Source organism: Scyliorhinus torazame, chromosome 21 (assembly GCF_047496885.1).
Source record: "Scyliorhinus torazame isolate Kashiwa2021f chromosome 21, sScyTor2.1, whole genome shotgun sequence".
Lineage (NCBI taxonomy): Eukaryota > Metazoa > Chordata > Chondrichthyes > Carcharhiniformes > Scyliorhinidae > Scyliorhinus > Scyliorhinus torazame.
In genome coordinates this window covers 26,840,674-26,984,852 of record NC_092727.1, presented here as the reverse complement: position 1 = coordinate 26,984,852, position 144,179 = coordinate 26,840,674, and positions in this window count along the sequence as shown.

Here is a 144,179-nt window from a genome sequence, read left to right as displayed (position 1 = left end):
GTTTGTCAAGAGGCGATAAAAGTTCACATCTTCTGCTTGAAACCTTTTCATCAAAGAGTTAAGTCTTAAAACGCTTTGATTTAGAAGTTTTTGATCTTCATTATTTTACTATTAAATAGGAGAGAGAATCTATTAATTATGCCCTTGTTCAGAATGGTGTATGTTTTAAATAACTGGGTTTTCTGCACAGTGAGGTGGTCATTTAGTCACTTGCCTAATTTAGCTCTACCCTCCCCGGAAACTGTACCGGTAATTCTGACGGGAGGAATTAATGTCAGTCAGGCAACTAATGAGAGGGGATGGAGGCAGTGTGAAGAGGAAAAGAGAGAATCTTAAATGACAGGAAGAACCACTCACAAGTCAAATGGTAGCCTATCCCTTTCAGCTCAACTCTGCACTTGAGAAAATCCCCCTCAGCAAGTTTATAATTGGAACTTCTGCAGCAGCGAAACTCACTGATGGACAATTGCAAAATAGGTTGAAATAAGCAAAATACTGCGGATTCTGGAATCTGAAACAGGAACAAAGGATGCTGGAAAATGGCACAGTACCTCACAGTTTGCACATTCTCTCCGTGTCTGTGTGGGTTTCCTCTGGGTGCTCTGGTTTCCTCCCACAGCCCAATGATGTGCAGGTTAAGTGGATTGGCCATGCTAAATTGCCCCTTGGTGTCCAAAGGTTAGGTGGGATTATAGGGGTAGGGCAGGGGTCTAGGCCAAGATAGGGTGGTCGGTGCCCGAATGGCCTCCATCTGCACTGTAGGAATTCAATGATTCTATGAAAAACTCGACAGGTCTTCCAGCATCTCTCAGGGGAGAAACAGAATTAACGTTTCGATAGCACAGACTCTTCATCAGAACTGAAAGGAGAGAGAATGCAGAAACTGCAAACAAAAAGTAACAACTTGAAGAACAAAAGACAGAGGCTTAGTGGGAGAGGGGAGGGCGTGACTTGCATTGAGGCAATGCATGTATGGAATATTGAACAAAAAGCAAAGAAAAGGGGTGTTTCAGATGTAGGGGAAAGGTCAAAACCTAAAGGTGCCAAACTCAGCGTTGAGTCCTGAGGGCCATAACATGCCCGACTAGAAGATGTGATGTTCTACTGGGCTTCACTGGAGTATTGCAGCACAATAGGTTGAGGTATGTTCCATTCCAATCCTACTCAATTTGGTTGCGCGACTGTTCGATGCGAAGATAAGTAATATCTGGTACTGACAGGCCTGTGTAAATATAAGCTGGTGAGATAAAGAAAAAAAGAGTTGCTTTTTACTAACAGGCTTCTCTTCTTTCAGAATTCTTCCCCGAATATGCAAGTTATTTTCTGCTTTATTTCCCCATTCGTTATGTGTTTATCTCACTTTTCCTCCTGAGTTTTAGGTTCGCCTCTGTTTGCATCATTGTGCTGTTTTCCTAAATGCTCGATCTGGCGTTTCCTATTCACTTTTCCCACATACCATCACCTTCAACACAATGTGCGACCTCTTTATCCATCTTCATACTTGCCACTCTTAAGATATAAAAGAGAGAAAACTAAAATGTGAATGGTCCGCTAGAAAACCTGAGATTACATAGCACAAATGCTTCATTAAAAGATCAAAATTAATATAAGCCTGACATATTTGAGTGTTTTCCCCATAGCTACTGGGAAATGACGGATGCCACAGATGGTCCACCCCCAAGCTGAACTTTCTACAAATCTATTTGATTCTTGGGGAAAAAAATTAGATGATGGGGATTTGCACTTCATCCAGTAAGTAGGCCATACATTTTTGGCAAATGTTTGAATGCCTTCCTGAGCAAATAGAAATGCAAGTCCATTGTACAAATGCCAATCCTGCAATTTAACATGGGATACTGGAAATATATCAAAATGTTTCATTGTAGGTCATGGATCTATTTCAAAGCACTCAATATTATGCAAATTTAGAGTACACTTAATTAAGTTTTGGATTTTGGGAAACCAATTTGTATTTGTTTCTCAGGGGAGTCAATTATTGTAGGCTCCTTGGACTTTGAGTCCTTCACATCAGTAAGTGTTACTTGTATTGTTAGCGAATATAATTAAAGGATTTAGCAGGTGAGGCGATACACGAAAGAGGTTTACAAGAGGCAAAGAGTTACAGAAGGAAGGCTGGCGTACCTGAGAGGTAGGAATGCGGTGGAAGGAGACGTGGGAGAGAGGGCAGGGAAAAAGGAGAGGGAATTATGAGAGAAGGAGTGACTGGGAGATGAATGAGAGTGTAAGAGGGAGAAAAACAGTAAGTGACAGAGATGCACAAACATTAAAATAATCTAGTGACTGCCAGCTGTGTTAAATTACTCAGAAACACTAACCCACAATGGATGATCTGCAGAGAGTTTGAGTAACTTTTCAAATGTATAATTAAACGGATGTGCATTTTAATTACTTTATGTTTTAAAAATTGAAGGTAAAAGCCTAGTAAATAATACTGCTGCACATTAAATGGATGAGAGGTGGCTCCAGGGAACATTTCTCTGCAAGTATGACTCCTGTACACATTTAAAGAAGCTATTCTCTTTGTATTTTGAGCTGTGCCACTTGGAAAAGCCACCTATAAAAGTAACCAGTGTGTCATTTGAAAGCTGGCAAGTTAATAAAACAAGAAAATTAATGAGACTCTCTAAGATTTTATGTTGTAGTTTTATGCTGGCTCTTCTAATGGATCATACTGTTGCATTCTCTATCAGTTTACCCAATGCTTTACATTGCTAAATGGTCTGTGCAAAAAGTAATTAAGTTGTGTGTCAGGCGCTGCTTTATAAAGTCATTTCTTGTGGCCTGAATTTTAATCTCTTGCTCACCCCGCACTGCCTTGTGATAGTGAGCTTTAGTGAGATGACAGTTGAGTCAGTGTATGCAGCTCATAACATTAAATCACTTCATACAGGCATGTTGTGCTAAGTGTTGCGTTCTTGAACCTATTCAGTCTTATTTGCCGGTGTCTGCTAATGGCTTAGGTATAGTGCTAATTTTCAGGGCCATGTCAGCTACACAGCTCAGCAGGGTATGAATACCAATATTGGAGATGAATTATAGTTCATTTGATGGGTTGACATCAAAAATCACTTATTCAAATCAACTGAGACTGATGAATAACAAATTGGACTGAGATATAAATATCCTAAGATAATCACAGATCAGAATCAATTGTTTTAACTTAACAACTGTTCTCACATTTTAGCTGAGAGAGAAAACTCCCTGGTTGGCATGCAATATACACAGATGAAAATAAATGGGATAGGTGGAAACATCAAATTATGAATAAGATAGAATCAACCACGGACCCGGGGCTGCACCTTCTCCAAATGTTGGGTGGAATCTTCCTAGGATATGTTAAAGTGTCAGACTCAGACTGAAAACTGGCATGTAGCTCTCCAGCAGCAGAGAAGAGTTTTCTCTCTAGCTATTGAGCCTCTTTGAAGAAAAAAAATGAGGGGGCTTGGTTTACGCTGTCACTGTGGTGGGGTGGGGCCTGATAGAGCTGGTAACCGATGCCAAAGAGATTGGGCACCATCTTCAAAGGGCACTCTGATCAGCATCAAAAATCTAAAGGCCTCAAACCCTCATCAGGAAGGTATCGGGGGCTTACCTTCCACTCTGCCTCACTGCCGCAGCCCCCCCACCATCGTCGCCATTTCCCACCTCCCCCACCCGACAATCATCGCTGATGCTGCCACCCCCATAAAATCTCGCCGGTAAACCACCCCAACACCCCCCCGCCCCCCCCCCCCCCCCCCCCCGCCCCACCCCACCCAAGTGCCTGCTCTCTTCCTTCCGCCATCGCACATACAAGAACCTGCCCCCCATAGGGCTCCTACTAGGACCCACCACTGGCACAGATTGGTACTGTGCCAAGGGGCATCTGACAATGCTGAGCTGGTAGTGCCAACCTGTGCCTGGGGTAGTGCCAGTGCATTGCCTGGTCATATATGCCCCACCCCCCAACTCCCTAGGTGGCTATACCTACCTCTACGCCCATGGAAGGATCCCCTCAACGTTTGGTAAAATCTGTTGAATATTAAGTGAGGGGGGATCCTGTGGTGGGGGAGGGGGGGGGGGCATTCATAATATTTAAATACATTAAAATCTATTCAGATAAGGTTCATGCCCTTGGTGGGTCTGAACCTTGTGGTGTCATCAGTGGGGGGTGGGGAACATCCAGGAATGCCATCTCTCCGGGTAGAATCACGTTTCCCGATTCTCTCCGGATTTTCCACCCGCATCGGCGATCCAGCTGAAAATCATCCCTGCTACCTTTCTTTGACTCTAGCTTCTTCTGCGTCCCTCACTCTCTTTGTCCCACCATTTGTTAGACATATGATCAGCTACCTCGTGCTCACCCTATAGAATTGCTTCTTTAAACTCCTCCACCCATTTTCAAAACATGCCTCTTTGACCAAGATTTTGATCACTTCTCACAACATGTACCTTTGCTTCAGATCCATTTTTTTAACCGAACCAGTGGGATTAAGCATAAAAGCAAAATTCTGTGATTGCTGAAAATCTGAAATATTAACGGAAGGTGCTGGAAATCCTCAGCAGGTGTGAACATAAAACATAGAACATACAGTGCAGAAGGAGGCCATTCAGCCCATTGAGTCTGCACCGACCCACATTAAGCTCTCACTTCCACCCTCTCCCCGTAACCCAATAACCCCTCCCAGCCTTTTTGGTCACTAAGGGCAATTTATCATGGCCAATCCACCTAACCTGCACATCTTTGGATTGTGGGAGGAAACCGGAGCATCCAGAGGGAACCCACGCAGACACGGGGAGAGCGTGCAGACTCTGCACAGACAGTGACCCAGCGGGGAATTGAACCTGGGACCCTGGCGCTGTGAAGCCACAGTGCTATCCACTTGTGCTACCGTGCTACTGTGCGGAGAGAAATCGAGTTAACATTTTAATTCAATGGCCTTTCATCAGAACCCTGATGAGCAGGAATAAGCAAATGCTGGAAATTCGAAATAAAAACAAAACATGTTGGATAAACTCAGCAGCTCTGCCAGCATCTGTGGAGGGAGAAACAGGGATCACATATTGAGTCCAGATGACTCTTCTACAGAACTCAAGAAAGATTGAGAATAATATAGTTGGAAAAAGGGCAGAGGAGGTGGGGCAAAATGGAAGGTCGGTGCTCAGGAGAGACTGACAAAGATGTCACGGACACAAGACAAAGGGGGTGTTAATGGTAGAATTAAGGACTTAAGAACAGCTCATAATGACAAAAGGTAAGATAACAAAATGTGTTAAAGGAGAGTCATCCTGTCTTGACCTTGTACACATCACCGCCTGCTTGGTTTCAGAGCTGCATTTATAGAGGTGCGGACCGGGATTTTCTATTCCCGTTCACATTGGGCGGGTTTGGCAACGAGAGCGGAAAATATCGCGAGAAGTGCAAAATTTGCATTTTAATGCAGACAGCATTATCAGAGACCCCTCCCACCCAGACATTTACTTCTCCAGACCCTTTCATCAGGCAGAAGGTACAGAAGTCTGAAGACCCGCACATCCAGACATAGGAACAGCTTCTTCCCGACAGCTGCAAGACTCCTCAACGACTCCCCCTGGGACTGATCTGTTCCCTGTAAGAACACTATCCACAACGCCCTATGCTGCTCTTGCTCATGTATTTGCTTTTTTTGGCCCCTTGTTCCGCGCTGTAACCAATCACTGTTTGTCGATGCACCATTTGTCAATGTTCTCTGTTGACTATTCTTTTTGTCTACTGTATACGTTCCCTCAGCCGCAGAAAAATACTTTTCACTCTACTTCGGCACATGTGACAATAAATCAAATCAATGTTGGCATAAGGGCATGACCCAATTGTCCCTCCCACTATCAGTGACAGGGCGCATTTCCTGATGTTCAATGTCGAATGTCATTATAATCAATGAACAATATCAGGCCCAAAGGCCGGAATCATCCTCACCCCCCGACCCCAGGTCAAACAATCCAGCCAGGGCAGTGTAATGTCAGAACAACACAAGCATGACTGGTCTTCCAATGCATGCACCTGGTGAGCAATGCTCCCAGGGGAGCTCAAGTGGGTGCAGAATTCAGGGGGGTGGAGGGGGGAAGAGGGTCATGCCTGCCTAATAGGGCGAGGGGGTGGTGCCAGGGCAGTGGTAAGGGGTTAGTGGGGGTTTCACCCAGGTAAACTGGTGTGGTGTCCGTGCACTGGGGCGGCCTTTAAAAATGGCGCCCTGGATCATCGAGTGTCTAAGTTGCTGGCTGCCAGCGATACATCGTGGGGCCCGTGACTTTAACCGCTTTTTCGAAGTGCCGTGCTATATGGACAAAGCCACCATTGCTGCCAGAGGCCTCAACACCGCTTTCCCCACCCGACATCGGCATTTGCCAATATCAGGGAAAATCCCGGCCAAGTTGTTTGCCTCCCATCTCAGTCAGGGATTACCTCTGATTATGGGACTTCCAAGAAAGCAAAGTGCCACATTTACAAAAGGAAAAACATACCTTTAAAGAAATAAATAAATCCTACTCTCAAATGAATAAAAATTAAACATCTGAATCCTTCATGAGGTTCCCCCCTCCCCTTTATCCCATGCCCCATTCCTTGTACGAGAGGGTGAGAAGGTAACCTTCTAAAAGACCAATGCCAACATGTAACTTGCCACCTCCAGCTAAATTAAAGTTAGAAACGCCATTATGCACCTTTCTTCTGCTTCATACCTCATCCACCGTGATTCAACTTGGGAGCTGACTGTTTGGAACAGTAGGTTGGTAAACCGATCACAGAGTGATAAAACTAGTCAACATAATTCTGCACAAAGAGACAGGGGAGGAAGATCTTAATGATAATTTATATTATTAAGCTACCCAAGTGAAGGGCATTGTTTAACTAAGTACTTTGAGCACTTATAAACAGAGGTGGCTGAGACACTGGGTTAGTAGGTAGGAAGCAAACATATGTAATGTTGCATTTTGTGAATAAACCTATTATCAAGAGAAAGTACAAGTGTCCAGTTTACCAACTGGCTTGGGATTGACTTAACAGGGGGTCTTCATCAGCTTAACCTTAAGCTTCTCCTAACCTCTGATCCTGGAACCTCAGCTGCATTTAATTCTCTTCTGAGTCCAAAGCGAGAAAATCCAGAAACGGAATAATAAATCCAACCATAGACAGTAGGAATCAGAAATCAGAATGTCAGAACTTCTCCATCGTGAAAATATTGGCTTACAAAAACACTGAAACTCTTATTTAGCATGGGAAAAGATTAAACTGTACCACATGCATCTCTTTTAAGAGAGGGAGGCGCTTAGGGTTAGTGTTAGGATGAGGTTAGCCAGCTTTTCTTTCACTGCTTTCACATTTCCCATTTTTGATGCTTGCTTGTTCAAGATTCAACAACAAACATGATCTCGTTCTTGATTATCTGCGTAGATTTACCCAGCCAATGGGAGCTGCAATGATCATAGTGATGAGTGGAATGTCCCTTCTGCTTTCCTTTTTGTCTAGTTGTACCTTCCTGTGCATTTGAGTGCTGTTGAAAATGTCTTCCAGTCTGATCATTTGCTGTTTTCATGTAATATAATAATAATATTCTTTATTGTCTCAAGTAGGCTCACATTAACACTGCTATCTAACATTTCCGTGCTGTCTAGGGTTGCAGGGCAGAAATGTTAAAAATACAAAATGCATTTACTATAGCGAGTAATTAAGGAAAAGTAAATTTAGGTAATTGCTGTAGAAAATTCAACTGTTCCCAATTGGCCTCTCCAGGTTTGCATTGCATAGATTTTCTAATTAATAATAATCTCGATAATCTTTACCAGTGTCACAAGTAGGCTTACATGAACACAAAAATGAAGTTACTGTGAAAATCTCCTTGTTGCCACTTTCCGGCGCTTGTTCGGGGAATTCAGAATGTCCAAGTCAACTAACAGCACATCCTTCGGGACTTGTGGGAGGAAACCGGAGCACCCGGAGGAAACCCACGCAGACACGGGGAGAGCGTGCAGACTCCGCACAGACAGTGACCCAAGCCGGGAATCGAACCCGGGTTCCTGCCGTTGTGAAGCAACAGTGCTAACCACTGTGCTACCTTGCCCCACTAATTTGCAACTCCCTTCGATATAGTCGGGGGATTTTAAACCCCCCTCCAAAGGGGTGGCACGGTGCCGCAGGGGCTAATAAACATAATCTTTTATTGTCACAAGTATGAAGTTACTGAAAAGCCCCGAGTTGCCTTATTCCGGCGCCTGTTCGGGTAAGCCGGTACGGGAATTGAATCCGCGCTGCTGGGCTTGTTCTGCATTACAAACCAGCTGTCTAGCCCACTGAGCTAAATGACCAACATGTCACGATTGCACTCCAGCTCATGTTGAATCCGGGCCCACTTCCTGACAGTCCAGGAACCCTTCTCAGTCAGTTGGTGTTGTACAATCAATAGAGTTGTGCAGGGAAAGTTAAGAAGGTTTTGCCTTGTTAAGGTGGAGCACAGCCTTGTGTCCACAATTTCTCATTTTTATGTGCTGCAAAATCCTGCTCTTCAAAAAATGAAAAGATTATCACCAAAATCAAACACCATTTAATTTGAATGGAAAAGAACGAGTCCTAATGCCAGATGCTGCACGGTAGGCCAAGATGTTCCCTATTTCCAAACCTCCGTGGGAGGTAGGATTCAGTGGCCCTGCACTCTCAGCAAGGAGCCACACTCAGATCACCATAACTTGATTCTTTAGAAAATATTGCTCACCTTCCACCACCACCCACCCCCCCGCCGACCCCCGATCATTTTGAAAATGATCCTAAATCTGTAACCTTTGTTCAGCAAAGATCCAGCTATTTGAAACAGTTTTAACTTACTTACTTTCTCAAAATCCTCCAGAATTCTGAATGCCTCCAGTAAATCTTCTCCTAACCTTCTCTGCCCAAAGGAATACCATTCCAAGTATCCAAAATTCTTTATCCCTGGTATCATTCCACTAAATACCCTCGGCACATTCCGCAAAGCCTTTGCGGAAAGGTGGCACCGCCAATTGGATGCAATTCACAAACTGCCTTACAGAGTCTGACTGTCGTGGGCAAAAGTACTGGTGACCCTTTCAAGCCCGTTAAGGTGTCCAAATTTCTATGGGATGGCCACTGGGTGCTCAGAGCCTGAAACACCTCAGCGCAAGCGTGTTTCGCAATCTCTCTGTGTGTACTCCCACTCTATTTAAACCTACAGTGCATGTTTTGTTGGTCTTTTACACCTCAATAGAAATTATAATCACATAAAATTGTTATGGTTAATTATAAAGATAATTGTTACGCTCCCTTTCCATAAAAATTACTGTTCTTGAGTTGTTTTCACACCAAACTGCAATTATGCAAATAATACATGCTCTGTCATGTGCACTGTTAGGCTGACAAGAGATCAACCATAATTATTAAAGTTGGCCCAAACGTTTACATCTGATGGACCCATTTAAGTAGAATTTACTGCCATCTTCTGCTAAGAAGCCCGAGGCGATTTATGTTAATAAAGTTCACTTGCCTTGCAAGATTTCCTGACACTTTGTTATTTAATATCAATATTATGCTGACATCAGTGGCAACATAAAAATACACTGGCCCGACTCTTCTGCAGCCCCCGCCACCCATCCTCACCCCAGCCCTGCAGGATCTGAGGAAGGAGGCAGCAGGCATGAGCTTATGGTGGGTTGGCATTGGCACCAATGCCCGATTGCACCCCACTTTCACTAGAAATACATTCTGGACGGGAAGGCCCTTCCCACCCCACCTCCACTTGAGTGCCTTAAGTGACCAATCAACACCCACTTACAGGCCTCTTCCCGCCTCCGCTACAATCTTCCCAGCTCCGGGTGGGCCTTCTGACAAGCAACTTCCGTAACTGGTAAAACAGTACAGGGTGCACGTCAGTTGGGAAGGATAGGTGTCCCTCGATCTGTACTGATCTATGCATGATCGAGGGCGTGGGCATGGAGTGGGGGAGGGGGGTAATCGCTAAAAGCACCCCCCCCCCCCCCGCCTCCACAGCTGAACAACACTTGCCTTTTTCCGAGGTCGCTTCTTGATCCTGGACTCCAGGGAGGGGGAGGGGGGGGGGGGGGGGGGAGCGTGGGGGGATGGGGTGGGCATTGTTTCAGCAGCAGTCACACGCAGCTTCCGTGGCTCTGTCGAGCACAAGAGCTAGCAACCTCTGATTGTCCAGCAGGAAGTAATCTTCCGAGGTGCTCAGTCTGGAGGAAGGTCAACTGCTGTCCACTCAACTTCCGGATGGGCAGAGGACGTAGCTGGGCTTTCCTCCTCAGAATCAGCCCAGGTGTCTCACTGCTTTTTTAGGCAGCAAGTGAAACACCCGCCAAGAATGGAAGATTCCATGATCTAAAACGGAATTAGAACATCTCTGTTTTTATGTTTGCTAAAATGTAGAGGGACTGCTTTAGGTTTAGTTGCTGAAACAAGATCAACACCTTTTGAATGTTTGTGTTGACACTATCTGCCCCTGCATAAGGCCTTCCGCGGGCAGCACGGTGGCGCAGTGGGTTAGCCCTGTTGCTTCACGGCGCTGAGGTCCCAGGTTCGATCCCGGCTCTGGGTCACTGTCTGTGTGGAGTTTGCACATTCTCCCCGTGTTAGGGTGGGTTTCGCCCCCACAACACAAAGATGTGCAGGGTCGGTGGATTGGCCACGCTAAATTGCCCCTTAATTGGGAAAAAGATAATTGGGTACTCTAAATTTATAAGACAAAATATAAGGTCTTCCTCCAGAATAAGAGCAGCCATAATAATAATAATAGCTTATTGTCACAAATAGGCTTCAATGAAGTTACTATGAAAAGCCCTAGTCGGGAAGGCCGATATGGGAATTGAACCCGCGCTGCTGCCTTGTTCTGCATTACTCAAGTATATTGAGAATAAACTCTGAATCACAGAATCTTTAAAGTGCATGAGGAGGCGTTTCGGCCCATCAAGTCTGTACTGGCTCGCTGAAAGAACATTCTACCTAATCCCACTCCCCTACCTTACCCCCTAACCTTGTGCATTCTTTCTTTTCGATCGCAGTCCAACTCCCTTCTGAATACCTCGATCGAACTTGCCTCCCACTCTCTCAGGAAGTTCATTCTAGACTCCAACCATTCTCTGGGTGAAAAAAATGTCCTTTCTTCACATCACTTCTACTCTTTTAGCCCATTATTTTGAATCCATGCCCTTTAATTATTCATGTACCCTTGAGAGGGAACAGTTTCTCACTATTTACTTGATCCAAAGTCCTCAGGATCTTGTATTCCTCTATCAAGTCTCCGCTTAGCCTTCTTGTCTCCAAGGACAACAGGCCCAATCTCTCCATTCTACCCTCAAAGCTAGAGTTGTTTATCCCTGGAATCATTCTTTTGAATATCCTTTATACTGTCCCCAATGCCTTCATATCCTTCCTCAAATTTTGTGCCAAAACTGGTCGCAGAACTCCTGATGAGGCCTAACTAGTGTCTGACAAAGATTTTGGTTGGCATTTTCCACTTTTTGGCAGGGTAGTGCAGCAGGCGGAAGAAACGGTGGAAACAGCTTTTTCCGCCGTATTGTTTGGCTGATAGTGGAGAAAAAGTGAAGAAGGGGTGGGTCCCACAATGTAACGCTGCAAGGGGACAGTGCCCAGGCATGACCTGGGCATGGCCTTCACCCACCTGAACGATGTACTCACCTCAACACCTCTGGCGGGTTTTGCTCACCAGGTATACACACACACCTTGGGAGACCTGTTGTGATTCACATATCATTTATTGTAAAGGGGATCCCTATATTGAAGGTCGAGATTCCCGTTACGTCACCATTGTGGGCTGGAAGGAAACATGATTTGGCCAGCCATCGAGATTTCCGTTCCCATCACAAATCCCATCCGGCAGAAATGGGAGTGGAAAATCCCCCCCAAAATCGCTCATGTTGATGTGTTTAAATAATGAACATGCTGTGACATTGTGACATATAATGAATGAGCATATGCAGACGAGGCTTTGCTTTGAAAATTCAATTCTGTTGGACAAAATGGGCTCTTATGAGGTTCTGTGGAGCCAAACAATGATTTACATGCAGTCTTTGTGTTGATTGAATCAGGACAAATGACATTACAGTGTCATTCACTGAATTATTGAGAAAAACAAACCTCCAGCTTCGCTGCACCATCTTTCCTATCTTGCAAATTCCTGCCACACTGCAGTAAATCTTAGCTTTCTGCACTCAATCTTTCTGTGATGCAAAAAAAAAAAAGGGTCGGACGTCCAAATCCAGTGAGCCCTGGATATCAAGGGATATACAGCATTGGATAAAAAAAGGAAAGGGAAGCTTATGGCAGATATCGAGGGCTCAAAACAGAAGAAGCACCAAAGGGAATGAGGAGAGCAAAAAGAGACATGAAAGGATACTGGCAGGTAAAATAAAGGAAAATCCGAAGTTGCTTTACAAGTACATTAAGGATAAAAGAATAACTAGGGCCCATTAAGGACCACAGTGTTATCACCTCACACATATCAGTGGTAATTTGAGCCGGAGGACGTAGGTAGGATTCTAAATGAATACTTTGTATCAGTATTCACTAGCGAGAGGGACGGTGTGGGTATAGAAATCAGAGATAAGGGCCGGGATTCTCCCTTCTGGGGACTAGGTTCCCATGCTGGCGGGAAAACCGCTGCCAACCACTCCGGCGTCAACGGCCCCCAAAAGTGCGGAATTCTCTGCATTTCCGGGGGCTAGGTAGACGGCAGAGGGGTTGTTGCCACTCCAGCCGGCGCTGAAGGGCTGGCGCGAGTTTGTGCATTCATGGAACAGACGGTGTGATTTCGCGTATGCGCAGACCGACCGGCGTATTTTCGCGCATGCGCTGGAGGTTCTCTTTTCTGCGCCCGCATGGTGGAGCCCTACGGGGTCCGGCGCAGAAGAAAGAAGTGCCCCCATGGAACAAGCCCGCCCGCAGATGGGTGGGCCCCGATCGCGGGCCAGGCCACCGTGGGAGCCCCCCCCGGGGTCGGATACCCCGCGCCCCTCCCGAAGACCGCCCACGCACACTCACCTGCCAGGTACCGCCGGTGCGTGGGTTGAGTGCTTCACGCTGGCGGGACTGGCCAAAAATGTAGCGCTGTCAATGGCCCCCGACCGGCGTGGCGGGAATCCCGCCGCCACCTGAAAAACGGCGCCGGAGAATACGGCAGCCAGCGTCGGGGCGGGATTCGCGCCTCCCCCCGGGGATTCTCCGATCCGGTGGGGGGTTGGAGAATCCTGCCCAAGGACTGTGATAAAATTTAAGAAATTAACCTCGACAGAGAAGAGATTCTGAGTGGTCTGGCAGGCTTAAAAGTTAATAAATCTCCAGGGCCGGATGAAATGCATCCAGTCTGTGGATTGAGACAAGGGTGAAAATTGCAGAGATGCTGGCAATAATTTTCAATTCCTCGCTGGCCACATGATAGGCATCAGAGGACTGGAGAATAGTAAATGTGGTACCATTATTCAAGAAGGAAGGAAGGGATAAACCAGATCAGTCAGTCTAACCTCAGTGGAGAAGAAACTATTGGAAGCAATTCTGAGAGACATTTAATCTGCATTTGGAAAGACCGGGATTAATTAAGAACCGTCAGCATGGTTTTGTTGAGGGGAAGTCATATCTGAACAATTTGATTGAATTTTTCGAAGAAGTGACCTGGTGTGTAGATGAGAGAAATGCATTTAACATAGTCTACTTGGACTTCAATTTTGCTTTTGATATGGTCCCACATGGGAGGCTAATAGCGAAGGTACGAGCCCATGGTGTAGCCATCTGGGATGGCCACTTACAAAGGATCCCGGGAAATATGGCCACTTACAAAGGATCCCGAGAAATATGGCCACCTGTAAAGGACCATGGGAAATATGGTCAACCCAGGACTCAGACGCTCAAAGCTTATGTATATTGGCAACTCAGATAACTAGATGCTATTGAAACCCCAGCTACTTTGCATTCTAATGGCCCATTTCCCCAGAACAAAAGACCTGTACTCAGGTAACAGATACAGAAACAGACTCATCGGCGACACTCCCATTGCTCAGGGAGCCCAAAAAGCCGAGGTCAATGACCGCTCAGGACATGCCCCACCATCAAGGCACCCGCCCCTTTATTGGCCACATTCGAAGGCAGTAATCGAAGCCTGCCGAATTATTGGGTCCAAAGCTAAGGACTGCCCAAAAGAGCGTGAAACCCCATAAGAATAAAGAGAGAAACTGCCATGTGTTCAGTCTCTCTTGGCCCCAGCGCTCGGTCTCTCTTGGCCCCGAACTATGCCTAAAACCAAGTGTAGCATCACGACCAGAAGACAAGTTCAAGACCAACGATCGCTACCAGACGGATGAGCCCAGCAGAAATGAAGTCACTTCTCCAGACCCGCCACGCAAGATCTGAACAAAGGCCTTGTTCCTCTGCATAAGGCCGGGTGCCTGAAGTTAAGTACAGGTTGTTGTAGTGTTAGGTATAATTTAGCTTGTAGTGTCTTATGTTGCATGTCAAAGTACTTCTTGTGTCTAAATAAACTATCATTGAACTTGAATTAACTAACTGGTTGTTTGGTCTTTGATCGATATCTGGTAAAACCTTGTGGTGGTATCATTTGATACCTGGCGACTCTGAAAAGCAATATCATCATTAATAACTGTCATATAGGTATCCAGTTAAAAAGAGCAACAATGGATCCAAGGAAATTTGGAAAATTGGATCCAGAATTGGCTGAGTGGCAAGAAGCAGAGGGTGATGGTTGAGGGGTGTTTTTCTGACTGGAAGCCTGTGTCCAGTGGGATCACGCAGGGTTCAGTGTTGGGGCCCTTGCTGTTTGCGGTTCACATAAATGATTTACACACGAAGGTAGGAAGGTTGATCATCAAGTTTGCTGATGATGCGGAAATTGGTGGGATGGTAATTAGTGAGGATAGACTGAGATTACAGGAGGACATGGACCGGCTGGTCAGTGGCAAATTACATTAATTCCTGGAATGTGTGAGGTGATACACCATGCGGGACAAACAAGGCAAGGGAATGCATGATGAATGGCGGGACTCTGGGAAGCACCGAAGATCATAGAGACTTTGGTGCGCATGTACATGCTAGCAGTGGAAAGGGTTGTGACGAATTGTCGAAATTTCAGATATATGGGGCTGGATTCTCCGGTTGCCGACGTCGAAATGGCCACACATCGATGGCCTCAGGAAATTGTCTGAAGCCCGCCCGCCGATGCTCCGGCCCCGACCGGCCGAGTACCAGACTGCGTGGGTCTGTCATGGGCTCACCCATCGGGAACGTGGCATGGCGGCTGCGGACTCAGTCCAGCACTGCCACAGTCGGGGGAGGGCCAATCCGCGGGCGGCGGGGACATTATTTGGTGCTGGGGGCACTGTGGGGGGATGGTCAGGGGCGCGCGAGCCGGCCGAAGGGGAGGACTATTTCGCGGGCCGGGTTATAGCCTCAAAAGTGGAGAATCCAGCCCATTGTATTTTAAGTATTTGGTGAAGTAAGGGTTAAAAGCCTGGATTAGAGTGTGTTTGATTGCTGCAGCCTTGTTTTTGAAAGAATCTGGGTTTGAAAGACAACAAAGCTTTTACGAGCCAGAGGTGCAATTAGGCATCGTAAAAGGCTTAGGCGAATGCAATTTTGTTTTGATTAAGGGTATTCCCTGGGGAGTTATTTTGTTTACAGTTTGATGAGATGATATCATTGCTGGGTGGAGCTAAGGCATCAGGCATTTTGAGAAAGGATTTTCAGTTGAGATCTGATTTGGCTGAAGGTGTTTGCACAGTGACACAGTTCTGCTCTCACTGTAGGTTAGTAAAGCGGATTAACTGTATTTAAAGCAGTACAGACTTGTCTGAGGACAAGAGGAAGCTGAAACAAGTCAGTTGAAAATAGCTTTTAGAAGACGTGCAGCTAAAGTTTCTGACGCTCTGACGGGCGTATATTTTCTGTAAAGTAGTATCAAGAGATTTATTCCTCAAAGAATAGGTCTATAAAGCAAATATTGCTCTGTGCCACTGGCATTTAAAATGTATCGAGAGCTGAGATGATTTATTTTCTTGTTGTTTAAGTGGGAATAAAGAAAGCAATTATGGGTATTGTATTTACCATATTGAGTAGTATTTTCGAAGGGATAATTGTAAGCTATTTTTGGGTGTGATACAAAATATTTTAAGACCGTATTAGTGATCAAGTTTGTTTTAATACACCATATCACTATTTCTTTGTGCAATTAATCCTGGAGTGAAATATCCTTTCCTCACAGTCTTACAAAATTAAAATAAAATATCTGTCCAGTATTGGGCCACTGTTGGGGTATGGTCTGAGATCATGTTAGGGTGCAGAGGGGATTTACCAGGATGTCGCCTGGGCTGGAGAGTGTTGTTATGAAGAGAGATTGGATAGACTAGAACTGTTTTCCTTGGAGCAGAGGAGACTGAGAGGGAACATGATTGAGATGTATAACTTTATGAGGGGCATGGATAGAGTAGGCTGGATGAAACCTTTCCCCTTGGTGGAGGGATCAATGACCAGGGGGCATAGATTTAAGGTAAGGAGCAGGATGTTGGGGCAGCACGGTAGCACAAATGAATAGCACTGTGGTTTCATAGCGCCAGGGTCCCAGGTTCAATTCCCCACTGGATCACTGTGCGGAGTCTGCACGTTCTCCCCGTGTCTGTGTGGGTTTCCTCCGGGTGCTCCGGTTTCCTCCCACAGTCCAAAGACGTGCAGGTTAGGTGAATTGGCCACGCTAAATTGCCCTTGTGTCCACAAAGATTAGGAGGGATTATTGGGTTACGGGGATAGGGTGGAAGTGAGGGCTTAAGTGGGTCAGTGCAGACTCGTTGGGCCGAATGGCCTCCTTCTGCACTGTATGTTCTATGTACTCTAAGAACAACACCATCTTTGCTGTGTTGCAGCAAAACAACCAAAGTGGTCAGCATGGGGGCAGTCATTTTAGGAGACCATCGGAACGTGCTACTTTGTGTCCGAGGTGCAACAGAATGCACAGCCCACGTAGGTGCCCCGCATATGGCAAAACGTGTGCCAGATGCTCAAAGCGCAACCATTTTGCCCAGCAATGCCAGTCTATGGAACGAGCACAGGTGCCGAGGGGCATCAACTATGTAACTGAAACGAGAAACGACACTTCCGCATTGCAAAATGCCGGCCGGAGTAGGCAAGGTGAGCATACCAGTGCAACGGATGGTGACGAAGATTCATTCTTCATCAATATCGTTGAAGAAGACACAGAATGACCCTACGAGATAGAAGAAACGGGAACAGGCCAGGGGGACAATTGGACAATTCTGCCAACAATAAATCAAACCAGCTCATTCATCAAAATGGACACTGGTGCCAAAGCAAATTTAATAAATGAGGCAGACCTCAACAAGATGTGCATTCAGCCAGACAATGAGTGCAGTCTCACAGACTATCACGGCGCATGAATTAAGATGCTTGGAAAATGCACTCTGCAATTAGACATTAACAAACACTCATATTTGGTAGAAGCGGCTAAGAGATCACTGCTATGCGCGACAGCATTTGAGGCCCTACAACTAGTCCAGCGACTATACGACCAAGACAGCAATTTCTTTGAACTCGACGAATTGCACAGCGATTATTCAATCGGCAACATAGAAATTCAAGACGCAGACACCGACTGCATACAGATGGCGCACACGACAGCCACAGATGAAAAGACATAACAGACGCCAGAGAACAAATCCAAAGCTCAGGCCGCAGCTCTGCCCAGAAAGAAGCACGATCAAACTGCTACTGAAAGCATGGTGGGCCTAGAAGACAGGGTTGCCTCCGAGAGCATGCAACAACACAGCGACCAAAACCGTGAGTCAAATGAAATAATAAACACAATGCAACGCATATCTCAGCAGCTGCAAGAACAACTAAACCAAAACGAAAGAATTATAGAAGACAATCGACTAATAATAAAGCAGCAAAACGCTTAAGTGAGTGCCCTGCAGCATAGCATCAAGGACAGACAGACAAAGAGGAGCCACATACAGGCATAACGCCCTATGAAGTTGTGGTTGAGCCCTGTGGTTCGGATCTCAATGATGATAGGAATTCTGCTGGTTGCGGGATGCACAGCTCTTTTGTAATCTCTTTGAAATTCAACTGCCCTTGCAGCACATGGATATTGACTAGCACAATGGTGCACCCTGGCAAGGAACTCCATGAAGCCAAATAAAATGGAGCCACTTCCTTCAAAACCTAATCGGGAAGTTTTGCTGGCAGCAAAAGCCGGTAAATCATTTAAACACCACAAGCTCAAGACAAAGAACACCCGACACATCGAAGGCGGTAACACTGCAGAATCAGCCAAGAGACTGATACAGACTTTTTAAAATGGTCGACATTTAAATTTTTGCATGCATTCAATTTGATCCATTTAAAATTCAAATCTGTAAATAGTGTTTATGTGCATGTCAATGATTTAACAATCATTTTGATAAAAGAGGAGGCTGTGATGATATGTGAACTATCATTGTGTGTATAATGTGGTGACCAAGCTGTGTGCAGACGTTGGTGCCTGTATGTGTGGATTGGTATTCTAGCATCCGACCACAGGTGGCATAACGTCAGGATAACGTTACTGGAACACAGCCACATGTGAGGCAGAAAGTATTTGACCACAGGTGGCGTGGCGACAGGAGAACATTACTGGAAGACACCCATATGGAAGACAGAACCTGGACAGCCGGTTCAGAGTCCAGTCGCATATCAAGCAGCTCCTGAGTCCACAGTAATTAATACTAGTTAATTATAGTTGTTTGTATTTAGTCATCATATCCAACTGTAATTGTAGCAGCCATCATAGAAATCCTTCAGTGTTTTAGTTGGTTAATAAACAATTTTGTTCATTTACAAAGCCATATGTTCTCTGAACTCTTCAACTACAAAGACCTCGCCATCCATGCATACAGAGAACATTACAGTAACTATGCATTTCTATGTTCAAACAATTCCATCTGCGTTACTGTAAAACTAAGGAGGGAGATGACTGTCCTCTTGTCCGTCCTACTACCAATTACCCGCCTCCCGTCCATCCCCTGATATATATGTCTGTATCGGTGTCTGGTTCCACCTGCTGGCGGGAGGTCACAACGATCACTACATGTATTAGTCAGTGGCTATGTACAGTGGTGCTATTATGTACAAATATATATATTGGTACAACTATATACAATCATACATAGATATGCCTATATGCATATCACCACATTCTTGGGTGGTTGTTTTTGACAGGCGCAAACACGATGGGCCAAGGACCTTTTCTGTGTTGTAGACCTCAATGACTGTAAAATCCTAAGCCCAGATTTTGTGTGTGAGTGGGGGAGGTTGCAAACTGTGCTGATCCTAGCAACAATCTTGACACCTGGACCTCATCTGGATAGACTGTGTCACACTGCTGTTAAGGATTTGACTCGCTCTATGAAAGGGTTAAAAATCTGTCGCCCTAAACTGGAAGGAAGTGGCATCTAATCATCAGGTGGAAGCAGAACGAAAGTTAACTATGCTGGGTTTCTGAGCAATTCACCCAAATACCAGCAAATACCGGGAGTCGACCAATCTCACTGAAACTCTGCCTCTATCTAACCTGGGAATGTTCACCAAAAGGCGTTCCAACTTGGACAGCCACAACGATGCTCCACCTTGTAGGGTTTCAATCTCAATTCCCACTTAAGGGAATCTGCACTTAAGCAACAGCTCGTAAGCCCAGCTTTATTCCTTCAGCTGCGTCAAGCAGTCCACTGCTGTACCAAAGAAGCACCTCTGCCCCAGTGGCCCGCAGCATGGTGCCACCAACCACCTACTGCCCTCTTTGATTGCACGGGCTTTTCCTGAACCCTCTTCATCGAAAGTCTGCTCACCGCAGTCCTTTTACCATTTGGACCTTCTTTCTCTGCTTCTCGCTTTTTGACGTAACATAACTGGCCCCTGTCTCTGTCTCCTGTCCCCCCTGCTTCGATTCCTTGCCATAGACAGGCCTCAAATAATAAATGATCCAAATTAGCGACCCTGTTATTTTCTAAGCACTGAATGTTCCAAAAAAGGATTGCCTTCCGTGTCCCTGACATTACAAGCATACAAGTACAAATTCTCTGTCTTATCATAACTCTGGGGCTATAAGAAGAACTTGGAATTATAGATAGGTCTTTCAAAACCTCACAACGACTTGGCTCCATAACAGATGAAATACATTTTTTTTGAGCGATATGAGCAAAGAAATAGCCTGACAGATTGTTGCAATAAAGGTGGGTGATGTTGTTCATAAGGTAGCATTTCATATGAATGACTTCTTGTTCCTAAGCAACCATGTTCTTTCCTGTCTTCCATGTTGTGGCCTTGCTTGAGTTATTTTCAACACATTGGTGCTGTATATTAATAATGCTCCAAGTCTCCCAGCCTCTGGCTTTCTCATTTATTCTTCAAACCCATTTGAAAGCTTAATTAATATTCTGCAGGCTTCGCGATATAATCTTAACAGTTCTGCAGAAGTATATATGTAAGAATAGAAGATTAACAAGAAGAGGTCAGTAATTAAAATGTAATAAAAAGGACAGCAATTAACAATTACTATTATTAATTAATTGCAATCACCGTGTATCGGAAGTACCAGTTTAATATTTATGTGGCATTTCAGAGGTCAAGATTCATTAACACAGTAGTCTGAAGTGTAAATGGTGGATCTGTTTTGTTTTAACTCTTTCAGCACTGAATACTGAAAGGCCATTTCACTTTTAGAATAGGCTGCACATTCATTCTCATCAATGATAACGAAAGCTCAAAACAGACAGTATTATTTTATTCATAGTGCTTAAGAAAAGACACTTATTTTCTCTTCAGATCATAGTTGTTTTATTTTCTTAATTGAGCTGTTTTTAAATTACAACCTGCTTACTGGGTTACATGAAGAGGAACCACTGCCGGTCAGCACTACCAAAGATTGATGATTCTGAGTAAATTGCGATTGTAGAAGCAATCCAAGTTTGATTTTGAGCCGTGCTATTCAAGCACGTGCAAATGTAAAGATATGAGGCGCCATGTATATTTTAGTAGAGTGATTGTTTCCACAATTTGCCCATTGGTTAGTTACTGTACCCAATAGCCAGGTTATTCAATACTGTTGTGAGCTACACTACAGTATTTGAACATGGATGGGTTATAGCATTTAAGTTCATGTCACGTCAGTTGATTGCAGAGATCTATGCAGTTCACCAAAACACCAACAACCTTCCAAAGAAATGAAAGAAGGATGCACCCAAAAGTTTATTATATTGAATAAGACAGATGTGTGGTGAAAGTATAATGTGTGCATAGATTTGCAACCATTCAGTGTGTTACCATGTGTAATTTGTTGTAGCCTTTGTGTTCTATAATTTATCATACACCAGCACTCCCCACGAGTGTATTCTATGATGTATTACAGTATGTGAACTTTCTCACAATAAGTCTTGCATAACACCATGTGATGCTCAATGGCTTATTGGATTGCAAGGAAGGTGAAGGTAGCTTCCTGTGTATCTTTAAGGTCAGGACCTGAAATCCGTGGGTAGAGTGCTGCAATGTCAGAGTTGCTGTCATTTGGGTGTGATGCACAATCAATTACGACGAGACGAGAGTAGAGAGTAATCGAGGCTTTATTACACAGCTGTGTGGCCTCTTACAGCTGCTGCCGAAATGGCTGCCGTTCGGAGAGCACACACATTTATATTCCGCCTACTGGGCGGAGCTAGCAGGCAGGGATCTACCCCCGTAGCTGTGGTTCAGGGGCCTTACCGTAATACCCTCGTATGCAGTGCAGTATATGCAATATAATACAACAGTGGTGACTACCACAGGGTGGAACATTAAATCAAGGCCCTGTCTTCCCCCTCAGGAGGACGCAAACGTTCCCAAGTCACGATCCGAAGAAGAGTAGGATCTTTCTCCCAGTGTCCTTGCCCATATTTATTCCTCAGCCAACACCACTAAAACAAATCCGATTATTTCGCTGTTAACGCTGCTGCTGGTGGTGGGATCTTGCTGTGCACAACATAAACACTGGGCTGGACCCTCTGGTCCTCCCGCAATGTCTTTCTTGGTGGCACACTGTTCGCTGGTGGCGGGATTCTCTACTCCCACCGCTTGTCAATGGGATTTCCCATTGAAGCCACCCGAGGCCACCAGGAAATCATGGGCCAGGGTTCACTGCCGGCGGGAACAGAGAATTCCAATGGCCGGAGAATTCCATCTACTGCCCTACCCTGCATTGCAAAGGTGACAATTCAATGTCCTAATGACTGTAAATATCGCTTTGGGATGTCCTAAGGTGGTGAAAGACGCAAAATAAATTCAAGTTCTTTCTTTTAATCTACTGGCAATGCAGAGGAAGAAAAGGCTTTACTAGGACATAGCTGTAGTCATTTACAGTGAGGAGGCCATTCAATCTGTGTCATCTCTTTGATGAGCAATCCAACATTAATCTCAAGGCTGTGATCTCTCCTGCACCCTCTTATTTTTAATACGTTTCAAATGGTTAATTACTCTTTCCTTGAAAGGTGCAATGATTTCTGCTTTGACTATTTCCTTTATCAAAGCATCCCATGAATGTTGGTTAGTTTTATAAATGGAGCCAACAGAGCTTGTGGAAGTCCTCATGTCAAGACCATAGTCTCTGATACCACTATGCCAGAAAATAGAGGCATTCATTAGCTAGAGCTGGATAAACTCTGTCACTCAAATGGCACTAAAAACAAAAGAACTTCAAGGTGAACTTTCCAAAGGCAATAGGTAATGGAGCTCAAGCACAAAGTCCTGTTGGTGCTGTGTTGCAATCTCCAATAGAGAAAGAGAAGGTTTCTAATAGGTTCTCTCTTTCCTGTTCCAGACATTGGGGCCATTCCTGCTGCCAGACCAGACCTTCTACTATCTTTTGGGGAGTAGTGGTAACTAGGGCTGATCGGATGATAACTGCCAACAACCTGGCCTTGACCATTGTCATATGAGTGTCCCTTTAAGAAAGATTTTGTCTTACCACGTGACCTATAGCATGGCTTCAGTTATGTCATTTGTGGGTGCAGCTGAACTGTGGCTGTCAGGTGAGAGGGGGTTTCGGTTTTTGGGTTTCAGTTTCAGTTTTTGTTGCTTTGGACTGCAGAAGAGAAGCCGTGTTTCCCTGAGTTCATTTTAAAAGCTATTCCAGGGAACTGAAGGCACATTGGGTGCCATAAACTGCCTTGGTAACTTTAAAGGTAGAGTTGCCTTCCGGGTGGAGTTTTGAATCTGCTGGTTGGAACTGGATCAGAAGCTCAAGGAAAGGACCAGTCCCATTCAAGTGAGATTACAGTGTGCTGGGCCATGTCCTTGAAAGGGATTTATTGGTTTTGTTGGATTTTGTTATTGAGTTGGAACAGCTATGGGGAATTCTTTAAAGGTTATATACATAGATTACTGTAGCTGTTGTGTGTTTTTCATGTTTGTAATTGATAAAAAATTCTTGCTGTGTTTTATATATGTTTAACTACATTCTTATAATAAACTTTGTTTTGATAAAAGTGCCTATGACGTCTGATGAATCACACCTGAAATGAAGACTCTTGTGCTCATCCTAGCTAAATTCAACATGAAAGTTGTATATCAGGTAAATTTCATAATACACTTTGGAGTTTCTAAGCAATGGCCCATAACACCCACAACACCAATATTTGCATACGGTGTCAGCTGAGGGATTGCCATGAGCAGGAATTTAGGGGAGGGAAATTTTCCTCAGCATTTACTGTTATTCCGCACTGCTTTCCCATCTCTGGTCTGGCAGCAGGAATTGCCCCAATGTCTGGAACAGGAAAGAGAGAACCTATTAGAAACCTTAGGAGACATGGATAGAGCAGGGACAGGAATGGTTGTTGCAGGTGCCGGGGTTTAGATATTTCAGTAAACTCAGGGAAGGTGGTAAAAGAGGGGGAGGGGTGGCATTGTTAGTTAAGGACAGTATTACGGTGGCAGAAAGGATGTTTGATGAGAACTCGTCTACTGAGGTAGTATGGGCTGAGGTTAGAAACAGTAAAGGAGAGGTCACACTGTTAGGGGTTTTCTAAAGGCCTCCGAAAAGTTCCGGAGGTGTAGAGGAAAGGATTGCAAAGATGATTCTGGATAGCAGCGAAAGCAACAGGGTAGTTGTTATGGGGGACTTTAACTTTCCAAATATTGACTGGAAACGCTATAGTTCGAGTACTTTAGATGGGTCTGTTGTTGTCCAATGTGTGCAGGATGGTTTCCTGACACAGTATGTAGATAGGCCAACGAGAGGCGAGGCCATATTAGATTTGGTACTAGGTAATGAACCAGGACAGGTGTTAGATTTGGAGGTAGGTGAGCACTTTGGTGATAGTGACCACAATTCAATTACGTTTACTTTAGTGATGGAAAGTGTCATGATATTCAGATAAACATCATGGTGCAAACATACATACACACTGATGGACACATCAACGGACCAATCAATACACACACAACATCACAGCCAATCACAGGCAAGAGCATACACATTATAAAACGGGGAACACAACACTTCCCGCTGATTCCAGCAGGAGACAGCTCAAGGTACAGAGCTCACAGCAAGCCACTCAAACATTCACCATGTGCTGAGTGCTTCTCCAAGATAGTGTTCGGGCTAGGTCCACAGGTTAGAGGGTAATGAACGAACCACAGTAACCAGTTTACAGATGTTAATATTGTTAATAATAAAACTGAGTTGTACCATCCGCAACCATGCTATGTAGCAGAGCACCCAACACGACAGAAAGGGATAGGTATATACCGCAGGGCAAGAGTTATATCTGCGGGCAAGGCAATTATGATGCGATGAGGCCAAGACTTAGGATGCATCGGGTGGAGAGGAAAACTGCAGGGGATGGGCACAATGGAAATATGGAGCTTGTTCAAGGAACAGCTACTGCATGTCCTTGATAAGTACGTACCTGTCAGACAGGGAGGAAGTGGTCGAGCAAGGGAACCGTGGTTTACTAAAGCAGTCGAAACACTTGTCAAGAGGAAGAAGGAGGCTTATGTAAAGATGAGACGTGAAGGTTCAGTTAGGGTGCTCGAGACTTAAAAGTTAGCTAAGAAGGACCTAAAGAGAGAGCTAAGAAGAGCCAGGAGGGGACATGAGAAGTCTTTGGCAGGTAGGATCAAGGATAACCCTAAAGCTTTCTATAGGTATGTCAGGAATAAAAGAATGACGAGGGTAAGAGTAGGGCCAGTCAAGGACAGTAGTGGGAAGTTGAGCTTGGAGCCCGAGGAGATAGGAGAGGTGCTAAATGAATATTTCTCATCAGTATTCACACAGGAAAAAGACAATGTTGTCGAGGAGAATACTGAGATTCAGACTACTAGACTAGAAGGGCTTGAGGTTCATAAGGAGGAGGTGTTAGCAATTCTGTAAAGTGTGAAAATAGATAAGTCCCCTGGGCTGGATGGGATTTATCCTACGATTTTCTGGGAAGCAAGGGAGGAGATTGCTGAGCCTTTGGCTTTGATCTTTAAGTCATCTTTGTCTACAGGAATAGTGCCAGAAGACTGGAGGATAGCAAATGTTGTCCCCTTGTTCAAGAAGGGGAGTAGAGACAACCCCGTTAACTATAGACCAGTGAGCCTTACTTCTGTTGTGGGCAAAATCTTGGAAAGGTTTATAAGAGATAGGATGGATAATCATCTGGAAAGGAATCATTTGATTAGAGATAGTCAACACGGTTTTGTGAAGGGTAGGTCGTGCCTCACAAACCTTATTGAGTTCTTTGAGAAGGTGACCAAACAGGTGGATGAGGGTAAAGCAGTTGATGTGGTGTATATGGATTTCAGTAAAGCGTTTGATAAGGTTCCGCACGGTAGGCTACTGCAGAAAATACGGAGGCATGGGATTCAGGGTGATTTAGCAGTTTGGATCAGACATTGGCTAGCTGGAAGAAGACAACGGGTGGTGGGAAATGTTCAGACTGGAGTCCAGTTACTAGTGGTGTACCACAAGGATCTGTTTTGGGGCCACTGCTGTATGTCATTTTTATAAATGACCTGGAGGAGGGCGTAGAAGGATGTGTGAGTAAATTTGCAGATAACATTAAAGTCGGTGGAGTTGTGGACAGTGCGGAAGGATGTTGCAGGTTACAGAGAGACATAGATAAGCTGCAGTGCTGGGCTGTGAGGTGGCAAATGGAGTTTAATGCAGAAAAGTGTGAGGTGATTCATTTTGGAAGGAATAACAGGAAGACAGAGTACTGGGCTAATGGTAAGATTCTTGGCAGTGTGGATGAGCAGAGAGATCTCAGTGTCCATGTACTTGATTCCTGAAAATTGCCACCCAGGTTGATAGAGTTGTTAAGAAGGCATACGGTGTGTTAGCTTTTATTGGTAGAGGGATTGAGTTTCGGAGCCATGAGGTCATGTTGCAGCTGTACAAAACTCTGGTGTGGCCGCATTTGGAGTATTGCATGCAATTCTTGTCACCGCATTATAGGAAGGATGTGGAAGCATTGGAAAGGGCGCAGAGGAGATTTACCAGAATGTTGCCTGGTATGGAGGGAAGATCTTATGAGGAAAGGCTGAGGGACTTGAGGCTGTTTTCGTTAGAGAGAAGAAGGTTAAGAGATGACTTAATTGAGGCAGACAAGATGATCAGAGGATTGGATAGGGTGGACAGTGAGAGCCTTTTTCCTCGGATGGTAATGTCTAGCACGAGGGGACATAGCTTTAAATTGAGGGGAGATAGATATAAGACATATGTCAGAGGTAGGTTCTTTACTCAGAGAGTAGTAAGGGTGTGGAATGCCCTGCCTGCAACAGTAGTGGACTCACCAACACTAAGGGCATTCAAATGGTCATTGATAGACATATGGACGATAAGGGAATAGTGTAGATGGGCTTTAGAGTGGTTTCACAGGTCGGCACAACATCGAGGGCCGAAGGGCCTGTACTGTGCTGTAATGTTCTATGTTCTATGTTCTTTCTGGACAGGATGGTGGAGGACAATCCAACCCGCTATTTCTGCTTGCAGCTGCAGTTATACGCAACCTCAGGTGTCCTTTTAAATCCACAGGGTCAGTTAGGTTCCTCACATCAAACCTCTGCGTATATTTCGACGTGTGAATCCTGCAGTCAGTTAGAAACTATTTTCAGTTGCTCCACCTGCTGAAATGGCTGGTTTGGATTTCACTTACTTTTGTCGTTGTATCAAGTCTGACAATGAGGGTTCCATGTCTGACGGGGATGTCTGAACATTTTCAGATAAAGGCTTGTTGGCAGCAGTCAGCAGCTGTGCCTTTTGACTGCTGTGTCTTCTGTCAGGTGAAAGTTGTCAAATTGCCTTGTTGACCAAACTCTAGCAGTCGCTACAGTTACGGCCATGCAAAGAGTTCTTCCCTTTCACGGTTTATTGAAATCATGCATGCAGCCTCTTCGGGGCTATCCGCCCCTTCAACACCTCGGGCACCCCCAACCACACCCCATTCAATAAAACTTTTTTAAGTCGTAAAGTGGCGCCGATTCTTTTCAGACTTAGTTCAGTTACTGAAAACATTGAATCTGTGACAAGTCAATGTGAGGTGAAATGGCATTCAGGGACAATTATGTATAATAATAATCTTCTGATTATTATGGGGGGAGGGGGACAGGGGTGGTGAGATGCCTGGGAGTTGAGCTGAGTCAGGGTTAGAGGACTGGGGAGTCAGTTCTGTTGTTACCCAAGAATTAGGCTAGCAGTTTCCTTTCTAATATTTCCTGGGTAACTATCCAGGTAAGTAGATGGGTAGATTGGAACTATCCAAAATCTCCACCTTTTAATTCTGATCCGAAGACTTTTGCAGAGCGTCTTGAGGAGCAGAGGAATTTCTCATCAGGAATTCCCGGACAATTCCCATGGAGGTCAATGCGTCAGGACGCTCGTGTGGCCCCAAGGCTCATCCTGCGTTGTACGTTTGGTCTTTGACAAATCAGAGGCCTAAATTTAACCTCTGGAGCAAGCCTGAAGTCAGCGTTGGGAGAAGCGGATGTGAGACCTTCTCCCGCCTGAGATTGCATTATTATTTAAACATTTTTAAAAATGTATTTATGGGATGTGGGGGGTCGCTGGTTAGGCCAGCATTTATTGCTCCTCCCCAGTTGCCCTTCAGGAGGTGGTGGTGAGCTGCCCTCTTGAACCACTGCAGTCCTTGAGGTGTGGATTCACCAGTGTGCTGTTTGGGAGAGAGTTCCAGGATGTTGTCCCAGCGACAGTCAAGGAACGGCGATATGTTTCCAAGTCAGGGTGGTGAGTGAGTTGGAGGGGAATCTCTACGTGGTGGGGTTCCCAGGAATCTGCTGCTCTTGTCCTTCTAGATGGTAGTGGTCATGGGTTTGGAAGGTGCTGTCCAAGGAACTTTGGTGAGCTGCTGCAGTGCATCTTGTAGATGGTACACGATATTACGCTGGGCGGCCACTCAAGGTCCGCTCATTGTGTAAAGCATCTGCCAACTGGGCTCACACAGCGTGGGGGTGGGATCGCTTAGGCCGCTGAATGTAATGAGGGGGGCTTAAATCCCGAGGAGGCAGCTCCCTGAAGGCTGTCAGGAGCTGTGGTAGGCTGAGGGTGCTGTGTGGCAGAAGACGATTAACTTTACTGTTGTTCAGCAATGTCATCAGCACCAGGAGTCGAAGGCGGATGGGCAGGTTGGGTGGGCTAAGTGCCCTGCATTTCACTGATGAGTGCTTGTAGAAGGTCAGTGTCAGGGGCAACATTCTGATGCCCAGGGACAGCAAGTGAAGGCCACCCACATGAGAAAGAAGGAATGGACGGAGGTTGCTGCCCGAGCACAGGGAAATCTAGCGGAGATCTATGACGGTTTGCATGTCATGGCTTCCACCACTGAGGAGCTCACGCAGAACATGAGCATTGCATTGACCCTGAGGGCCAAATGAACAGCCTTTTGCATTGAGAGAGTGGCGACTCTCATCATAGGTTATCATAGAATTTACAGTGCAGAAGGGGGCCATTCGGCCCATCGAGTCTGCACCGGCTCTTGGAAAGAGCACCCTACCCAAGGTCAACACCTCCACCTTATCCCCATAACCCAGTAACCCCACCCAACACTAAGGGCAATTTTGGACACTAAGGGCAATTTACCATGCCCAATTCACCTAACCCGCACATCTTTGGACTGTGGGAGGAAACTGGAGCACCCAGAGGAACCCCACGCACACACGGGGAGGATGTGCTGAGGAGATGCAACTTCAGGGACACCCTCAGAGTTTGCAGGGGTCGTATTCGGACCTGCAGGTCAGCGGGCTGACTGTGAATCTGGTGGTGACTGCCAGTGTGAGAGATGGCCGAGGCAGCTAGTCTCTTGCTCGGTGCCCGCCCATCAATAGTGAGCAGCGAAGTGCAAATATATCTCACACTGGCAGACGAGCTGCCTGTCGCCACTGTTGGTTCCTCTCAGGGCACTCCAGGTGAGGCAGCAGCTCCTCGACCCTTCTGCCAGTAGTCGCTGCATCTGACGATGCAACAACATCTGACTGCTCAGCCGCAGGCTGGATGCCTCTTCCCAGACAGGCTCCGGTCGTCAAAGAACGGCCTCCAAGGTCATCATGGGCACCAGGTCAGCAATGTCAACAGGATTCCCTAAATGCCGCCCCAGTGAGGCCGTGGGGGAGGGGGGGCGGCTAGTGGGGGTCGTTGGTGCACACCAAGATGCAGGTGACATTATTTGCGTTTATTAATTTGACATGTCTTTTAGGTTATGAAAAATGTATGCTCTTTTTCTATCAGCGTCGCGTCACATGAATGATCTCTTACAGCTACTCGGGTAACTCACCCTCTCTATGCCATGGCATCGCTCTTGTCCCTCACTCCTCACATCAACCACCCCCCCCACTCCTCTAGAGCCCAACCATACCCCATCTGCCGGCATCTCCCTTACAACACACCCTCCACCAAACCCCAACACCTGTATTGCCTCTTTGGCCAGGTGACTTGCACACACTTACCACCAGTTACAGACCTTCCCTTAGATCTCGCCTCCATGCGTCTCACCATGTCCTTTATTTGTCCCCCAAGGACAAGTGACCCATAATCGATAGGAGCGGCTGAAAACCGTCAGGGGCATTCCGGACCTGCGAGTGCAGATTCCTGCGGACCAGAGGGTGATGGATCTAGTGGGCGAGGCAGAGACGACAGTCTCGGAAGCGAACATCGGCATGCGGCGACCAAGTGAGCTCCCAATGCAAAATGATGTCCCTCCAGCAAATTAGTCACCCCTCTCCCACAGACCACTCCTGCCGAAGATTTCACAATGCTTTTACCTTGCAGGATCACCATCAAGTGAGGCCGAGCCATCCGGAGTCACTGTCCCCCAGCCACATCCCAGCACACCCTGGAGCACCAATCCAGGGAAGTCACCGACTTCTCGTAGCTGCTGTCACCTTCATTTCCACCATCACTTCGGTGGGGCCTTTTAGTGAAGAGGCTCCTGCGACACCTTCTGCTGCGCACTTCACACATGTTGCAGCACATCAGCAGAGGCAGGGCCTCCGGAGGGAGCGGATGGTCAAAGGGCTGCCCAATCCCAGGAAACAGCTGTCGTCTGGACAGGTGTCGTGCTTCTGGAATGTGTGATCCCATCACTGGTAGAGATACAGACACAGAATTTGTGGGAGGGGGGTGTCAGCAACTTTCCAGTGCTTGCAGGCGTAGCTGGAGGAGACCAACCACCTTCAGATGTCGGTGACGGTGGCAACAATGGGCTGTACCCAGACAAACACGGAAAGGATGGCGTCTGCGGTTGAAAGTGTCGGACAAGGTGTCAGAGCCATGAGTTAAGACGTACAAGGCTTGGGGTAAACTGTGCTGTTGATGGCTGAGGTGCAGGACAGGGGAGCCCAGTCACCAGGCCCACCTGGACATTGCTGCGGCGCTCCAGAGCTTGGCCCAGTCACAAGGCTGAGGGCATCAAGAGCATTGACCAGACACTGACTGACTTTGGCCAGTCACTGGAGGACATGTCAGAGGGGCAGAGGGACATGGCACAGTCTCAGAAGGGCATTGCACAGTGCCAGAGGGACATGACTGAGGCAGTGGGGGACATGTCTCACTCACTGAGGGACATGTCCATGGCTCAGTGCTCCATGGCTGAGGGCATCTATTCTGGAGCTCAGCAAGAGGTGGCAGGGAATGGGGCCAGACATGTGAGACCGCCTTGTATGACATTTTATCCAGTGAATGACCCGTCACCACTCACCATCTCCAGATTCCCCCACCCCCACCACCCTGCCCTGCCACAAAGCATATATGGGGCCGTGAGATGGATTAGCTCGCACATATGCTGGGATCATGCAGGCCAGTGGAATGTGATCCTAAAGGCAGACTTTGTCAAACAATGAGGAGCACCAGAGCTCATCCCACAGTGAGTTGTCATCATCCTCCGTCCCATGGAGAAAGCCTGCCAGCTCAGGCCAACACCTTGTGGTGATGCTGGTAGGGCCCTCGGAGGAGTGGGGGGGGGGGGGGGAGTGGGGGGGAAGCTGGGTTGGTGGGATGGAGTTAATGCAGTAGGACAGGGAAAGTGGAGTGAAGGGAGGAGGAACAGGGACGATGGAGAGAAGGGAGGAGGGACAGGGAAGGTGGAGTGAAGGGAGGTGCGACAGGGAAGGTGGAGTGAAGGGAAGAGGGACAGGAAAGGTGGAGTGAAGGGAGGAGGGACAGGGGAGGTGGAGTGAAGGGAGGAGGGACAGGGGAGGTGGAGTAAAGGGAGGAGGGATAGGGAAGGTGGAGTGAAGAGAGGAGTGACAGGGAAGGTGGAGTGAAGGGAGGTGCGACAGGGAAGGTGGAGTGAAGGGAGGTGCGACAGGGAAGGTGGAGTGAAGGGAGACGGGACAGGGAAGGCGGATGAAGGGAGGAGGGACAGGGAAGATGGAGTGAATGGAGGAGGGAGAGGGAAGGTGGAGTGAAGGGAGGAGGGACAGGCGAGGTGGAGTGAAGGGGGGAGGGACAGGGAAGGTGGAGTGAAGGGAGGTGCGACAGGGAAGGTGGAGTGAAGGGAAGAGGGACAGGAAAGGTGGAGTGAAGGGAGGAGGGACAGGGGAGGTGGAGTGAAGGGAGGAGGGACAGGGGAGGTGGAGTGAAGGGGGGAGGGACAGGGAAGGTACAGTGAAGGGAGGACGAACAGGGAGGATGGAGTGAAGGGAGGAGGGACAGAGACAATGGAGTGAAGGGAGGAGTGACAGGGAAGGTGGAGTGAAGGGAGGAGGGACGGGGAAGGTAGAGTGAAGGGAGGAGGGGCGGGGAAGGTGGAGTGAAGGGAGGAGGGACGGGGAAGGTAGAGTGAAGGGAGGAGGGACGGGGAGGTGGAGTGAAGGAAGGAGGGACAGGGAAGATGGAGTGAAGGGAGGAGGGACTGGGGAGGTGGAGTGAAGGAAGGAGGGACAGGGAAGGTGGAGTGAAGGGAGGAGGGACGGGGAAGGTGCAGTGAAGGGAGGAGGGACAGGGAAGGTGGAGTGAAGGGAGGGGGGACGGGGAAGATGGAGTGAAGGGAGGAGGGACGGGGAAGGTGGAGTGAAGGGAGGAGGGACGGGGAAGATGGAGTGAAGGGAGGAGGGACAGGGAAGGTGCAGTGAAGGGAGGAGGGACAGGGGAGGTGGAGTAAAGGGAGGAGGGACAGGGGAGGTGGAGTGAAGGGAGGAGGGACAGGGGAGGTGGAGTAAAGGGAGGAGGGACAGGGGAGGTGGAGTGAAGGGAGGAGGGACGGGGAAGATAGAGTGAAGGGAGGAGGGACAGGGGAGGTGGAGTGAAGGAAGGAGGGACAGGGAAGATGGAGTGAAGGGAGGAGGGACAGGGGAGGTGGAGTGAAGGAAGGAGGGACAGGGAAGATGGAGTGAATGGAGGAGGGACAGGGGAGGTGGAGTGAAGGAAGGAGGGACAGGGAAGATGGAGTGAAGGGAGGAGGGACAGGGGAGGTGGAGTGAAGGAAGGAGGGACAGGGAAGATGGAGTGAAGGGAGGAGGGACGGGGAAGATGGAGTGAAGGGAGGAGGGACAGGGGAGGTGGAGTGAAGGGAGGAGGGACAGAGGAGGTGGAGTGAAGGGACGAGGGACAGGGAAGGTAGAGTGAAGGGAGGAGGGACGGGGAAGATGGAGTGAAGGGAGGAGGGACAGGGGAGGTAGAGTGAAGGGAGGAGGGACAGAGGAGGTTGAGTGAAGGGAGGAGGGACAGGGAAGATGGAGTGAAGGGAGGAGGGACGGGGAGGTGGAGTGAAGGGAGGAGGGACAGGGAAGTGCGGTAAGGGGCTGTGAGACAGGAAGGATGTGAGCGGCTATGGGGAAGAGGGTAGCATTTGGAAGTGGGGGGGAAATGGAGAGGTGGGTCAGGGTGACTGAGCTGCCGGTGGTCAAGCCTTTTAATCGGCTAATTGGAAGTCGATGAAGTTGTGTCATTTGCAGCAGCCCTGGAGCACACATCGGGCGACCTGCCAGCCGAGGCTCATCCTCCTCAGCAGATGAGGCCTGGTCCCCCCCCCCAGGGGCTATATTGGAGAGTGGTCCAAACCTCGGAAAGGCTTCTTGAGGACGCCGATGCACCGCTCAATCACGCCCCAGATTTCTGCGTGGGCATTGTTATAATGGGTCTCAGTATCAGTCTGGGGCCTCCAGACATAAATCATTCGCTATGACCTCAGCGGGTAACCCTTGTCACCCAACAGGCAACCCGTCACCCGAGGGAGCGTCTCAGAGTGCTCCGTCATGAGGGAGATTTAAATCCATACAAATTACGGTTTTGTATGGACCTGTCACCAGGGAGGGACCGGAACGTAGTGCCGGAATTGGCGTCAGGCACCAATCTCAATTTTTGCATTTGCGGACTACTCCGTCAGATCGCGAATCACACTTCCGGCATCGCAAAGGGGAGAATTCAGCCTTTTGTCTTCAATTCAGCGGACTGAATTTTTTTATTCATTCATGGGGTGCTGGCATTGGAGGCTCTGCCAGCATTTATTACCCACCCAGAATTGTCCTTGAGGGGGCAATTCAGAGTCAACCACCTTGCTGTGGGCCTGGAGCCTCATGTAGGTCAGACCGGGGAAGGACGGCAGATTTCCTTCCAGGTGGACTTTTACGACAGTCGACAATGGTTCTTTGCTCATCATCAGACTTTTAGTTTCAGATTTTTATTGAAATCAAATGTCACCATCTGCAGTGACGGGAACCTGGAACCCCAGATGAAAGATGCATGTTCAGTTGGGCCTGTAAGGAGGCCAAATTGGGTGAGGGGTGCTGAAGGGGCCTCTACCCAGTAGGTAAAGTATACAGGCAGCGCTCCAATGACCTGCAAAGGTCTGACGTCCTCTCCAAGGCCACAGTGAGATCAATTTGCGACATGATAGGTTCCAAAATTTCCTCCAACTGCATGTGCAGACGCCCCATTCCAGTGTCATTGAAAGTCACAGTGACTCTCAACTTCTATACATCCAGTTCTTTTCAGGGCTCAGTGCGGGATCCGTGTGGCATTTCTCAATTAACCGCACATTTGTGTCAGGCTAGTGACACATCTTCAGACACGCCTGCTGTTTCATCAACTACCAGACAGATGAGGATAACCAAGCAGAGAGAGCACAAGGGTTATGGTGACGGCAGTATTCCCCCGCAGCCAGGCTGCTGTAGGCTGCATGCATGTAACCATCAAGGCACCAACAGGGGATCTGGGAGCTTTCATAAACAGGAGGGGGGAACCACTCAATGAATGTGCAGATTGCCCGTGACCAGAGGACACATATTCTACAAGTTTGTGCCCATTATCCAGGGAGCTCAGATGATTCCTGCACTTTGCATCTTTCATCTTACAGGTCTCTCCCTGGGATTCTGCCTGTGCTCATCTGGCAGCCTGTCCCTCCTGCCCCTCTCTTCATCTTCAGAGGAGGGTCCCCCAGCAGAATGCACTATCCCCATTAGATTAGATGCAGAGGACCAGTGCCTTGTAAATGACCCTTCTTCAGAACTAAAGAGAGGTAAAAATGAGTTCAACTTTAGGTTGTGACCTTTCCCCTCCATCTTAACGTTTCTTTTATATCCAAAACCATTTTTTGTTCCTATGCCAAAAACTCTCCCTCCCCCTCCCCCACTGGGCCAGCTGTCACTTGTTCTTTAATTTTGTTGCATAGAATCATAGAATTTACAGTGCAGAAGGAGGCCATTCGGCCCTCCGAGTCTGCACAGGTCTTTCAAAAGAGCTCCATACTTAAGCCACACCTCCACCCTATCCCCGTAACCCAGTAACCCCGCCTAACCTTTTTTTTGGACACTAAGGGCAATTTAGCATGGCCAATCCAGCTAACCTGCACATCTTTAGACTGTGGGAGGAAACCGGCGCACCCGGAGGAAACCCACGCAGACACGGGGAGAACGTGCAGACCCCGTACAGACAGTGACCCAAGCCGGGAATCGAACCTGGGACCCTGGAGCTGTAAAGCAACAGTGCTAACCACTGTGCTACCGTGCCGCCCACATCTTTGCTGCAATCACTCCCAGCTCTCACTAATCACTGTTCCATCTTATCTGCCCCTCTTATCCAATACATAATCCAACAAATCTTTCCCTCTCTTCAGTTCTGAAGGAGGGTAATGTCAACTTCGTTTTCTCTCCCCATGGATGTTGCCAGACCTGCTGATTTTTCTCAGCATTCTCCGTTCTTGTTCCTGAAACATTAGCTCCTCTTTTTCTTTCTACACATCTGAAATGCTGATGTTTCCAACATTTTCTGCTTTTGACGAAAGATCTCAATGTACTCTATGACTTTGAATATATAACTTCTACCATTCTTGCAAGGTAACATCATTGGGTCAGTGCAAATTAAGTATAATGGGATGAAAACTATTCGAGGATCATGTTGTAACTGGAATCGATAGTCACGTTGGCCGAATCTTCACCATAAACAAAAGCTTTAATTGCTCATTTAAGCCCGAGGGTACACAGCTTGCCAGAAACTCGGTGCGAGGCTTTGAGAAACAAAGTGGGATTATATGCTCTGTATCACTAAAATGTGAGCTCGTGTCAGGTAAATTAGGAAAAATACATACTGCCATAGAATTTACAGTGCAGAAGGAGGCCATTCAGCCCATCGGGTCTGCACCGGCTCTTGGAAAGAGCACCCTACCCCCTATCCCCATAACCCAACCCAACACAAAGGGCAATTTTGGACACTAAGGGCAACGTATCATGGCCAATCCACCTAACCTGCACATCTTTGGAGTGTGGGAGGAAACCGGAGCACCCGGAGGAAACCCACGCACACACGGGGAGGACGTGCAGACTCCGCACAGACAGTGACCCAAGCCGGAATCGAACCTGGGACCCTGGAGCTGTGAAGCAATTGTGCTAACCACTATGCTACCGTGCTAACCTTTATAAACAGACATCTGTGGCAGTGTTGATGGCTCTGAAATTGTTTGTGGCTTTATGGCAGAATGAATAATGGTTCACACTTGCACTGCATCTAAGACAAAAGAGTGGTGACAATGGAACAAAGGTCTTTCACAAATATGTATTAGTTGGAGGTGCCTGGGGTGCTGGTGAACTATGATGATTTCTTGAGAAATAAAATAGAACATGGGCTGTTGACATGCTAGTGGTGATTTTCTGGGGCGGTATTAGAATGACATATATTTCACAAGTGCCACACATAAACTAAATCTTTTAAGATGCTTTTACTGGTATTGCAATGCATATTCATTAGCTGTCCGACTGACAGCTCATGTTCACTTATATCTGTTCATTTTATTCTTTCTCTACTTCTTTCTTTGGCAGTGAGGTCGGCCTGCACCAGCAGTGCAAAACGGGCTTGTAGTGAATCCGCTGACAATTTTTAACTGCGTCCGTGCATTTTTCCGCTGAAGTTCACAGACCAGTTGTTAAAACTCCTTTAGAAACTCACCTCCTTGGCCAAATTTTCCTGTCATCCAAGCGGGTGGGATCTTCTGGTCCCATTGACCTTGTCCCCGCTGTGGGTTCCCCGGTGCCAATGGGTGCATTAACGGGAAGCCCCGTTGACAATGACAGGAGCAGGAGATCTTGCCGCCGGCCAATAGCAGACCACCTCCACCGCCGCAAAACACATGGCAGGTTGTGTGAAAAATCCCCCTCCGAGTCTCTCGTTTGTACTTGGTCTGAAACAAATAATCTTGGGGTGGAGAAAGGGTGTCGGGGGAAATTCGGGATTGGCCCCGGGCTCCAAACCGAGCCCGATGCTCTGGCTCCCCCTGCTGGCGGTGTGAACGAGGTCCACGATGCGTACCTGCGGGAGAATGTAAATAAATTCAAATGGGTGTAAACAACTCATTTACATCTATTTAGTGGGCCCGGCGCCCTCTACACCGGCCTCCTGTGATTGTCCGACCTCCATGATTGGGAATCACATGGGCCCGGATCATTTGTGATCTCTAGAACCCTGTAATAGAGAGACACCTGCTAGGGACCCCTGTCATAGGGAAACACAGAGACACCGAAAATACGGGGCTCCCCACAGGAGCCCCTGTAATAGGGGAATCCCACAGGAACTCCTTAATAGGGGGACACCCTGGCACAGGGACCCTCTGCCTAAAGAAACCCTCTCCACAGACCACACCCCCATACACAGACCCTCCCCCTTCACACAGATCCACCCCCCGCATCTGGAAGCTAGGGAGAAGTCCAGACAGGAGCAGCGCGAAGCATTATAGCTGTAATACTTATCTTGTAGCTCCACATGTCCATTTCTCAAAGGAGAGTAGCTGTGTCTGCATCTGGTTTGCACAGATCCATAATCTGCAACCATTAAGAGCTTTCGAGTAGTAGACTGTGATCGTCAGCTCATAAAATCCATCTGAAGCTTGATCCATTAATATTCTTTCACGCTTCAGTGTCCTAAGTGGTGAAACCCCAATGTTTGTAAACGTTGACCACATCAAAGAGACGTAAGTGTGCGATTTCCCTGCACTTACCCTCGTATTCAACACCATGCATAAATATGCATGACGTGGAACACTGAATTGCATCTTGCTTTACAACTGCATGTGGATCGTAAAACTGGTGCAATTCAACTCCGGCGGGAGAACATAGTTTGGATTAGATTTTATTTGTTTTATTATCACCTGTACTGAGGTAGAGTGTTAAGTATTGTTCTGCATACAGTCCAGAGAGATCATTCCATACATGAAAAGAAAACATAGGACATACATAAATATATAGGTACAGGTAACGTGTGAGCATGTGGAGCGTAGTACCATTCAGTAGAGAAGATGTGTCAAGAGAACAGTCCAGTCCATAAGAGGGCCATTCAGGAGTCTGGTAACAGCTGCTTTTGAACTTGTTCGTGTGTGTTCTCAGAATTTTCTATCTCCTGCCCGATGGAAGAAGTTGGAAGAGACAATAACCTGGGTGGGAAGGGTCTTTGATTATGCTGCCCGTTTTCCCAAGGCAGCGGGAGGTGTAGACAGAGTCAATGGATGAGAGGTGCATTTGCGTGATGGACTGGGCGGTGTTCACGACTCTCTGTACTTTCTTACACTCTTGGGCTGAGCAGTTGCCAAACAGGCTGTGATGCAGCCAGGTAGAATGCTTTCCAAGGTGGATCAGTAAAACTAGTAAGAGTCAATGTGGACATGCCGAATTTCCTTACTTTTCTGAGGAAGTATAGGCGCTGTTGTGCTTTCTTGCTTGTGGCATCGACGTGGGTGGTCCAGGAAAGATTGCTGGTCATGTGCACGCCCAGGAATTTGATGTTGTCGACCATATTCACCTCGGCACCATTGATGCAGACAGGAGTGTGTACAGTACTTTGCTTCCTGAAGTCAATGACCAGCTCTTTAGTTTTGCTGATGTTGAAGGAGAGATTGTGGTTGGTGCACCATGCCACTAGGTTCTCTATAGGTGTATATAGGGAGTAGAGTAGGGGCTAAGACATGCCTCCGAAACAGAGAATCCAGCCCGCATGTTTAGTCTTTAAAGCGACTGGACCAATCTCCCTGACATGCTCCGAAATTAATTTCGACTTGAGGACGAATTACACTCTCTCATCATTTGATAGAAGTTCTTCCACCTGGGTGGTTGTAGAGTTTCGATTTGTTTGTTATTCCTAGTCTTCATCTGGATCTGGATAATAAGGACCAGGTTCCATTGGTTTTCCTCCTAATTATATCATGGCTTTTTGGTTCCTTCTGATATTTCTTTGGTCCATCTCGATCCAGTAAGATCTCGACTGTGGAGCTCTTTCCAGTACAATGCCTTCTTTCTGTTGGTCTTACATTCACACCCTCCCCTGGGTCATAGCACATTTAAGACGCATACTCTGTATTTGAAATTGAAATTACAAGCTTGTTTGTCTCTCTGCTGCTCCTCACACTTCCTATCTCACTCATAATCTCAGTTCGTATCGTTGCTGGGGAGTTTGAACTCTTAAAACAGAGAACAGTACAGCACAGTACAGGCCCTTCGGGCCATGATGTTGTGCCAACCATTTATCCTAATCTAAGATCAACCTAGCCTACATCCCTTCAATTTACCGCTGTGCCTGTCCAAGAGTCGCTTAAATGTCCCCAATGACTCTGACTTCACCACCTCTGCTGGCAGTGCATTCCACGCACCCACCACTCTCTGTGTAATGAACCTACCTCTGACATCTCCCCTATAACTTCCTTCAATCACCTTAAAATTATGTCCCCTCATGACAGCGATTTCCACCCTCGGAAAAAGTCTGGCTATCCACTCTATCCATGCCTCTCATCACCTTGTACACCTCGATCAAGTCACCTCTCTTCCTCTTTGTTCCAGTGATAAAAGCTCTAGCTCCCGCAACCTTTCTTCATTAGACATGCCCTCCAGTCCAGACAGCATCCTGATAAATCTCCTCTGCACCCTCTCCAAAGCATCCACATCCTTCCTATAATGAGGCGACCAGAACTGGACACAATATTCCAAGTGTGGTCTAACCAGGGTTTTTTAAAGCTGCAACAAAACCTCGCGGCTCTTAAACTCAATCCCCCTGTTAATGAAAGCCAACATACCATACATCTTCTTAACAACCCTATCTACCTGAGTGGCAACTTTGAGGGATCTATGCACGTGGACCCCAAGATCCCTTTGTTCATCCACACTTCCAAGAATCCTGCCTTTAACCCTGTATTCAACATTGAAATTCGACCTTCCAAAATGAATCACTTCACATTTATCAAGGTTGAACTCCATCTGCCTCTTCTCAGCTCAGCTCTGCATCCTGCCAATGTCCTGCTGTAACCTGCAACAACCCTCAACTCTATCTACAACTCCATCAACCTTTGTGTCATCAGCAAACTTACTGACCCATCCTTCCACTTCCTCTTCCAAGTCATTTATAAAAATCACAAAGAGCAGAGATCCCAGAACAGATCCCTGCGGAACACCGCTGATAACCGAAGTCCATGCGGAATAGTTTCCATCCACTACCACTTGCTGTCTTGTTGTAATATCTGTCCAATCTCACTCTTTCTGAGGGAACTGACTCACTGCAAAGAGGCATATATACTTAGCATCCACCCTTCAGATTACATTTCTGTCTTCAACTTTCCGAAGCTTGAAAATAGGGGTGGACAGTCATTCCTGAATAGATTACAGGACTGCTCATCAGCAGTTTCATCAACTTTGAAAACCAACCTCAACCATAAGTATGCTTTTCTGCTGAATAATGATGACACCTTGTTCATATATTGATGTTAAGAACCCTGCCGATGTGAAATGCGAGGGTATCCCAAAACCCAGAAGGGTAACTTGAAATGCCGGTTTTAGTGGTGTATATTTTCAATTTGTTATAATGTGAGGAAAGATATGTAAGCCAGTGAGGAGAAGTCCAGTCTTGTAATCAATCATAGAAATAATATTTATTAACTTAAAAGAAGCACCACAACAAGAAAGATGACAATTTAAGTCAACAGTACACTGAGCTACGATAATGGCTACATACACATCTTATAGAATCCCGACAGTGCAGAAGGTGGCCATTCAGCCCATTGGGTCTGCACTGTCCCTCTGAAAGAGAACCTTTCTTCGACCCACTCTCCCGCCTTTTCCCCATAACCCCACCTAACCTACTTATCTTTTAGACATAAAGGAGCAATATTATCATGGCCAATCCACCTAACCTGCATGGGCAGCACAGTAGCATAGTGGTTAGCACAATCGCTTCACAGCTCCAGGGTCCCAGGTTCGATTCCCGGCTTGGGTCTGTGCGGAGTCTGCACGTTCTCCCCGTGTGTGCGTGGGTTTCCTCCAGGTGCTCCGGTTTCCTCCCACAGTCCAAAGATGTGCAGGTTAGGTCGATTGGTCATGCTAAATTGCCCTTAGTGTCCAAAATTACCCTTAGTGTTGGGTGGAGTTACTGGGTTATGGGGATAGGGTGGCGGTTTGGGTAGGGTGCTCTTTCCAAGAGCCGGTGCAGACTCGATGTGCCGAATGGCCTCCTTCTGTACTGTAAATTCTATGATCTATGATCTTTGGACTGTGTGAGGAAACTGGAGCAATCGGAGGAAACCCTCGCAGACACGGCAAAAAGCAGGCCAACTCTGAACCCGGGTCCCTGGCGTGTGAGGCAGCAGTGCTAACCACTGCACCACCATGCCGCCCAAGCTCAAGTTAATCCTGTTCCCGTCTCTTTATGTCACTGAACTCAGAGAAATGCCCCTTATCCCAAAATAACATCCCACACAGTATCACTCTGAGTTGAAACCAGCAAATAATTATCGCCCATGAGTCATCATTAGGTTTGAAGAGCCTTTCATCCATTCAACATAGTTCCCCTCTAAGGTATTCAAAACCAGACTTTAAGACTGGAATTCTGCGCCTTTGGGAGAGTTTTGCTTCTCAGTCAGGTCTGCTTGCCAATTGTTATCCACTCTTTCTTCTCTCCTGCTGTCGCCAATTAATCCGGCTTGGATATACTATTTTTCCCTTTGCGGTTCTTTTATCTAAATAACTCCTTGGACCAGGCTTTTAGCATATCGGTGTAAATTGTACTCTTATCTCTCCACTTTGAACTCATCTCTTCTATAGTTCTAACACCAACTTCTATACCCCGTTGTTCTTTCCCTAGTCACTTAGGTAAACACTTGTATTCCTGCTGCTAACTTAGTCTCATATCAAAAACCCTTTCAAACAGATGCACGCTTAGCAATTTATTTCATCCTATTTCTTCAAATTTTATTTTATTCAACTTTTCTAACCTTTATTTTACTCAATTCTTGAATCTTCGATTGCTTCAAAGATCTTGACAGTGGTTCAATAATCTTTTCATCCCTGTATCTTAATTTCGCAAAATTTTATCCTGGTGAGGTTTGACTACCAAGATGGTTAGCTCTTGCTGCCATGATTGGACAGACATGTACTCCTATCTTCCACTTAACTACTGCAGCAATCATAGAATCATAGAGTCCCTACAGTTCAGAAGGAGGGCATTTGGCCCATCGAGTCTGCACCAACCCTCCGAAATAACACCCTACCTAGGCCCAATTCCTTATCCTATCCCTGTAACCCCACCTAATCTTTGGACACTAAGGGACAATTTAGCACGGCGAATCAACCTAACCTGCACATCTTTGGATAGTGGGAGGAAATTGGAGGAATTCCATGCAGACATGGGGAGAACGTGCAAACTCCACACAGTCACCCAAGGTTGGAATCGAACCTGGGTCCCCGACACCGTGAGGCAGCAGTGCTACCCACTGTGCCACTCACCGCCCCAATCTGAAGCTGTTCCCCTACTGCCGGTTTTTTGAAACACCACATCAAACACCAAAACTTCAACTTTAATAGGAGGAGTCAAAAACCTTCAAGTGGTGAGAAAAAATGTAAGGAAAAGTCAGTCTACCTATTTGTAACTTCAAAGTAATTCTGTATATTTGATCAATACCTACTCCCTGGACTGGAGAGAGTGGGAGAATGGAGATGCATAGCACTGGTCGAACACCTTAACACTTATGATCTTGTATCATGTTTTCAAATGCAACCACAAAATTAAATTGGATTTCAAAGCAAACCAGCCTTCAGATATAAACAGATGAGAAAAAGGTTTCATTCCCAAATCAAAGTTTGATGGAATATATTGCTTTTTGTTCTCTCAAATACTAGTACAAAGCCTCTGGGCTCCCTGAGATTTCCACCAGCACTGTTTTTAAGCTGATTGAAGACTTCATTACTTTTTGGTACCCCAGCTTAGATATTTTCAAGAAGCGCTGGAGGGGGATTTCTAGTGGGATTAGAATGACTTTGCGAAATGTGCAACTAAAATCAATACAGACCAAAAATCTCCAACAAGGCGTAGAACACTCAAGGCTGTTTGCACAAAAATGAGTCTTCACTCTCAATTCCGTGTGGAGGTTCCAAGGGTAGAAAATCACGGATGCCTGGGTAGCAAAGATTCATGATTCAGCTTCTACGCATACCCCAAACCAGGAGGTCCAATTCAGAGCAGTACAATTTTGGGCTTAGGGTCATTAACAAGAAATGGTGGTTGGGGATGGGGGGGGGGGGGGGGGGGGGGGTGGGGGGTGGAGGTGGGGGGGGATGCAAATTGACTGGTCTCAGTTCCACACACAGTTTGCCCATTTGCAGGGAATGCATCACAGGCCACTTGATGGAAAACCCGATTCAACTGCTCCAGAATTAACCAGGCTACTGTAGAGTTGGGAAATACACCTGTTCCTCTTGAACACAGCAGTGTTTAAATTTTAAAAAGCTGTATTTTTATAAAAGTTGCTCAGGAACCTGACGTCGTGCAGTGGTAGGGAATTTAGCAGTCAGTGTTGCTCCTCCATTCAATTAGATAACGGGAATTAATTAGACCTCAACTCTATTTGTTCACCATTGATGCATATCCCTGTCTAATCAGAGCTGATAAAAGTCTGTCCAAATCAGTCTTGAAAAGTTCAATTGACCCAACTTTCAAAACCTATTGGAAACCTGGGTGCTTTCCCCTCAAATTGCCATTGTGCTTCCCACTGCTGAAAGTGTCAAGCGCTAATGCTAAGATTGTTCTGGATTTTACCACTGGAAGAAAAGGTGTATTTTGTATCAACTTTGTTCAAATCCATTTTAAACACTTCAAGAAGATATCACCTCTTAAGGTGGCACAGTGTTTAGCAATACTGCCAGGCATCCGAGTTTGATTCCGGCCTTGGGTGAGTGTGTGGAGTTTTTACATTCCCCCCTTGTCTGCGTGAGTTTCCTCCGGGTGCTCCCATTTCCTTCCACAGTCCAAAGATGTGCAGGTTAGGTGGATTGGTCATGCTAAATTGCCCCTTAGTGTCCAGAAATGTGCTGGTTAGGTGGGGTTACGGAAATAGGGTGGGGGATTGAATTAAGGTAGTGTTTTGACTGCCTTTGACAAAGGGTCATCTTAGTTCTTTTCTCTCGCTACAGATGCTGCCAGACCTGCTGAGATTTTCCAGAATTTTCTCTTTTGGTTTCAGATTCCAGCATCCGCAGTAATTTGCTTTTATTATGGGTAAAGTAGGGTTCTGTTTCAGAGGGTCAGTGTAGGCTCAATGAGCCGAATGGACTCTTTCTGCATTTTGGAATGCTAAGGAGTCTAAGCTTCTATGCATTAGGGAATTACAAGAACTGAATAAAGTTCATCCTAAAATGCGTCAAGTTTCCGTTCATGATTATCGAGCAATAGTAAATTTTGTGTTTTGTTCAGCCATTCAAAGGTCTCAGCTGGTTGACTCGGGTAGAAGCACTGATTGGAGGTACCCCATTCATACCCTGATTTTTCCTCCATATTCCAATACCAAGTCAATATGTACATGTATTTTATATATGTACATATCTATCTTTCAAAGAAGCAGTGAATCTTCTTTTGGTGTTCTCCAATCCTTTGACATCACCCCTATATCCAGAGAATATTGGAAGATTATGGCAAATCCTTCCATTACCTCCACTTCCTTTAACAACCTGGATGTAAGCCATCCAGACTAGGCGACACTTCCATCCAAAGCATAGCCAATTGTTCCTATCGATTTTCACCCCATCCATTACGTGGCTTCGGTGGCCATGCAGCATTTGTTGCCCATCCCTAGTTGCCCTTGAGAAGGTGGTGGTGAGCTGCCTTCTTAAACCCCTGCAGTCCCTGATGAGTAGGTACACCCACTGTGCTGTTAGGGAGGGAGTTCTAGGATTTAGACCCAGCGACTTCTACCAACGACCTCCACCACCTACGCTTCGACTGACACTTTGTCAGCATCCTCTTGCTTAGCAAACATCACTACAAAGCACTCATTGATTTTCATAGTCGTACCCTAAACCTCTGAGCCGAGATCACCCTCTTTGTCACCTCGCCTCACACCATCCACTTACTATTTCGCCTGCCAGTAGAAGATTTTTGAGTTAACAGCCACTCTATTCTCATATTCTCTCTTTGCCAGTGCTATTTGCCCCTTCGTTTCCCTCTCAATTTATTGTATTTGGCCTGGGTCTTACTTGAAGAATTCACCTGACATTCATCATACAACCTCTTTTTTTATTCTCCAACTCGCTGGTCATCAAAACATCCTGGCATTGGTTCCCCTGATTTTCACCCTTATTGGGCATCCAGCCTGCACCTGAAGCATCTTCACCTCAGAGATCACCCCTTGTTCAGTTACAGTTTCTCCTTTTAATATTTGCCTCTATTTCTACCGTGGCTAGATCCTTTCTCATCCCTTAAAGTTAGCACTCCTCCAGTTGAGAAATCCCACTTCAGATTGTTCCCTGCTCTTCTCTATTGCTGACCTAAACTTAGTCCACCTCATTCCCCAGCACCAGATCTGGCAATGTTTCCGTCCTGTGCTTTATAAAATTCACTTATGGGATGTGGACGTCGTTGGCTGGCCCAACATTTATCGCCCACCCCTGAGAGCATTTAAGAGTCAGACCAGATGAGGGTGGCAGACTTCCTTCATGGACATTAGTGAAAAAAATGGGTTTTTATGACAATCGATTTTTTTTACTGAATTCAAATTGCACCACCTGCCATGGTGGGATTCGAACCAAGGTCACCAGAGCATGGCTCTGGGTCTTTGGATTACTAATCCTGCGGTGATACCACTACATCACCACATCCCAGGGTCAGGAATATACAAATCAATGAAGTTCCCCTAAACATCTCACTGCTTCACCCTTTATTCTAACATTATCCCAATTGATATTTGGGTTATTAAAGTTCATCGTAACTCTATAGTTGTTATTTCTTGGCAGATTTGCTCCTCTATATACTGCCTACATAATAGCCTCATAAGTGTAATTGTTCCCTTTTTGCTTCTGTTTCCCCAATTAAGGGGCAATTTAGTGTGGCCAATCCACCTATCCTGCACATCTTTGGGTTGTGGGGGTGAAACCCACCCAAACATGGGGAGAATGTGCAAGCTCCCCACGGACAGTGACCCAGATCCGGGATCGAACCTGGGACCTCGGCGCCGTGAGGCAGCAGTGCTAACCACTGAGCCACCGTGCTGCCCTGCTTCTCAACTCAAACCAAATAGATTTGACCTCTTCAGTGACATATTCTCTTATCAACAAGACATTTTCTTCCTGAATCAGTATTTTCACCTAACCTTCCATTTTTCCTTCCTGATCCTGGCCAGGATTCTCCCCTATCCGGCGGGTCGGGGGTTCCTGGCGGGATGGAATGGCAGGAACCACTCAGGTGTAGGGTCGCCCAAAAGGTGCGGATTTCTCCGGACCTTTAGGGGCCAAGCCCTCACCGTGAGGGGCTAGGCCTGCGCCGGAGTGGTTTCCGCTACACCGACTGGTGTGGAAGGACTTTGGCGCCAGGCCAGCCGAGGCCGAAAGGGCTTTGCCGGCCGGCGGAAGTCTGCGCATGCGCGGAAGCGTCAGCGGCTGCTGACGTCATCCCAACGCATGCGCAGGGGGGGGGTGTCTCTTCCGTGTCGGCCATGGTGAAGGTTATGGCCGAGCCGGAGGGAAAAGAGTGCCCCCACGGCACAGGCCCGCCCGCGGATCGGTCGGCCCTGATCGTGGGCCAGGCCACCGTGGAGCACCTCCCGGGGCCAGATTGCCCTGCCCCCCACCCCCCCCCCCCAGGACCCTGGAGCCCCGCCCGCGCCGCCAGTCCCGCCGGTAAGGTATGTGGTTTGATTCACACCGGTGGACTGGCATTACAGCAGCGGGACTTCGGCCCATCGTGGGCTGGAGAATTGCCGGGGGGGGGGGGCCCGCCGACCGGCGTGGCACGATTCCCGCCCCGGCCAAATATCCGGTGCCGGAGAATTCGGCGACCGGCGGGGGCGGGATTCACGCCAGCCCCCGGCGATTCTCCGACCCGGCGGGGGTCAGAGAATCCCGCCCTCTTTCTGAGAACATTGGGCCTGCGAACATGAAACATAAATATCCACCATTCTAAACCACGTATACGTTATTGCCACAAGATTATATTCCCACATGGCTAATTGTGCTTGTAGCTCGCTAACTTTATTCACCACACTTTGTGCATTTATGGTTGTCTGCAGATTAAGTTTAATTCATATATACAGAGTAAATTTTTACCAAGTTATAGATGTTTTATATTGAGTTTCTTCGAGGGTTTCCAGGTAAGAATATGAGCCAACGATCTAAGATGGCACTTCAGTTCAACACTGACAGACTGCTGCATTTTGATACAACACTAAAGTAAGGTCTTTTCCTCCTGCTATGTGTGTGTGGGTGGAATTGACAATCCGATGGCAATACTTCAAAAATAAATTAAGTTCTTCTACAATTTCACTCTCTCAAGAAGAACAACTTAATAAAAGCCAGATTAACAGCTCGTTCATCACATCTCTTCCTGGGATTTTTTTTTTTTGTGCACAATATGTCTGCCAGGTTTACCTCGATAACTGCGCTTCACAGCGATGCTCTTTTAGACATTTCAAAGGGATATGATAAGGCACTGGTTTGGATGTTCGGCTGGATTCTTTATTTATGAGACAAAGTGTTGACGCCTGCGCAGGGTTTGTTAAGTTCCCAGACAGCAAAACTAGTGCCGCACCTGGACCGATTTAGCGACTGCTGAGGGGCTAGTACCGGCACCGTGTAGCCACCTGAGTTGGCCACTTCCCGACTTAAAATGGAGATCCGCAAAGAATGCAGGGAAATTCAGTCAAGCCAGGAAAAACTAGCAGGTGCAAAGTTTCCTGTGTATTAGAACTTGCAGAAACCCAGACAGCACTGAAACCAACAGCCATCGGCATATTAATGAGCGATCCCCGGGAACAATTGAAACATTTATGGTAAATAAGGCCAAGCCAGACTCCTCGGCGCCAGCAGGAGCCAAGACAAAGGAAGGACAATGGACACTCAGGAAGAGCCCAGCGATCAGGGAACGGCTCCAGTATTGGAGAAATCAAACCAAGTGATCGGAACGTAGTCAAATCACTTGGAAACAGATAAGGGGTCCGCCCCAAACGGCGCGAAGACCCTGGGGACATATAAAGTAGAGTCCCCAAATTCAATTCGTCCTTCTTGGCAGGGTCACTCAGAAGCTCGAAACAACCCTTGACAGTGACCTGCCTAGCTGCCGCATCAACCAAGTAAGTCTCCAGTCACGCACGCTACGAGATAGGTGCTCCTAGCTACCAGTCTATACCAGCTTTTGAATCCTGCAGACTCAATCGAATGAAAGGCCATTTGTTCCCCTGACCTGGTGGGCCAGTTCCAAGGTAAGTATAGGCCTTTTAGTGTTAGAGATAGTCTAGTCAGTAGAGTTTTATGCATGAGTAGTGATTGACTGTGTGTAATAAATGTGTTTTGATTTGAAACTTACTAACTGGTGTATTGAATTATTGATCAGCACTTGAACTTGAACCTCGTGGCGGTATCATTAAGATACCTGGCGACTCTAGAGCAAAGGTTATAGAAACAGAGCAAATTAAGTAAAGACACAACGGGCAACATTTAAGAGCCAACCAAAAGTTAGCAACAACCACATGGAACACAATCGATTCCATTGAGAAATTGTGTGGGATTCGCCAGTTTCCCGATTGACACTCAGGAGGCTGACAAGGTACAGCCACATATACACACTTCACTCCCCACACACACCATTCCAGGCAGCAAGATGGCAGCGATGAGAGCGACACCCGTTTAACAGATGCTGAGCTGGAGACCCTCCTGGATGCAGTGGAGGAGAGTCGGTTGACCCTCTATCCCGGCCTGGGAAGGGCGGCTGCCAGCTGCCGCCATTTGGCGTGCCTTGGCGCAGGTGGCAGAGGCAGTCAGCGCCACCAGCAACACTTTCCGGAGACGCCAGCAGTGCCGAAAGAAACTGCACAACCTCCTCAGGGCGGCCAGAGTGAATAGGCACCACTGTGCCCCTGGCACCAACCCCCGTCACACACAACCGTAACCCTACTTCACCCCCCTCCCCCCCACAACTCAGAGGGCGGCCGGACCCCCACATGCCGATACCCATACCAGCCGCCATGGCCGGCTGCCCTAGCCACTGAGGCCACCAGCTACCCACCCCCTGGGCTGCAAGCGTTGTGTTGTGTTATTCACCCTGGGGTAACACGGGCTGCAACTGGATGCAGTTGTACTTGAAAGATAGACTCCAAACTGTGATGTTAGTTCATTACGCTTTATTGAACTTGTTAAGCAGTGCACACAGTTTGCTGTTTGTTTGACACTCTACTAATCTAAGCGTGCTTGCTATAACTAACTAGACCAGACAAGCTCTGAGCCACGTGTAGAAGGTGCTAACTGATATATACACCCTGACTGTCACTAAAGTTGTCACCAGTGGAAAGAGGCAGTGGAAAGAGGCGTGTGTTTTATAGTGGGAGACCACCTTCTAGTGATCTGCCTGGTGATTGGTTGTGTTCCGTCCTGTGTGTTGATTGGCTGTACTGGATGTCTGTCACTGCCTGTCTGTATATCATTATATGCATGAGTGCATATCATGACACGTTGGACTGTCTAACACACTCATTTTTGTTTGCCTCCCCCCCACCCCCCAGGGGAAGACCGCCCATAACCGCCGGCAGCGGGAGAAAACTGGAGGGGGACAGCCGGACCTGCAGTCCCTCACTATGGCAGAGCAGAGGGCCCTGGAAGTGGTCGGCGACCAGGAAGAGAGGGAGGTCGCCGGGGTGGAGTTCGGACGTGGGTGAGAAAGTGAGACACTGCTGAGTTGCGGTTCCCCTTGACAGGTATGTCAACTCTTCCCCCCACACGACCCTCACCCTCACCCCACTCCCACGCCACTCTCACTCCCAACCCCACCCTCAGCCCCATACCCTGTTGTCCCTCATCACCCCCACCATCACCCTCACCCTCACCACCCACTCGCTCCCACCCCTAACCTCACCCCCACACCACTCGAACCCCTACCACCCCCACTCCCCCGTGGCCCCCGGACACATGATTAGACCGGGGGCCACGGTGATGGGGTGGGTCCATCTGGTGTACCCCGTCCCCAGCCAATGCCACAGCCAGGACCTCCCCCATGAGCCACGCACTGACGACGAGAGCAGCTAGGTAGGCAGCCCTCGATTCTCAGGACACCCCGGAGCTTGAGTTTGAGGATGACACTGATTTTCCATCACAGCTCTCTCCAGCACCATACCAGAGACACTCACCTTGGTTGGGCACTTTAGTGAAGAGGCTCCAGGGCCACTATCTGGTGCGCACCACACAGCTGCTCCGTTACATCAGGTGGAGGTAGAACTCCCCAGGAGGCAGACGGTCGGTGGGCAGGCTGATCCCTGGGACTAGCTGCCGTCCAGACAGGTTTCGGGCTTCTGGAACAGACAGTCCCACCAATTGTTGAGATGCAGTCACAGGGCCTGGGTCTACATGAGGGGATGTCGACGAGCATCCAGCACCTGCAGATGCAGTTGGGGGAGCCCACCCACATGCAGGAGCAGGAGGTGGTGCCGACTATGCATGCCACTCAGGCCAACACCTCACGGGTAGCGTCCACAGTGGAGGCCTTGGGGGTGACTGTTTTGGCTATGGATCAGCATGCCCAAGGCTTTGGGCATTCTGTGCAGGCGCCGGCCGAGGCCCAGGACAGTGTTGCCGACTCACAGGCAACAATGTGTCAACGCAGCAGTGCTTCTGAGTGTGGCCCAGTCATAGCAGGCCATGGCTGGGAGTGTCGGCCCAGAAGATGGTGGCACAGTCAATGGGTGATGTGGCACAGTCCCAGATGTAGATGGTCCATTCCCTGTGCTCCATGGCCGCAAGCCGCAAGCATGAAGACCCTGGTCGAGACAAGAGCGGGCCTCCAGGACTGGCAGCGCCAGGTGGCGAGGGAACCTCAGGAGGTAGCTTCGCTTGCACTCCCATCCCATGGAGTAGCCTGGTGCCAACGGGCACCCTGACGGAGGAGGAGGTGATGGTTATCGAGCCAGTGACTCCCGCAGGGGAGGTGCCAGAACACCACAGCACCTCGCCCCCCCCCCCCCCTCAATACTGTCCCTGGCGTATCTGGTGGGCAGCGAACAGAACAGGGTGGCACCACGCCACTTGGGACACCCGAGCAGCACCCGATCAGCAGCCGGGCACATCCACGCCCAGTCGCTCCAGAAGACGGCTGCCAACGATGACCCAGGTCGCGGGGTAAGAATCACAGCAGGTCGCCTTCATTCCTGATGTACATCCTGGGGATCCCCCAAGATATCGTGTTAGGGCCCGTAAGGCCAGAAAGATAAGTTGGCACAGGTGCAGGGCTCAGTTTAATGTTAGGAGCTAGGGCACAAATCTGTATGTACGTTGTCACATTAAACTGTTCACACTTTTACAACCGGCCTTGGTGCTCTGTCAGATTGGTGTGAACGTGGGCTGGTCTGGGCTGGCCACAGAGGAGGTGAGGGAGGGGCTAGAGTGGGCGGACGTTGTGGGTGGCCTGGGCACACCCTCCCCTGACTGTCCCCACCACCATCAGCCCAGGGACCCATCAGCACTGTGTGATGGAATAGCCACCTCCGATGCAGGGATCACCCAGGTGGATGGTGGAAAGAGCCACCGTGGGCACGAGTCAGATATTGTCAGGTGATGCAGAGCACCAGAGCTCATCGTAGAGCAGGTTGTCATCATCCCGCTTAGGTGGGGTTACGTGGATAGGGTGGAGGTGTAAGAATCGGGTGGAGGTGTGGGCTTCGGTAGGGTGCTCTTTCCAAGGGCCGGTGCAGACCGAATGGCCTCCTTCTGCACTGTAAATTCTATGATCCTCCATCCCATGGACCAAACCCAGTTACTGCCAACGTAGGGCCCATAACCCCATAGTGCAGCAGGTAAGTACCGCGGAGGGGGGTGCAGGCACGGAAGGGGGTTGGGTTGTTGGGAGGGGGATGCGGTGTCCGTGCCCCTGGCCAGTTTCCCACCAATCCCCCCCACCATGTGCGTGCTGAGTTCCATCCTACCCTTCCCCCGCATCCTCCTTGTCGGACGAGGTGTGCCGTTCATCCTCCTCCTCCAGTACATCGCCTCTCTGCTTCGTTGTGGGGGACGCAGCACGCCGCCACGATACGGGCGATCCTTTCAGCTCGGTCCCCTCCTCAGGCACCTGAACCGCAGATTCTGCCTGACTTGTCTATTATTGTCTTTACGTTCAACAGAAGTCTTTATCTAGCTTCTCCTGAGATGCTGCCCATCTAATCTACTTCTTATCCCCCTGCTGCAGATAACGAAGTCCGTCCTGGATTCCATTTGGATTTATCTGTGTTATCTCTTATTAATGACGCCGACAGCTTTGCAGACCACAAAGAGGGAGCTTTTTCTCTAATTCTATTCAAAATTCAAAATTTTTTATATGATCAGTCCTCAGTCTTCTCTTTTCTCGGGAATAGATCCCAGCCTATTTTACCTTTCCTGATTGCTGTACCCTCTCAGTTCTGGCATCAACCTTGTATATTTGTTTGAATTATGGGGCTCTATGAACGCCCTGGGTGGGATTCTCTCAGCCTGGGGCCGGGCAGGGCAATCCCCGTGACCGGCGCGAATCGCGCCACGCCGCCCCGACCCCGGGACGCGAATCTCCACAGAGCGGAGAATCGGTACCATTGGCGCCGGCGTGGTTGGCGAGGCGAGGTCGGGGGCCACCCTACGGGGCCCCCCCGCTGATTCTCGGCCCGGGATGGGTCGAGCGGCCATTGTAAAAAATCCGAGTCCCGCCGGCGCTGTTCACACCTGCTCTCAGCCGACGGGACATCGGCGTTGAAGGGTCCAGGGCGGCCTGTGGGAGGGGGGGGTCTGACCCCAAGGGGGCCTCCGATGTGGCCGGCCCGCGATCGAGGCCCACCAGTCGGTGGGCCGGCCTCTCTGGCTGGGGGTCTCCTTTCTTCCGCGCCGGCCCCTATAGCCCTGCGCCATGTTGCGTCAGGGCCGGCGCGTTGAAGGGTGCCACTGCGCATGCGCAGATCCCGCGGCGCCCAGTTCATGACAGGGTCAGCAGCTGGATCGGCGTGGATCGCTTCCTTGGCCATCAAGTCCTGAGTGGGACACAAACCCAAAGCTTCTGGCTCAGAGGCACGGACGCTACCCACTGCGACACAAGACCTCCACACTGATGTGTTGGGTGTTCTGGATCACAAACAGATCACCAACACTGGAAGTGGTGCAACTCTATTTTATTATAAGGTTAACTATATTAACATACTTGAACTGTGGGTAAATGCAATACCAGCTTTTACTGTTGACCCTTGCCTAGTCTTAACCAGGTGATGCACTCAGCACATGGTGAATGTCTGTCCAAGCTGGCTGCTACTAGAATGAGCGGGAACTCTCCTGTCCCCTGTCTTTATAGTGTGTGTGCTCTCACTGGTGATTGGCTGCGGTGTTGTGTATGCTGATTGGTCTCACTGCATGTCCATCAGTGTGTGTGTGTGTGTGTGTGTGTCTGCACCATGATATACTGGTGTATATTATGACACACATACCATCTCACATTTAATCGATATTGAAATTCATTTGCTGTTTACACTGTAGCCATCTAAGATGGCCACCTGCAAAGGACCATGGGAATTATGGCCACCCAGGACTCAGACAGATACAGAGCCTATGTGTATCTGAAACACAGGTAACCCGACCTGATCAAAACCCCCGCTCGTTTGCATTTTAATGGTCCATTTTCCCAGGATAATAGAACTCCAATTAAGCAACCGGTACAGCCACAGACTGATCGGTGCCACTCCCCTTACTCAGAACGTACAACTGTCAAGGTCAATGACCGCTAAGGACCCGCACCTTTATTGGCCAAAATCAAAGACAGTGATCAGAGCCCTGTCGAACTATTGGGTCCAAGGTTAAGGATCGCTCCAAAGAGCGCAAAATCCCAGAGGGATAAAAGGGGACACAGCCATGTGTTCTGTTTCTTTTGGATCTGGCCTGTGCCAACCCAATTGTAGCAGGAACAGCCAGCCAAGTTCAAGACCAACGATCGCTACCTGACGGATGGGCCCAGCAGAGACAGAGCCACTTTCTTCAAACCAGCCAAGTGAAATCCAGATAAAGGCCTCATCCATTTGTACATTGCCGGTCACCCTGAAGTTAAATATAGGTTATTGTAGCTGATAGGTGTAGATATTGTGTTTGCATGTTGAGATAACTCTTGTGTATGTAAATAAACCATCTTTTGAACTAACTAATTGGTTGTGTGGTCATTTGATCGATATAAGGGAAGGCTTGTGGTTCTCTAAGATAAATAGAAATACCCACAGTATTGGCGACGTTGTTGGGTGGGAAAAGCACCAACAACACATCCAGTCTACATCATGCAACTCTTCTTGTAGCTTGTCATAGTCCTCCTCAGTATTAACTATAGTCCCCATTCTGGTATAATTTACAAATTTCTATATCATACCGCTGATTTCTCAGTTCGCATAATTTCTCCTTGCCTCCTTTAACCAGTCTTACAAGTTTGCTATCCATTCTGCTATTTGTTCCCTGATGTGTTCCACAAGCTCTAATCTTAAGCTCTATTACATGGTATCTTGTTTAAAGCTGCAACACACAACAGATTTAGATCAACACGAAAGAAGAAAGTTTCAATGGTTCAAGAGAATAAATACAGTCTTTCTTACAGAAAAGTGCTGCAAACTAAGAAAACTCACAAAAAAAACTTTAATGCTTGGATCATGGAGTTTCTAAATAGATAACTATCAGTCACTGACAGCTGCTATTGTCCACAATAGTCACATCTTAACTAAATGCGTCAATATTTCCTGAAAACTTCAAGGCGTTTGAACAACACGCAATGTGTCAATTGGTGAGAAATCTGTGGCATGGAAGCGAGTCGTCAAGAATTATGAATCACCACAAGTTGCCTGATGATTTGCGTTGGCTTCACACAAAAACAACAGCTTGCTGTTAATACGCCCATGAATTTCAGAGTTCCTTCATTTGCACATTAATTATCCTTTCAACTCTCTCCTCGTGACTCTGAATGAAAAGACCAACCAGTTGTGTATCTGCCGAACCAATCAGGCCCTTGGTTTGTGAAATCAACAGTCCAAAGATTGAGTAGATCGTGTGATTCAGAGTCGGTGACTCGAATTTACAATCGGGAGCAGAAAGAGAAATCTAGGAAAGGAAAGAAGACTGGAATAAGAGAGAGAGAGAAAACAAGACAGAAATTAAAAATAAGAGAAAAAGTTAACGTTTAAAATTTGACATTTTCAGTCTCTCTGAACAATTTAAAACCTGGAGGAATGAGATTTCACAATCTGTTCTTGTTAACTTTCAGTGCCAGAGAGGTTGATTGACCGTAATTAGCAATTATCGCATAATTTGAAGATTACCGATGATTAAAGCGATGAGACTTTAACTTTCTGTGGCATGACTAGTTCACATCAACAATGTAAATACAGCAATGTCATGCCATTCAATGCATTTCGTAAGTGCAGCAGAAACAAAGTTCTGTTTTTGTGGCACAAAATGATTACGGAGCACAATTCAGACAGCAGCTTTTACATTTTACCATTCAACCATACATTGGCCCGATGGCTAAACTTGCTCTATCATGTATTACAATCCCAGACTAGACCCCAACAGTGGCTCGGATACTGGACCGAAACCCCAATATTTAATTTTTATATTTTAAGATGGCCTGTAAAGATTACTTCGCTCCAGGAGTGACTGCGTGAAGAAATAGGCATATGATAGATTAAAACAAACGTTATTCCTAACACGGTATTGAAATCGTTAACATTCTCTGTGTGGGTTTTCCGCCAGGTGCTCTGGTTTCCTCCCACAGTCCAAAGCCGTGCAAGTTAGGTGGATTGGCCACCCTAAATTGCCTTTGGTATCCAAATAGGTTAGGTGGGATTACTGGGTTATGGGGATATGGTGGGTCTCTTTCAGAGGGTTGGTGCAGACTTCATGGGCCATGACTTCATTCTGCACTACAGGGAGTCTTTGAAGTGCACACCAGAAAATAGCTTACAATTACCTCTTGCATAATACTACTCAATACAGTGAATACAATATCCTTAATTGCTATCTTTATTCCCACTTAAACAAGAAGAAAACAAACCATCTCAGCTCTCAATTCACCTTAAATACCAATGGCACAGAGGAATACTTGCTTTGCTGAGGTATTCTTTGAGAAGGAGAGATCTCTTGACAAAAAAGGCCTGACTCTGCTCAAACCCATGCAGAAACTCTGGTTGAATTCCTTCAAAAACTGTTTCAACTGGCTTGTTTCAGCTCCCCCTTTTCCTCAGACCAGTCCGCACTGATCTAAATACTGTTAAAAGCAAATCACTGCGGATGCTGGAACTGAAACCAAAGAGAAAATGCTGGAAAATCTCAGCAGGTCTGGCAGCATCTGTAGGGAGCGAAAAGAGCTAATGTTTCGGGTCCAGGTGACGCTTTGTCAAAGCTACAATACAGAGAAAGTGGGACATATTTATACTGTGGAGTGAGAATGAAAGATGAGTCATAGCCACAGAAGCCCAGGAAACGGGGTGCTAATAGCACAGAAAGCAAGGGGAAAGAGTGCTAATGGCAGTCCCCAGAGAGAACAAAAGGCGTGAAAGGCCAAACAGCAGAGAAACTAACATCAGAGGGTGAACTGTGACAGATGTAGATGTGGGGGAGGGGAAGGGGGAAGCAAAGGGGAGAAAGGGTAAGGAAAGGTGGATAAGATGGGGGTGGGGGGGTGGGGTGGTAAATATATAGAAAGAAAGACAAGAGAGAAAGAAATGGTAGAAGACAGTTAAAATGAAATGGGATGAAAACAAATAGGTCGAGGTGGGGTAGAGCTAATCATTTGAAGTTGTTGAATTCAATGTTGAGACCAGAAGGCTGTAGCGTGCCTAACCGGAAGATGAGATGTTGTTCCTCCAGTTTGCGTTGAGCTTCACTGGAACATTGAACTGGAACATGGAATCTCTTTGAAATAACCTACGAGAACAAACTGCCTTGCTTGTGATCTCAGCTTCATCCAGAACTGAACTGAAAATTATTTCTCAAAAGGCCTGATGCCTGAGCTCCACCCAGTAATGACATCTTCTCACAAAGCTGAAAACCAATTATCTCCCCTGGGAATCCCCTTAATCAAAACAACATTGCAGTAGCCCAAGCGTTTTAAGATGCCCAATTGCACATTTGGCTCCGAAAAGCTTTGTTGTCTTTCAAACCAAGTTTCTTTTCAAAACTTGACTGCAGCAGTCAAACACACTCTAACCCAGGCTTTTAACCCTTACTTCACCAAATATCTTATAACAAGATATCTGAAATTTCTACATTCATCCCACATTTACAGCAGGATTTAGATTGTTTGGAGACTTGGGCGGGGAGACGGCAGACGGAGTTTAATCTGGACAAATGTGAGGTAATGCATTTTGGAAGGTCTAATACAGATAGGGAATATACAGTGAATGGTAGAACCCTCAAGAGTGTTGACAGTCAGGGAGATCTTGGTGTAGAGGTCCACAGGTCACTGAAAGGGGCAACACAGGTAGAGAAGGTAGTCAAGAAGGCATACGGCATGCTTGCCTTCATTGGCCGGGGTATTGAGTATAAGAATTGGCAAGTCATGTTGCAGCTGTATAGAACCTTAGGCCACACTTGGAGTAAAGTGTTCAATTCTGGTCATCACACTACCAGAAGGATGTGGAGGCTTTAGAGAGGGTGCGGAAGAGATTTACCAGAATGTTGCCTGGTATGGAGGGCATTAGCTATGAGGAGAGCTTGAATAAACTTGATTTGTCCTCACTGGAATGAAGGAGGTTGAGGGGCGACCTGATAGAGGTCTACAAAATTATGAGGGGCATAGACAGAGTGGATAGCCAGAGACTTTTTCCCAGGGTAGAGGGGTAAATTACTAGGGGGCATTGGTTTAAGGTGCGAGGGGCAAGGTTTAGAGGAGGTGTACGAGGTAAGTTTTTTACACAGAGGGTAGTGGGTGCCTGGAACTCGCTGCCGGAGGCGGTGGTGGAAGCAGGGATGATAGTGACGTTTAAGAGGCATCTTGCCAAATACATGAATAGGATGGGAATAGAGGGATATGGATCCAGGAAGTGTAGAAGATTGTAGTTTAGTCGGGCAGCATGGTCGGCGCAAGCTTGGAAGGCCGAAGGGCCTGTTCCTGTGCTGTACTTTTCTTTGTTCTTAACAGATAAATAATAGTGAGAAGCATAATCCATTGATTTTGGCAGAAAACTCTAGCTCATTCCTCATGTTTTATCCCAAATTCCTTACATTAAAATACTTCAGGCAAGTGAAAAAAATCTGACAAAGCAATAGCTCACTGAATAGGAACTGACTGATTTGGTCCCCCGTGTGCAATTTGTGAACATCCCCACCACCTCCCCAGTTATATTTATTTTTATAACTTTATTTAAGGAAGGAAGCTGCATCGCACAGAGCCTGTTCTGAGACCTTATATGCACCCCTGCTTCCCTGGTGGGTTTTGAACCAGGAAGGGTGGGTGTGTGAAATTGCATGGATGGGATTCCCTCTGGGATCCCGGCCGGCCCAACCAACAAGTGATTTTACAGTGGGGTGGGCTGCGCCTCGGACAGGAAGCCCACCCTTGCCCCTTTAAAACCCCTAAGTGGCCTCTTAATGGCCACTTCATGGTGAAGCAGTTGAGGAACAGTGGAGAAACTTCCGAGCGATCTTTCACAGTGTTCAGAAAAGGTTCATACCGACAAAAAAGAAAGACGGTAGAAAGGGGAAAAATCGACCGTGGATATCTAAGGAGGTGAGGGAGAGTATCAAATTGAAGGAAAAAACATACAAAGTGGCAAAAATTAGTGGGAGACTAGAGGACTGGTAAGTCTTTAGGGGACAACAGAAAGCTACTAAAAAAGCCATAAAGAAGAGTAAGGTAGACTATGAAAGTAAACTGGCTCAGAACATAAAAGCAGATAGTAAAAGCTTCTACAAATATATAAGACAAAAAAGAGTGGCTAAGGTAAATATTGGTCTTTTGGAAGATGAGAAGGGAGATTTAATAATAGGAGACGGGGAAATGGCTGAGGAGCTGAGCAGGTTTTTTGGGTCAGTCTTCACAGTGGAGGACACAAATACCATGCCAGTGACTGATGGAAATAAGGATATGATAGGTGAGGACCCTGAGATGATTGTAATCACTAAGGAGGCAGTATTGGGCAAGCTAATGGGGCTAAAGGTAGATAAGTCTCCTGGCCCTGATGGGATGCATCCCAGAGTGTTAAAAGAGATGGCTAGGGAAATTGTAAACGCACTAGTGATAATTTATCAAAATTCACTAGACTCTGGGGTGGTCCCAGAGGATTGGAAAGTAGCAAACGTGACACCACTGTTTAAAAAAGGAGGTCGGCAGAAAGCGGGTAATTATAGGCCGGTAAGCTTAACTTCGGTTGTAGGGAAACTGCTGGAATCTATCATTAAGGAGGAAATAGCGGGGCACCTGGAGGGAAATTGTCCAATTGGGCAGACGCAGCATGGGTTCACAAAGGGTAGGTCGTGTCTGACTAATTTGGTAGAATTTTTTGAGGACGTTACCAGTGCAGTAGATAACGGGTAGCCTATGGATGTGGTATATCTGGATTTCCAGAAAGCTTTTGACAAGATGCCACACAAAAGGTTGCTGCATAAACTAAAGATGCATGGCATTGAGGGTAAAGTGGTAGCATGGGTAGAGGATTGGTTAACTAACAGAAAGCAGAGAGTGGGGATAAATGGGTGTTTCTCTGGTTGGTAACCTGTAACTAGTGGGGTCCCTCAAGGATCAGTGTTGGGCCCGCAGTTGTTCACAATTTACATAGACAATTTGGAGTTGGGGACCAAGTGCAATGTGTCAAAGTTTGCAGACGACACTAAGATGAGTGGTAAAGCAAAAAGGGCAGAGGATACCGGAAGTCTGCAGAAGGATTTGGATAGGTTAGGTGAATGGGCTAGGGTCTGGCAGATGGAATTCAATGTTGCCAAGTGTGAGGCTATCCATTTTGGGAGGAATAACAGCAGAATGGATTATTATTTAAACGGTAAGATGTTAAAACATGCTGCTGTGCAGAGGGACCTGGGTGTGCTGGTGCACGAGTTGCAAAATGTTGGTGTGCAGGTGCAACAGGTGATTATGAAGGCTAATCGAGTTTTGTCTTTCATTGCTAGAGGGATGGAGTTCAAGACTAGTGAGATTATGCTGCAATTGTATAGGGTGTTGGTGAGGCCGCATCTGGAGTATTATGTTCAGTTTTGGTCTCCTTACCTGAGAAAGGACATATTGGCACTGGAGGGAGTGAAGAGGAGATTCACTAGGTTGATCCCAGAGTTGAGGGGATTAGATTATGACGAGAGGTTGAGTAGATTGGGACTGTACTCATTGGAGTTTAGAAGGATGCGGGGGGATCTTATTGAGACATATAAAATTATGAAGGGAATAGATAGGATGGATGCGGGCAGGTTGTTTCCACTGGTCGGGGAAAGCAGAACTCGGGGGCATAGCCTCAAAATAAGGGGAGGTAGATTAAGGACGGAGTGTAGGAGGAACTTCTTCACTCAAAGGGTTGTGAATCTCTGGAATTCCTTGCCCAGTGAAGCAGTTGAGGCTCCTTCTTTAAACGTTTTTAAGAAAAAGATAGGTGCCTTTCTAAAGAATAAAGGGATTCGGGGATATGGTGTACGGGCCGCACAAAGATCAGCCATGATCTCATTAAATGGCGGAGCAGGCTCGAGGGGCCAGATGGCCTACTCCTGTTCCTAGTTCTTATGTTCTTATGTTCAGGGTCTTTTTGCACCCAGCCTCAATTTTCAACCTGGTGGGCATCGGAATGATCGGGGTGGGAAATAGAACTATTAATACATCCTCAATCTTACGTGGGAAGTTTGGTGGGTGGGGCGGGTGGAGATTGGTCTCCATTTGAAACCCCCTTCTGCCTGGGGGTGCCCTCCACTCTAGGGATTAGACACCTCCAGAGCTAGCTCGCCACCCTCCCGCAGGCTTAACCACTGATTACACAATTGCTCCCCCACACAAACCCCATAAGGCATACCCTACCCTCCCTTCTCCAGGACCATAGCCACTTTCCTTCAGGCCAGCTCCCTGCACTGGGTGCCAGGCATAGTGCTGCAGTACCTCTTTGGGCCTACTGCCAATCGACGCTCATTTGAGTGTAAAATGACAGCAGTTCTGTCAGAATCCGCCAAGCCCCTGCCATCGGAAAGTTCAGGCCCTGGTTTAGTGCTGTGGACTCTGTCAACAATTTCCTAGCCAGGAGCTTGCAATGCAGCATTAGAATATAGCAAAACATCGTCTTGCGACAATGTTAGTTTTAACCAGCAATCTGAAAATGGTTTTATGAAATATTGTATCAATATAAATCACCAGCATCGTATCTGGGGCCTGTCTCAGCTTTCACCTCTAATCCTTTCTGTGAAATATTGCAATATTCCTTTTTGTTAGAATCAATTTGAACAGTTTTTGAAATCATTCTCATAATACGAAGTGGTATGTTTCAGGGACAATATCATGACCCCACAAAATAATTTATGTCCAACAACAAGCACAACACTTGACAGGTATACTTGTAAAGTGAGTTATCTTGATCTTCTTTGTAATGAGATTGTCAAAAGTGAAAAATAAAGTTCATGAATGCAAGGCCAACGGAATAGCCTCACACTTGTTTACATTCCAAAATGGCTTGTGGCATTATTGACTCCACAGGAGATGAGCGCATATTATAACCTTAGCAAAATGTCACAGCTCAAAGGTGATCTGCGTTTTGTGCTCAGGCTGAAAGGAGCCGGCAAGGGCACTCTGACAGCTGTTGTTAATGAATTGCAAATTACCACTTTCACCCAGTTCCTGCAGGAGGACAAATAAAAATGAATTTCTTAACACTTTCTGAAAGGGAGAGAGGACTACAGGCTTTGACAACATACAAAGCCAGTGCTCATGGTGGCAGCCTTCCTGTGACTATAGCCTTTTCTACATTCATCTTTTCAGTGCTGGGTCTGCACTAAGCCAGGAACTGAGTTCTCCAGTTAGCTTGCAAATTGTTGATGCTGTACGGGGCAGAAAGGTGGCACAGCGGTTAGCACTGCTGTCTCACAGTACCGAGGACCCGGGTTCGATCCTGGCCCCGGGTCACTGTCCGTGTGGAGTTTACACATTCTCTCCGTGTCTGCGTGGGTCTCACCCCTACAACCCAAAGATGTGCCGGGTATGTGGATTGGCCAGGCTAAATTGCCCCTGAAATAAAATTTTTACAATGATGCTGTATGTGCAAGAAATTGGCTGGAAACGGGGCTGGAAAATATTTTGCACCAGCAAATGAAAGAAGCTTGATGAATAAAGAAAACATTTCCCACCTATTAAAACTGATGAGAGCCTGCACTTACGGACAAACCTCACAATAGTTAGGGTTGATCCAATGCAAATTTCCCACATGAAAATAGTATTATCATTCTGAATATCCACCAGTGAACATCAGCTCATCTCCATGTGATCTTTGCCCCAGTTTCTCACCGCCGATGCATAGCGTGGGTTTCGGGTGACAGCTCCTCAGATAACACTCAGCAAAAAATTAATCTTTGTTGCTTGACCAGGGGGGAGATTTGAATTCAGAGTAGGTTTCAGGAGGGATACACGCTGACAGATTAATTTAATATGCAGTGGAAACCACCATGATTTTACCCGTCAGTGCAATTCCTACATGGAACGGGCATAACAAGCACGCAGAACATCAATCGTCAGGATAAAATTGGGTAGCCAAGGATCACCTGCTGGGTATTGCAAGAGGGAATTGGTGTGGGAGCAGAGGAGGGTCAGCCCTGGATTTCCTTGTGGGGCCTGAAGCATTACTCCAACTCGTCCGAGCCGCAATTGTTAAAATTTTAGACATGCCCAGTTAGGCTCAGGATAAATCATCTGGACACATGTGGAACTGAATACAAGTCCAGCCTCTCTCACAGAAGCACTGTTCCTAACCCATGCGCCACTCAGAGTGTTGAGGACAGGTGCCAAGATTATTTATCGTGCGAATGGTGCCTCTGGTTCAGGGGTGGTGAGGGATTTTGCCTGCAACACCTTACCACTGTGTAAGGAGCCCATTCTCATTTGGAAGCAGAGAAGTCATTAAAAAAATGCAGAGTTCGCCATTCGACTGGTCTTCAGTACTCTGGTGGGAATCCAACCTGGCAATGATCTGGCAATGTTTTCCAGGAAAAAAGCTGCATCAATTGCTCATTCCAAGACTGAGAGTGATATATTTTTGTCAGGTGCGGAACTAAGGCTGGCAAAAGAAATTAAGATTATAGATAAGCCTAATTGAATGGTAAGAAGTCTCACAACACCAGGTTAAAGTCCAGCAGGTTTGTTTCAAATTACTAGCTTCCGGAGTACTGCTCCTTCCTCATGTGAATGAAGAGGTAGGTTCCAGAAACATATATATAGACAGAGTCAAAGATGCAAGACGAAACTTTGAATGCAAGCATTTGCAGGTAATTAAGTCTTTATAGATCCAGAGAGGTAAAGACTTAATTACCTGCAAATGCTCACATTCAAAGTATCGTCTTGCATATTTGACTTTGTTTATATATATGTTTCTGGAACCTACCTCTTCATTCACCTGACGAAGGAGCAGTGCTGGTGGACTTTAACCTGGTGTTGTAAGACTTCTTACTGTGCTCACCCCAGTCCAACGCCAACATCTCCACATCAAAATTGAATGGTGGTGTAGGCTTGGCTCAGTTAAATGGCCTATTTGTGCTCCTGTAACATTCAAATCCCATCCCCGTCTGTCCAACAATATCTTCTCTTGGGAATCCTGAATATTGGAAATGACTTTACAACTTCCACATGGAAGTCCTCAAATCTCTGTTAAAACTAATAGTAAACACTGCATTTTCTGTGCTCCACCAGGACATCTTACAAATCTATCCTGGGATAATGTTTATTTTCGTCCCCAAAGCTCCTTCTTTGGCGATCACTCGCTAACGAGTCTGATTGTCCACCTAAGAAACTCTGTGTTACTGGTCATGGGTTCTGTGGGGCCTTGAATGGCTGCCGATCCCAATCCCAGAGTGGCATCTATGACTGCACACTTGGCAAGTGTTTCCAGAAGGTGGGATCAGTCCTTGGACTCCTAGATCGCTGGTATTCCTTTCTCAGGCTCCTTTTCCAAAATTAATTGTTGTGTGGTGAAATGTATGTAGAAAGCTTCACAGGACAAGTCCAGGTACGTTGCGCTTTTTGCTGATTTGTATTGTACGGATATCAAATTTATTTCACTGCACATTGTTGAGTTTTCCTACTAACATAAACCAGGGGCGGGATTCTTCCGTAATCGGCGGGGCGGGCAACTCCGGTGGGACGGAGTGGCGTGAACCACTCCGGCGTAGGGCCGCCCCAAAGCTGCGAATCCTGCGCACCTTCAGGGGCTAGGCCCACCCCGGAGTGGTTTGCGCCCCGCCGGCCAGTGGGAAAGGGGCTTGGCGCCACGCCAACCGGCGCTGAAGGGCCTCCTCCTGCCGGCGCGAGTTGGCGCATGTGCGGGAGCACCAGCATGTGCTGGTGTCATCCCCTCGCATGCACAGTGGGCTTCGCTTCCGCACTGGGAATGGCGGACCGGTACAGCCTCCGGTGCGGCAGGATAGAGTGCCCCCACAGCAGAGGCCCGCCCGCGGATCGGTGGGCCCCGATCGCGGGCCAGGCCACGTTGGGGGCACCTCCAGGGGCCAGATCCCCCCACACTCCCCCAAGAACCCCGGGAGCCGCCCGGGCAGCCAGGTCCCACCGGTAAGCGACCTACTCCAATTTACGCCAACGGGACTGGCAAAGACGGGCGGGACTTCAGCCCATCATGGGCCGGAGGATTCGGGCAGCCCTGGGGTCCTTTGAGTCTCGCCGGACCCCGCCATTCTCCGAGGTGGACGGTGCGACTCATGCCGGGCCGATTTTTGAGGGCCCGGAGAATTTGGAGGACGGCGGGGGCAGGATTCATGCCGACCCCCGGCCATTCTCCGACCCGGCGGGGTGTCGGAGAATCCCGCCCATGAATTTTGTGCCTGTCAGGCATGTGTAATTGACTGAGTCGGAAGCGATATGGAATCCACTCCTTGGCAATAAGAGATTGGAAACGTGACTTCACGCTGACTGGTCAATTAAGGCCTGTCTGGTGTGAAAGGCGTCCTTTTGTTAGTTCTTCGGTCCAGGCAGGGGAAGGAGCCCCAATAGGGCCCTGGCTCAGAGGCAACTCCTTGAAGGCTGCCAAGGTCAATGGTCCTAGATTTTCTGGCCTTTCCCACAAAGGTCCTGTCAAAGGCACCCCCCGCAGTGAGTTCCCAGTAGTGTGGCCGGCGGGCAAAGCAAATGGCCATTGACTTAGAGCCCACCAGAAAAGCCACCAGGGGGGTGTAATCCCTGCCAATGGAGGGAGCTGTCTTGCAAGTTACCTGAAGCATGTGAAGAAAATATGGCATCTGCTGGGCATACGAGGCAGGAGGGAAAGGACAGTGGGCATTCTGCCACCTGTTTTTCTGTTGAGTGCCTGGGCATTCTTATGCAAGCAGTCAGTGCTAGGTGCAGCATTTTAATGCTGCGGAATGGCAAGTGGAGGCCTCACACCTTACAGGTTGGAATAGTGTTGCGGGTAGACGTTGGGCTAATGAATTCTCTTCTGCTCGTTCAGGAGAATAGAAGCTTTATCACTGGTGAGCACCTATGGGTGGGTGGTGGGATATCTGGCACACTCAGTCTGGCTGGCTTCTCCGGATTGGATATTAAAGAACATCATGACTTGTCTGAAGACAGATTCAGTGACCAGCTTGACACAACTTTGGGCAGCAGATTAGGACACACCACATCGATCCCCCACCCACCCTTCAAGGAACTGGAGGTGAGAAAGATCTCTGGACCAACCAGCTGGAACACAGAGGTTACAGTTTCCCTAGAAAGGCAAGGCCTCTTTCTGCACTGGACCTCGGGCATGTTGAGGTAACTGGATTGCTACATGTACATACTGGATGTGGTGTAGTGACATACTCTATGGACCCTTTCACCTTGCACTTCCTACTGGCCCTGAACCTCTGTGACTTCTCCCTTTGTCCCACGGGTCGGTCTCTGGGATAACGTCTGTGGAAACCTGCCTTCCTCTCCCCTCTGGCATCCTCTTCAAAAGAGGTTATCCCAGTGGAGGATACAACCCCCATTTACAGAAATGCAGATAGCACTGTCCCATGCACTGAAAGATATACTTGTCGGCAGAAGCCTCCAAGAAAGTTTGTAAGTAATGCGCAATCAATTACTCTCAAGATGAAGTGATTCATAACTGAAGGCTTTAATCTGCTAGAACTATTCCCCAGCAGCTTCGATACAGAAAGTGAAGGCTGCTGGGACGGCACCGGTTCTTATACTCCGCCTCTCAGGGCGGAGCTATGTACAACAGCCAATGGTAGACTCATGGGTCTAACCAATGGTCATCCACCTCTTAGGTACCGCAATACCTGGTACTACCACAGTAAGAAAAAGACATTTTTTAAAAAACTTGCCGAACAAAGGGTCAGGCAGAAAGCACAAAAAATGCTATGAACTATCAGGGATAAACCAACAACAAACTCTCACCTAAGCTCCTAACTATTCACACTGCCGAGCACTTGTCCACTTTTACCCTGTCCTACATTGAGAAATTATCGAAAACAGGAAGGCCGCCTGCCTGTGTTGCTCAAGTGCTGACTGCTAAAGCACAGTGGCAACGTAAAATTGCAAGCCATGGATTTTAAATTGTCTTAATTGCCACTTCAATTGTCAGTGGGCACGCTTCTGACTAACGTGAGCGCACGGCGACCATAATATTGGATGACGTCGCGATGGCACTATGACACCTACCCAATAATAATAATAACCTTTTATTGTCACAAGTATGAATTTACTGTGAAAAGCCTCGAGTCGCCACATCCCGGCACCTGTTCAGGTAAGCTGGTATGGGAATTGAAACCGCGCTGCTGGCCATGTTCTACATCACAAACCAACTGTCTAGCCCACTGAGCTAAACCAGCCCAATGTTATCTCACGTGATTTTGTGCTTCTTTGGGTTAGCCGGATGTCCGACCTTGCAACATCAACTTCTGGCCATTGTGTTCTTTACAGTGTCCAGGAAGTTGCATTGAATTGATGTTATGGATTTGAGAGGGGTTCATTTAAACCACCTTGATTTTTCCTCTCATTACCCATCCCTAAAGGTGTTTTGTATTTTTGATTTCCCCCCTTTACAAGTGGTGGCATATTTTCCCCAACCCTAAATCTGGAGTGCTCCAATCCTCTACGAATAACTCACAGCAAACACGAGATAAGATAACACAAAAGCGTTCGTCTATTTCACGATAAGGGGTTTCGCAATGCCTTCTCCCTTTCTGCACTCATACAATAAAAGATGGATCAGGGTATGAGTCATGATTAGTCAGGGTAAAGCCTTCTCTATTTTACAAAGTAGCCCGGTTGACTCAAATATGTATTTATATTTTCCTTCCCATCTCAACTGGGACCTCAGTCACTTAGATCTTTTATTTTGCTTGCAATAACGAGTGAAAACCAGTCTATAGTTGAAGTCACAAGTGTATAAGAATTACAATACGCAGGCAAGAAAGAAGTTTGAGATAAATTGCTAGACTAAGATTGCTGGCTGAGGCATTGCCCCTGGTTAAACACAATCAATCTGCATCTTACTTTCCTCCAATCCTGGTAGCATAAAATATCCATTATGTGGTGGAAATCACTTCTCTGTAACATACATTGCTGCCTCTGCTGACTCTGGGAAAATCAGCAAATGTGCACAAGATGAAGAATGACAAGCAACTGGAGTGCATTAACTTCTGACTATAATTAATATATGCAGAAGCCCAATAGGAACTGAGATGCTGCATTTGGGATTAATTCAAGAAGTTCTGCAATTCGGGGCAGATATCCAATTGGTTTCTATCCCAGTGAAAATTCAGCATGATATTTAGGAGAGGGGTGACTATCCACCTAGCTCTACTACTTTAGGATTCTGTCTAGAAAAGGATTGGGGCAGGGACTATACGATATTCTTGAAATACCCCTGCTCCTGTACAATCAGGGCTTCTGAAGGGTTGAGCGGGATTAACATCTACTGTGAGGAAGCATTGGTCCGTTCTGAATCAATACAAAACAAAGCGATCCTCAGGCCATTAATTACTGTAACAAAGTGATCTTACTTTTCCATTGAGAAGTTTTAAAAGCAAGTGGCCCATTTATATTGGTCCAAGCTGGGTTCCTATCGCATTTTCTCCAAGGCCGGACATCAAATATTGCTCGCTCTAAGGGTCTAGCTGCCCTGTTGTGGCACTAAAGGCGTGGGTGGCTGTTCCTTAATTGATATGATTTGGGATGTGGTGATCGGAAGGTGAGAGTGGTAGACCTGTCCTGCTTCCAGTATCAAGGAGGCATCACAGGACCATGCCCCCCCCCCCCCCCCCACATTAGAACATAGAACATTACAGCGCATGTACAGGCCCTTCAGCCCTCGATGTTGCGCCGACCTGTGAAACCACTCTAAAGCCCATCTACACTATTCCCTTATCGTCCATATGTCTATCCAATGACCATTTAAATGCCCTTAATGTTGGCGAGTCCACTACCGTTGCAGGCACGGTATTCCATGCCCTTACTACTCTCTGAGTAAAGAACCTACCTCTGACATCTGTCCTAGATCTATCTCCCCTCAATTTAAAACTATGTTCCCTCATGTTAGCCATCACCATCCGAGGAAAAAGGCTCTCACTGTCCACCCTTTCGAATCCTCTGATCATCTTGTATGCCTCTATTAAGTCACCTCTTAACCTTCTTCTCTCTAACGAAAACAGCCTCAAGTCCCTCAGCCTTTCCTCATAAGATCTTCCCTCCATACCAGGCAACATTCTGGTAAATCTCCTTTGTACCCTTTCCAATGCTTCCACATCCTTCCTATAATGCGGTGACCAGAATTGCACGCAATACTCCAAATGCGGCCGCACCAGAGTTTTGTACAGCTGCAACATGACCTCATGGCTCTGAAACTCAATCCCTTTACCAATAAAAGCTAACACACCATACGCCTTCTTAACAACCCTATCAACCTGGGTGGCAACGTTCAGTGATCTATGTACATGGACACCGAGATCTCTCTGCTCATCCACACTATCAAGAATCTTACCATTAGCCCAGTACTCTGTATTCCTGTTACTCCTTCCAAAATGAATCACCTCACACTTTTCTGCATTAAACTCCATTTGCCACTTCTCAGCCCAGCTCTGCAGCTTATCTATGTCCCTCTGTAACCTGCAACATCCTTCCGCACTGTCCACAACTCCACCGACTTTAGTATCATCTGCAAATTTACTCACCCATCCTTCTATGCCCTCCTCCAGGTCATTTATAAAAAGGACAAACAGCAGTGCCCCCAAAACAGGTCCTTGTGGTACATCACTAGTAACTGAACTGCAGGCTGAACATTTCCCACCAACCACCACCCTTTGTCTTCTTCCAGCTAGCCAATTTCTGATCCAAACTGCTAAATCACCCTCAATCCCATGCCTCCGTATTTTCTGCAATAGCCTACCGTAGGGGAACCTTATCAAATGCTTTACTGAAATCCATATACACCACATCAACTGCTTTACCCTCGTCCACCTGTTTGGTCACCTTCTCAAAGAACTCAATAAGGTTTGTGAGGCATGACCTACCCTTCACAAAACCGTGTTGACTATCCCTAATCAAATTATTCCTTTCTAGATGATTATAAATCCTATCTCTTATAATCCTTTCCAAGACTTTGCTCACAACAGAAGTAAGGCTCACTGGTCTATAGTTAACGGGGTTGTCTCTACTCCCCTTCTTGAACAAGGGGACAACATTTGCTATCCTCCAGTCTTCTGGCACTATTCCTGTAGACAATGGCAACATAAAGATCAAAGCCAAAGGCTCTGCAATCTCCTCCCTAGCTTCCCAGAGAATCCTAGAATAAATCCCATATGGCCCAGGGGACTTATCTATTTTCACACTTTCCAGAATTACTAACACCTCCTCCTTATGAACCTTATCCCATCTAGTCTAGTAGCCTGTATCTCAATATTCTCCTCGACAACATTGTCTTTTTCCTGTGTGAATACTGACGACAAATATTCATTTAGCACCTCTCCTATCTCCTCGGCCTTCCCACTACTGTCCTTGACTGGCCCTATTCTTACCCTTGTCATTTTTTTATTCCTGATATACCTATAGAAAGCTTTAGGGTTTTCCTTGATCCTACCTGCCAAGGACATCTCATGTCCCTTCCTGGCTCTAAATAGCTCTCTCTTTAGGTCCTTCCTGGCTAACTTGTAACTCTCAAGCGCCCGAACTGAACCTTCATGTCTCATAGAACATAGAAAATACAGCACAGAACAGGCCCTTCGGCCCACGATGTTGTGCCGAACCTTTGTCCTCGATTAATCAGAGATTATCATTGAATTTACAGTGCAGAAGGAGGCCATTCGGCCCTTTGAGTCTGCACCGGCTCTTGGAAAGAGCACCCTACCCAATCTTTACATAAGCCTCCTTCTTCCTCTTGACAAGTGATTCAGCTACTTTAGTAACCACGGTTCCCTCGCTCGACCACTTCCTTCCTGCCTGACAGGTGCATACTTATCAAGGACACGCCATAGCTGTTCCTTGAACAAGCTCCACATTTCAATACTTGTGACAATAACCGATTTTCATTTCATTTCATTCATTTTTTTCATTTCCTTCTGTCTCCGAGCCTGTGGCCTGCTTTTAAACCTGTTCAAAACTATTTTCTTTTAAACCACAAGACGCAAAACATAATTCATTCCTCAAGCCTCCCCGTGAAGAAGAAGAAAGGTCAAAATTCCTCAAATCTGCCACTTGGGATTAACGGCAGCTTAAGTCGTGATAAGTTCAGGTCCCACTGCACTGCCAATGCAACTACATCTTTTCATCTATCATGTGGGACAACTGGTTTCAGCTTTGCACAAATACAATACAAACTCGATTGTGGAATCTCCCAAAACGCTAATAACATCTCAAATTCCAACATAATAAAGAGGAATTCACATGATTCAGCCTTCTTGGAGCAGATTTTTTGTACAGGGTAGTGTTTCACTCGCATGTCGTTTTTTTTGCAAGATTTGTTCAGCTTTATTGAATTTTGGAGGTTGATATGTGATCCATCTGTTTACACTTATTCCCACATCTTGCAACCCAATTCCATAACTGGGTATTAATCCATCTATTTGTCAAAGCAGTTGATCAATGGTGATGACTGCTTTTGCTGGGAGCCTATTCTACATATTAACGATTCTGCTGTTAATTTGGTATTCATGGAGGTAGATTTTCCCAGGCCTTGTCTGTGGAGGCACCTCGTCAATCACAGGCCTGCCTCAGAAAATTGGAAGTCTGCTATCTGATTTTCTGACCATTGATTTCAAGTTAACGCTCCTGCCTCTGTTTGTAATGTATGTTCCCCTGAGAATTCAAATCATAGCTTCCCCCGGTCTTTGCTTCAACAAGACCGAGATCAGTCCAATAAATCTCCCTTTGTAACTTAACGGTTCCGATTCTTGTCACTGAATGCAAGAAAAATGAAGGCAGCCAACTGAGAAAAGTCTAAAAGAAAGCAGTATCAGAATTTGAATTCCGTTTGAAAAATCTTGAAATATAAATCCAATATCGTTCAAGGTGACCGTGGAGCTATCGGAATGGTGTAAAAATCCGATTGGTTCACTCATCTCCTTTAAGGAAGATAACCTTACCCAGTTTAATCTAAATGTGATATATTAAATGCTGTAAATACTCAACAGCATCTGCGGAGAGAAAGGAACAAAATTAACTTCTCAGGTTGATGACTTTGCATCAGAACCTACTTGTCAGTTTGACTCTTAAATGGCCCCTGAAGTTGCCTATAGAAAGACACTCTGATAAATGAAGCAGCTACAAAGAAGATCATGGGCAGTGGCGGTTCAAGACTAAGACCCAGGATGGGTAATAAATGTTATATATGTTCATTGGCTAGTTATGCAATTTTACCCTCCGTCGGAATGCTTCTGGATCGACTGGTCATGCTGTGACTACATGATGGGCGGCATTGTTGTGAATAGCCATTCAATACTGTCGAGAGCCTTTTCTGCGGGTAGTCTTTATTAACAATTATATTATTGTATCGAGTAAATATAATAGCCCTACCCCAAGGCTTTTAAGTAAAGTGCTTGTAAAATGTAATTTCTTCAGCTGGTAGTGATGAATTGCAGAATGGAGCCACAGTTGACCACACAGGAGGAAGCCTTTTATAATGTTAACAGTTCGATAAATGGCTTTGTTCTTGTTTTGGCAAACCAAAATCTGATGAATGCTCCTGTCTTAATTATAATTGATAAGATTTTTATTAATTTTATCATCATTTTATATATCTGTATCAAAGGTTTCAGAAGTTGAATAAGACCCTCCTTCATCAAACGCATTCACTTGAATCAAACGGGCCTGCTTTTAAAATTAATAATAATAATCTTTATTAGTTTCACAAGTAGGCTAACATTAACATTGCAATGAAGTTGCTGTGAAAATCCCCTAGTCGCCACATTCCGGCGCCTGTTCGGGTACACTGAGGGAGAATTTAGAATGTTCAATTCACCTAACAAGCGCGTCTTTCGGGACTTGTGGGAGGAAACCGGAGCGCCCGGAGGAAACCCACACAGGCATGGGGAGAACGTGCAGACTCCGCACAGACAGTGACCCAAGCCAGGAATCAAACCTGGGATCCTGGCGGTGTGAAGCAGCAGTGCTAAACACTGTGCTACCGTGCCGCCCTTTGATTCTCAACCTGAGTAATGATGGTGGAAGGAATGTTACATTTGGATTAAAGACACAGAAATGGCAGCATGGCTCCTCGACACTGCTCCATTACAAGGAGAAGGATATTACTGCAGGTTCTTGTACACATTATGTTTTCTGACCAAGTTCGGTGTTAATAATATTGATGCACACTAACTTATTCATCTTGGGTAATCACAATGACTAGGTCCACAAGAATGTTGCCAGGGCTAAAAAGGTGTGGCGACAAGGAGAGATTGGATAGGTTGGGGTTATTATCCTTGGAACAAAGAAGGCTGAGGGGTGACTTAATTGAGGTGTACAAAATTATGAGGGGAAGAGATAGGGTGGCAGGATAGAATTGCTCCCCTTGGTGTAGAATTCTAGAATCAGGGGACGTAGAATCAAGAAAAGTGGCAGAAGGAGTAAAGGGGACATGAGGAAACACTTTTCTGTGCAGAGGGTGGTGGGAGTCTGGAATTTGATGCGCAAGTTGGTGGTGAAGGCAGAGACCCTAAACTCTTTCAAAGGTACCTAGATCTGCACCTTTAGTGCTCAAAGCTACAGGGCTATGGATTGGGTGCAGGAAGGTGGGAGTAGAAAGGGCACCTATGTCTTCAAGATGAATTGCATCTTTAATTTTAAAACAGGAAACTCCAGCAAGATATGCTGTTTGGTCTGACATCAGTGATGACCCGGACTGATAGACTTGGCTGGTGGCCAATGAGCTATTCCCAAAAGCCAGGTTCTTCTCGAGGACAGGCAGTGATTGGTTGAGGTTGTCTCTGGATTGCTCCCTCCTCTGTCTGACTGTGTTTGCTTTTACTTTCATTTTGGTCAGAAGCTGGAGGGTCACAGCTCAGATTTCTCTCTCATCTAATGGCTTCTTTCTGAAGGTCAAAAGTAAACACCTTTCTCTGGCCACAGCCAGATTGAACTGAAAAGAAATCCAATCCAGCCCCTGGTTGGTTGAAGGCTGGGCCAGTTGTTTAAAGACCCTTTTTAAATCTTGTGAGGGGAACTCTGTTCTTATCCCAGTAAAGTTGTTAATAATTCTAGTGGAGTTGGAAACAAGTGGGAATTAGACCGGCTGAGGTGGATCTTTTGAGTGAAGGCCCAGGTTAATAAAAGTTAAAGTGACTCCCCAGAGGGAATCCTACAGCCTGCAAGCACTGAATGAATGTTCCTGCTGGATGATCCTCATTTTCAATCCAGCCGGTGGCTTCGATCCGAAGCATCCTGCTGGGACAGCCTGCTGCAATGACCTCAACATCGGAAGTAAGAATAATCATCTCTTTTCATCTTAATTCCTCTTATTTTACTCCTCCTCTCCCTCTGTGTTTGTTTGCCTTGCGTGTGTTTGGGTAGAGGGTGCGAGAGTAGAAGTGGAGAGTAGTACATTAGCTGGCTGTTATTCCATTATAATTATAAATCAACTTTGTTCCTGTTACAAATAAACAGTTATTGTGTTCAACTTTCAAACATAGTGGTTATAACTTATTGAGCAGTCAAGGGACCAAAGATTCTGAAAACGTTATATGAATTATTGGTTAATTCACTTGTGTTGGGACTCTGGGGTCTGTAGGGCTGGAATCGATCGTGCACTAGCCCAGGGCGTTGAAGCACAATGATAAACTGAAAAGAATGATTTTAGAGAGTCAGAACTTAACCTGCTGTCGATGATCGTTCTTTTTCCAGAGGCCATAGCAACCAAGTCTCATGACGCTTTGTCAAAAATTGCTCAAAAAGTGAATGTTTTCTTGTTTTGTGCAAAATGATAAATAAGAGACACTCGCACAATGGTCACCTGAATGGCAGGGCTCAGAAAGGCAGAATAAAGCACACCAAATGCTATGGGCTGGATTCTCTGGTCCCCCAGCCGTGTGTTTCTCGATAGAGCATCAATTGCTGGAAACAGGATTCTCCCTTCTGCCGCTTGTCATGGGATTTCCCATTGAAGCCACCCCATGCCACCAGTAAACCTGTGGGTGGGGTACGCTACCAGAGGGAAAAGTGGATTGCAACAGCCATAGAATTCGGGCCAATGTCTTTTGTAAAAACATTCAGCTTTTTCACCGAAGTGCATATTACTGAGTGTCAATAGGAATCAGGGAGTTTTCCTGGCAATAAGTAAGACGGTTCAGATTGTTGGAGGTCAAACATCTCAGTTCCAGGACATCACAACAGGAGCCGCTCAGGGTAGTAGTGTCTTAGGTCCATCCAGATTTAATTGCTTCATTGATGGCCTTTCTTCCATCATAAGGTCAGAATGTTTGCTGATGATTGCATTGAGCTCAGTAGCAATTCCTCTGGTACTGAAGCAGTCATACCAATATGCAGCAGGACTTGGATGACATTCATGCTTTGGCCGTTAAGCGGCAAGTCATATTTGCACCACACATGTGCCTGGAAATGACCATTTCCAACAACAGAGAATCCAACCATCTCCCCTTGACATTGAATGGCATTACCACCACTGGTTGGCCCATTGGCACCAGAAACTAAACTGGACCAGACACATAGGTACTGCACCAGACATACCTACTCCAGATGGACAGCACCAGTTCAAAAAGGTAAAGCATGTAAACTAGGTATGGAGCACTAAAAATAGGGGAGGTCTTTTAGGAGTATAGAGAATATAGGAAGATGCTTAAAAAAGAGATTGGACAGACAAAAAGGGGCTGCGAAATATCATTGCCAGATAGGGTTAAGGAAAACCCCAAGGCATTTTATAAGTATAATAAGAGCAAAAGGATGACCAGGGAAAGAGTGGGGCCCATTAGGGACCAAACGGGCTATTTATGTGTGGAGCCAGAGGATGTGGGTGAGGTCATAAGTTCACTAAGGAGAAAGATATGGGACTGGATTTTCCATCCCGCCGTGCCAGATTTCTGGTTCAGCGCGCCCATTTCACCGGCTGGTCAATGGGGTTTCCCATTGTGGGGCAGTCCCACGCTGTCGGGAAACCCCCGGGCGCCGGCAAAACGGAGCATCCCGCCGGCGGAGAATCCAGCTCACGGTAGCTGGAGATTTCAGTTGAGACGGTGAAGGTTTAGAGCATGTCACGATTAATAAGGATGAGATCTTAAATGTTTAAGCGGGCATGAAGATGCATAAATCTCCAGGGACCAATGAGGTGTATCCCGGACTGCTATGCGAGGCAAGGAAGGAGATTGCTGGGGCCCTGATGGAGGTATATAAATCTTCGCTGGCCACAAATGACGTGCCAGATGATTGGCGGATAGCTAATATGATACCTTCATTCAAGAAGGGCAGCAGGGATACGCTAGGTAATTACAGGCCAGTTAGTCCAACATCAGTGGTAGGGAAACTATTGAAAAGAATACTGAGGGACAGAATTAATCAACATTTGGAAAGGCAGGGATTGATCAGGGATAGTCAGCACTGATTTGTTGATGGAAGATCCTGTCTAACTAAATTAATTGAGTCTTTAGAGAAGGTAACTAAAAATACTGATAAGGGAAGCGCAGTTGATGTAGCTTACATGGACTTCTGTAAGACCTTTAACAAGATTCCACATGCAAGGCTGGTGCAAAAGATTACAGCACATGGGATGCAAGGAAAGTTGGCAAATTGGTTCCAAAAGTGGCTTCTTAATAGGAGGCAAAGGGTGATGGTGGATGGTTGCTTTTATGATTGGAAGCCTGTGACCAGCAGTGTACCGTAGGGATTGCTGCTGGGACCCTTGTTGTTTGTTATATACATTAACGACTTGGATATGAATGTAGAAGGGAGAATTAGTAAGTTTGCAGATGACATGAAAATTGGCAGTGTTGTTGATAGTGAGGAGGATAGTCCTAGGCTACAGACTGATGTTGATCAGCTGGTAAGTTGGGCAGAGCAATGGCAGATGCAATTTAATCCTGATAAGTAGGAGGTGATGCATTTTGGGAGGTCCAATAAGGGTAGGATGTAAACGCTAAACAGTACGTCATTCAGGAATATTGAGGAACAAAGGGACCTTCGTTTACAAGTCCATGGATCACTGAAGCACAGGTAGAGTGGTGAAGAAGACATATCGAAAGATTGCCTTCATTAGCCGGGGTGTAGATTATAAGAGCAGGGAGGTCTTGGTACAACTAGCATGAAGGAAGATGGCTGTGATTGTTGGACGTTTTTGGAGGTCAAACATTTCAATCCTGGGACATCACTGTAAGAGTTCCTCAGGGTTTTGTCCGAGGTCCAACCATCATCGGCTTCTTCATCAATGATCTTCCTTCCAACATAAGGTCAGAAGTGGGGATGTTCGCTGATAATTGCATAATGTTCAGCACCACTTGTGACTCCTCAGACACTGAAGCAGTTCACGTGCAAATGCAAGACCTGGACAATGTCAAGGCTTGAACTGACAAGTGGCAAGTAACCTTTGCGCCACAAACTGCCAGGCAATGACCATCTCCAATAAGAGAGAATCAACCAATTGCCCCTTGACAGTCAATTGCATTATCGTCACTGAATCCCCCACAATCAACATCCTGGGATTACCATTGACAAGAAACTGAACTGAACAAGCCATATAAATACTGTGGTTACAAGAATAGGTCGGAGCCTAAGAATCCTGCAGCAAGTAACTCACCTACTAACTCCAAAAGCCTGTCCATCACCTACAAAGTACAAGTCAGGAGTGTGATGAAATACCATTGCCTGGATGAGTGCTGCTCCAACAACACATAAGCGGCTTGACACCATCCAGGACAAAGCAGCCCGCTTGACTGGCACCTCTTCCACAAACATTCACACGCTCCACCACCCATCCACAGTAACAGCCATCTGTACCACCTGAAAGACGCACTGTAGAAACTCACCAAGGTCCCTTAGGCAGCACCTTCCAAACCCATGACCACTACCATCTAGAAGGACAAGGGCAGCAGATATATGGGAACAGCACCACTTGGAAGTTCCCCTCCAAGTCACTCACGACCGTCTTAGAAATATATCATCGTTCATTCACTGTTGCTGTGTCAAAATCCTAGAACTCCCTCCCTAACAGCACAGTGGTGTACCTACCCCACATGAGCTTCAGCGGTTCAAGAAGGCAGCTCATCATCACCTTCGCAAGGGCAATTAGGGTTAGGCATCAAATGCTGGCCCAGCCAGCGACACCCACATCCCACAAAAGAAAATAATAAAACATTGGTTAAGCTGCAGATGGAATTATTGTGTACAGTACTGGTCGCAACACCATCAGAAGGAAGTGATTGCACTGGAGGGGGTGCAGAGGAGATGCATCAAGATGTTGTCCGGGATGGAAAGTTTCAGCTCTGAGGAGAGACTGGATAGGCTAGGTTTATTTTCCTGGAGCAGAGGACGCTGAGAGGTGATCTGATAGAAGTATACGTAACTATGAGAGAATAGATCATGAGAATCTTTTCCCAATGGCAGAGGCGTGTAAGACCAGAGGTCATAGGTTGAAGGTGAAGAGTAAATGGTTTAGAGGGAACCTGAGGAAACCCAGAGGGTTGTGGACATATGGAACGCAAATAAGGTAAGATGAATTGAGGTGGATGGAGGCGCGTGTGGAGCATTAGCACCACCATGCAAATCAGATGGGCTGAATAGCAGTTTTCCCTCACAGTAAATTCGAAGTAATTCCTTATAAATGCGATCTAGAAGTTAAAGTACCTCAAATCTGAATATTACCCCTTCCTCACGAAATCGACTCAAGGTTCAAATCAGCCCCAGACTCTGTTACAATAAACCTGAGAGGGTGGTGGGAGGGTGTTACTCTCGCAACATTTAAGAAGCATCTGGACGAGCACTTAAATCGCCAAGGCACAGTAGGCTGCGGACCAAATGCTGGTAAATGGGATTAGTATAGATTAGTATTTGATGGTTGACATAGACATGCTGGACCGAAGGGCCTGTTACTGTGCTGTATGAGTCTATGACTCTATGACTCCAAGGACCACCAGATTTTCAAGGTTAATTAGGGATGGGCAATAGATCTTGGCTTAGCAAGCAACAATTCATAAATAAACTCCAGCGGTCCAATTTATTTTCTCAACCTCCAGACAAACTAAGCAAATGTGGGCAGGAGGAAGTTGGTGCACATGAATAAGTACTGTCGAAATATGTCAGCTCACCTGCTGAGGGAAAGGTCTCGGAGCTTAACATTTATCTTTATTAATATATAATGAAACATTAATATCCTCCTCCTTAAGTTGCCATGCCTCAGAGGTTCTAGGCAGCCATGGACTTCTGCTGGATTTGTTCATGACTATACTTGGCAGCATTATGCAGTTTAGACATTGCTGGCGAGCGCAGTCCCGGCGAATCAGCAGGCGAGCCTTCACTTGCAGCGAGAAGCCTGTGAGGCCTCGTTAAGTAGACCAATTAACGTTGACTAGCATTGCCGGTCTTGCTGGGCGCCGGGAAGGTCATGGCAATTCCCGTTCGCTACCACACTTAAAAATCTTTCCAGAGAATCGCGCCCTCTATGTTCCCACCCTCGCCATGGCACTTCGTCTCAAATGGGAGAATTCCGCCCATTAACTCTGTTTCTCATTCCACCGATGCTGCCCAACCTGTTGAGTACGTATTTTTATTTCAGACTTCTTGAATCTGCAGTATTTTTCTTTCATATTGATGCACTATCAATTACGACGAGACGAGAGTAGAGAGTAATCGAGGCTTTATTATGCAGAGATGTGTTGCCTCCTACAGCTGCTGCTGAAATGGCTGCAGCTCGGTGAGCACACACATTTATTCTCCGCCTACTGGGCGGAGCCAGCAGGCAGGGATCTACCCCCGTACCTGTAGTACAGGAGCCTTACCGTTTTACATCTCATATGTGTACTATACACAAACAGTGGTGACTACCACATTCACCCTCTGTTAAAAAAGAGTCCAGCGGGGGGGGGTGGAAAACTATTTACATGTAAGTGAGCATTTTTAAAGTGTACAGTTCTGGAAAAGTTAACAAATTCAGCGGGTCGGTTGCCTTGATCCTCCGTTGTGAGTGCCGCAGTCCCGGTGGCGATGCAGGCGCCGGCTTGGTTGCCAGTGTCTCCGGGAGCATGTAGTCCTCATCTTCATCCCTGGGTGGAACCAATGGGAGGACGGATCATCCTGGAGCAGGGGCTGTGGTGAGGTGCACTGGGGGGGAGGATGGGTGGTGCCGGGGCAGGTGGGGGAGGACACCCAGCTGGTGCCAGGTCCCTGAGGGACACTGTGTCCTGGCGGCCGTCGGGGTACGCCACATAGGCGTACTGCGGGTTTGCATGGAGTACCTGTACCCTCTCGACCAACAGGTCCGCCTTGTGGAGCCGCATGTATTGCGGAGGAGAACGGGTCCTGGAGCTGCCAGCCATGTTGGGAGTGAAACCCCGGAGGTGGACTTCCTATGGAAGGCAAGGAGACGATCATGGGAGGTTGCATTAGTCGCAGTGCAAAGTGGTGATCGGATGGAGTGGAGGGTGTCAGGGAGAACCTCCTGCCAACAGGAGACCGGGAGATTTTTAGACCGTAGGGCCAACAGGATGGCCTTTCAGACCGCCCCGTTCTCCCTCTCCACCTGCCCGTTTCCCTGGGGGTTGTAGCTGGTCGTCCTGCTCGAGGCAATGCCCTTGCTGAGCAGCAATTGACACAGCTCATCACTCATAAAGGAGGATCCCCGGTCGCTGTGCACATAAGCGGGGAAACCGAACAGAGTGAAGATGCTATTGAGGGCCTTGATGACTGTAGCAGACGTCATATCGGGGCATGGAATGGCAAAGGGGAATCTGGAGTATTCATCGACTACGTTCAGGAAGTACGTGTTTCGGTCGGAGATGGGAGGGGCCCTTTGAAGTCCATGCTGAGGCGTTCAAAGGTACGGGAGGCCTTCACCACGTGCGCCCGGTCTGGCCGGTAGAAGTGCGGTTTGCATTCCGCGCAGACCTGGCAGTATTTGATGACCGCCCTGACTTCCGCAATGGAGCAGGATAGGTTGCGGGCCTTTATGAAGTGAAAGAACCGGGTGACCCCTGGGTGACAGAGACCATCGTGTAAGGCCCGGATTCGGTCCACTTGTGCGCTGACACATGTACCTTGGGACAGGGCATCGGGGGGCTCGTTGAGCTTACCGGGGCGATACAAAATCTCGTAATTGTAGGTGGAGAGCTCGATCCTCCACCTCAAGATCTTATCGTTTTTGATCTTGCCCCGCTGTGTGTTATTAAACATGAAGGCAACCGACCGTTGGTCAGTGAGGAGAGTGAATCTACTGCCAGCCAGGTAATGCCTCCAATGCCGCACAGTTTCAACGATGGCTTGGGCCTCCTTTTCAACGGAGGAGTGCCGAATTTCGGAGGCGTGGAGGGTGCGGGAAAAGAATGCCACGGATCTGCCTGCCTGGTTGAGGGTCGCGGCCAGAGCGACGTCTGATGCATCGCTCTCAACTTGAAAAGGGAGGGTCTCGTCGACAGCGTGCATCGCGGCCTTGGCGATGACGGCCTTGATACGGTTGAAGGCCTGGTGAGCCTCGGCCATCAGGGGGAAAACTGTGGAGTGAATGAGTGGGAGGGCCTTGTCCGCATAGTTAGAAAGCCACTGGGCATAGGATGAGAAGAACCCCAGGCATCGTTTGAGGGCCTTGAGGCAGTGGGGGAGGGGGAGTTCCATGAGGGGGCGCATGCGATCGGGGTCGGGCCCTAGAACTCCATTTTGCACCACATAGCCAACGATGGCTAAGCGGTTGGTGCTGAACACGCACTTCTCCTTGTTATACGTGAGGTTCAGGAGTTTGGCAGTGTGGAGAAATTTGGAAAGGTTAGCGTCCTGCTGGTTGTGGGCGCAGACGGTGACGTTATCCAGGTACGGGAAGGTGGCGCGCAGTCCGTACCGGGCAACCATTCGGTCCATCTCCCGTTGGAAGACCGAGACCCCATTAGTGACGTTGAAGGGAACCCTAAGGAAGTGGTAAAGGCGGCCGTCTGCTTCGAACACCGTATATTGGCGGTCCGCCTTGCGGATGGGGAGCTGGTGGTAGGTGCAGTACCCTCGGATCTCCATGGACTGGGATCCGGAGGCCAGGAAGATTAATTGGGTAATGGGGTGTACCACGAGGGAGCAGAGCCTTACCGAATCAGGGTGGATGAAGCTCTCCGTGCTCCCGTAGTTGAGAAGGCAAGGCGTCTTGTGGCCATCGACTTTCACCGTCGTTGTTGCGATTGCGAGGTTGTGTGGCCGGGACTGGTCGAGCGTATTGGAGGCGAGCTGCGGCTGGTGTTGGTGGGCCCCGGGCTGGTCGTCGGCGGTTGCGGGCAATGAGCGGCCCGGTGGGGTGCCCGACAAGCAGGGGTCCTGAGGCGCCGTCCAAGATGGCGCCGAAGGTGGCGGCGCCCATGGGGCGCACGTGGTGGGCGGTGTTAAAGATGGCAGCGCCCATGGGCCGCACGAGGTCTGATGAGGAGAAGATGGTGGCGCCCACGGGCCGCACGTGGGTTGCGGGGGCGAAAATGGCGGTGCCCACGGATCGCACGTGCGGGGTGCAGGAACAATGGGGCTGGTTACAGCGGCGATCGACCGGGCCTGGTACACCGCAGCGAAATGTCCTTTCTTCCCGCAGGCCTTGCAGAGTATGCTCTGCGCTGGGCAGCGCTGGCGGGGGTGCTTTGTTTGCCCGCAGAAATAGCACTTGGGCCCCCCCGGGGTAGGCTGGCTGCCGCGCGGCGCAGGCTTGGGTTTGGCAGGGGGCGGTCGCTGGTGGGGTCCATGATGTCCAGGATGGGGTCGCCGTGCAGTCGGGGGCCTACGCTTGTACATTACGGGAGGGTACCATTAGCGAGGTTGCGGGTTTCTTGATCGCCGTGAGGTCGAGCGTACCCCGTTCTAAGAGGCGCTGGCGGATGTACGCCGACCCTATGCCCGTAACGAAGGCGTCCCAGATTAGGAGTTCTGAATGTTCAACGGCCTAAACTGCCTGGCAATCGCAGTTCCTCGCCAGTGCGTGCAGGGCACGCCAGAAATCTTCCAATGACTCACCGGGGAGTTGTTGCCATGTGGACAGGAGGTGCCTGGCGTAGAGTTTGTTGATTGGCCGTGTGTAGTTCTCTTTCAGAAGTGCCATGGCCTCAGTGTAGTTGGGCCCGTCCCGGATTAGAGGAAAAATATCGGAGCTCAACCATGTGTACAGGATCTGTAGTTTCTGTGCCTCTGAGGGTGGTTCTGTCGCTGATCCGATGCAGTGCTTACATTAATGTCTTCTGTTCAGCGATTTTAATGTTTGTAATAGAGGAACTCTTTCGAGTTTGTGGGTCAGGTATCAGCATCAGGGACTCACCTTTTATTGCCCGTCAGTGAAAACAAGATTACGATCCCTCCATTTTGCCTGAGCAATAATTCAATTCCCCCAACTCAGAAAAAGTTGCTTCAGCATGTTTTTTTAAATTTCCCTCACCAGTTAGCCTGTTGTGTCTCTGAGGTTTTAGCTTTTTTTTGCCGATCAACGTTTTTAGTGAAACGGTGAACACATATGTGAAAAGTGAACTCGGTTTCAATTAATGAACAGTAGGCCTCGGCCTTCTGAGTGAGATTTAAAAATGTTCTTTCAATTCGAGTCAGCACGATGGCAATTTGAAAAAAAAACAGAAATGGACAGAAGAAAAGTTACATAAAAGGCCATCCTAATTGGTTGAACAAATTGAATTTTGAAAGGAGCATTAACAGTGAGAGTACCACTTTAAGGAGGGCATTCGCTCACCCTTGGAGGACCAATTCAAATATATCCTCGCTGTGATAGGTTGTTCAAAATAATTTAATTACAATTCTTAGAGAAGCAGCCTGTAGTGCTATAAAATGCATCAGTCATAATTGTTCTCAACCCCAAATTACTTTTCACATCAAATATAAATTTGAAAGCAATTATAGTGTTGAAGGAGTATTGGAACAATTTAACTCTTTCAATGCCGAATCTGGTTGGAAATGTCAAAAGATGTACTTCATTTCATTTGGAATATAACTCTCTAATCACAATGGATTGTCAATGATGACGAGATAGCTGTGATGCTCGATTAATAACTCCTGAAGCGAGATTGGAGACAATTGAAGGCTTTATTGTACTAGATGTTTCCCCCAGTAGCGCAGGTACAGAATGCAGCTGCTGGGGAGACACAGGCTCTTATACTCCGCCTTACTGGGCGGAACCAGCAGTCAGGCTTCACCAATGAAATAGCAGTCTCAGGTACCTCCCACACCAATGGTCTTACAGCATTATTCAGGGTACCGTAATATCCCCAATACCTACTACCACAAGCTAATTAATCAAAATTGAGTCCTTTGTTTTTAGAATTCTCCAAATAACTTGTTTTGCGCTTATGGTCATCAAAGTAACTTTTAAAGTGAACTTTGTTCATACTGATTGAACTCATCTCAGCAAAGGCATGGTGAACCTGCGTTAATCGGTAATTTGGTCCTGATCTGGCCTTAGAAAAATTAAATAAAATCCAAAAGTTTCATTTCTTGTGGCTATTCACTGGTTCAGTTTGAAAGTGTAAACATGTTGCTCCCCAGTGTGGAAAGCATTAAACTCAATGATGCTCTCCATCATTGACAACTGCAAACACTCAAGCAAAGTGGCTATTTAGGGAGATACCAGTTGTGCCTTGGCACCCTTTGGAACAGCATTGCAGGCGATGGACATGGCCCCCGCTGGGTGAACGGTCCTTCAACTTACATCCAGGTGACTTTTCTTCTGTTAGAACAACCAGACATCACCTTCAGGTCCAGCGAAGGTGAAGTGATCTGCAGGTCGTTTGTTGATAAATTGATGGAAGCTGAAACAATAATTGCTTTTAGAAACACAGTGGACAAATATTTGAAAAGAAAAAAAATTAAAAGGATAGAGGGAAAGGACAAAGGGGCTTGAGGAATAATCCTAAAGTGAGGCAACAGAGCTACAATGAACCAAATAACTGCTTCCTTTGCTGTTAAATCCTGTGAAGAGAATAGGGGGAAAGATTTGGAAAATAAATTTCCATGTCGGGGATTCCATTCATTTTTGATTTCCTTGTGTGTTTTTAAATCACCTATTTTTATTTCAATGATTCAGTTAACTGAAATCAATCCAATTTAATTGTTTAAAGAAAGAGAATTTGGGCCAAGGTTTTCACCATGATAATGGGGCAGGATCAAAGGCGGCCAGTTTGCCAGCACCATCCCAAGTCCAAATCGTTTTGCCCAAGGCAGGATTGGGGACGGATCAGCTAATCACCCGCAGGCAACAGGTAACTGGTTAAGGTCATTAAAAAGGGTCAATGAACAGAAACTGAAATGCTCCAATCAGTCTGTGGGTATCTCGCGGTGTGGAGAGCTCTGCATTTACCACGGAGGCAGGTGAAAACCCAACTGACTGCTTTTCTGGTCTCATAGGAATTCGAGTATCTGAACCATTGAGGATCTGAACATGGTATGAATGATTCCTGTTTTGGTACACACTCAGAAGCACTCAGTCCGATTGAGGAACCATCATCAACGGAGGTCGCTGACTATTTCAGGGGGCTGTTTAGCACAGGGCTAAATCAGAGGTTCAGAGGGGCTGTTTAGCACAGGGCTAAATCGCTGGCTTTGAAAGCAGACCAAGGCAGGCCAGCAGCACGGTTCAATTCCCGTACCAGCCTCCCTGAACAGGCGCCGGAATGTGGCGACTAGGGACTTTTCACAGTAACTTCATTTGAAGCCTACTTGTGACAATAAGCGATTTTCATTTCTGCATTCGTGAAGGTCATATCGGAGATTGTCCTAGCAAGGTAAGAACATGTTGCAAATTATCATTATGAAAATGATCTTATTTCATTCACTGTTGACATCAAATCAACGTGACTGAGTGATTAATAATAAGGTGGGGAGCTTTAATTTAACTGCATCTTATCTAGGTAGTTGGGATTTACCCCTCTCCCCATCTTCAACAGCTAGGGTTGTTGAAACTCTACTGACCTCTAGTGTCTCCTCCTCTGTGATTGTCTTTTCCTACTTCTCTCCCTCTCATTAATCTTCTATGTTCTCTCCTGTAAAGAGGGAAAGAAGAAATGTGTGACTGAGTATAACACGTGTGTGTGCATCCGATAGATGGAGTGTATTTGGTGAGAGTGACTCTCAGAGAAACGGATTACATTTCATAAGGATGAGTGTGAGTGGGAATGGCGTAGGGATTGACGAGATGTGAGGAAGCACATCGAATGAGGGGTATGGGTGCACCTCCAAGCTACGTGGCTGTGAGGAGTGATGACAAGGCAGAGAGATGGAGCACAATGTAGGTGAACGTGACACTGTACATATCTTTGCTGCTTTGCTTAGGTCACTGAAGAGTATTCTGCTTGAATGCCAATCTGTGTGACACTAATCTCCTGCGGCGTGCTGACCTCCTTTGCAGCCTTCAGCCAGCCTTCCTGATCTCCACTGCAGACATCTTCCTCGTGTTGGTTGGGAAGACTATCACCTCACAGTTCCCATGCAACAGATCCAGGGAGACATCACCGAAACTATTTCGACTCCATGCTGGCACTTGCTTCTCTTAATTGGTTCCCAACTCCAAACTCCTTCAATTGTGTATGTAGTGTCTCTTTAAATACTGGGGTTTTGACCGAGCCACGACTGCTGACTGGACATGGTGGCCAGAAGTAAAATTATAATGAGGTGAACAAGTAGTTAAAAGCCACTGACAAACAAGCTGAGTTTAGTTGTGAGTCTCCTATGTGCTATCAGAAGCCGCACCCCACCCATCCTGCCCACAGGGCATTGTGGAATTTTAATTCAGAGCCTTAAAGAAGGATGGAATAGAGTGAATTAACAGAGAATGAAAAAGGAAAAGAAAAGTGATTTTTAAAACAAGAAAGAGAAGAAAAAGGAGTTATAACCCAATTGTGGTTGGAAATTGTTCTGTTGGTCCTTGAAGAATTGATGACAAGTTGTTGGTCCTGAAGTTAATCTAATTTGCATATTGCATGTCAAAACAGCTTTGCATTCTGAAAATTGTTGCCTGTTGACACAAAACAGGCGGAGGCCTAACTCAGCATATTAAAAATAACATCAGGTCCAACGTAATTCCTGTAGACTTACGAAGATCTCGGGCGGGATTCTCCGACCCCCCGCTGGGTCAGAGAATCCCCGGGGGGACGGACGGACGTGGATCCCGCCCCACCGCTCAGATGCCGGTTTTTGGGGCAGGGTTTACGCCACACAGGTCGGGGACCGTTGGCAGCACCCCCCCCCCCCCCCCCCCGGCAATTCTCCGGGCCCCCGATGGGCCGAGCGACCGTCAGTTCCTGGCTAGTCCGCCGGCGTGAAATGGACATGGTCCCACATGGTGGGACATGGCTGGTAGACCGTCTAGTGGAGTCCTCGAGGGGACACGGGGGGATCCGGCCCCGGGGGGGGTGGGCCCCACGGTGGCCTGGCTCATGATCGGGGCCCACCGATCTGCGGGCGGGCCTGTACCGTGGGGCACTCCTTCCTTCTGCGCCGGCCTCTAGGGCTCCGCCATGGCCAGCGCGGAGAAGAACCCCCTCTGCGCATGCGCAGGAACACACCGGCCGGACTGCGCATGCGTGGAACCATGCCGGCGGTTCTGCGTATGCGCAAACTCGTGCCGGCCTTTCGCTGCCGGTTGGCACGGCGCCAAACCCTCCATGGTGCCAGAGCCAGGCTGGCATGAGGATTCCAGTACTTCCGGTCGTCCCAACGCCGGAGTGGTTCGCACCGTTCTAGGTGCCGACGTCGGGCCATCCCGCCAATTGCGGGAGAATTCCGCCCCTCACTTAAGTCTTGTAGGCTCCCCGTCTTCAAAAACAATGTGACCTTAAAATCATTGGGGGATTGGAAAAAAAGGTGTCGAGCTTCTGTTCCCCCGAGTGAGGAAAGATAAATCGCCCTCCCATGCCCATCAACCTCCTCTCCTCAAATTTATCTGAAAGTGGCGCACAACTTCAAAATATTACCTGACCTAGAGTTTCCCAAGACTGGGTCTCCCCCATCAGCAGGTGCATAAGTTGGGGCCAAGCTCTCTTGCGCATCACCTCACAGTCATTTAACAGCCATCAGGCCTTTAATTGGTTTCACGCGGAACCTCCACCGATTGGAGAGGACGTCTCGCCTCCAGAATATGCTGGCCAATCAAATGGTTGTCACTACAGGTGGTGGCCACTGATACGATTGTAGGCAGTGCCTTGAAGAGGAGAACCATGGTGTCTGGGTGAGGTAAGTCTAGGGTCTTTCCAGAGCCAGGCTGGCATGAGAAGGGGGGGTGAAGGGTTGTGGGATCGACAGGGCAAGGGGAAACACAGGGGTCTGAATACATTGTGTGGGACTGACACCCTGGGGGCACAGGGTCCCTGTGAGCCCACAGTGCCACCAGGTTTCACCTGGCAGCTTGGGCACTTGGTACTGGCCTCCCGAGACATGAATAAATTCCCTGCAGTAATGGTGGAGGCCATTGATTCATCACTTAAGGGTCTCAATTGGCCCACTGGTGAGCAGAACCCGCTATGCCTCACTGTAGGTAAAACATCCATGCTGGTGAACAGAAATGTGATCAGCACAACTACCATGGCCGTCAATTTAATGCAAGCCCACCTGCTATCCCATCCTGCCTCTCTACGCAAGGTGGGGGAGGGGGAGGAGGAGGAGTTTTGAATTTGTGTTGCAAAGAACCCTGTTTGTTAATTTCTACTTATCGTCTATGCATCCTGCTTACTGCGGATTCGGCAGGCTTCTTTTTAGACAGTTGGTTAATCCCTCATACTTTAACATAACAGTTCAAGTTAAACTTTAATAAGTCAGGGTGCTTCATTTTTTAAATTTACTTTTGGTCCTTAAACGTATTCCTCAGAGTAATTTGAGATAGATTTAATGTCAAAATATGCAAGGATAGCCAAGATGGCTGGTCCATTAACTCCGGCCCAACTACCGAGTACCCAGGAGACACAACATATCAAGTCAGAGTTTATATATGTTGACCAGCTGTGTTTGACAGGGGGTGGGCTAACCCCATGTGACCCCAAAGTTCAGAAACGCGCTTTCACATACCAGACATTCGGAAATGTTCCTTTTGGATATGAACAATTCCAAGACATGCAACATGCAGCCTATAATAAACAGATCTACGCAGTCTCAAGTAACTGATTTGAATCAGTCTGTCTGTCTAGGCCCAGCATAAATGCCATGATGTGCAGCAGAGATTCCTGTGTCAAAGGGAAGTCATTATAGGGAACTACCTGTAAAGTAAAGACTCTTAAGCCTGATGGGTGGCTTAGCGGGGATCTTATATCTATTACAAATTTCTGGAGCAAAACTTTCAGATGAACGGGATAGCAATGAAGAGACTTAAGGTTTAAGGTTGTGAAGGAACATGTCGGACACAATCAAAAATATTTCTTTACACAAAGACCGATGAATATCTGAAACAGCTGCTCAAAAGTGGTTGGAGGCTGAATGGTGAGATTTTAAATCAGATAGAAGCAGTAATTGGACATTGTGGTGTAAGTAGTTTTTAAAGGGTGATATTAAATGGCCTGCTCAGTCGTGTTTCCTATTTTACTGTCAATCTTTTTATGATCGACAAGACTGAATCCATTGTTTTCTCCAATTCTTAGCTTCTGACTTCATTCCAGTCTCTGGAAAAAGTTTGAGAATAAACCGGTCCATTTACATATTTGTCCGAGGGATAATGTTTCAAATCATATTCATGTAATCACTAAGATTATTTCCGTAAGCCTCAAGATATCTGCACTCCTCTAATTTGCCTAAATATTCTCAATTTTAATCGCTCCATCATAGAATCCCTACAGCGAAGAAGGAGGCCATTCGGCCACTCGAGTCTGCACCAATACTCTGTAAAGCACCCTACCTTGGGTTAGGCCTCCACCCTACCCCATGACCCAGTAACCCCACCTAACCTTATGGACACTAAGGGGAAATTTATCATGGCTAATCCACCTAACCTATACATCCTTGGACTGTGGGAGGAAACAGGTGCATCTGGGAAATCCCTGTACACACAGGGAGAACGTGCAGACTCCACACAGGCACCTAAGGCTGGAATTGAAACCAGGTCCCTGATGCTGTGAGGCGGCAGTGCCAATCACTGTGCCACCGTGCTGCTTGTTAGTGGCCTTCAGTGATTTAGACCATAAGGTCTCTAATGCCCTCCCTGCATCTCACTGTCTCTCTGTGACACTTTCCTCCTTAAAAGCTACCTCTTTGTTTAAGATTTTGGTCATCTGACTGAATATCTCTTCATGTGTGTCAGGAAATGGTGATAATATGAAAGATCAATGAAATCCAGTAATTGGGATTGTCTTCTTCTGGGCTTATGAATATATATATTTTAATTATTTTAAAATGTAAGGTGTATTTGTGGCAGAGGCAGTTGGCTAGGTTGATGAAACTAGTGCTTTTGATATGTTGATAAGCCTAGCAATACTGTAAACAGATGTTTACCTTTTTGGTAACAATGAAGAATATTATGACGGAGTATGAGTAACATGTTAGAAGTTCAAAGGTAGAGATGAGGTGTGGATTTTACAATTAATTTGTAGACGGTGGACTCATTAAACAGATTATTAAGAGTGACTTCTGAGGAGGGTCATTCGGATAAGGGAAGATCAAAAAATAAAAAAATGGTGCATCAAGAGCAGTTTCAACCTATGCAAATTAGTTGTTTTGAGAACTTAGCCCACGGCAGGAAATAGCTGTGTGAATTGTCAGCAATCTGAGTCTGTAGAAAAGCCTGTGTGGACGATCAGTTATTCTGCCCGACATCAGAAGCCAGCCCGAGAAATATAAATAAGTGCCTGGTGTGCACTTGATTTGCATGTAGACTTTAAAACCTATAGGATGTTGTTTGGGGATGATTAGGGAAGTAAAGGGATTTGAAACTAGATAAATATTGGGTTGGTTAATTGTATTTCTAGTTGAATTTATTGCCGTGTATTTCATTGTTTATTAAACAATTATTTTATTTAAAATTAACCCCCACGATGTCTGGAGTAACCTTCTCTGGTTTTCACATCTTTCTTCACATAATGTCAAATTGCAAAAATATAGTTGAGGGCAGATACTTCAAGTTTTCCTGATGGGATTTGGAATACCCTGGCGTTTAACATCAACTATGCTTTTAACATTTGACTAGGTGTCATTTCATAGAATCATAGAATTCCAACAGTGCAGAAAGAGGCCATTCGGCCCATCGGGTCTGCACCGGCGATCTGAAAGAGCACACTACCTAGGCCCACTCCCCCGCCCTATCCCTGTAACCCCACCTAAATTTTGTAAACTAAGGGCAAATTTAGCAAGGCCAATCCACCTAACCTGCACATCTTTGACTGTGCCCAGAGGAAATCCATGCAGACATGGGGAGAATGTACAAACTCCAAACAGACAGTCACCCAAGGTTGGAATCGAACCGGGGTCCTTGGTGCTGTGAGGTAGCAGTGCTAACCACTGTGCCACCCCTGTTATGTTATGTTTTATGTTATGTTATTAATTTCATGTGTTTTTGTTTTCTAATGCTCCTTTGAACCACTTTAGGACGTTCATTACATTAAAGGTGCTATATAAATATAAGTTGTTGTCCAAATTAATGGAATAAACCTATTGCACCATTATTTGCATTATTTTATCCTTTAAATGCAAGTCCAGAAAAAATAGGATAGGTCTATTTTTTAGGCATGTGGCCAATCCCTCATATAACATTTCAAGTTAACTTTTGAGAAGTTCGGAGTGTCTCTTTACTGATTTACTTTTAATTCTCAGAGCACTTAAAGACATTTTGATCGAAGAATGCAAGTGGAACCAATATAGCTGGTAAAAAAGATGATCACAAGTACTTTAACTCAGGCCCACTGTACCCAGGAGACTCAACACATCAAGTCAGAGTTTACATATGCTGGTTATCTGCGGGCTATGTCTCCAGCTGTGTTTGCGACTCTGTTTGAAAACTTTATACCCTGGAGCTCAGTGTTTGTTTTAGCCAGTCAGCCATGACTGCTGTGCTATTTACACTTCATCTCACCGTCATTGTGAAGAAAAATGTATTTTGGATCAAGACTTCTCTCTTAGCCTGCAATTTATGCTCTCTCTTGCTGTTTTAACATTCAGTGGCTGTAGCTGCGTGTCTCACAATTGTTGGATAGACCTTGCAAGCTTATCAAAAGAGAAGCCCTGGAAATGTATGTTGTGCACAGAACAAATTTGTGTGACCGCAGTGAAATGTACCAAGATGTAGCATGATTTAAAGCATTAAGTGCTGTTAATGTTAAGAATGCCATTTCTAAGTACAGACAAATCCGACAGCATTGATTTCTGGCAAGTGTTCATTCAGACATAATTTGCTGAGTAAACATCATTCATAACAACCATTATGTACACTATTATTAATTAAAAGTGAAGGAAAATCTTATACAGATTTGAGTCTTTATTTATCCGAATTTATCTGACATTGTATTTTATTATGCATAACATCATGATTAATTAGACGCGATGTATTTTTTTTAACAGCAATTTATGTTTCTCTTTTATTCATTTGCAGGTCGTGGAGTGGCTGGCAAGGTCGGTATTTATTGCCCATCCTTAATTGCCCCTGAGAAGGTGATGGTGAGCTGCCTTCTTGCAGCTCTGCGGTCCATGTGTTGCAGGTACACCCACCATGCTGTTAGGGAGGGAGTTCCAGGATTTTGATTCAGTGACAGTGAAGGGATAGTGACATAATTTCAAGTCAGGATTGTCATAATATACACCAGTATATCATGGTGCAGACACACACTGATGGACACACAGTAGGACAAATCAACATACACAACACCGCAGCCAATCACCAGTGAGAGCACACGCACTACAAAGACAGGTGACATCAGAGTTCCCGCTCATTCGAGTTGCAGCTAGCTAGGAGGACAGAGCTCACAGCCTGTAACACAGACATTCACCATGTGCTGAGTGCATCGACTGGTTAGGACAAGGCAAAGGTCTTTAGTTAAAGCTAGTGTCGTATTCACCCACAGTCTGAGTATGTTTAAACAGTTAATGATTCAATAAAATAGTGTTGCACTATTTCAAGTGTTGGTGACCTGTATGTGATCCAGAACACCCAACACATCATGATACCAGGAGTTGAGGGATATTAGCTCTTCTTAGACCTACCTGCAAGTGATCTGCCTTCCGCCAGCATTCCGTCATCCTGCAACATGGACAGCATCAGCCCACCGCCGCCGCTCCGCATCGCCGGCAACCTCGGGGCCAACTGGAAGATCTTCAAACAGCGCTTCCAGCTCTTCCTCGAAGCCACAGGGAGGGAGGGCGCCTTGGATACCAGAAATATTGCTCTTCTCCTCTCCACGGTCGGGGACCATGCCATCCACATTTTCAGCTCTCTCACCTTTGCGGATGATGAAGATAAAATGAAGTTCAAGATGGTCCTCCTCAAGTTTGACACTCACTGCAGCATAGAGGTGAATGAAAGCTTTGAGCGCTACGTGTTCCAGCAGCGTTTGCAGGGTAAGGATAAACCTTTTCAGTCCTTTCTCACGCACCTCCGCATCCTTGCGCAGTCCTGTAGCTACGGGCCCACCTCCGACTCCATGATACACGACCAGATCATTTTCGGTGTTCAGTCGGACCCCCTAGCGTTGACTTAAGGCTTACGTTCTTGGAGGCAGCTGGACAGGTCACTCTCAGGGGTTGCTTTGCGTTGCTGAGTGACCCTGTCAAAAAGGACGATTTGAACTTGGGGGCTTTACTTTATAGTCCCCAGGGGCTTCCCGCCTTTCGGGGCGGACCCCGTACCTGGTTCCAAGTGATTGGACTTCGTTCCAATCGCTTGGTTCGATTTCCCCAATATTGGAGCGGTTCCCTGATCGATGGGCGGTCTTGAGGTGTCCGTTAACCTCTTTTGTGTTGACTCCTGCTGACGCCGAGGAGGCTGGCTTGACCTTGTTTATTCCAAATGTTTTGATTGTTCCCGGGGATCGCTCATTAGTATGTAGATGGCTGCTCCATTATTATGCCGATGGTCGCTGGTATCGATGCTGTTTGGGCTTTTGCAGAGTCTAATACACAGTAAACTTGCACCTGCTAGGTTTTGCCTGTGTTGGCTGAATTTCCCTTCAGCCTTTGCTGTTCTCCATTTTACGTTGGGAATTGGCCAACCCAGGTGGCTACATTCGCAAGCCAGGAATGGTCCAACTTTGCCAGGAGGTACAACTTTGTGCATGTGACGTCCAGTCCCCTGTACCCCCAATCCAACGGCAAAGCGGAGAAGGGTGTCCACATAGTCAAACGGCTCCTCTGCAAGGCTGCTGATGCTGGGTCTGATTTCTACCTTGCCTTGCTGGCCTATCGCTCGGCCCCACTGTCCACTGGCCTGTTGCCGGCTCAGCTGCTCATGGGTCGCACCCTGAGGACGACGGTGCCATCCATTCATGTCCCAGACCTCGACCACGTTCTGGTCCTTCAACGAATGCAGCTGTCTCATGCACAGCACAAGGTGGCTCATGACTCCCATGCAGCTGATCTCCCTGCTCTGGCTCCAGATGACAACGTCCGCATCCATCTTCCGGATGGTGGCTGGTCTGCAACCGCTGTGGTTCTTCGGCAGGTGGCCCCCCCTCGTTCCTGGTTCATCCACCCGGATGGCTCCATTCTGCGCCGCAATCGACGTACCCTTCATCTCGTTCCACGCTCACGACATGATCCTCCACCATTGCCACACCCTCCTGTTGACCCTGACCTGGACTATGCAGAGATTCCGGTCGCTCTGCATCCTCCTCACTCTGACGCAGTCCAGCCCGGTCCTCAGCCGGCGGCTCCCGACCCACCTTGAGGCGGTCAACCAGAATTCGTTGCCCACCTCAGACTTAATTTGTGAACTTTGTGGACTTATGGACTTTCTGATTTGTTCTGTTCTTCCGTTTAATCGTTCAAGTAGTTTGTAGATAGTGTTCATCTCGTTATTCTTGTGACACACTGTTTTTCTGCACCAGGCGCCTTGCCGTGTAAATAGCTTAGTTTTCATGTAGTCAGGAACATTCACCATACACTATTTATTGCCACGCAGGTACATTTTTTATAAAAGGGGGGATGGCATAATATACACCAGTATATCATGGTGCAGACACACACTGATGGACACACAGTGGGACCAATCAACACACACAACACCGCAGTCAATCACCAGTGAGAGCACACGCACTATAAAGACAGGGGGCATCAGAGTTCCCGCTCATTCGAGTTGCAGCTAGCTAGGAGGACAGAGCTCACAGCCTGTAACACAGACATTCACTATGTGCTGAGTGCATCGACTGGTTAGGACAAGGCACAGGTCTTTAGTTAAAGCTAGTGTCGTATTAACCCACAGTCTGAGTATGTTTACGCAGTTAATGATTCAATAAAATAGTGTTGCACTATTTCAAGTGTTGGTGACCTGTATGTGATCCAGAACACCTAACACATCAAGGATGATGTGTGATTTGGAGGAGAACTTGCAACTGCTGCCCTTGTTCTTCTAGCCGGTAGAAGCCGTGAGTTTGGAAGGTGCTACTGAAGGAACCTTGACAAGTTGCTGCAGAGTATCTTGCAGACATAGTGCATCCACTGTGCACCAGTGGGGGATGGAGTGAATGTTTAAGGTGGTGGGTGGGGTGACTTTGACCAGTATGGTGTTGAGCTTCTTGAGTATTGTTGAAGCTATACTCAATTAAGAAAGTGGTGAGTATTCCATCACACTCCTAAATTGTGCCTTGTAAATGGTGAACAGGCTTTGGCGAATCAAGGAGTGAATTATTCACTGTGGTGCGCAATTCATCCACAGAATGACTAAAAGGGGCATTTTGGGCAAGTTTGGCAGGGTGATTCCTGTCGGCTTTTTGGTTGAGATCTGGACATGTATTCACCCACATTTTGGGGCTTGGGGAGTTTCTCCCAGCTAATTCCATGCTTAGAATTGTTTTCTGCAGTGGTGAACTAAACTCGCCGGTTAGATCAGCTCCTCAGAGATCGGGGCTCCAATTTAAAAGGTGCCCCTATCTCAAAATAAACTGGAGGGTCCCCAACAACCCCCATTCATGGACAATGCGATCCCCTGCAGACATGGTCAACACCCGCAACTCTCAATCCCAAAGGGCAACCTCCCCCCCATCACTACAGGTTATTGTGAGTACCCCCCACCACCACCCGGGCATGAGGGTGACGTTGCCTACGCCCTTCCATTCTTGTGTGCTTCAGGGCATCAACCACTTCAAATGAGCATAACCCGCTATGGGGTCTCTGAGGACACTCTACCTTTAGGGTCTCTCCTTTCAGTCCCCTGCTTTAAGGCCCTCCCACCTCTTTCAACACACCCACCCTTCACCCCCCCCAACATTCACACCCCCTTCACCCCCTCCCCCCTTTCATGGGCATGGCCTCCTCAGGTCACGGCCATTGCCACTACCAACCTGGCAGCCTGGAACCCTGGCACTGCTAACTTGGCACTGGTTGGGGCCTGGCGGCACATGGCTATGAAAGTGAGTGGGGTTAAGGGGAACATAGAAATGTTGGGGGTGTGAAGGGGGGATCCAGAAATCAAGGTCCTGAGGGGGGGGAGGGATGTAGAAATCGGGGCAGCCTGCCAAAATAACACCCTGGTCAGTGACAAACCGGTCCTGCTGGTAAGCGCAGCTCGCCAGTGTGGCCTCAACGGTGAGTAACTCCCCAAGGCCCCAAAAATATGGCTAAAAGTTGTAGAATAGAAGTGCCAATCTCGGCAATGCAGCCGTTGAGAAATGCCGCACCAAACGCGTCCCGAAACCGGACTTTGAAATTTGCACCTTACAGATAATGACATTTAAATGAGCCATTGGGTTCATTTAAATATCCCAATGCTGTTTTTACCGGTAAATTGCGCCCTTCAGCAAAAAGAGGAGATCAGAGTCTGGGCACTCTGTGAACATGATTTTTCCATTGCTCCCGCTGGGAGCATTGCGGGAGAGGCCCAAAACAGGCTTTGCGCTGGGCGCCGAACCGTGCACATGTCACCTGACCTATGATGCCAGATAGGCTCATTTAAATATGCACGACTGTTCTGAGCAGTTTCCCGGCTCCCGGGAATAACTGACTGCACCAGTGAGGCGTTAATTAGGAGTCGATTAGTACTGGTCTCCACAAGCGGAGACCAGGCATGATGGCCATTTCGGCGGTATCATAGGCCATTGGAGCAGCGTTCCCTGTGTGGTAGGGGATAGGGCATCACCTGGGCACCTTGGCAGTGCCAAGCCGGCAAGTGGGCACATTTGCACTGCTAGCCTGGCACTCTGGCAGTCCCCCTGTTCCTCTGGCAGTGCCAGGTTGGCAGTGCCAGAATGCCTGGTTGTCACAGCCAGTGTGCCAGACTGGCATTGCCAAGGTGCCTGGGCACCAGAGGGAGGGTCCGGGTACCACTGTATCATGTCCTCAAAAACCAGGGTCTCTAATGGCCTGCGAGACCCCCTGAAGTGCCATCTGGCCTGGTCCACGATTGTGGAAACCAGTGCTAAACGACGCCCTGTTGAGGTGGCGCAGCTGCGGCTGTTGTCTCCCAGGCACCAGGTAAAAACAGGATTGGGATATTTAAATGAACCTAATGGCTCATTTAAATATCATTATCTGCAAGGTGCACAGCGAGGGCGTGATCCAGATCGCGCCGGGTATAGCGAATCAGTTGACTCGCGTGTGGTTTCATGCCTGGCGCAAAATCTGATTTGGGCCTCTCCAATGATTCTAGCCAGGCGTGACGTGGTGAGAAAGTCACGCCTATGGTCCTTAAGTGGCTGGTTCAATAACATTTCTGGTCAGTGGTAATCTCTAGGATGTTGCGGGTGGGGAATTCAGTGAGGGAAATGCTATTGAATATCAGGGAGAGGAGGTTAGATTATTTTGTGTTGGATATGATCGTTTCCTGGCACTTGTATTCCATGAATGTTACTTGCCAATTATCAGCCCATGCCTGAATATTGTCCAGGTCTTGCTGCCTGCTGGCATGGGCTGCTTTACTATCTGAGGAGCTACAAATTAACTTAATGCTGTGTAGTCATCAGTGAACATCCCCACTTCTGCCTTTATAATGGGGGAAAAGTCATTGATGGAGCATCTGATGATGGTTGGGCCAAGGGCACTCCCCTGAGGAACTCCTGTGGTGATGCCTAGGGTTTGAAATGATTGATCTTCAATAGCCATCTTTCTTTCTTTTCTTTTTTTTTGAATAAATTTAGAGTACCCAATTCATTTTTTCCAATTAAGGGGAAATTTATCGTGGCCAATCCACCTACCCTGCACATCTTTTGGGTTGTGGGGGCAAAATCCACACAAACACGGGGAGAATGTGCAAACACCACACGGACGGTGACCCAGAGCCGGGATCGAACCTGGGGCCTCGGCACCATGAGGCAGCAATGCTATCCACTGCGCCACCGTGCTGCCCTATAGCCGTCTTTCGTTGTGCTAGATGTCACTGCAGCCAGTGAAGAACTTTCCCCCTGACTCCCAATAACTTGAACTTTGCTGGGGCTCCGTGATGTCCTGAGCTACTTTGAGGGCAGTTGTTTGGAGGCAAGAGCTCCTCAAACTGATGAGCAGTTTATTGGAGATATAGTGCAACTTGATAATGCTGTTGATGACAGCTTCTATCACTTTCTGACCACTGTGAGAAGACTGATAGGGTAGCAATTGACAGGATCACATTTTACCTGTTTTTTGTGGACAGGACCTACTGGGCACCTTTCCACTTTATCGGTGCCTCTGCTGTAGCTGTATGGAAACAGTTTTGGAGAAGGATAATTAGTTCTGGAGCCCAATTTCTAATCCAGTTAATAAGCTGTTTCTGTTTACATCAATTCAAATAGAATTTTAAAAGTTTTGCTACGGCGTGGGCTTATTTTTCTTCTCGCTGTCCTCTTCCCCTACCTCACCCTACTTCTCATTAAGATGTCAATAAAGCGATTGGAAAGTGCAGAAATATATTTTACACTTAGAGTTCCGCATCTCCATGAAGAAGTCTTTGGAATAATTCTTTGAGAGTGGGAGAACATTCAAAACTTCAGCAGTTTGCCTCCAAATTTAGGATGGGATAAAACTTAATTTCGAAAGTTAGGACATTCTGCCTTAAATCAGGAGAAGCAAGAGACATGCTGAAAACCAATAGATCTCGATTATAGGGACTGCAAAGCAAAGGAGTCCTGATGCCAAATGATAAATATGACAAAAAAATTATACCCTAGAACTTTAACATTGTTTTTGTTTCCTCTCCGTTAGTCTTGGGGTTTCTTCCCATTTTAATTATCAGGGGTGATTCCATCGTCCAATACGCCCTACGTTTAGGCCTAAGGCTGTTTTAAAGCACCTTGGGGTGTTTGACAGTGATAAAACTATATAAATACAAATAGTTTGTGGTAATGGAGGTTGGTGAGGGTGTGTGTGTGTGTGCAGGTAATCCATAACAAAATAATCATAAGTGAAACACGGATGAAGTGGTCTTGTTTGGACAAATAGCCTTTCCTTGCACCAAACTTCACATTTTTCGGATGCCAGTGAGTAAGAGTGTGGCGTCAACCAATTACAAAAATGGAGTGTGGGTCATTTAGTTAATGAGGTGGCCTTTCACCTCCAGCCGAAAATGAAGATCCGTCAGAGTCCGATGTGGAACTGTCTGAGAGACTTTTACGTAATTATTTGGGGCCAGAAGGTTTAACTTCAGCTATTGTTCAGTTTCCCTACAACCCAATAAATTAAATCCAAAATGAACCCCAAATGTGATGAAATTGCTCAAAGTACATAGGAACAAAGAAAAATTGGCATGAAAGTTTGCAGTAATAAGCAGCATTACAGCACAAGTGTTGGGAGAATAAGCAGGTTCCACTGTGTTTACTACATGTACTTGATCTTCAGCGACCTTCAAAACTGACAGTCATGAGTAGAGAGTGCAATTAAGTGGAGAAGGTTTTATCCTCATTTGAGTACCAGAAAGATCATAACAGACCATCAATAAACACATGCAAGTTCATCACAATGTCAGTTTAGCAAAACAAGGCCATTATTGTTTTATTGAAGATGCATTTCTGCCAGTCACTTTTGAGCTGTTTTGCCTGGAGTGATGAAATTAATAGCTTGCCAACCTCATATGGCATTGCTCTTGGATATTTTAGCATCTGCAGCATAGTTTTTGATTTTTATTACGCTCCTGCTGCAGCCTGCAATGATATTCCAGATGAAGCCTTAAAGCTTGCAGACATCCGCTCACATCAAGACTCCACGGACTCATCCTGTGAATTTGGGAGGAAAAAGACCTCCCCTAACTTCATGAATGCAACCCTTCGTAATTAACTTCAGGAAGGGAGATAAATCATTGCTGTGGAAACTATCGAGATATCTCCCTGTGGTTCAAAGTAGGGAAAATCCTGACACACTTTCTCTTGAATCACCTACTTTCTGTGGCTGAGGAAATCCTACCAGAGACAGTGTGACTTTAGACATTCAGAGGAACAACTAACATGTGTTTTGTTGCCAGACCAATCCAGGAAAAATATCAAGAACAACACCTGTAACGCATCATTGTATTCACATCCTAACCCAAGCATTTGACTCAGTAAATCACGAGCTGTTGTGCATTGGTTTGGATGGCCAAGGAACTTTAGCACAATCCTACAGCTGCTTCATGATGGCATGAGGATTGCAGCTAAGTGGGAGTTCCAAACCGGATGCTTTCAAAATTCAGCCCAGAGTAAAGCAAGGTTGTGTGATAGCCCCCATGCTATATGCAATCTACCTGGCAATGGCTATTCATCCCAGAGATCAACTGCCCTCCGGAGTCAGTATTAACTATGAGCTAGATGGAAAGCTCTTTAACCTTAATTACCTCTGTGCCAAAACTGAACTGACCACCATAGACGTACATGATCTACAGTTTACAGATGATTGCAGTGTCATTGCTCACTCTACACCAGATTTGCAAGTCACTTTTGATCTCTTCAATTCTGCATAGAGAGAAACTCAGCCAGTCCTTGAATGTTGCCAAAACAAAACTCATATCATCCCACACCCGGTCAGCTAAATGTCCTACTTTCCATATATGTTGAAGGGGAGACTCTGGAATATGTTGAACACTTCCCATACCCTGGCAGCCACCTCTCTCAAAGGGCCACATTGATGAGTAGATACAAGACTGGATCAGCTGCTCCAACTCAGCCTTTTATAAATTACGGCAGTGAGTGTTTGACAGCAAAGTGCTCCTCAGATCAACAAAAGTCCTAATGTACAGAACAATTGTCCGTGTGTCCGTGAGCAGGTTATTGCTGAGTAAGTGCCGCTTGATAGCACTGTTGATGACTCCTTCCATCACTTTGCTGATGATGGAGAGGAGATTGATAGGGCTGTCATTGGCTGGATTGGATTTGTCCTGTTTCTTTTGCACATGACACACCTGGGCAATTTTCCACATTGCCAGGTAGATGCCAGTGTTGTAGCTGTACTGGAACAGCTTGGCTAGGGGTGCAGCAAGTTCTGGAGCACAGTACAAGTGCCTGAGTATTGTCAGGGCCCATAGCCTTTGCAGTACCCAGTGCTTTCAGCCATTTTTGATGTCATATGGACTGAATCGTATTGGCTGAGGACTGACATCTGTGATGCTGGGGACCTCGGGAGGAGACCAAGTTGGATCATCCACTCAGCCCATCTGGCTGAAGATTATTGCAAATGCTTCAGCCTTGTCTTTTGCACAGATGTGCTGGGTTCCTCCTTGATTGAAGCTGGGGATATTTGTGGAGCCTCCTCCTCCAGTGAGTTGTTTAATTGTCCACCACTATTCACGGCTGAATATGGCAGGACTGCAGAGCTTAGATCTGATGCATTTGTTGTGGAATTACTTAGCTCTGTCTATTACTTGTTGTTTAGCACACAAGTAGTCCTGTGTTGTATCACCACCAGATTGACACCTCATTGACACCTCCCGGCATGCCCTCCTGCACTCATCATTGAAACAGGGTTGATCCCCTGGCTTGGTGGTAATGGTAGATGGGGGATATGCTGGGCCATGAAGTCTCAGATTGTGATTGAGTACAATTCTGCTGCTCTTAATGACCCACAGCGCCTCATGGAAGCCCAGTCTTGAGTTACTATATCTGTTCTAAATCTATTCCATTTCGCACGGTGGTAGTGCCACTCAACATGATGGAGGGTATCCTCAATGTGAAGACGGGACTTTGCCTCCACAAGTACTATGCGGTGGCCTCTCTTACCAATACTGCCACGGACAGATACATCTACAGCAGGTCAGTTGGTGAGGATGTGGTCAAGTCTGTTTTTCCCTTGTGGTGGTTGGTTCCCTCACCACCTGCTGCAGTCCTAGTCTAGCAGTTATGTCCTTAAGGCCCCGGCCAGCTCAGTCTGATATGGTACTATCAGGCCACCCTTGGTGATGGACAGTGAAGTCCCCAGTCAGAGTACATTCTGCACCCTTATAACCCTCAATGCTTCCTCCAAGTGGTGTTCGACATGGAGGAGTACTGATTCATCAGCTAGTGGTGATGGACGGTACGTGGTAATCAGCAGGAGGTTTCCTTGCCCATGTTTAACCTGAAGTTATGTGACCTCTTGGGGTCCAGAGCCGATGTTGAGATCTCCCAGGGCAACTCCCTTCCGGACTGTATACCACTGTGCTGCCACCTCTGCTGGGCCTGTCCTGGCGGTGAGTCAGGACATAACCAGGAATGGCGATAGTGGTGTCTGGGACATTGTAAGGTACGATTCTGTGAGTATGACTACTTCAGGCTGTTGCTTAACTAGTCTGTGAGACAGCTCTCCCAATTTTGACACAAGCCCCCCGATGTTCGTAAGGAGGACTTTTCAGGGTTGACAGGGCTGGGTTTACCATTGGCGTTTCCGGGTCGATGCTGGGTGGACCGTCCGGTTTCATTAATTTTTTGTGTTTTCGTAGTGGTTGAGTACAACTGAATGGCTTGCTAGCCCATTTCTTGTGAGGCCATTTCTTGCGAGGCCATTTCTTGCGAGGCCATTTCTTGCGATGCCCTTTCTTGTGAGGCCATTTCTTGTGAGGCCATTTCAGAGACAACCAAATTGCTGTGGGTCTGGAGTCACAGGTAGGCCAACCAGGTAAGGATGACAGGTTTCCTTCCCTGAAGGACACTCGTGAACCTGATTGTTTTTTACGACAATCAACAATGGTTTCATTGTCATCATCAGACTAAATCTGTAGTAGGATTTGAATCTGGGGTCCCCAAATTATTATCCTGGGCCTCTCGATTACTAGTTCATGAAAATGGGCCTCCCCCATTCTGATGTCCTGGCCAATATTTATCCCTCAAACAAAATCACTCAAATGTGTTATCTTGTTGTCTTGTCATGGCATTGTGGAAGCTTGGTGTGTGAAAATTGGCTGCCATTTGTTTATATTTTATATATCTGATTTACTCCAGAGCAATGCAGAGATTAGGTGACTTTCTAAATGTGCAACGGGTTTATTTACATGACTTTTTAAATATCTCTGCGATCACAAAATGTCTGCGCTCATGCTCAGCTCTGCTCCTGCTTCGAGCAGCTTCTCTCTTTACTTCATCCCTGAGTCAAAAATCAAGCTTGACCAATCAGGCACAGCCAACATAGATAAGACAGCAGACATACATAATCAAGCACGGAACAATTGAACACTGCATCATGTTCTTTACATTACAACGCTGATTATGGTGAAGCACTGTAATGTACTTTTGGACATCCTGAAGTATGAGCGCGGACCTATTCCTTGACCTTTTTTTCACATTTAAAAACCACAGCTGACTTCAAATGTTCTGGTTTTTTTGTGGCAGTTAGGAAAGTAAATTGTTCCACAGTTAATTTAAAAAAAACATGTTTTCAGTGAGCCTGCAGCAGCAACACCGATCTACGAGCTCCATTTCTGGCCATGCCTGCCAGGTAGGATCATGGCAGCAGGAATAGACCATTCAGCCCATTAAGCCTCCTTGGCCATTAAATTAGATTTGGGATGGTTGTCTACCTTGACTGCACTTTCCAGCATTATCTCTATATCCCTCAATGTCATTAGAATCATAGAAGTTACAGTGCGGAAGGAGGATATTCGGCCCATCGCGTCTGCACCAGCCCTTGGAAAGAGCACCCTGCTTAAACCCACACCTCTGTTGAAGTAGATTCTAGGGAGGCATGCACAGAGAAGTACAAACATTGTTCACCCTTGCCAGCCGAAGGTCACCGATGCAGGCAGGAGAGATAACTTTAACAGTTAGTATGAGTGACTTCTTCATGAAGTCAGGGGCTGGTGAGGGACCAATCCACTTTATGTAATGTCAAATTTAAGCGGATATATAACTAATGTATATAATCTGCAATCAGTATTATTGGACAAGATCCAGCTGAAATGGGCTGTGTAGCTGTTTTGAAAAATATATAATAATGGATGTTTTCCTTTGTTCGGTGAAGAAAAGGTCTGTGACTTTAACAGACGCCAGCTCCCCGCCAGCGAAATAAACCGTTTGATGGAAGGAACAGGAGCCCTGGGCGTTGAGTGATTTCTTTGCGATCCTCTCCCGCTAACATCTCCACCCGACCTCGATAACTCAGTAACCCCACCTAATCTTTTGGACACTAAGGGGCAATTTAACATGGTCAATCCACCTGCACATCTTTGGAATGTGGGAGGAAACCGGAGCACACAGAGGAAAGCCACGCAAATATGGAGAGAACGTGCAAACTCCACACAGTCACCCAAGGCCAGAATTGAACCTGGCCTGAGGCTGTGAGGCAGCAGCACTAACTCAGTGCCACCATCCCGTCCGTGTGCCATCGTGCTGCCCATAGTCTCCAAAAATCTATAGATTTCTGTCTTGAGCATGCTCAATGATTGAGCTTCCACAGCTCTCTGGGTTAGAGAATTCCAAAAATTATCACTCTCTGACTGAAAACGTTCCCCCTCATCTCAGTTCTAAATGGCCTACCCCTTAATCTGAATCTGTGCCCTCTGGTTCAAGACTCACCAGCCAAGGAAAGCATCCTTTACATCTACTCTGTCACACCAGGTGACAATATTGTAGTTTCAATGAGATTGTCTCTCATTCTTCGAAACTCTAGAGAATACAGATCCAGTTTGCTTAATCTCTCCTTGTAAAACAATCCAGCCATCCCAGGGATTAGTCTGGTGAACTTCTGTTGCGCTCCCTCTCTGGCAAGTGTACTCTTCCTTCGATAAGTAGGCCAAAACTGTATGCTCTGAGTGTTATCTCACCAAAGTTCTATACTTTTGCAGCACAACATCTTCACTCATCTACTCAAATACCCTTGCAATAAAGGCCAACATACCATTTGCCTTCTGCATGTTAGCTTTTCAGATCATAAGAAATAGGCACAGCAGCAGGATGTTTGGCCCCTCTAGCCTGCTCATGAACAAGGAAATTGCCCAGTCGCTTTGGACATCAACACTTCACAATCGTTTAACAAATACTCTGCCTTACAGTTTAGACCTGGGAACGTGGATAAGTTTGCACATTATATTCCATCTGCCATTTTCTTTGTGCCATTCACTTGGCCGGTCCAAATCCCCTTGAAGCCTCCTTGCATCCTCCTCACAATTTACATTCTCACCTTATTTTGTGTCTTCAGAAAATTTGGAAATATTATATTTGGTCCTCACAACCAAATCATTTGTTTATTTTTTATAAATTTAGAGTACCCAAATCATTTTTTACAGTTAAGGGACAATTTAGCGTGGCCAGTACACCTATCCTGCACATCTTTGGGGTGTGGGGACAATACCCACGCAGGGGAGAATGTGCAAACTCCACACGGACAACAACCAAATCATTAATATAGATTGTGAACAGCTGTGGCTGTTCTGATCTTTGTAATTTCCCTACCTTGCAATACCTACAATCCTGAAATTTACCCTTTTATTTCTACTCTCTGTTTTCGGTCTGTTAACCAATTCTCAGTCCATACCAGTATACAACCTCCAACCCCATGTGTTCTCATTTTGTTTACAAATCTCCTGTGTGGGGCCTTTTGGAAAGCCTTCTAAAAATTTAAATACACCACCCACTGGTTCTCTTTTATCTATGTAACTGCCTCAAAAGCTCCGATACTTTTGTCAAACATGATTTGCCTTTCACGAATCCATGTTGACTCTGCCCATTCACATCATCATTTTACAAGTGTCCGGTTATCACATCCTTAATAACGGATTCTAACAGTTTCCCGACTGACGTCAAGCTATCAGGTCCGCAGTTCTCCATTTCTCCTCCCTTCTTAAATACTGGGGTTAAATTTGCTAATATTGTGTCTGTCGGAACTTTTCCAGAATCTATGGAATTTTGAAAGATAACCAGAAAAGTATCCATTATCTCTAAAACAACCTCCTTCAAAATTCAGGATGAAGCTCCTCTGGTCCAGGGGATTTATCAACCCTAAAAAAAAATTTTTTTCATGAGTTATTACCTCTTTATTAATACCAATTTCCTTCAGTTCCTTATTTTCAAAAGATCCTTGCTTCTCTAGTATTGTGGTAGCGCAGCCCCTTTAGGAGGACGAGTTCCACTGAGCACATCACCAGCTCAGGGGCAATTGCGCGAGTGTGTGAACCCTAAAAAATAATGAGGAGTTTGGGTGGGGCCCTGGGAGTAGGACCCCGGATAGTGTCCTAGGACCAGGAAACTGAACAGTAATGATGCGTGTATAGTGATCTGTGGCTGTTATCTATCTGTATTTGCCTTTCATCAATAAACTCATTTAATTTAATTTCTGGAAGCCTCAGGAGCCTTGGCGACAAGGAAAAAAAACCTTGCTCACAGCTGACAGTCGTCGGGAATAAAGGGGGGAATGAAAGAACACTTGAGAAAGGCGAGAAGCTCCAGTTAGAACCGGAATCATTTAAACCGTGAGTGGAAATGCCGATAATTGGGAAACTTGACCAAGGGATTGCAGATTGGGGTCAGTACATTGAACAGCTCCATTTATTGTTACCACAAATAAGATCACAGGTGAGGACAAGCATTCCTGGCCCCAAACAAAATGTTATTAGTATCTTCAGGTTCCCAGACTCGAAGACCTTTCAGAAAATAGTGAAATTGGTTGAAGAACATTTCAACCCAAGGCCCTCGATTATCCTCCAACATTATCAGTTCAACTCTGCAGTGAGGGACCATGAGGAGTCTGCCTCAGTCTTCATTGCCACGTTTCGCCAACTTGCTGAACACGTTTTGTCCTTTGGAGAACTTGAATATTTTGAAGATTTCTTCTGCTCTGGCACCCGCGATGGTGAGCAGAAGCTCTGTCTTTTCAGCATTCGCCACATCTTGTAGGTCGGCTGCTACAAGGAAGATCTCAAACCTTTGCCTGAATGCCTGCCAGTTTGCACTGAGATTGCCGTGGCACCTGAGCTGCTGTGGGAACAGAATCTTGATCATCTTGCCTGGGTGTTGTTGCTAGTTGTCACTGTTTGCTGAGTTGTAACTGTATGGATTTAAACAGCCACTCCTGAGCACCATGTTTTGTTTGCTCTTGACATAGCATCAGCTGCTTCCTTGATGTGCACTCTGACAAAAGAAGGTTCAGACTTGGAGATAGCTTTAACACGTTTATTACTGTTAACAATTCTCCGACTTGGATTCGACTCTACTGTTAATCCTGCTATAGCTTCTCAGACTGACGAACCAGTCTGCTACAATCCACGTGGTGGGAGTGATGTTCAATCAACCCTGTGTCTGTACTCACTGAGTGTCTCCACTGGAAAGAGGAAGATCATGTGTGCTGTGTCCTTATATATGGGTTGGTGTAATGCCCCCCTGTGGTAGTGTCATCTCTGTGTGTATCGTGAATGCCCATTGGTCATGTCCTATCTTACTGACCTATTGGTTGACTGTCTGTGTGTCATGTCTCTGGTGCTCCCTCTAGTGTCTAGCTAGGTGTAGTGTATGTACATTAACCCTTTGTGTACTTACAGTGATGTATATCACCACACAGTAGACCTTGGGTATTTTAAAATAAAAATTAAATTCAACCATGTTGCTACTTTGGATCAAATGGGGCTGGAATTGACTGTGCACTGGCCCATAGTGCTGTAACACTGAGCTTCAAAGCATGGCTAATGGAGAGGTTAACTAAGTACGGGGCAATCCGGCCATGAGGTCTGTGGCGGGATTAACAGCTCAGAGACAGACATGGTCCTTGGGACAGGATCAGAACCCATAGGGCAGGAAGGAATTGTTTGGGGGGGAACCATCCCCAGGAGTCCTGCCATGTTCAGAAGTTTGAGTGCTTCTGATGCAATCGAAGGGGACACATTCAAGCACATTGCCGCATGAGGAAAAGTGCGCCATTGCAAAACGAAATGGTAGAAGCAGCAGCAATCCACAGGGCCACTGAACATAGTGGAGAAGAGTGAACTCGGTGTGCGCATGGGCAATCGAGCGTCGTGATGTCAGAGGACCAGGACCACGCCCACTTAAAAAGGAAATGCACGAGAGTAAACAAAAAGAAATTTAAAGCTGCAAAACCCAATTTTCTTGCCTCAAAAGACAGAACAATGCCCGAACTTACACCAGCAGTTGAAAATACCTGTCACAACATCATGGAACAAGCAGTTAGCACCACCCAAGAAGATGATATGGTCCTTGTAGACTACGACTCAGACGAAGATTTCATCTTGGGAGATGGCTACCCCAGTACCAAATCCGAACCGGAAATAGAGGTGTTGTACCGTGAGACTCGAACGATGAGTTCTTCGGAATGGGGAATCTGCAGCGCAGCACATATGACATCCCGACTCATGAGTGCAGGATTATGCTGCGGCCTGACGCCAAGAAACAGAGAGTGATCCACGCAACACGAAGGGTCCCGGCCTCCACACAAGAAGATGATTTGTTCATTGAACATGAAGAGAACGATCACAACTCCGAAACAATACACACAATACTGCTCAGACATGGCTGAGTTATTCGGAGATCCTGATCACAGCATCAACAACACGGTTGAAAAGCTCAATACGCCTCCTCTCATGGTAGGTGAATCCAATACCTCGGTGCTATGGCAGATCGTCGGAACATTGGATGACAGCAATACCCACGATGAAGACGACGGCACAGAGAGAGCACAGAACGACTCCGTTGAGAGAGAACAGATCGACCCTACAGCGAGAACACTGCATGACTCTACAGAGAGAGCGATGACAGACTTCACAGGGAGAGCGATGACAGACTCCACAGAGAGAGCGATGACAGACTCCACAGAGATAGCGATGACAGACTCCACAAAGAGAGCGATGACAGACTCCACAGAGAGAGCGATGACAGACTCCACAGAGAGAGTGATGAAGGACTCCACAGAGAGAGCGATGACAAACTCCACAGAGAGAGCGATGAAAGACTCCACAAAGAGAGTGACGCAAGCCTCCACAGACAGCTCGGTGACAGACTCAAAAATGGACGCAAGCAAATACTCCATAGTGAACGCCATGCATGTACAAGACCATGAAGATCTATCACGCTTATTTGAGCCACCAGAAGAAGACACTGAATGTCTACCCACTGTATGTGGGGCAGCATGGTAGCCTTGTGGATAGCACAATTGCTTCACAGCTCCAGGGTCGCAGGTTCGATTCCGGCTTGGGTCACTGTCTGTGCGGAGTCTGCACATCTTCCCCGTGTGTGCGTGGGTTTCCTCCGGGTGCTCCGGTTTCCTCCCACAGTCCAAAGATGTGCAGGTTAGGTGGATTGGCCATGCTAAATTACCCTTAGTGTCCAAAATTGCCCTTAGTGTTGGGTGGGGTTACTGGGTTATGGTGATAGGGTGGCGGTGTTGACCTTGGGTAGGGTGCTCTTTCCAAGAGCCAGTGCAGACTCGATGGGCCGAATGGCCTCCTTCTGCACTGTAAATGCTATGATGTAAGACAAGTGACGAAGAAATCACAATTCCCATACAGGATGAGCAGGATCACAGCGCGAGACTGACATATCTCAGCTCGTCTGCACAGAAGCTCTCAATAATCAGAGGACGGCCACCCATGAGTCCAGAGAGACCACGTCAATAGAAATCCTGAAGATTTTGACTCCAGAAAAGGAGCACAAAAATCACAGATAATTCAAATGAACCTGAAATGACTCCAAAAGAGGGGCACCAATGAATCAATGATAATTCAAGTGACCCTGAAATGACTCCAAAAGAGGAGCACCTAGAAATCAATGATGATTCGAGTGAACCAGAAATGACTCTAGAAGAGGAGTACCAAGTAAGCAAAGAAGAGGAATCAAATCCACCACAAATGACTGATGTCACCAACATCAATGCAACATCAGATCATTCTCACAATTCTCAAGAAGAAACGTTAATGTAGCAGATACCACAAAGGATACTGACACCAATAACTGTGACAATGACTCAAATCATCCACATGGCACACTCATTGAGCGCAACAAGAACAACAAAAATCACAAGAAGTTCAGCAGAAACAAGAACAACAACAAAAGCAACATGCTGCGCAACAAGAACGACAAAAGCAACAAGAAGCATCCCAGAAACAACAAGCATGACAAGAAAAGAACAAGAATAAAAGCGAAAACAATGAAAACAACAAAGACAGAAACGGCAGAAACAACAAAAATGAAACAACGACCTGTACAACATGGTACAACTCTGCACGTGAAGGACAATGCCACAGCACACTGCGAAACAATGACAAGACTACACACATGCCATGGCATGATAAAGAATCTCACAAATTCACATCTGCTCCAGAACAAACAAGCAAAACAGCTTTCACGATGATGACATACAGAATCAATACCACAAACACAAGGAAAAGTCGAGGTCAGTCAACAGTGCGACACAGAATCGCTACCCGCAATCAAATGGAACAGGGGAAAAAGGTGTTCACGTCATTAAACGACTCATCAGCAAGGCAGCCGTGTCACGTTCCGACATCAACCTAGCTCTGTTATCGTACCGAGCAACCCCATTGAGCTCAGGGCTGTCGCCAGCGCAAATGCTCTTCGGCAGAGACATCCGGACAACCCTACCGGCAAAGCAATTCCGAGACCCCGGCAACGCACCGGTCCTCGGTGACATGCGGGCACTATGCTCCAAACAAAAACTATACTACGATCAACATGCGATCCCACTCAAGCCACTGACAATAGGTGACACCATCAGAATCAGGGACCCAGGAGGCGGATGGTCTGAGTCAGCCACGGTGATCAGGCAGGAGGCACCGCGGTCCTACCTTGTCAAATCGTCTGCTGGAGCACCTTTTTGCTGTAACCACCGGGATCTATTAGAGATTCGACCTACAACGCCAGTATTTCCCACACTGGACTTGACCGAGTCCATTTGTCCACAGGACGTTCCTCGCCACACAACGCCAGACAGTACTCTTGATGGCATCAAACCATCATCCCTACTACCACCGTTAAGGCGCTCCAGCAGAAGCCGTAAGGCACCCGACCGGCTAGATTTGTAACGACACTTCAATACACACACAAGACGAATATGGACATTTCTCACGATGGACTCACAACACAGTTAATTGTTTCTGTATTACTTTTATCATTTTCACAGTGTGCAGATTTGCTTATTCTCACCACTTGTTATGTACAGTTTTCTTGAGGTCAGTCTAGAAAACATGTCAAATAAAAGGGGGAGATGTAGTGATCTGTACATCTGTACATACATCTGCACATACCCCAGGGACTACAGACAGATGTAACAGCCACAGCATCACTAGAGGGCAGCATCAGGGATGGGTATAAAGGGTCCAGCCCAAGGGAGGATTCACCTCTTTCAGAAGCCACAGGGCTAGTGAGCAGCAGCAGACAGAGACAGCTCAGCATAGGCAGCTTACGTTAGCTTCACTGGTCATACCTCTTGACTATTATATCTAGTTAAACTCTGGAAACGGAACAAACCCATTGAATAAAGTATTTGTGTTAACTGGAAGTCTACAATCTTTATTCAGACATAGAGAATAACATAAGGGCCAGCACCAACGTCCACGCTACCCAGCCCGCTCCGTCATCTACAGTGAATGTGGGCAGAAGGCGCATTTTGCGAGGGCCTGCCTGGCCAGGCCCAAGGCCCAGAAACAAAAAGATCACCAGGTCCGAAAATCAAGCTCACAGACCCGCATGCCCCTCAACGCGGCAGCGCACTGGCCAGACACGCCCCTTTCTGACACGTCATCGGCCTCATGCGAGTCATGGGGATGGCCATCTTGGAGGCGGTCATGGCCTAGGCCCGACACGTGCGACCGACAGAGGCGGCCATTTTGTGAATCTGACTCGGCTGAGGACTCGGACTACCCGCAACTGGGAGCAATCACCCTCGACCAATCGCGGTCAAAGCACCTGCAGAATTCCATGATGCAGGTCCAGATCAACGGGCGCGACACTCCATGCCTCTTCGACTCCGGGAGCACGGAGAGCTTTATCCACCCAGAAACAGTAAGGCACTGCTCCTTGCGCACCTATCCCACCTCCCAAACCATAGCCCTCGTCTCCGGGTCCCACTCGTTCCAAATCAAGGGGTATTGTATTGCAGATCTCACGATCCTGGGCGCCGAATACGCTCACTTCAAGCTCTTTATCCTCGCTCACCTCTGCACCCCCTTACTGCTCGGTCTGGATTTCCAATGCAGCCACCAAAGCCTGAAGCTCGGCAGACCCTTGCCTCCCCTCATGGTATGTAGCCTTGCAACACTGAAAGTTGCACCCCCCTCACTATTCACGAACCTCACCCCCTGCTGTAAGCCTGTCGCCACCAGGAGCCGCCGGTACAGTGCCCAAGATATGACTTTTATCAAGTCAGAGGTCCAGTGTTTACTGGCAGAGGGGGTCATCGAGGCTAGCAACAACCCCTGGAGAGCACATGTGGTGGTAGTACGGTCAGGGGAAAAGAAACGGATGGTCGTGGACTACAGCCAGACCATAAACCACTTCACGCAGCTCGATGCGTACCCCCTTCCCCGCATAGCAGAGATGATCAATCAGATCGCTCAATATCGTGTATTCTGCACTGTCGACCTCAAATCCGCCTACCACCAGCTCCCTCTCCGACCGAAAGACCGCCCCTATACTTCTTTCGAAGCAGCCGGCCAGCTCTTCCACTTCCTCAGGGTCCCCTTCGGCATCACAAATGGGGTCTCCGTCTTCCAGAGGGCGATGGACCAAATGGTGGACCAGTATGGCCTGCGGCTACTTACCCGCACTTGGATAATGTCACCATCTGCGGCCATGATCAGCAGGACCACGGCGCGAACCTTGCAAAGTTCCTCCAGACTGCCCGAGCCCTCAACCTGACCTACAACGAGGAAAAATGCGTTTTCCACACAACCCGACTAGCCATCCTCGGCTACGTTGTGGAAAAGGGGATCCTAGGTCCCGACCCCGACTACATGCGCCCCTTTAAGGAACTTCCCCTTTCCCGTAGCCTCAAGGCCCTCAAACGGTGCTTGGGGCTTTTCTCCTATTACGCCCAGTGGGTCCCCAGATATGCGGACAAAGCCCGCCCACTCATAAAGACCACAACATTTCCCCTGACGGCTGAGGCCCGGTCGGCCTTCAGTCGCATAAGGCCGACATCATCAAGGCCGCTATGCACGCGGTGGACAAAACCATTCTTTTCCAGGTAGAGAGCAATGCGTCAGACATCGCCCTGGCTGCTACCCTCAACCAGGCAGGCAGACCAGTAGCATTCTTCTTCCGGACACTCACCTTCTCCGAAATTCGGCACTCTGCGGTCGAAAAGGAGGCACAAGCCATAGTGGAGGTTGTGCAGCACTGGAGGCACTACCTAGCCGGTATGAGGTTCACCCTCATTACCGACCAATGGTCGGTAGCCTTCATGTTTGATAACGCACAAAGGGGCAAAATTAAAAATGGTAAAATCTTGCGGTGGAGGATCGAACTCTCCACCTACACGCACAATATCAAGTATCGTCCAGGGGAGCTCAACGAGTCCCCAGATGCGCCAACGCACAGGAGGATCGCCTGCGGGCTATCCACGATGACCTCTGTCACCCGAGGGTTACCCGGCTCGCCCACGTTATCAAGTCCCACAACCTACCTTACTCCACCAAGGAGGTCAAGGCCATGACCAGGGTTTGCCAGATCTGCGCGGAGTGCAAACCGCACTTCTGCCGGCCAGACAAGGCTCGCCTTGTAAAGGCCTCGTTGCCCTTTGAGCGACTAAGCGTGGACTTCAAAGGCCCCCTCCCATCCACCAACCACAATATCTACTTCCTAACTGTCATCGACGGGTTCTCCCGCTTCCCATTCGCCGGTCCCTGCCCCGACATGACCTCAGCCACCGTGATAAAGGCACTGCACAGCATCTTCACTCTGTTTGGTTTCCCCGCTTATATCCACAGCGACCGGGATACATCATTCATGAGCGATGAGCTGCGTCAGTGTTTGCTCAGCAAGGGCATCGCCTCGAGCAGAATGACCAGTTATAACCCGCGGGGAAACGGGCAGGCGGAGAGGGAGAACGCGACAGTTTGGAAGGCTGTTCTTCTGACCCTACGGTCGAGAAGTCTCCCAACCACCCGCTGGCAGGAGGTCCTACCCGATGCCCTCCACTCCATTAAGTGGCTCCTCTGCACGGCCAAGATTGAGACCCCTCACAACGGCTTGTTTGCCTTCCCCAGGAAGTCTCACTTCCACCTTGGCTGATGACTCTAGGACCTGTTCTTCTCCGGAGGCACACGAGGAGCAATAAAACGGACCCCCTGGTCGAGAGGGTCCGACTGCTACATGCGAACCCCCGATACACCTACGTCGAGTACCCCGATGGCAGGCAAGACACGGTTTCCCTCCGGGATCTGGCACCCGCTGGTTCCCCCACTACTGGTGCCCCTCCCTCACCCGGGACCTGGCACCCGCTGGTTCCCCCACTGATGCCCCCCCCCCCGGGACCCCCGCCCCATCGGTAGACACCGACCGCGCCACCCCCCTAGCGCCCCCCACACTCCTCGCCGGCTCCCGCACCGCTACCGCCAGCCCCAGCTATTCGGCCAGCTATTCTCCCTGCCCCCCGACCTCCTTCCCCGACCCGGACCAAAGCTCCGATCACCGTGTTCCCGGATGTACCTCCACCAAAGACGTCCGTGTCCTGCGCACCACCGCCCGAGCTGAGAAGGTCAACGAGGACGATCCGGCCGCCGAAAGGACTAGACATGTGATTCCACTTCACTCCCGATGGACTTTGCGTTTTTTTTTAAACAGGGGGTGAATGTGATGAATGGTTACTGTACCCTTAACAGCATGTAGGTGATGCCCATTTAAGCCCTGGTTTGGAATCCTGGGGGACTCAGCCCACCAGGGAGCCGTATATAAGGTGACACCCTGTAGGTGGCACTCAATAAGCACACGTCTCGGTCACTGACTAGTTCTCTGCTTATTAAAGCCTTCATTTACCATTCTACACTCTCACGTCGTTATTGAGGGTACTACACAGGCTTGATCTGGAGGTCCATCTCTGAAAAATCTCTGTGTAATAAATTGATGCACTATCAATTACGACGAGACGAGAGTAGAATGTAATTGAGGCTTTGTTACACAGAGATGTGTGGTGTTGCTCTGTTTATCTGGTTATAAATATGGCGGTCAATCTGGTCGCCTTCCTTAATCCTATTATGTTTACTTTAGAATCGCCAAGTATGTCGCGATACCGCCACAAGGTTCAAACCCGAATACTGATCAAAGAGCCAATACACCAGTTAGTTAATTCAAAGTCAATACTATTTATTTACACACACAGTAAGATCTACTCATGCACAACAGTACTGCAAACTAAAATATCTCTAACGCTAACGCCTATACTTAACTTTGGGTGCCCACTAAGTCAGAGGAACAATGGTCGTTGTTCGGATCTGAGGCTGTTGGGTTCGAAGATATACAGGAGAACAGCTAAGGTCGTCCTTCTGGTAGCGAGCGTTGACCTTGAACTTACTTGCTTCTGGTGATGCTGGTGGATGGGTCTCGCCACTTCGCGAGCCAAGTCCAAGAGAGTGAATCTCTCATGGGGGTTCCTTCTTATACTTGGAGGGCCTTTGCGCGCTTTTAGACGGGCCTTAAACCTGGTCCCAATTAATTGGGCCACTTCTCGATCACTGTTATCGATCTTGACCAATAAAGGGGTGGGTGCCCTCATGGCTGGGCGTGTCTTAGGCGGCCGTTGGCCTTGCTTTGTTTGTGACTTTCTGGCGCCGGGTTGTCTGCAATAGTATCGGTTACCTGAGTGTCATTCCTTTGTTTCCCGGAGATGGGCCATCAATATGTTAATCGACCCATAGTTTAATTTCCGTCTGGTAGCTGTTTCCTACATATACATTCAGGCTCTGTGCCTGCTTGTTTACTGGCATTGTCCATATTTCACTATATTCTTTGTGAGCGTCCATTTTGTGTTCTGAAAGTGACCATCCCAGATGGCCACACATCCCTCCTTGTGATCCTCAACGCAAAGCGTTAAGGATCATATTACTGCATCTTCTTTGTTCTCTTCCTAAGTCGAGCACCCGTAAGCAGGGACAGGTTCTACTCTACTCTGTCCTATGGACTGGTACTTTACCTAAATTGTTTTATATACACACATTAGTAAAAAATTCTACGGGGCACTATGACATTCCTGCATTACAAAATAAAAACACGGTAAACTCTAACTATTCTTATCTAAACTGCCCTTAGTCAAGTAAAAAATTTACAACATTATAAACTATACAATTGCAGCAATACAGGTCTCTGTAGCTTGGCAGTCAAGCACAGAGTTTTATATCTTTTTATTAGAACAAACAAAAAAAAAAATCGATGCACTTTAAGTCACTTAAAGAGAGTGGGGAGTTTGCTAAAGTCCAAAAATAGGGGGTCTGAAGGTATATACCGGAGTGCGGGAGGCTTTCCTTCGCCATTTCCTAAGTCTCAGTGTCTGGATGACATTGCAGAGTATTGCAATGACTAACAGTACTTTTACAACGTAGGACAGGGAATACCAGGTGATGAACTTGTCACACCAGGTTGGTGTATCAGTTGCTGTCTCTGGGTTTAATGTATGGCAGGGATGGGAAACATTCACGGCCTGTGGGGTAGGGGTCATGGGGGTCGCGTCCGCGTGCATCTGGAGTGATCCAAATGTAGACAATGATGTTTGTCTTCATGTTCTCTTCTTTCTTCCATGGGCTTCCTGTGGTTTCTGTGGTTCTGGATTTCTGTGGACACAAGCATAATATCTGTTATTATCTTGCTTAAGATCTCGTATGTCTGTCTGTCTGTCCTTTTATTATCAACTATCCATTATAATTGGTCACCATATGTGACGCCCTCATTTTTTTTTTAAACCAAATATTTTGGGACAAGACATCCGAGAAGAAAATACAGTCACAGCGCGAGCAGTCTCACAGCCTGTGCGGTCGATGCGGTGAGTGTACCATCCCAGTATTTGAGGATGTAAATAGCCTATGGAGAGCAACCCAAGGGTCGCCGGAAAACAAACAAAAGAGTTTTGAACCAAAAGTTCCAAATGGGTTGCGTATGGGCCGTGGCGGGTAAGAATGAGTGGAATCCCCGGGTAGGACGGTGACCAGTGCCGTATGTGCACTACCCGAGCATAGCTGACCAGATGGGGGTCCTCAGGCAGGGCGGGGAGCAGTGCCATTTCTCCACTGCCTGAGCAGCCGGACAAGAACAGTAAGAATTTGTGTTCACTGTGGATGTTGCTTCTCGTGATTACTTTGAAATCAGGAGAGTAGTTCTGATCGGTTGTCTGACGACAAACTAGTTCCTTTAACTGACAGTGGGTGTTAAAAGAGTGGTGGCGTAGGGTCATGAAAAACTTTAAGTGGACAAACAACATTCAACATTTACAGTAACAAACATTTAACGTAACACACAAACATAACACAAATCGTGCAGGTTCCATCAGAAAGGACACCATAAATCTCCATCGGTTCCTTTTTGCCATCACCTGGACACCTCATTGCTCTATAGCGAACAGAGTCGCAAAGGGGTTCATCTGGTGGGAGTCAGAATCTAAGTCATCATCTTCTCGTGGTTGCCATAACTGTGACTGGAGTAGCTGTGCCAAAGCTGCTTGGGGCGAATTGGGGTCCATCTCATCATTCCGGATGAGTCTGAATGAATTATCTCGGTGCCCGTGTATCGTGTCGAGGTTGGAGCTGGCAGGGGGCAATCCATAATCATCGGGCGGTGGGTCTGGATCAGGGGCCTTAATGTCCGTGGTTTCAAAGGGGTCGAATCAATCTTGTTCGGAGTCGCTGGGAGTGGGGCCTGGTGCCGGGGTGTAATCGTGTCGCGGTGCCATGGGACTGTCGCTATCGCTGTTGCTGTCGCTGCAGGTTGAATGAAGGGAGAGGCGGAGTTGTGCCTCGGTGGGTGGAGTCGAAGTAGTGTCTGAGGACGGGCTGGACTGGTTGGGGGAGGGTAGGAATAGGTCGTCCGTGGGTGGGGCGTGTTCATCTGCTGCAAGTGAGATGTGGTGTGAATGGTTGTTCTGTGTGCCATAAGCCTTAAGCTGGTTTATGTGAAAACATGCAGACTAGCCATTGGGATACGTAATTTTATATACGCAGGGGCTGACTTTATCAGAAATGGAGTACGGTCCTGCAAATTTTGGGGAGAGGAATGAGCTAGGGTTGTATAGGGATAGCATGACCTGCTGCCCTACTACAAATTCTGTGGCGTGTACTGTTTTGTCGAAGCAAACTGTACTTTGCCTCTTCTGTGTCCCAAGTCTAACAGCTGCTGCGAGCTGGGCTCGACATTCTCGACAATCTGCTGAACTGCTTTCTCATGGGTGAGGGCGGTGACTGTGGGGCTGGCCAAATCGAGTCCTAACAAATATTCTGTCCCCTTCATGGGTCGTCCATGAGGGTGTGGGGGGTGTATCCTGTCGACGTGGATACCGTGTTCCTTGTGAACATTAGTGCAAAGGGGAGAACTGTGTCCCAGGTGCTATTGTGCTGTTGCACCATTTTCCTTAGGGTTGCTTTGAGAGTCCTATTCATTCTCTCAACTATTTCGCTTGATTGGGGGTGTTATGCAATGTGGAATTTTGTTTGTTTCCGAAAATTGTGAGGACGTTTTAGATCACTCGTCCTGTAAAATGTGAGCCTTGGTCTTGTAAAGATGTGCTGTGTGAGGATCTTGGCTTTCGCTTTAGCCGTGTTTGTTCTGGATGGGAAAGCTTCCACCCATTTTGTGAAGGTGTCGCATACTTAAAACCGTTCTTGCAGGGCGGTAGGGGTCCTATATAATCAATTTGCAATTCATCCAGGGGTCATTAACGGGGTGGGTGTGACTACGCTGACCTTTCCTTGCATATCTGTCCGGATTGTTCTGGGCACAGATTAAACAGTTTTCAATGTAGTGCGTTACATTGGCTTTTAAATCAGGCCACCAGCAGAGAGGTCTGAGGTGGGCGAGGGTCACTTCTATGCCTTGATGTCCATGGTTGTCATGGAATTGACAAATAATTTGGTTTCGTCCTGACTGGGGGCCACATAAATACTTTCTTTCAAAAGTACACCGTCATGTGTTGTCAATGTGTTCTTGTATTTATCATAGGGGGCTGGGAAGTTGCCTTTTAAAACTTCCCTGAGTTCATCTTCTTTTTGGGCCTGTGCTAAATCCTGAATGTTGGTCTGTGAGACCTGATCCGCATGCACTGGGGCATTCTCGGGAGGATTCCAAAAGTAACCGTGTCTGGAACCTGCCTTTGCTAGGGCGTCTGCCTTAACGTTATCAGGGGGGGAAGAACGATGGTGGCTACGAACTTTAAGAATTTCATATTTCCGATCTTTTGCTGTCTTTAGGATATGCTGGAGTAATGGGGCTGAGGGTAGGGGTTTTCCATCTGCAGAGACAAAACCTCTACATTCCCACAGGGTAGAAATTCTGTCAAACTATTACAGACATATAGACTGTCGTAATATGTGTCGGCTGGGGTCGGGAACGAGGCGGGGTGTTCTACAATATATGCCACGGCTGCTAGTTCTGCTGCCTGTGAGCCTAAATGTCCAGGTAATTTCAAAGATATTTCTTCCACTGCGCGTCCCTGTGTGTTCTCTACATATATACCGCAACTGGTCATCCTTTTTCCGTTCAAAACTGTGGAGGAGCCAATGTGTGTGGGCTGGAGTTTCTGGGGTGTCGTACCTGGTTTCGGGGAGGTGACTTTGGTACAAAGGGTCCTGTGTTGTGTTTGGTGGAGATGATTTCACATTCATGTGGGGTGCTGGCATAGTGCAAATTGTCTGCGAGGAAAGTGTGTGTTTTTGTCCTCTTTACTGTAATGTCCTGTCCCTGTAAGAGAAGGGTCCATCGGGCTGCGCTAATTTGGCTGACTGTGCCGTCCTTTAATCTACCATCAAGTAGGAGTTGTGTTGGGGTGTGCTCAGTTAAAATGGTGATGGGGTTGAGTCCTGTAATGTAGGCAAAGTATTGGACTGCCCAAAAAACTGCGAGCAGGTGCCTTTCGCAGGCAGAAAATCCTCGCTCAACTGGATCAAGTACTCGTGAGGAGTATGCGATGGGGCCGAAACGATCATGTCTTTCCTGGAGGAGCACAGCCGAAAGGGTTTGGACGGTGGTTGCAACTTCAATTGCGTACGGGGAGAGTGGATCTGGGACCTGTAATGTGGGGGCTGTGCTGAACGCTCATTTTAATGCATCCACGGCATCCGTGTGCTGTGGAAGCCATTCTCATGGTGCTTGCTTCTTTAGAAGTTCGGAGAGGGGGGCTGCCTTTGTGTCAAAACTGTTGATCTGATTCCTACAGTAGCCAACCAGTCCTAGAAATGACTGGAAGGCTGCGACATTATGGGGCAGGGGTAATTTGACAATCGAGTCGATGCGTTTCTGCTCGATCTTGCGTTTGCCATTGGTGGTCACTGTTCCTGAATAAAGTACTTTCACTTGTAGAATCTGGGCCCTTTTGGGGTTCACTTTACATCCAATTTGTTGAAGGAGTCCAACTTCGGCGAGAAGCGAAATGTGCTCTCCCTTAGTGACCGTCTGCAGTAGCAAGTCGTCTACATACTGGACAAGGCAATCGGGTCGGGAAAATTTGGCTAATCCATTCGCCAGCTGTCGGTGGAAAATGGAGGGGGAGTTGTGGAAGCCTTGTGGAAGGCACGTCCGCGTATATTGCTGTCCCTGGAATGTGAAAGCAAATTTATATTGGCACGTTTTATCCAATGGAATGGACCAAAAGCCGTTGCTAATGTCCAAAACCGTAAAATGCTTTGATTGGAGTCCCTGTTTTAGCATGGTCTCGGGACTCGAGGCTACGGTGGGGGCTGCTACTGGGGTTACTTTGTTTAGTTCCCCGGTAATCGATGGTCAGTCGCCATGTTCCCTCGGGTTTCCTGACGGGCCTAATTGGTGCATTATTCGTTGATGCTACTGAACGGAGTATGCCTTGGTCAAGCAGACTCTGAATAACCTTTGCGATTTCTCCCTCTGCTTCTTGGGGAAAACCGTACTGCTTTTGAGGTCTGGGGTAGGGACCTGTAATGTTCACTAAGCCAGCGATCTTGCCACAGTCGTGCATGTGCTGGGCAAAAGATGCTTTGTGTCATTGCAAAACTTCCCTAATTTCTCTATCCTGATTAATGGCTCTAGGGTCGAACCAGAAGTCTCCTACTGCGCTGATTCTGTTTTCATAGTCTCCAACTGTGAGCGTGGCGGGGGCTCGTGCTGCCTTTGCCATTCTCCACACACATTTGTTTACTGGGTCGAATGATAGATTGTGGGAGCTCATAAAATCGATACCTAAAATGTGTTTGGCTGTCTGGGGTAGATCGACTAAACTACGGGGTGTTTAGTTTTAATGTTCCCTATCTGAATCGCTTCAGGGGCTGTGATGTGTCCCTGCTGCAAATGCCCTGTAAAACTGCTGAGAGTAATGGTGTCTGTGGTGGGCCATGTGTTTTGCTGAAACATTGTGGAGGAGTTTAGCATGGTGCGGGACTTTCCTGCGTCCCAAAGAAATTCTACGGGGTTTCCCCAGACTGTGCCTACCACTATCGGTCTCCCAGACTTGTTCCAAAGGGTGTCGCAGACCCAAGTTGGGGAGTCCGAACACCGTCAATCGATGCCGTTCATATCTGTGTTCTCGGAACAGGCGCTAATACTATGGATTGGCTTGGCCCTATTCTTATTCAGGGTGCTTGTCTGCTGGTTTCGCTGCTGTTTCTGGGGTGCATTGCACTCTCGTGCAGAATGTCCTAATTGTCCGCAATTGTAACATTCTTGGAATTTAGGCTGCTGTGGGCTGTTTCTTCCCTCATTTACCCATGCGGGGTTCTGGTGCGTCCTAACTGGATGCATGTTTGCATCTGCCTGCTCTTCCTCTGCTTTACCGTAAGCTGATTTTCCCTGGACGGACTGTTCCCAAGCTCAGGACAATCTCTTTAGTACCCATTTCTCATTGTGGGCCTCATCTGAGGGGTCATAATTTGCGCAAGCTCTCTGTCCTGCTTCTGTCGCATGAGAGACTAGGATGCGGGTCCATTTGGCCATATTGTCTGGGGTCAAATGGGTGCGGGCTAACTCTCCAAATACCTCTGCGAATTGAATCCACAGGCAATCAGCAAACGCTGTGGGGTGCTCTGTCTTTTTCTGCCTACATTTGTTTAGGCCTTCTACAGGATCTCCTTTGTTATAGCCGATCACATCTAGGATCGCTGTGTGCATTTCTTGGAGGGTGCCTCCTCCTACGTTCTGTGGGTTGGGAAGGGCTGCCACGACTGAGGGGTCAAGGCTCAAAACTGTGAGCTTCACTTGCTCTTTTTCATCCAGGCCGTACATGGTCGCCTGTTGCTTTACTCTTGCGAAATAATGGTGTGAGTCCGATGTGGGTAGGAACGGTGTTATCTTATCGCACGCGTCCCTTAATTGAGTGGCGGTTAATGGGGTGGTGTACAGAAAATCTGGGTCTCTGTTTGTTGTGGCTCTGCGCTGTGTGGTGACAGGGGTCATAGGGTTGTGCTCTGCCTGTGCAGTCGGGGGTGGGGGTGCTTTCCTTTTCTGTGGTTTGTCCTGTGTAAATGTACATATCTATGGGCAGTCTCATTTAACTCCTGCTAATCGGGGCCATTTTCTGGGTCTAATTGGGGTCCAAACGTGTTCTGGAATCCATTTTATACAGAAAGCAGAGATTGCAGGTCTGCAGTTTGCTTTCGGCATTTAGCGTGATCTACTGAGCTCTGCCTTTGTTCCGTCGTAGAACTGTGGAGTGCTTGTAGGGCTGCTTTTAAATTGTTACATTGTTTCTGTAACTGCTCAACTTGGTGTTCTGTTTCTTCTCTTCCAACACCGCGCGTTGCGTGACTTGGTAGGCCTTGTCATATTGCGACTGAAAGCTGCTTAAATGGGCGAGACAAGATTGGTGTGCCCGTTTGACATCAGCCATCTCCTTGTCCTTCACCGCGAACTGCTCTCTCAGTTCCTTGTTTTCTTTCTCATGCTCACTCATGTCTCCTTCACTATTCTTATCTCTCCCTTCAATCTCTCTGCGGAGCGTCCTCCCGACCTCCTCTGTGCCTCGCAACTGTGCCAAGCAGGACACGATTGCCATCGGCTTACGAGCTTTCCCTAAGCTCTTCTTATGGATCTCTGTCAGGTTCTCCCACCAAGTATGCCCTATACTTCCGGGACCTGTTTCATCATTCGCACAAAATTCACTCCAAAGGGGCCATCCTTTCCCTTTGAGGTACTTTCTAATCTCCTCTTCCCATATGGGATACTGTCGTACTCCACTGGGCGCTGTGACCTCCAATTCCTGGGGGTTCATAAGGTGTTCCATTGCCTTCATTGCTGTTTCTATTGCTATCTCTGGGTTTCTACCGGATTTGGAACAGGGGGGGATAAAGTGGTGATGTAAACACGGGTACGGCTTACGCTATTTTCCATTCTCCAAAACTCCCGACAGTTTTACGCAACAAAATCTCTCAGGTTTACCTTATATCCCTGTTAGTACGCATACAAATAACACACTTCCGAATTTTGGTGGTTTGAGCAGTATTGATCTTACGCTTGTGGTTTTTTCTTTTTCCAATTGGATTCTAATTCAAATTTGGGTTCTCTCGGAGTGACAAAGCTACTTCTAGGTCGAGTCCCGTCAGATGTCGCCAGTAATGTTGCTCTGTTTATCTGGTTATAAATATGGCAGTCAATATGGTCGCATTCCTTAATCCTAATTATGTTTATTTTAGAGTCACCAGGTATCTTTCGCTACCGCCACAAGGTTCAAACACGAATACTGATCAAAGAGCCAATACACCCATTTGTTACTTCAAAGTCAATACTATTTATTTACACACACAGTGAGATCCACACATGCACAACAGTACTACAAACTAAACTATCTCTAACACTAACGCCTATACTTAACTATGGGTACCCACTTAGTCAGAGGAACAATGGCCGTTGTTTGGATCTGAGTCTGTTGGGTTTGAGGATATACAGGAGAACAGCTAAGGTCGTCCGTCTGGTAGCGAGCGTTGACCTTGAACTTACTTGCTTCTGGTGATGCTGGTGGATGGGTCTCTCCGCTTTGAGAGCCAAGTCCAAGAGAGTGAATCACTCGTGGGGGTTCCTTCTTATACTTGGAGGGGCTTTGCGCGCATTTAAGCGGGCCTTAAACTTGGTCCCAATTAATTGGGCCGGTTCTCGATCACTGTTATCGATCTTGACCAATAAAGGGGTGGGTGCCCTGATGGCTGGGCATGCCTTAGGTGGCCGTTGGCCTTGCTTTGTTTGTGTCTGTCTGGCACCGGGATGTCTGCAATAGTATCGGTTACCTGAGTGTCATTCCTTTGTTTCCCGGAGATGGGCCAACAATATGCTAATCGACCCCTAGTTTCAATTCCGTCTGGGAGCTGTTTCCCAAATATACATTCAGGCTCTGTGCCTGCTTGTTTTCTAGCATTGGCCACAGTTCCCTATATTCTTTGCGAGTGTCCATTTTGTATTCTTAAAGTGGCCATCCCAGATGGCTACAATGGCCTCCTACAGCAGCTTACGAAATGGCTGCTGTTCGGAGAACACACACATTTATACTCCGCCTTCTGGGCAGATCCAGCCGACAGGAATCTACCCCTGTACCTGTAGTACAGGGGCCTTCCCATAATACCCATATATACAATATTATACAACAGTGGTGACTACCACAGTAACAAATGTGGTTCAAGATCAAGAAACAAAAAGCTTACATAAGGTTCATATGAAAGCTTTTGACAAAAACGAAGGTCAAAGGTACACTGAAAAATTTGGCGAGGATGATTGGAATACATTTACGTGCTCCCTTTGTAAATTCCGAACCGCAGGGGGTCAAGAAATTGAGGCGTGTTTCGAAATGCCTAACCATAAGGAAACTCTTAAGTTCATTGGAAAGAAAGTTCAGTTTGGGGAAAGAGCTGCTGACTTCCTTCATGCATCAATGTTCAACAAGAATAAAAAGATTGCTAATTGTAAACAACAGGAGCAAAAGGAGCCAGTACAGAAACTCCTGAAGGATGTTTGGAGAGGAGTTCCTCCAGGTGACGAAATGAAAAGAGTTGGAGCTGCTCAGAGAGCAATCTGCAACACCAATATTCCTTTCCTATTTCATTCTGTACAGCAACATCTGAAGTCCAATGATCATACCAACAGCAAGGAGAATTTCCATAACCTGACTTTGCTTAACAAACCAAGCCTAAAGGTTAAATTTGATATGTCCTTAAACAGCGAGAACCCTTTTGGAAATCCTCAGGAGCACCAGCTTCAACTGGAGAGGTTAGAAGTTGTATTCCAGAAACAAGACCTAAAACGATTATTGGGATAAAGTTGTAAAATGCAAGAACCTTGGTAAAAAGGAGCACATCAAACGTTTCTGTTGGAGAAAGAATCACACGTTTCAAACAAGAATTATATATTATAAAGAGGGTGAATGCAACGAAAATGAAACCTAGAGGGGAGAGAGGCAGGGTCTGACGGAGGCATACCGCAATCTGGAGAAGGCACCACAGAGGCTGTGCTACGAGATTCAGGTAAAGGAGGCCCTGCTGTGCAGCCTGGTGGGGCAGCGATTGGCAACTGGAAAACAAATCGACAGCCTGGGGCAAGAACTAAAGGACTAGCCTCTGCAGTAAAGGGTCTGAAAAAGCAGGCACCTGAGGCTCGCTGACAACCACACAGGAATCAACGTCCTCCAAAATGTCCAACTAATTGACCGTTGTGCTTGTTAGTTCTTTGTAAATTCTGATAGTCAACGTTATATTGTGTTTCATTGCAGGAACCTCTAATGTAAAGGGGGCAGAAAGTGGTGTGTATTCATGTTGTTCCGAGTGGGGACAAGGTCACTTTAAGTGGTCAATCACATGATATGCTGGTGCCATCATCGACAGTTTGGGTGGGCTAACCATCAGTCTACACTAGCAGACTGTGTGACAACACCTTCCCCAATAAATTTCTGTTTGGTTTGTACCTTTGTGGTCTGCAAACCAGCACTTTAAAAATGCCCCAAAAACCTGCGGCAAAGCTGGCCCATGTGTGTCTGTGATATATGTGTGTGCACGTGTACTGGTACCGGTGCTGGTGTGTCGAAACATATGTCACACCGAAGATGGATTAGGCCAGACAGCAGCAACAGCACCCCATTGAAAAGGCTTTTTGCAGGTATATTTCCATCTCTCCCTTTGATTGTTGAAGGAAGCTTCTCCGCTAAACTGCAAAATACTGGGATCTCCAAACCAACTATTCGCCTGCTGAAGGCAGCGTTACCGGAATCTCTAATCTCAATGGCTGCATGCTCGAGCATCTATTCCTCTCGCATCAAGGACTGTTCATTTACTTTTTTTTAAACTTGCTTTCTTTGGACTCAATTCTCACTAATCTAATCTGTCCAAATGTAAATGCATGTGTTTTATCATTTTGTTGCCTTTAATAGTTAATAAACCCACTCTCTTTAACTCAAAAAAGCCTGGTTAATTTGGCTCCTTTTCAAACATAAATTTGGACTGTGAAAGTGAATCTGCGAAAAGGGATTCCATTTAGGTTAATCTTACTATGACCAGCAGAGGGGGTGTTGAATGAAGAAAGCAAGCCAATTGATCCCTCCTCACCCGGGGCACAACAATTTGGGGGTACCACAGCTGGATGCTACTAAATTGAGGGATTTTGCCTCAAATTTAACAATTAAACAAATTTGGGGAACCTCACCTTGGGACCGGCGGTAACAATTTGTTGTAGACCATGTGATACATCTTTAAATACTGTCCATTGCCTGTGTACTGTCTAAACTCAATCCACCATAGCCACCTTGCCCCTCATACCTCCTTGGTTTCTTTTGATCAGATTTCAGACACTGAAGAGACGACTAGGGAAATTGCAAATGCACTCGTGATAATTTACCAAAATTCGCTAGACTCTGGGATGGTCCCGGCGGATTGGAAATTAGCAAACGTGACACCACTGTTTAAAAAAGGAGGTAGGCAGAAAGCGGATAATTATTCGCTTAACTTCGGTAGTAGGGAAGATGCTGGAATCTATCATCAAGGAAGAAATAGCGAGGCATCTGGATGGAAATTGTCCCATTGGGCAGATGCAACATGGGTTCATAAAGGGCAGGTCGTGCCTAACTAATTAGTGGAATGTTTTGAGGACATTAACAGTGCGATAGACAACGGGGAGCCAATGGATGTGGTATATCTGGATTTCCAGAAAGCTTTTGACAAGGTGTCACACAAAAGGTTACTGCATGAGATAAAGATGCATGGCATTAAGGGTAACGTAGTAGCATGGATACAGGATTGGTTAATTTATAGAAAGCAAAGAGTGGGGATTAATGGGTGTTTCTTTGATTGTCAATCAGTAGCGAGTGGTGTCCCTCAGAGATCAGTGTTGGGCCCACAATTGTTCATGATTTACAGAGATGATTTGGAGTTGGGGACCAAGTGCAATGTGTCCAAGTTTGCAGACGACACTAAGATGAGTGGTAAAGCAAAAAGTGCAGAGGATACTGGAAGTCTGCAGAGGGATTTGGATAGGTTAAGTGAATGGGTTAGGGTCTGGCAGATGGAATACAATGTAAACAAATGTGAGGTTATCCATTTTGGTAGGAATAACAGAAAAAGGGATTATTATTTAAATGATAAAATATTAAAACATGCTGCTGTGCAGAGGGACCTGGGTGTTCTAGTGCACGAATCGCAAAAAGTTGGTTTACAGATGCAACAAGTGATGAAGACAGCGAATGGAGTTTTATCCTTCATTGCTAGAGGGATGGAATTTAAGACTAGGGAGGTTATGCTGCAATTGTATAAGGTGTTTATGAGGCCACACCTGGAGTATTGTGTTCAGTTTTGGTCTCCTTACCTGAGAAAGGACGTACTGGCGCTGGAGGGTGTGCAGAGGAGATTCACTAGATTAATCCCAGAGTTGAGGGGGTTGGATTATGAGGAGAGGTTGAGTAGACTGGGACTGTACTCGTTGGAATTTAGAAGGATGGGGGGGACCTTATCGAAACATAAAAAATTATGAAGGGAATAGGTAGGATAGATGTGGGGAGGTTGTTTCCACTGGCGGGTGAATGCAGAGCTATGGTGCATAGCCTCAAAATACGGGGCAGTAGATTTAGGACTGAGTTTCGGAGGAACTTCTTCACCCAAAGGCTTGTGAGTCTATGGAATTCCCTGCCCAGTGAAGCAGTTGAGGCTCCTTCATTAAATGTTTTCAAGATAAAGATAGATAGTTTTTGAAGAATAAAGGGATTAAGGGTTATGGTGTTCGGGCGGGAAAGTGGAGCTGAGTCTGCAAAAGATCAGCCATGACCTCATTAAATGGCGGAGCAGGCTCGAGGGGCCAGGTGGCCGACTCCTGCTCCTAGTTCTTATGTTTTCAGAATGAACAATGCCACTTTAAAACTTTATCTATTTCCTAAAGGCTCCTTAACAGCAAGCTATTAATTAGTTCTTTCTCATTACATAATACTAAATCTAGCTGGTTCTTCAACATATAGCTCCGGAAATCCATTCCATACACACTCCAGGAATTCATTCTTCGCAGCATTAGTGCTAATTAGGTTTACACAGGCTGTCTGTAAATTGAATGTAAATTATTACTGTGTTTCCCATGTTACATGCAGCTTTGATTTCCTGACTTACGCTGTGCCCAACAGTTACAGTTAGATAGCCCATAAACATCTCCCATCAATATTTTCTGCCCCTTGTTGTTTCTTAGCTCCACCTAAACAGATTCTACATCTTCATCCTTTGACCTAAGATCCTCTCTCACTGAAGTACAGCGTTACCTCACCTCCTTTTCGCCTATCCTTGTTAAATTATTAATATCCTTCAATATTCAGTTCCCAAATCGGTCACCATGGAACCATGTCACTGTACTGCCAATTCATTCATTCCCATTTACCTCTGTTTGTGCTTTCAAATCACACACCTTGTCACGAATTCTGCATGCATTCAGGTAACTTTGTCATTTTAAACATTATTTCTCATTCTGATCCTATTTAATCATAATAATTGCTTATTGTCACAAGTAGGCTTCAATGAAGTTACTGTGAAAAGCCCCTAGTCGCAGCATCCCGGCACCTGTTCGGGGAGGCCGGTAAGGGAATTGAAACCGCGCTGCAGGCCTTGTTCTGCATTACAAGTCAGGTGTTTAGCCCACTGTGCTAAACCAGCCCCTGATGCTTGTCTTTGCTTTGTCAGCCTTCTACCTTTGCCTGCGACTTTTCTACTTCCTGTTATCAGTTTTGCTTCGCTCTAATTTGAACTCCCTCTCATGTTCCCACCCCCTGCCAATCTAGTTTGAACCCTCCCCAAATCTCCCTGTGAGAATGTTAGTCCCAGTTCTGCTAAGCTGCAACCCATGCATCTTATACAGGTCCCATCTGTCCCAGAACCAGACCCAAAACCTCAGGGATCTAATGCCCTATCTCCGAGACCAATTCTCCAGCCATAAATTCAATTGCTCAGTTCTCTCAATAGCATGTGGCACTGGGAGTAATCCTAAGATTACTGTTTTGAGGTCTTGATTTTTAATTTTTTTTTCCTAACTCTCTAAAATCTGGTTTCAAGACCTCATCTCTCTTCCTAGCCAAGTTTGTGGTACTCTTGCTGTCACCTTCTCCCAGAAGAATGGCCTGCAGCTGCTCTGTGGCATCCTTGAGCCTGGCACCAGGGAGGCAACATACCAGCCTGAGTCATGAATACAGCTGCAGATATACCTGTCTGTTCCCCTAACTAACAAATCCCCCGATTACTCCTGCTCTTCCACTCTTCTTTCTCCCATCCTGGGGAGCTGCGTCAACCAAGCTGCCATGGGCTTGCCTCTGGCTACATTCCTCTAAGGAATCATCATCTTCACCAGAATCTAAAATGGAAAAACAGTTAGGGAGCATGTTCAACTCTAGAGACTCCTGCATTACCTGCCTAGTTTTCTTAGACTGTCTGACGGCCACCCATGCCGTCCCTGCCTGCATGCTCCTAACCATTGATGTGCCCACTTCCCTAAAGGTCCTGTCCATGTATTTACCACCTCATGGATGCATCACAGTGACTTCAGCCATGGCTCGAGTTCCAAAAGCCAGAGCTCAAGCTTGGGCAGTCGGTGACACTTCTGCAGATGTGTTCGCCCAGGACACCTGGTGCAACCGTGACTTCCCACATACCACAAGATGCACATTCCACTCAGCAAAGCTGCCCGACCATATCTTAATTTTTAACAACTAATAAGTGGAATAACCTACCCGTTCCTCGCCATTCACGTGTACCAAAGTAAAGCAAAAAGGTAGAAAAAGAAAAGCGGATCTAATTGCCCTCTTCCCCAAGCTCCCAGGTGCTGACTCTGTAAAGTTACATTCCATGGAAGTCACACCGAGAGCCCTGCATTGATACTAACTGTGGTGTGGAGATGTCGGGTTGGATTGGGGTGGGGATAGTAAGATGTCTTACAGCATCAGGTTAAAGTCCAACAGGTTTGTTTTGAATCACTAGCTTTCAGAGAGCAGCTCCTTCATCAGGTGAATGAGAAAGGAGCTGCGCTCCGAAAGCTAGTGATTCCAAACAAACCTGTTGGACTTTAACCTGGTGTTGATACTAACTGAGACAGCTCTGCTAGAAATCGGTTGAAGCTAGCTACCTAATTAAATAAATACAATTGCTTTCTAGTGGAGAGCTTATTTACCCCTGCTTAAGGCTGGATTTAGAAATGTAAACTTCACTTAAACAGTTCTTTTTAACTAAAGGCTAATGTTATGGGCCAGGGTTTAGAGAGCCCTAAAGTGTATCACGGAGTTCAACTGACCCACAACTTTGACTAGATTGTGGTTATGGGAGCACATGGCCCTACTCTGCAGGTGCGATGCAACAGAAATCTATAGTACTTTAAAATTAAAACATTGTTTATTTATGAAACCAGTTAACATTTTATAAACCCAGAGTAAACATCTTAACAACTATCAACATCAATAAATCCCCCAAAGAATACAGTACTCTATAAGCAACTCTTAATCTTTCCTTGCAACATCCAGAAGACAAAAAGAACCCTCTTCACAGAAAGACTTCAGGTTTAACTTCACTACTGAGAACAGTTACCACTTTGAAATCACCAAATGAACATTCATAAGCATCTTGCTGAACATTTATACACATCTTGCTGTGACTGCAGCTTTTCCAAATCTAAAACAAAACTAAACACACCCTGTAGCTGCGAGCCCAAAGCTCCACCCAAACTCTGACATCACTGATAAACACCCATTTCTTAAAGGTACTCTCACATGACACTAAATGCAAACAAAGCTAGAATAAAACTTCCTTCCTGACTCACTCACCAAACTCCCAGCTGCTTACTCTGTGGAGCCACCTCTGCAAAAGTAAAAATGTATATGGTCAGAGTGGCTTCAGCAAACCAGCAGAACCCAACTGTTGTGAATCATCAGAATAGGGGTCAAACCTTCATTTCCATCATTCTAATGACATCAGCACTTGGTCAGACAGTCACCTGTGCCACCCTGACACCTGGGAATAGCACTTACATAGTCATATCAGAAAGAGTTCCTGAACACAGTGTGAAGCACAGTGTGAGAGGAAATTGGATGGGTTTAAGTAATTGCAGTTCCAGCCGAAGATTCTCCAAGTACGTTATTTTAGAAGCCTTTAGAATTAGCATATTGCTTGAATTTGCAGGGATCTACTCAGAATTGGATTTGCATGTCAGAGTGTTTACTCTTACAAGCCTCTAAATGAGTGTTTCAGATTAACTATACTGTGTTCTCAAAAATTGAAAGATTTATTATTAAATGCCTATAAACCTCAAAATAATTCTGACTTTAAACTCATTTGTACCCTGTTGCTTTGAATTTGGTAAAATCAGTTGCAGTTCATCTACCGAATGGGGTAGAAAATGAAAGACAGTGGGAAATAGAAGATTTTCCAGAATTATACATTATATATAATTATGCTTATTAGTTAAAGTCCCACAGAATTAATATAACTGTCACAATATAACTGTATGGAATTACCATAAAATGTAGAAGCAGAAATAGGCCATTTAGCCCATTGGGTCTGCTCCACCATTCAATGAGGTCATGACTGATCTGATATAATCCTCAACTCCACTTACACGCCTTATCCCCCATATTCTTTTATTCCCTTGCAGCCTTGAACATACTTAACGATCCAGCCTCTAGAGTTCTCCACAGCAAAGAATTCCATAGATTCATTACCCACTGAGAGAAGAAATTCCTCCTCACCTCTGTCTTTCGTTGAGATTGTGCCCTCTGGTCCTAGACTCTCCCACAAGGGGAAACAACCCCTCAGCATCAACTCTGTCAAGCACACTGAGAATCCTATGGGCGCGATTCTCCAAAATGGAGACTAAGTGTCGTGAACGCCGTCGTATTTCATGACGGCGCGAAACGGTTGCGGGGACTACCGATTCTGTCCCCCATAGGGGGCCAGCACGGCACTGGAGCGGCTCACGCCACTTCATCCTCCCGTCCCAGTGCCAACCCGTGCATGCGCAGTTCGGCCGCGCCAACCCGCGCCTGCGTGCGGGACTTCTTCAACGCTCCGGCCCCGATGCAACATGGTGCAGGGGTTCTAAGGCTGGAAGTGGAACAAAGTAGGCCCGGGGTGGGGGGAGAGGTCGGCCCGCCAATCGGTGAGCCCCGATCGTGGGCCAGAACCCATCGGAGGCACCCCCCCCCCCGGTGAAGGCGCGCTTTTCCCCGCCCCACAGGCCGCTCCCTGACCCTTCGCGCAGATTTCCCGCTGGCAGTGACCAGGGGTGAACGGCGCCGGCGGGACTCCACCATTTCCGCATGGCCACTCGGCCCACCTGGTCCGGAGAATCGGCTGCCCGACCCCGCGACCAGCGCTGCGTCAAGCGCGCCGGCGCAAATGGTGCCGGTTCTCCATACCTCGGAGAATCCCGCTCCGGCGTCTGGGTGGCGTGGCGAGGTTGTGGCGATTCTCCGGCCCGGCGTGGGGCTCGGAGAATTTATGTCTCAATAAGACCTCTCATTTTCCTAAACTCCAATGTGTACTGGCCCAACCTACTTAACCTCTACTCATAAAACAAATCCCTCCATTCCTGAATCAACCTAGTAAATCTTCTCTGGGCTGCTTCCAATACCAGCAATCTTTCCTTATGTTATGTATCATGTGATGTGCAGTGTCGTCAGCAGAGTGTTGACGTGGGCTTTGCGGTTCTCCATGTTAGAGTGTATAAGCAATACCTCAGAATAAATATCTCATCGTATTTGAAAGAATCCACAGTGTGGGCACCTCCGTACGTTTTCTCTTTGTGGCTAACAAAGCATCATAGAATCATAGAATCCCTACAGCCATTCGAATGAACACTCTATCCATGTCCATTCCCCTGTCCACGCCTCCCTATCTGCGTAACCGAACCTACACATCCCTGGACACTAAGGACAAATTTATCATGGCCAATCCTCCTAACTTGCACGTCTTTGGACTGTGGGAGGAAACTGGAGTACCCGGAGGAAACCCACACACACACGGGGAGAACGTACAACCTTGTTACAAACAGTGACCCATGGCCCGAATTGAACCAAGGGTCTCTGGCGCTGTGCGGCAGCAGTGTTAACCACTGTGCTACTATGCCGCCCCTAAATATAACTAAAACAAAAGCTGGCATTGAGGATTGGGGCAAGATAAATTTGCTGAATAAGAATTTTGTTGACTAAATACTGGAGTCGGCATCGGGAGCAAAGGAAGATTCGCGAGACCGAACTCACACACACACACTCACACACACACTCACACACACTCACACACACACAAACGCACTCACACGCACACTCACACACACAACACACTCACACACACTCATACGCACACTCACACACTCACACACGCTCACATGCACACTCACACACACAAACACACTCACACACACAAACACACTCACACACACTCATGCACACTCACACACACTAACACACTCACACACACAACACACTCACACACACTCATACGCACACTCACACACACACAAACGCACTCACATGCACACTCACACACACAAACACGCTCACACACACACACTCACACACACTCACAGACACACACACACACTCACACACACCTCACGCACACTCACACACACCTCACGCACACAAACACACTCACGTGCACACACACACACAAACACACTCACACACACTCACACACACACAAACACACTCACACACTCACACACACAAACACACTCACACACTCACACACTCACACTCTCACACACACACACACACACTCACATGCACACTCACACACACTCACATGCACACACACACACAAACACGCTCATACACACACACACACAAACACACTCACACACACACTCACACACACAAACACATGTACACACTCACATGCACAAACACACTCACACACACACAAACACACTCACGCACACACACACAAACACACTTACACACACACACACACACACACACACTCACATGTCAAGCGAAGTACAGCTGCCAATGCTGAAGGTTGAAAAAATATGTTTCTACACCGTGAGTAAAGAAGAATAACAGTTCGGGAAACCTGCTTGCCGTTGAAGTGAGTAGGGTCTGGGCTACAAGGACTGCACACATGATGAAGCAAAACAGTCTGTGGGGATCGGGAATTCAGAAGTCTGCTAACTCTGCATGAGCCATTACTCGGGGGAAAGGTCAAACCGCAGTCAGGCAAAATGGAAAACAATTCTAGTTGCTTGTGAATAAGGGGATCATTTGTGCCATACTTCCAAAAAAATCAGAAGGGAGGAAATTGATTGAAGTATAGACCCGAGGAGCCAAGGTCCAAAATGGAAAGAAATACGGACGCCCAGGTTGCATTGTGAGAATTGGAATTCATATGAGGAAAGATTCCAAGTAAATCGCACCGCAAATCAAACATCGGAGGACCTAAAGTGTATAACCTTTCTCAGTTCGCTAGGGTGTAAAACTTCTATGCTGCTGCAAAATTTAGTTCACCCAACAAAACTAGGAGGAAAGAACTACATCAAACTAATGAAAATTTTAGAATGGCATTTCTCTCCTGGACCGTTATTGATTCCAGAAAGGTTTTGTTATATTACCATCCGTGGTAATATGTTGTGTTCTTTGTCTTTTCTTCCAGAATGATCCGATATGTTGTTGATAAAGAATCCACCAATCAAAAGATTGAAACAAAACTAATCTATTATAATACTTTTAATTCAATGAAGTTTGCACACTCTACTGAGCTACGGATAATAAGTAAGTAATATTGAATCTGTCCAGCAATACTCAATAATCTAAATAGTCACTAATTACACAATGATCTAATGTCATGTTAACCATGTCTAATTTAATCTTCTTTTAATACTGTCACCATGCTTTCTCCTTATGCTTCTCGCAGAATTTCCTCAGGGTCTGACTTAAATACAGAGAAGTGGTCGCGCCCCCTGGTGTTTGACTTTCACAGAGATGTAATAATTAACCCTTCACTAACCTGACTATATACATATCATTACAGGTTTCAGTTCCACCGCACTAGTCAGGAAGAAGGTAAAAATATTTTACAATTCATAGCGACTTTAAGAAGGTTAGCAAAATAATGCGAGTTTTGGTGCAACACTTGATGAAACTCTTCATGATAGGCTGGTTTGTGGACACTGCTGTGAAGGTATTTAGAGGAAGCTGCTTACTGTAAATGAGTTAACTCGAAAAATTGCTGTGGAAGTGGCCACATCTATCGAGCGAGCAACAAAAGAAGCTTCACAGATATGGGCTGGATAGAAGATCCACAAAATGGGTACCACAAGGATGAAGGCTGCAAAGGTTCGACCATGTCACCGTTGTACACGCGTTGGACACTCAGCGGGGGACTGCTGGAGTAAAACAAATATATGCAACAACTATGGCACATTGCAAGGACATGCTGGGCTTCGGAGATTTGTCCAAAACCAAGAATATGCCAGAAAACCCTCCACATCTAACCAGCCATAACTGTAAATTAGAAGGCGAAGTTCAAACCTTAGAAGACAATGTACCCGAGCAACTGCTGAGCTAGGTGCCTTGTTGGTGAGGGGCGATCAACAATCTTTTTTAGGCATATCCAAAACTTAAAGGTCATGAAATTAAAATGTAAGTGTATACTGGGCTAAATCGCTGGCTTTTAAAGCAGACCAAGGCAGGCCAGCAGCATGGTTCAATTCCCGTACCAGCCTCCCCGAACAGGCGCCGGAATGTGGCGACTAGGGGCTTTTCACAGTAACTTCATTGAAGCCTACTTGTGACAATAAGCGATTTTCATTTCATGTCATTTCATACAGGCAGAGCTATATCATTAATTCCTGAGACAATTTATCATCAAAAGTTGAAGCATCTGCCTTTAATATCATTGAATGTAATTAAACGATATACACTGAAGAGGAACTACCATTAAAATGTTGCATTATGGTGAAAGTAGAAGCAAATGGACGGAGGGAGGAGGTGCCTTTTCATATTGTCCGTAGAAATTTTCCTGCTTTATTTGGTAGAGTATGCCTGGTGAAGATTAGACTCAACTGGGAAGCAGTAAATCAACCAGTGGGTTCCAAAGTGTGCAACAACTTCTGGTGAAGTATGAGAAGGTGCTCAAAGATTTGCTAGGCTCCATGACTGGAGTTAAGGTGCACATAAAAATCAAGCCAAACAGTGCAGCAAAATATCTCAAAGCTAGAACCACACCATACGCCATGAGGACAAAAGTCTTCTTGCGACCAAAGGGGAAGTGTGTGGATCAGGGGAAGGAACTTGAGCACGGCCTCCCTAATGTTCGCAGCAGAGGCCTGAGTTTTGGGGTCTAGTGGCTACTGATGTGGCTGGCAGTGAGTATGCAGAGCAAGGTTTGCCCAAGGTGTACAGGCATCATTGGTCATTCAGTGAGTTGACGGACACCGTGTGCCACGGAAGAATGCGTCTCAGCAGAGATAAAGTGCAGTACAAGGGCAATGTCTTCGTAGTCTTGTCAACCCCATGGAGGAGAAGGAGGAGGACACCTGCTCCCGGTGGCCGTGAAGCTCACCGCAGCTCTCACGTTTTATGCCACCGGATCTTTCCAAGGCTCAAGTGGGGATCTGTGTGGCATTTTGCAATCTTCAACCCGCAGGTGGAATGGGAATGTGACAGATGCTCTGTATGATCAGGAATCCAACTATATCACCTTCCAGGCCCACCAAGATTCCTGGGCTGCAGGATTTTCTGCCATTGCCTGGATGCCCCAGGTCTAGGGGGCAGTCGATGACATTCTTGTCGCCCTGTGAGCACCGGGGCATTAGAGAGTGCCGTGTATTAACAGGAAGTGGTTAGATGCCCTGAATATTTAGATTGTATGCCAACACTACCTTCGTATCATGTATCGTGTGTGCCTGCTACTAAGGGAGCGTGCATGACAACTACATCCTGGGACACTCATAGATACCCAGTGTCTTCGAGGACCACTCCAGGATGACGGGTTGGCTTGTTGGCAACAAGGGATACCCACTGAGGTCATGGCTTATGACGCTGGTGCGGAGACCTGAGATTGCAGCGGAGACCTGTTCTAATGAGACGCACATTACCACCGGTGCTGTCATTGAGCGGTGCATTGAACTGCTGAAAATGCAGTTCTGATCTCTGGACTGCAGTGATGGTGCCCTGCAGTACACCCCGTAGGGGGTCTCCTACTTTGTGGTGTCCTGCTGTGCCCTCCACAACCTGGCACAGCAACGGGGTGACATACTGGAGGAGGAGGAGGGACATGTGGCCTCATCTGAGGAGGAGGAGGTGAATTAGGAGGGGCTGTGAGCAATTTTGGGCCCCACACCTCAGGAAGGACATACTGGCACTGGAGCGGGTCCCGCGGAGATTCACACGGATGATCCCAGGAATGGTAGGCCTAACATACGATGAACGTCTGAGGATCCTGGGATTATATTCATTGGAGTTTAGGAGGTTGAGGGGAGATCTAATAGAAATTTACAAGATAATGAATGGCTTAGATAGAGTGGATGTAGGGAAGTTGTTTCCATTAGCAGGGGAGACTAGGACCCGGGGGCACAGCCTTAGAATAAAAGGGAGTCACTTTAGAACAGAGATGAGGAGAAATTTCTTCAGCCAGAGAGTGGTGGGTCTGTGGAATTCATTGCCACAGAGGGCGGTGGAGGCCTGGACGTTGAGTGTCTTTAAGACAGAAGTTGATAAATTCTTGATTTCTCGAGGAATTAAGGGCTATGGAGAGAGAGCGGGTAAATAGAGTTGAAATCAGCCATAATTGAATGGTGGAGTGGACTCGATGGGCCGAATGGCCTTACTTCCGCTCCTATGTCGTATGGTCTTATGGCTGGAGGACAAGGCCAAGGAGGAGCTGGAGGATGTAGGGCAGGCGGCGGCAAGGGTCCGACTTGCCAGGAGGACCAGGGAGGCCCTCATCTTCTCCATGTTTTCATAGGACGAGGCTGCTACCGTCAGCTCAACCACCCCAATATGCCCCCATCCTCCTTCCCCCCCACCCCCCATCACACCTCCCTCTCCCCGCTCACTCTGTTCCACCCTCCACGGTCTGTGTGACATCACCCCAGAGTAATGAGCCTGTGTAGGCACTGTCAGCGGACCAGTATTCAAGGCAGGAGAATGATGAAAAGTCATAGAATTTACAGTGCAGGAGGAGGCCATTCTGCCCATCATTTCCCTTGGAAAGAGCAACACACCTAAGCCAACACCTCCACCCTATCCCCGTAACCCAGTAACCCCACCTCACCTTTTTGGACACTAAGGGCAATTTATCATGGCGAATGCACCTAACCTGCACATCTTTTGACTGTGGGTGGAAACCGGAGCACCCGGAGGAAACCCATGCAGACACGGGGACAACGTGCAGACTCCGCACTGTCAGTGACCCAAGCCGGGAATCAAACCTGGGACCCTGGAGCTGTGAAGCAACTGTGCTAACCACTGTGCTACCGTGCTGCGTGAAAAGCTCGGGTGTCCCTTACGTTCTGCATATTGGTGAAACGTTTTCACTCCAAAAACCATGGCCAACCCTTCCTTTTCTATCTGAGCATAGTTCATCTCAGCACCATTAAATCAACTGAGTACTTTTACCAGATTATCCAAATGTTCTTGATCAGACGAGTCTGTAATCAAAACATCGTCCAGGTATACCGCCACTCGCCCCTGCTGGATGTTTTCGATCCCCACTGGAAAATGGCGCATGCTGAGGAGGTCCCAAAAGGCAGGCGGGTATATTCAAACAGCCCGTTCTGATGGTCAGAAACCTCTGGGATTCTGGGGCCAAAATCAGCTGGTGGGACGCATGGCTCATGTCCAGTTTGGTAAAAGACTTTCCTCCGCTAAGTTTGGTGTATAATTTGTCTATCCGAAGGACAGGATAGCGGTCGAGCCAAGACTTCATTATGGGTACGACCGGTGCCGCCCAATCGGTGAATTAGACAGGCCGGATGATCTTAAAGCCGTCCAGATGGTCCAACTCCACATCCACTTTAGGCCGTAATGCATGAGGGACCAGCCGAGTACGAAAATGAAGAGGCTTTGCCATGGGGTCGACGCTGATGAGGGCTACGGCGCCTTTTATGGTGCCCAATCCATCCAGAAAAATATATGGGAATTGACTGAGGACCCCTTCAGGGTTGTGCGGGTGCATTCGTCAAACCCGTTGCCAGTCGAAATGTAGGTGCCGCAACCAGTCACATCCCATCAAACGTGGTCCGCTGCTATGTACTACCATCAGAGGCAAATTAGCCGACTGCTCTCCATATTCGACCGGGACCGTTGAGGTGCCTGTGATCACTAGGGGTACCCCTTTGTAAATAGCAAGGCGCATGTTGGTGTCCCGAAGTGTCAATATTTGGAGGCCGAACCTGTTATGGTTCAAAGTGCGCCAGCTGATCATGGATACCACCACTCTTGTATCGAGCACCAGCCCATCCTTGTTGCCAGTGTTGAATCCGCCAAACCAGCAAGCATGAAACAGCAAGTTGTAAATGACAAACAAGGTTTATTAATAATACAATCACAATATGCACTCCCCAAAGGGTCTCCCTCCCTGACCTGCACCCAGGTCAGGGTTTTTATACTAGTGAGGGCTCCCCTTGTTAAGGAAATTCATATTCTGCGGAGGTCACAAGGAATCAGATCATCCTTATTCCTTGACCTCCATGGGGGATATAACAACTATCTTTTAAAAAGAAATAAAGAACGCTTCCACATCATTTTCCTCAAATTTTGAAAGTGCTAGAATGAAGTTAAATATATGACCGCGAGGTTCATGTTCAGAACCATATCCTTCCTCAACCTACTCTAGTGTATCTCTGCTTTAACATTCCACACCTTAAGCTGAAATGCTCTCTCTGTCTCCTTTTCCCTTTCTTCCATTGTTATTTCTCCATTTCTAATTTCCTTTGATACACTCCCTTTCCCTTTGTCTTGCATTTCAAGCTTCCTCAATTTCTATTTCTTTTCTTTGTTCCTGCATTTCAAATTTCTTCATTTCTATTTCAGTTTTTCACTGCATATTACCAATTCAATTTCCTCACTTTTTGGAGAACATGGGCTGTGATTCTCCGAGCCCACGCCGGGTCAGAGATGCCGGGGCGGGGGGGGGGGGTGGAATCCCACCATGTGTTATGGTACGAATTAAGTAATGGCATGATGGGAAAACTGGTCAATGGGAAGACTGGTCAAAAGGTTTGATACAATGTAAGAAAAACTGAAACTACTCATTCCAGCTCCCCAGGCCCAGGTAAAGAATGCTGCCCTAACCATTTTCAGGCTAGTATGGCTGTAGGCCAACTCTGCATAACTTGAAGTCGGAAAATATCAGCGAAGGTCGAGCCATTCCAAAACACCGGACCTCGGCAACTCCTGATAAAACTAACTCGTCATAACCCAGGGCCATAGGAATTTAAAACAAAGATAAGTTCAGGACGAAACAAGTCTATTCTGACCTTTCAATGTTCCCTCCGAGGACTAAATAATGGTATAAGCGATATGACCAAACATAGTCTGGTCTTTGCTTCCGTTTGTATTTCTGATCAAACTCCTGACCATACTGTTGTCATATAATCTTGATAAAGATAATGTATAAATATTGATCTAATTCTCCGCGAAAGCGCGGAACTTGTGAAAGACTGAGCAGTTTTGTTGACTTCTCTCTGACTTCAAGTTTCAGCCATTACTGCAAGCAGTTGCTTTCGAAAATAAAGCTTGTTATTCTGTCTTAACGAGTGTGTTGAATTTTCTACCACAGAAGTGGGAAAATATTGACTTTGACAGCCACGCCCTACAACGCCGGGCTGCCGATTCTCCGGTCGCTGGAGAATCGGCGCCAATCTCTCCCGCGCGGTTGCTGCCGAGCAGTTCGGGGGCGATTCTCCGCGCTCGACAGGCTGAGTGCCCATCGGGTTCCGTTGAGTCCCGTCGGCGTGGTTTACACATGGTCCCAGCCGGCGGGACCTCGGCGTTCTGGCTGCAGGGGCTGTCCCGGTGGGGGGGCGGGTGGTTCCATCTCCAGGGGGGGGGGGTGCCTCTATGGTGGCCAAGCCCGCGATCGAGGGCGACCGATCGGCCGGCGCGCTCATTCCAGGAGGGGCCTCCGGGGTGTTCCTCTGCTCCGGGCCCCTGTAGGACTTTGCCATGTTGCCCGGGGACCGGCGGGGAGACAGCAACCACGCACACGCGCCGGCGTGGAGACAGCCATGGCGCACAGGCGCGGACCCGCGCCGACCGTGGCGTGCATGCACGGACCCACGCCGGCCGTGTAGGACCGGCTTTCAGTAACGGAGCAGCGCACAGCACTCCAGCGCCGTTCTAGCCCCGAAGAAGAGGAGAATACCTGGGATGGAGGCCCATTGATGCCGGCATCGCTGACGCCGGTTTTGACGCCGGCGTGAACACTTGGCCGCGATATCGGTGAATCCAGGCCATGGCCTATCAGGCAACCCTTGCAATTTCAAATGTTTTGCTACGCTTTCGGTAATCCCAGTTTTCCTTATCCCTGCAGGTAATCAGAATACCAGTTTATTGCCAATTCAGTTAACTGACTCTTCATTACTTTCTGTAAACGAGTCAGAGTTACACCTTCCAACTTCAGAAAAGACTGAGCCATTTCCAATGCCATTTTGGATTTTACCATTCCAGGCACAGAAACATTCAATTAACCTCCCTTAAAATTATACCTCTCTCCATCTTTGACAAAGAATCATTAAGACTCAAAACATTCGTTCTATTCTCTCTCCACAGTAGATGTCAGACCTGATGAGATTATCCAGTATTTCCTGTTTTTGTTTCAGATTCCAGCATCTGCAGTAATTTGCTTTCACCTTATTTCTAATGTTTACCAATGAAAATGTAACTACCTTTTTTTCCTAACAGGGGTAAGCAGTTGTTGAAGCAGTTTGAGTGGGAACAGCTTTTGGGGGAATTCAGAGGCCAGATACACACAAGTGAAAAGTTGAAATCCCTTGTGAGTTTTAGTCAGATTGTGGGACTCACCAGGCTCACTGACATCTGGGTGGGTTGCTGGGAAATCTGGGGGCTCTGGCTTGGTTGCATCTGCCATTTAACGTGCAGCGTGGTGTTCTCGACCACAGTTTGTCTGTTAAATCCTCTTTGTCACATGTAGTTCGCAACATCAGAGTACAAATTAGATACTGGACGAGGTCCTCTGGTCGTCCAGCCGCTTGTGTCTTGCCCCATGCCTTTTCCTTCTATCTTCCCACTGATTGTCAATGGGATTTCCCATTGTAACAACCCCATGCTGCCATTTCAGCCCTAATAAATTGTTTGTTGTTTCTGACTTGGTGCAGTAAAGTTTAATTCATCTGTTTAAAACCGTGGAATCCTGTGGCTTTATTCAGCCGGTTGGTAAGTGGAATTTCAAACTTTTTGCCTATTTTAAACAAAACGTCCATTTCCTAAATATATCGTAACAGGGCACATTCAGACGTGGTACCTCCAAATCTGCAGACTAGCCCTACGGTTTTTAGACAAATAGCCATTGTGTGGTCTGGTGGCTTTATTAGCTGTCTCCTGACTGTTACATTGAAAAAGTCACAGTGTGTGTATATGCCAGACTTCCAATGCCCCTTGGGAAGCTGGCAGTCAGACCTTTGGCCGATTTCGGAAAACTGTCCATCATAAACAGCCTTTTTTTTTGTTGCTGTACTCTATTTTTTCCCCGCTTTTAAATGTTGGCTTCTTTTACTTTGAATGCGTTCTTGCTGCAGGACGAGCCACAGGCTATATGTGAGTCCAGACCCACGTCAAAGTGTTTGAATTTTAGCTGCCTTCTGAAATGGCCTAGCAACCGACCCAGTTCAAGGGAGATTA